The sequence below is a fragment of the Arvicola amphibius genome, chromosome 5 (genome assembly GCF_903992535.2).
Source record: "Arvicola amphibius chromosome 5, mArvAmp1.2, whole genome shotgun sequence".
Lineage (NCBI taxonomy): Eukaryota > Metazoa > Chordata > Mammalia > Rodentia > Cricetidae > Arvicola > Arvicola amphibius.
In genome coordinates this window covers 46,907,476-47,034,378 of record NC_052051.1, presented here as the reverse complement: position 1 = coordinate 47,034,378, position 126,903 = coordinate 46,907,476, and the positions used below count along the sequence as shown (strand labels likewise).

The 126,903-nt window shown below is 44.7% G+C and overlaps 1 protein-coding gene across 1 annotated transcript; it reads left to right on the top strand.

Moving 5' to 3' along the window:
- Positions 1–10,647: 10,647 nt before the first annotated feature.
- Mertk (MER proto-oncogene, tyrosine kinase) lies at positions 10,648–115,170 on the top strand. The gene is made up of 19 exons (XM_038329377.1): positions 10,648–10,863; positions 35,733–36,120; positions 43,122–43,222; positions 45,005–45,178; positions 61,198–61,284; positions 62,938–63,053; positions 70,945–71,128; positions 77,450–77,601; positions 86,126–86,279; positions 89,031–89,184; positions 90,996–91,081; positions 92,677–92,772; positions 93,534–93,614; positions 96,025–96,117; positions 97,571–97,689; positions 103,144–103,253; positions 105,648–105,807; positions 107,099–107,235; positions 113,151–115,170. Exons 1-19 carry the CDS (start codon positions 10,809–10,811, stop codon positions 113,662–113,664), a joined length of 2,961 nt encoding a protein of 986 aa, XP_038185305.1. The 5' UTR covers positions 10,648–10,808; the 3' UTR covers positions 113,665–115,170.
- Positions 115,171–126,903: the final 11,733 nt, after the last annotated feature.

The window sequence follows — 126,903 nt, the reverse complement described above, 5'->3', positions numbered from 1 at the left end:
TTAATTTCCATGGACTAGAAGCCTAGACCAGGTCCTCTGGAAGAACAGCCAATTCTCTTAAACACTGAACCTTCTCTCCAGCCCAAAACATATTTTTAAAAAGAAAAGGTTAATTAGTCTTATGTAATATAATCACAGAAGTGGCACTACTCTATCCACTTAGAGAATTTGAAGAAAGTCACATTCAAGGGAAGGAATTCCGCTAGGAAGCAGGAATCATTGGAGGTCAGTATATAATCCTTATTTTAAGGCCTAAAACTACTCATTTTAACTAAGAGATGACACACACACTACGCTCTCACACACCCTTGGCAGCTGCCTCCCATTAATCCTTCTGGTCAGGTCTGTACAGGGCACACCCCTATCTCATGCCCTAACAAGCTCAGACTCAGAAGCTACCCCAAAGGCTTTTATTTTTTAAAAAAAAGTATATAAAAGAGAGAAAGACAAAACAGACTCTTTTTTATTGTTTTTATTGAGCTCTACATTTTTCTCCGCTTCCCTCCCTTTCTCCCCTCTCCTTTTCTACCCTCTCCTATGACCCCCATGTTCCCAATTTACTCAGGAGATCTTGTCTTTTTCTCCTTCCTATATAGATCCATGTATGTCTCTCTTGGGGTTCTCTGTATTGCCTAGGTTCTCTGGGGTTGTGAATTGTAGGCTGGCTTTTCTTTGCTTTATGTCTAAAAGCCAGTTATGAGTGAGTACATATGATATTTGTCTTTCTGGGTCTGGGTTACCTCACTCAATATGATGTTTTCTAGATCCATCTACTTACTTGCAAATTTCAAGATGTCATTAATTTTTTTTTCTGCTGTGTAAATGTGCTGTGTCATTAATTTTTTCTCAGTTGTGTAAATGTTCCACATTTTCTTTATCCAGTCTTCGGTCGAGGGGCATCTAGGTTGTTTCCATGATCTGGCTATTACAAATAATGTTGCTATGAGCACAGTTTAGCACATGTCCTTGTGGTATGATTGAGCATCCTATGGATATATGCCCAAAAGTGATATTGCTGGATCTTGAGGTAGTTTGTTTCCCAATTTTCTGAGAACGTGCCATGCTGATTTTCAAAGTGGTTGTACAAATTTTCATTCCCACCAGCAATGTATGAGTGTTCCCCTTATCTCACATCCTCTCCAGCATAAGCTACCATCAGTGTTTTTCATCTTGGCCATTCTGATAGGTGTAAGATGGAATCTCAAAGTTGTTATGATCAGCGTTTCTCAAAATAGGCTAGTTTTTAAATACTCGTTCATTCTTGCTTTCTGTGTATTATGTACCTGTTTGACTGTGTATGCACCAGATGTATGCAGGGGCTCTATGGAGGCAACTGTGAGGTGCTCAACTTGGATGCTGGGAACTGACTTCCCAAGCTGTTTTTTACATACCTGAAATTAGATTATACTTGATTTTTTTTATATATAATTGAAGAAAAAGGATCAAGAGGTCAGAGGGTAGAGGAAGGAAAAGAATAAAATAAATAATTTACTAGGCATTTATTTGCTTGATCAGTTGCAAACAAAAGGTGTAATGAATGAACTGTAATTATTTTTATAGGCTTAATGTTTTCCAGTGTATGCATTACAACTCATTTATAAGGGTTAAGATCTGTATTTGAACTAGAATGCCCAACCGTGCCAGTTTCCCCCAAGTGGAGTTTTGATGGATATGAGATATTCAGATTTAAGGTGAAATGGCCCAGACAAATTGGGATAATTAGAATAGTGGCTCTAATTTGGACTAATGAGACATAGGTTTTCTACCCATGTAAACAAACTTGCCTTTCTGGGTCCTTGAACATTAGGGAATTTAACAGAAACTAATAATAATAATAATAATAATAATAATAATAATAATAATAATAATAGCCAGTCATGGTAGCACATGATTGGTTCCTAGCATCCATGTTTGGCAGTTCATTATTGCCTCTATGAACACCTGCATGCCTGAGATTCCAGCACTCAGGAAGTGAGGCAAAAGGTTCAGGAGCTCATGGCCATCCTCAGCTATGTAGAAAGTTCTAGCCCAGCCTGTCCTGTATAAGACCCTGTTTCAAACACAATAACAACAGCAAATCCATTTAAGGAAAAACGGAAAACAAGGTGAAAACAAAGGATTTCAGGAATGACATCTTTGAGGAGATGAAGTTGACAATATTCTTCAACTAGACTATCTTGACTAGAAAGTTAATATAATGAGGAACTGGAGCTTGACTTTGAAAGAAGTCCGAGAAGACACACAAATAAACCATAGCATAGATCGTAACTATTAATAACTCTGCAAGAGAAGAGAAATGAACAAATTTGGAGCACTCAGATCAACAGATTACAAGAAGTATTTCATGTTAAACTCGGGATAACTACATGAGCGACTTGCAGGGGGAAGGACAGACACAGATTCTGGAGCAGGTTGAGTTGGGAACTGAATACAAATATAATAAAGGGGTAATAGGTCTCCCTACACACTCAGGCTAGCCGCAAACTCACAATCTTCCAGCCTTGGCCTCGATGTGCTGAGATTACAGGCTATGCCACCATTCAGTTTGTATCTCCCCAATTTCTTTTGATTTCTCAGAAGGATTCAAGTCTTAGATATCAGAAGCTATGATGCCTCAAGAAAAATTCCTCCAAAACCAGTCTCCACAATATCAGTTAAAATATCCTCCTCCTTCTCTTCCTCTTCCTCCCCTTCTTCCTCCTCTTCCTCCTCCTTCTTTCAATACTCACTGAGTTCACTTAGTGCTGGTTGCATGTAAATGGATGTGGGACAGTCTACTGGCTCACGGAGAGCCTCTCAAGGGTTGCATCCCTGAAGAAAACTGACTTTGGAGGGAAAGGTATTGAGAGATATGAGGGGAGAATGGGGGTGGTATTGATCAAAACACATTATATGTATGTATAAATATAAACAAATCATTTTAAATAAATGAAAATGCTTCCTTCTGGGCTGGGAAGATGGCTCAGTCTTTTCTATATTTATTTATTTGATATTTTTGTGTGGTGCATATGATGTGTATGTGAGTGTGTGTGAGTGTGTAGGGGGAACCACGGGTGGTATGGCACACATATAGAAATCAAAGTTCTGTTATGGGTGCTGGGAACCTAGCTCAGGTCTTCTGAAAGAGCAGCAAGCTTGACTGCTGAGCCCTCTCTCCAGCTCTTAGCAGCAGACCTTTGCAACAGTTCCTTCATACAATGTGGAAGCTCATGCGTGCACACACACACACACACACACATTCATTTTCTTTTGGGCTACTACTTTCGAACTAACAAAACAAATACAATAGAAAATTTTAAGAGACAGAAGGTACCCACAACAGACGACCAAAAACTGTTATTAATCAAGGTTTGTTGTATGACACCTGGCAGCTGACCAAACTGGCCAGCCAGTCCCTAGAAGCTGTAACAGGCATGTCTCTTAACTACAGCTTATAACTTAGCAAATGAAATCTCTTACAACACCATTTCCAATCTTTCCAACAAACTACAACAAGAAGAAATTTTGTTCCCAAAATAATTTTGGCGAGTAGAAGTGTGTGTGTGTAAGTGTGTGTGTGTGTGTGTGTGTGTGTGTGTGTGTGTGTGTGTGTTGGCATATATACCATCTCTTCTAGAACTACAGGCAAAAAAAAGAACTGACTACTATTTTGTTCTGAAAGCTAAATGGAGTTGCCTACTACTGTCAAGTGTAATTTTCTGTTAAATTACAGGGTTCAGTTTCCCAATAAAATCCAAAAGTCAAGACTTACGGGCTTCTGCATGTTCATCCACGTGCTGGATGGAGTCTCCCACATCTCTCTTCGCAGTTTCCTCTACTCTTCATTGCCAGACACGTGTACTTCCAGTATGGTTTTCTGCTGATTGAGATTCTTCTAAGTACCATCTTGGTGCACCCTGAACTCCAGTGTCTAGATATTTTCATATCTCTAATGTTGTTTATCGCAGTAAAGAGAGTTTCTCATCTACTCCCTGTCTCAGATTTCCAAAGCTGCGTGGACTAGATGCTTCTCCTTCTCCCACGGACCTTCTTACCTGCTTTAGTATTCGCTTCATCAGTTAGCCATGATGATCTGACGACAGCTTGTGTATGTTCATATGTGTAGGTGACCAGAGGTCAGCTTGGGTGTCATTCCTCAGGTACAATCCACATTGTATTTCGAGACGGGCTCTCTTTAGGACCTGAGGTGCTGGTTAGGCAAGGTTGGCTGGACCTGTGAGCCCCAAGGGCCCTCCTATCTCTGTCTCCCCTCCTGGGGGCAGGGATTACAAACAGGAGTCTCCACACCTGGCCTCTTAAGTGGGTGCTGAGGCTCGAACTTGGGTCCTTATGCTTGTACAACAAGCACTTTTCCAACTAAGCCATCTCCCCAGCCCCTGATTAGAGACTTTTGAAAATACTATCTGAATCACTTCCCCACCACCACACACGCACTTCACAAGCTGAATACTGGTATTTCTAGCTGGTACGATACATGCTACAGTCATCACACACCAACAGTCGCAAGAACCTGGCCTTCTACTGTACAACTGTGTTTAATGATGTAACAGCAAGTCATGCACTTTTTTTCCTTTGGAGTGTTTTATTTTTAACTATGTGTATAGGGACAGGACATGTGTGAGCGGGAGCCTGTGGAGGACAGAGGAAGGTATTAAAGGAAGAGATGATGTCGTGAGGTGGGTGCTGGGAACCAAACTCAAGCCGTTTGCAGGAACAGCACAGAACTTACTTACTCTTAACTACTGAGCCATCTCTCAGGCCCACCCCGCCACACTCTAAGTTGTGTGATAAATTACAAGTGTCAGACAATGGAATATCTACTTTGATTTCCATTTCATGAAAACACACAACAAACACCTCATTTTGCAACAACCAACTGTAATGCGTAGCTATTTGCATTTCTCATACTTTTTTTAGGCCAGTAAAAGGATTCTTCTATTGGGCATGGCGATGCACACCTGTAACCCCAGCATTAAGGTAGTGGGAGCAGGAAGATCAGAAGTTTAAGGTCATTGTCAGCACTGCCTAGTGAGTTTGAGGCTGGTCTGGGCTACACCAGACTCTGTTTTACAAACAAAAATCAAAATAATTAAGTAAATTTAAGCTAAATAACCAAAAAATATTCTTTTATACCCAGAACATCCTTTTCCCAAGAAACTCTACATGCTTACTGTTCTCTTCCCTATGTTGTTCAGTGCACGAAGCCATGACTTTCCATGGTCCTGTAGCATTTCTAATAGGAGGGAGCTGATAGCTTTCTTTCTAGGAAGTTTTTCAGCCTATCAGATGGATTATCTTGCAGGGTGGGGCATCAATAACCTACAGAATAAATTACCTTCATCCCACTCTCACTGTTCTGAGTGCAGTCTTTCCTTTGTACCATTTCACTATGCAACAACTGCAGACAGCAACTGTGCTGGGAGGATCCCTTCTAGAAGGTATGGAATTAGCCTGAGCTGTTTGCAAAACTCCCTGAATGGCCTTGAGCCCCAGTCAAGGGTGTGAAGCTCATTCATTTACAGTGTTTCTTTTTAATCAGAGGTATGAGGAGGATCAGGGAGCTCAGTACCAACTTGTCAGCATTGTTAATTGAAAATAGTGAGGAAAATGGTTTGCACCTAGACTCTATAGGCTGCTGTTGCCTTAGGAATATGCACGCGCAGCCAGTAAACAGAAAAATCCCGGGTGAGCCTTCATGTTGGGATCCCTGGGTTCAAAGTATGCCTTGCATCCACCAGAGATCCAAGATAAGATGTATCTGGTCACATGTTTATAGAAGGCACCTCACCTCTCTGGGTCTCTTGCCCCAGATAGCCTTTGATTATGGTGCACAGTTTTTTGTTACTACTATTGCCCACAGACAGGCAGAAATGCAAGTGTGGGTGGTATTATTCACCAAGGGAAAACCTGGATGCAGTTACTGAAGGACTATAGCATGAGTTCTGGGTAGATGGTAGCCACAGTGGTCCAGGCCTTACCTGGCACCAGACTCCGTAAGATGGAGACTCCCTGCTGGAGGAGTCATGTATTGTCTCAGCAATGCTTCCTACACATTTGTTTATGCCTGAAATTACACAGGTAATGGTCCATAAGTTCCTGTAGGAAGCTATAAATCTTGGAATTGATGAGATGTTAAAGACTAAGGCATTTTTAAGACCTACTCAACAGTTATACAACTATTCAATCCAGTTTATGTGCTGGCTAGTTTTATATCAACTTGACACAAACTATAGTCATCTGTGAGGAGGAAACCTTGAAGGAGAAAATGCCTCTATAAGTTCAGGCCGTAGGCAAGTCTGTAGGGCATTTTCTTAATTAGTGATTGATGAGGGAGAGCCCCAGGATCTTCATCAGTGCAAATAGTCAAGCACTGTGTCACAGTGATTAAGGAGATTAGCCGAGGGGTGTGCAGTACTGGGGAAGGAATACATAGTGGAACAGAAGCAGGCGTAGATTATAGATCACAAATAAGAGCAATGCTGAAAAGAACAGAAGGCAGTGGTTAGGAGGAAAAAGAACAGGATTCAGGTTTAGAATAGGGTCAACGAGGCTGGGGATGTAGCTCAGAGTGCTTGCCCAATAAGAACAAAAAGTCCCAGGTTTGCCGGGCGGTGGTGGCGCACGCCTTTAATCCCAGCACTCGGGAGGCAGAGGCAGGCGGATCTCTGAGTTCGAGGCCGGCCTGGTCTACAAGAGCTAGCTCCAGGACAGGCTCTAGAAACTACAGGGAAACCCTGTCTCGAAAAACCAAAAAAAAAAAAAAAAAAAAAAAAAAAAAGTCCCAGGTTTGATCCTCAGCACCACACAAAGCCAGTATAGTGGCACACATCTGTAATCCTTGCACTAGAGAAGTGAGGCAGAAGGATCTGAAGTTCAAGGTCATCCTCAGCTACATAGCAAATTTGATGCAGGAGACCCTGTCTTGAAATGGGGAGGGCTATCATTTGTTGAAGGATGTCTTAACCTTTCATGAATGGTCTGGCATAATCCCACTGGGTCTTATAGCTGAAAATCTTCAGCCAGGCTGAAGAGAACGCTCAGAAGTTAGGAACTCTAGCTGTTCTTTCAGAGGTCCTGAGTTCAATTTTCAGCAATCACATGGTGGCTCACAACCATCCATAATGAGAGCTGGTGTTCTTTTCTGGAATACAGGCAGAACACCATATACATAGTAAATAAATCTTTAAAAAAGGAAAGTCTTCAGCCATGTCACTGATGTGTTAAACATACTTAATAATTACCTTTTATGTTGGTTGTAGCTTTCTACAGTTGAATCAGTAGCAATGATCTTCTCTGGTCCTGGATAAACAATGCCACAGCCCTGAATATTCTCTCCTTTGGTTGGTTAATGAACAGTAGCGCTAAGGCTCTAGGCTACATAGTGTCATTTGTCTCACATTCCTCTTCACATATTTTGGTAACAAATCAGATGCATGGTAAATATGAAATTAATACTATACGATTAATACTGCATTTTAGCTTTTTTTTTTTTTTGAGACAGGGTTTCTCTGTAGCTTTGGAAACTGTCCTGGAACTCACTCTGTAGACCAGGCTGGCCTCGAATTCACAGAGATCCACTTGTCTCTGCCTCCCAAGTGCTGGGCTTAAAGGCGTGTACCACCACATCCCGGCTTAGCTGGTTTTGCATATTTGTGCTAGCTCTTCGCCATTTCTACCGTGAAGAGTTTTGGGCCTGTGGCCCCTCCCCAGGAGGGTAGGCTTGACACTGTTTTCACCTCGAGAGCCATTCTGAGGCTGGGTCACTCAGGTCATCAGCATCTACCTTGCTCACCAGATTGCTCACTCTTGGAGCTGCGAGCTCCCATACCAGACTTTCTCTAAGCTTGTCTAGATCCTTTGATCCGAAGCCCTTGTCTCCAAAGCATGCCCGTGCAGGCAGCAGCTATGGAAATGGACTAACCTTTAGACGGGGAGTTGGCAGACATTGTAAAGGGCCGGATTATAGGGCTTTGCCAATCATATAATCTCTGGTACAGCTACTCAGTCCTGCTGCTTCAGTGCAAAATCACACAGACGATACGCACAGGAACATCTGTGTTTCAGCAATGCTGATGCACAAAGCCAGGCCACAGACTCCCAGGTTCTGTCTCGCCAAGGTCACTCTAGGTGCTAGCCCCTCGAAGGTTGAAGACAGAGACTATAGAGAAAAGATAATCCATTTCTGCTGTCCAAATCCAGGAACCTAATGAACTGGCCACTGCTTCATTCCCACTGCATCTATGGTAGCCTGTAAAACAGTACTGTACAGGGCAGGTCTCATTAATAAAGTCAGATTTGGAGCTGGGAAGTTGGCTCAGTGGTTAAAAGCATTTGTTGCTCTTGCAGAGGACCATCTGGTGGCTCACAACTACCTATTACTACATTCTAGGAGATCCACTATATTCTTCTAACCTCCAAGGGTACCAGGCATACACAACATGCAGTCAAAACACCAACACTCATGAAAAAGATAAACTAAAGAAAGAAAGGCAGATCTGTGCTGAACACGGTGGCACACACCTTTCATCCCAGCACACTGGAAGACAGAGCAAATGGATCTCGGTGAAACTGAGGCTAGTCTGGTCTACAAAGTGAATTCCATGCCAACTAGGGCTAAAGAGTGCGACCTTGTCTTTTTTTTTTTTTTTTAAGATTTATGTATTTACTATGTATACAGTGTTCTGTCTGCATGTATGCCTGCAGGCCAGAAGAGGACACCAGATCCCATTACAGATAGTGGAGAGCCACCATGTGGTTGCTGGGAATTGAACTCAAGACCTCTGGAAGATCAGGCAATGCTCTTAACCACTGAGCCATCTCTCCAGCCCAAGACTTTGTCTTTTTTGGGGGGGGGGTATTTTTATTGAGCACTACATTTTTCTCTGCTTCCCTCCCTACCTCTCCCCTCCCCTTCAACCCTCTCCCAAGGTCCCCATGCTCCCAATTTACTCAGGAGATCTTGTCTTTTTCTACTTCCCATGTAGATTAGATCTATGTATGTCTCTCTTAGGGTCCTCATTGTTGTCTAGGTTCTCTGGGATTGTGATTTGTGAGCTGGTTTTCTTTGCTTTATGTTTAAAAGCCACTTATGAGTGCGTACATGTGATAATTGTCTTTCTGGGTCTGGGTTACCTCACTCAAAATGATGTTTTTCTAGTTCCATCCATTTGCCTGCAAAATTCAAGATGTCATTATTTTTTTTCCCTGTTGTGTGTAGTACTCCATTGTGTAAATGTGCCACATTTTCCTTATCCATTCTTCGGCCAAGACCTTGTCTTTAAAGGGAAAATAACGTTATATTTAAGCAAGACTTAGTGGCACGCACATGTAGTTCTAGTACTCAGAAGGCTAGAGTGTTTGCTTGAGCGGGGAATTCAAATCCCACCTGGGTAACATAGCAAAGCTCTGTTTGTCCTTAGGCAGGCTTCTGTTGCTGTGATAAAGGTTTTTGATCAGAAGCAAATGCATTTCAGCTCACAGCTGTAGTCATCATGTAGGGAAGTGTAGTGGCATTTCTTCTGTGTTTTCATAAATAAAGCTTGCCTGAAGGTCAGTGCAAAGCCCCCATGGCGTCTTCCTGCAGGGATAAAGATCCCAGGAGCTGATTGTATCACGGTGCTTGTCTGCCTGCCCTTAGTTTCAGTAATAAATATTCTAAATTCATCAAGGTGGTTTACTCTAGGCCCTAAAGCGACTTCATCTCAAAAGAAAACAAATCGTTTTATTTCCTTTAAGAAAGCATTGTACAAAATGTAAGGTATCACTGTGGTGGCTAGAAAAGAAGCACCTTTCGTTTCTTTACGATTTACAACAGGATTCACAGTTTGCTGCTGCCGCCTGGGACCTTCCATCTTTTCCCGCTCCAGCACTGTTCCTTTCCACCCCTGCTCTGCACTCATCATTTTCCTGCTTCTCTAGACTCTTTAGGCTTCTTACAGGATTAGGCTTCGTCCTCCCTAGCGAGCCTCTTTGGTGGATGCTGCAAGCTTCTGACGCCAGGGTCCGCTCTTGCTCCTCAGTAGCCTGGAGGAGGATCCGGCTCAGCAGGGTATACTGCCGCTGTGGCCACAGCCTCTTGAACACTGCTGCTAGCGCCTCCTAATCAGGAGAGCCTGGTCTGCAGGGTTGCTGTCGTCTCAAGGCAGCTGGACCCACTAACCCTTAAAGATGTGGGGGCTGCATCCTATGCACGCCACTGAACGCTCCCTCTCCTGTTTCCAAGCCCTTCTACCTACCCCTACAAAGTGAGCAAAATGAGACTCCGAGGTTGCCGGGTGGCCAGAGACCCTCTCTCTTCTCGATCATGCTTTTTCTTAGTATTCTTTAGTTCCTCTCAGTCTCTCTCAGTCCTTGTAGCCCAAGTTAGTGGCCCTCCTTTGCTCTCTACTAGCTTCCTTTCCTTCTCCAGCACCTACCCTCTAGTCTTCCACACTCTCAGGTCTGGGTAACCTGCTGGGACCGACCCTAGCTCCACTCGCTTCTGCCCCGCCCTTCCACCCTCCCTAGGACTAGGCCCTGGGTCCACCTCCTCCTCCAGTTCCCTCCTTCTCTCTTTGCCCTTCCTTCTTCCCGCCCCCTGCCCACACCAACCTGCTGACCCCGCCCAGGCCTGAGCCCCGGGCCCGCCTCCCTTTTCCAACCTACAACGCCAGTGATCCTAAACTCCGCGCTGCCACTTCGGCGCCTGCTGCCCCAGCGGCCAGGACTGCGGCGCTACGCCCGCTCGCTCTGGCGGCCACCGGCGAGTTCAGGACGTTAGTGGGTCGGTGCATCTGTCCAGAGAGAACTTCCAGATCCACGGCTCCGCGATGGTTCTGGCCCCACTGCTGCTTGGGCTGCTGCTGCTTCCCGCGCCCTGCAGAGGTGAGTGCGAGGTCCCGAAGGTCTGCTGCAACTCCAGCTAGCCGTCGAGGGTCCTAGGGGATCCCCAGCCGGATAACGGGGTGCACGTCCTAGTGGAACCAGCACCCGTGGGCACCAAGGGCTCCGCGTCACCACAGAGGGTGACGGGTCGCTTTGGGAGCACCTAAGTTAGAGCCTGTGTGGAACGCAGCACTCAGGTCTAGTATGGCATGCGCCGAGAACTTTCCCCTCAACACTGCCCAGTGGCCTGGCCAGCTTTGGCGGGATTTCTGCGAGTCACAGACCAGGGCTCCTAAGGCAATCCCACGCCGCGAACCAGTGAGCGGCTGCGAAAGTTGGGTGTCGCTGTTAGCGGGTGACGTTGGACCGAGGCTGGTTGTTCCGCCAGGGAAAGACTGGTTTTGGCTTCTCCGCTGGGCTCTAGTGAGCTGAAGGGACAGCCTGTTAGAGTAGAGGCCTGGAAAAGATCAGAGGGGGACGACACACAATTCTTTCACCATTACTACTGTGGAGCAGAATCTGTTGTGTTTGGGTAGCTTCTACGTTCATCTCGGACTTGCTTAAGTGTTCTCACTTGCATTTCAACGTGACACAAAGGATTGGTAAGCACAAACAAGTACGGCAGGTTTCTCCAACAGATGACACTTTGTGAAGAGTCTGGAAAGAAATGAACCAGGCTTTACCAAAAGAAATGGGGGGGGGGGGGAGATGGATGACTAAATCAGCACGTTTCAGGTATTGCCCCTGCCCTAAAGGGGCAGTCAAAATGTGGTTTTGTCTCTTTTGCTATCCAATCTGGTTGACTAAAGTTTGTCTTTTAAGAATACCTGTGAAATTCGGTTTATAGTCTAGCTACAAACCTCATTCTTCCTTTCAAAGTTCATTTGCTCAAGTGAGCACTTCTTTGTAGCACAATAATAAAAACCCAGAGACAGAAATTGGGGTTCAACCTGAAAACCAGAAAAGCGGTCACCCAGCCTTGGTAGAGGTAAGACTTCTCTAATGGCTTGGCTGCTCTGCTTTTCTAGTTGTCAGGCTGAACCCCAATTTCTGTCTCTGGGTTTTTATTATTCATGCTACATTTCTTGAAGAATTCTCTTCTTGCGCACTAAATTACAGAAACGATTTGTAGTTTGAGGCAACATGACAATTTGAAATAAATATCAAGAGCCAAAAGCAAGCAAAGAACTGAGAGGGCTCTGTTCTCCATCACCAAATCCTCAAAAATTCCTCAGCCTTTCTGCCAGGTCTATTCCTAATCTGCTGCAAGTCGGGTGTGTTTGCTGCTAGTGCTGGCCAGACACACCGAGTTCTGTGTGGTAATGTGGTAAGCACTGGAAGAGTAATAGGAACCAAAGCTTTTGTTGAATGCTTTAAAAGCTATGCTATATTTTCTGAATTTTGAAAAAGTATGATGAAGTTTTGTAATTGATAGATTTAGTCAGATAACCACAGAAAGTCTTAAAATGCACTCCGAGGAAGAATGAAAGTTTCTCGGTATTTTTCTCCTAACAGAATTAAGTTGCTGAGAAAGGAGCATTTCAGATGTTCCGATCCTTCCTCTCTGCTCTGGCCCGGATCAGAGTGGGAGGTGGGGGTGGCAGGGCAGCGTAAGGGGCATCTTGACTCTCTAGCAGGGGAGGGAAAGAGCAAGGAGGAGACCTTTGAAAGTGCATAAAAGCCAAGCCAGTCTGATGCCTTAGTCTGTGACTGAGAAGTGGAAGCCCTGAGAGCAAACTGGGCTTTACAAATAGTTGAATTCTTAAATTGACCCTGAAAACAGTTGTTCCAATGAATTTTAAACATTTCCAGAAGAGAACTCTAAGCGGTTCTGTTGTTTATAGCCATTTTTTAAAACAACTTCCATTGCTATTTGGAAATAAGCAGTGTTTATTTTAATAAATGAATGAATGGATTTTTGTAAAGTTCCTTAAAGTGGTGAGCAAGACATAATTATTTTTAAATTTACCAAGTTATGTTTTAAATTATTATTATTTTAAATTTAAACTGGATGGATGTTTTGCTTGCATGTTTGTCTGTGTATCATATGCATGTCTGGTTCCCAAGGAGACGGAAGAGGGCACTGGGCCCCCTAGAATAGGAGTTACAGGTGGTATTGAGCTACCATGTGGGTGCTGGGAATTGAACATGGGTCCACTGGAAGAGCAGCCAGTTCTCTTAACCACTCAGCTGTTTCTCCAACTCAAAATTATGCTTTTAAGTCTTTCTTTTTGAAAGACTCTCTAGATAATTCCACAAGGAGGGCTAGTGAGTCACAAGAGATTGCCAGGTAGGAAAGATGAGTTGGGACATTGGATACTCATGGACCCCAGCTACTTCCCACACAACAGCCAGAATTAGACGTTTCATAGCATCCAATTGCACTGTCCCCAAATGAAGCATCCTCAATGGTTTCCTCTTCCTTGCCTGATTTCCAGAGCTTGTAAAACCTCACAGAGCCTCTGCCTCCCTGTTCGATTCATATCTAGTCATTTCCCCTTGTCGCTGCTGATCTGCTCACCTCTGTATCACCTGCCTCACACTGAACAATTTTTAAAAAGAGATGTGTTTATTTTTATTTCATGTCTGTGTTTTGTCTGTGTGTGTGTTATGCATGCCCAGGGCCCAGGGAGGCCAGAAGAAGAGTGTCTTCTCCCCTGTGATTGGAGTTTCAGGAAGTTGGCAGTCACCAAAGTGAGTGCTGGTTGCAGAGCTGTGGTCCTCTGCAAGAGCAGGGACCTAACCACTGAACCATCTCTCCAGTCCCCCCCAAAAATAAAACCACAATTTTAACAGCTCCTTGGCCAGGAGTACATTGTTCCGTGTACCTTGACTTTGAATAAAGATCCACAGTTTTGTCATAGCTCAGAACTGATGGAGGAGAGTTATCTGTCTATGTTTCTTTCATTGGTTAATTAATAAAGAAAACTGCCTTGGCCCTTTAAGAGACAGAAAATTAGGTAGGTGGAGTAGACAGAACAGAATTGTGGGAACAAGGAAGTAGAGTTGGGGAGACACTTCAGCCAGTCTCCATAGGGAGTCTCCATGCTGCTCCTCTCCGAGATGGACGCAGGTTAAGATCTCTCCTGGTAAGCCACACCTCGTGGTGCTACCCAGATTACTAAATATGGGTTAAAGGAAGATGTGAGAATTAACCAATAAGAGGCTGAAACTATGGGCCAGGCAGTGTTTTAAAAGAATACAGTTTCCGTGTAATTATTTCGGGTGTAAATCTAGCCGGTGGCCGGGTGGCGGGACGCAGCCCCGCCGCTTCACACTACACAGAACACATGACTCTGGCTTGGACTGCATCTACATGGTGGAAATACAGGGCTGAACTCGGGGCAGTTCGGTTCGGTCTCAGACCCTTCAGACTGTTTTTGGTACAGTGGGATACTACTTCAGAGAACTGTTGTGGTATAGTTAGGTTTTCAGCTTGGCACAAACCTAAAATACCTGGGATCAAGGAAACTTGGCTGAGGAACAGAAGATTGGCCTGTGGGTATCTCTATTGGGATATTTTCTTAATTGCTAATTGATGAAGAACGGCTCAGCCTACTGTGAGTGGAACCATCCCTGGCTAGGTGGGCCTGGGCTATGCAGGAAGCTGAGTAAGACCTAGGAAACAAGCGTTCCTCTGTAGTTTCTCCTTCAGTTCCTGCCTTCAGGTACCTGTTTCTCTAGAAATCCTGAACCCATAGCAGTGGAATTATCAATGGTCCTCTGTGCTTCTGCATTCAAATTTGGGGTAGGTAATTGTTATTCCTAGACAAAAAGTGTTGAGTAGAAAGTTTCGAGGGATTTTACCCCCTTCCTGGACTGCTTCCTCGATAAAATCTTGACATATGAGGTAGAAGATTCAGCTGCAGCACAATTGTTAGAGCTCTTATCTACCATGTCCCACGCCCTGGGTGTAATCCCCAGCATAGCATAAACCAGGTAAGGGGAGTGGCTCACCAGGCCTCTACCTGTAGAGCTCTTGGCAGATAACGGCTGCTAGGGGAGAGTCAGTTTTCATACATGTATGAAATTCTCAAATAAAAAGTTAAAAATTATACACGCACACACACAAAGTGTGCTGCCTTATACCTACAGTCCCAGCACTCCAAGGTGTAGGCAGGTGAGTTAGAAGTTCAAGGTCATGCTTGGCTACACATCAAGTTTGAGGCCAGCCAGGGCTACATTAGACCCATCTTCAAAAAAACAAAACAAAAAAAGCAACAACAACAAAAAAGAGAGGCTATCAAGGCAGATCTGGGGCCACCCTCTTGCAGTGGTTTGGTGAAGAGGCTCCGGGTGATCACTCGTAGTGCCTAAGTTCTTGGCTGTAGCTCTTTAGTAGTTCTGCCAGCAAAACCCAACCAGGAGCAGGCTTTCTCAGGATAGACTGGCACTACCTACCCCTGCCCCCTACTTTCCTTGTGAAGTGCAAACTTGGCACAGGAATAACTTCCTGTCATCTGCCTCACAGGAAGGCATAAAGGTCCAATTCTGGCTCTGCTTTTCCTACTTAGCTCTACACCAAAGTGGGTGGGGGTTTGTTTTGGGTTTCGTTTTGTTTGTTTTGGTTCCGGCTTTTTAAGTGATTGCATCCAGGTCTTTCCTTTGGTGGCCCTCCAGAAGAAATGAGCATTGTTGCTTCCATGCAGATATGAGGGTTTGTGTGTAGCTTGGACTTGGGGAAGTGGGGAGGGAGGGAGGTCCCATGTGCCTTCTTGTTTGGCTCAGTGGCAAGCGCTGTCAGAGACCTCTGCTGGCCAGGAGGAAGACCCAATCTCTCTCTGGATCACAAGCTGGGTATCCATCAACCCCTGTCCTTAGGTTACCCTGTGGTTACCTCTTCACTGTGTCTGCTTGCATGCCTGCAGCTGAAATGCTGAAGATGCAGCCTGCTAGAGTGGAGCATTCCGTTCCAATCTGTGGGCACCTTTTAGGGAACAAGGATACTAAGAAACTTGTCAATCAAGGACGTTCTCAGTCACCACGAGTTGTTTGTGGCCTATACCTTGGCTTGTGATAGGTGGGAAGTTCTTTACCATAGCAAGAACCCGGGTTTTGTTGAGACCTCACACTGGGCTCCAGCTGCACTTGGGGTAGATGAAAGCCTGTTACTCTCCTTCCCCTGGCCTCTGTCAGTTGGAGGGACCCAGTGGATGTGTGGGTACCTGAACAGGTCCCAGCGAGCCTTGTCCTGGTCACCTCCTCAGGCTCCAGTGTTTTAGTGAGAAGGAAAGATGATTGCTCCTTGAGGAGACCCTTCAGGAAATCTACAGTTACCTCCAAAGTATCTTATTTTTTCCTTCTTGCCTATTCATCTGTCATCGTTTGACTCAATGATCAAATGGATTTTCTGTAAATCTTGAGGTGTCAGAGGGACAGATGGGGCCGGGGTGAGAAGCAGATATGTTGGTTTTTGTGTAGGCCAAGGTCATGCACAAGTTTTATATCTAAAACCAAGATGTTCCATTGATTTTTTTTTTGTGTGTGGGGGGGTGAAGTTCATTTTATTTCATTAGCTCAGCAATGAATTATTCTGGTTATTAATTTGCTCCATCTGTGTTTCTCTTTGTACTCAGAACCTTCAGATATTTCTCAATTGGTCTTTTTTAGAAGTGCTGTCTAGCCCAGCATGATGTGATCAATACAGAGTTGGTGTCCCATTCAGTTGCCCTCTGGAGAGACTGTCTGCAGCTCATGGGCCTCAGATGTGTAATTAGGCAAACACTCTGATAGAGATCCCTTTTCTGGAAGACATGTTCATCCTGTTGACTTACAACACCCAGATGGTTCACTCATGCTCAGAAAACATGCAGTTGCCTTATCAAACAATCCCTCTCTCTCTCTCTCTTTCTCCCTCTGTCTCTGTCTTTGTCTCTCTCTGTCTCTGTCTCTGTCTGTCTCTCTCTGTCTCTCTCTCTCTCTCTCTCTCTCTCTCTCTCTCTCTCTCTCTCTCTCTCTCTCTCACACACACACACACACACACACACACCTACCCCATAAGTTTACAATTTTGTGTTGGGCTTCACTTACAGCCACATTCCGCCCTCTGTCCCTGGGTTGGATACCCTGAAGCTGCTTGCTCTTGCAGGCTCTAATTACCTCAGCATCCAGGGACTCTAGACGTGGTAGGATCTGCCTTAGCCAAACTCTCTCCTCATTAGATACACAAAGGAAAGCCTTGTTTGTTTTGGAGAAAGTGTTGTTTTGCTATCGTAAGCCTTCAGGGCTTTTAGTCAAAGCTTCTAACAGTGTACTTTCCTCGTTATGGCTTTGATGCAAGGGTTTCACAAGTAAGAACAGGCTGTCTTTGTGGAGGATATTAGAACAGGACTCAAAGTAGCCGAAGTTGCTTTCTGTCCCCACACTGCTCAAGGAGCTCTCTGGGAGCTGATAAATATTCATGGATTCCCCCATTGCTGCATGTATCTGGTGACTGGTGTTCCAGTTTTGCTGTGAATGGCCCTTGGCCTTTGGCACAGAGGAAGTGAAACCAGCTTGTAAGCACTTTGACAGTTCTCCATGTGACTTGGAAAGAGTAGGTGAAATCAGTGGTTTTTTTTTTTTTTTTTTTTTTGAAAGTTTTAGAGCAAAATTAAAAGGAAGCTCATTGAATTTAGATTTAGATAAAAACCAGTCTGGGAGACCAACATGTGAGTTCGAGTCAGATTTTTGTTTTGCAGGGAAACCTGGGTTATAGTGCAGTTGTCCTCTTGTCAGTGGGCAGAGCAGAGAGGTGAGTCTGGGTAGCACACATTTCTGCCTGGAGGGAAAGGGAGATGGGACACTTTCTTGCAACTGGACCCAGCACTCTGAGCCCTGGCTGGTATTCTGGATGTGAGCAGCAGTCAGTTTCCGTTATGCCGTGGTGAAATGGGGACAGAGGGTGGAGTAGGATTTAAAGCACCAAGCGCTCAGTTGGCTCTTCAGTGTTGGCAGCTGCCATCCTGCCTGCCCATCCTGCCCGTCCCCCCCCCCCAGTGAAATAACCCCTCCAGCTCTGTCTAAAGAAATAAAGCGAAGTAATCTTTCTGAAAATACTAGACTTCTTTGAACAAATCATGAGGTCTTCCCGTCAAATATGCTGGGAGAATGCGCTCTTGGGTGATGGGTGGCAAGAAGGATCCTAAATTTTCCTGGAGAAGATGGGATAGGGCATGCCCTCTAGAGAGAATAATAGAATCCTCAGGGTCAGAGGGAGACTGACATCAAATTTAAAAGTCTGTTCAGTTAGTGTTAGGGTGTACTTTTTTATTTGGAAAAACCCACAAATGTACTATGTACAGTCAAATGTAAGCCATCTAAGTATCTTGACTGGAGAATAAGGGTAAGGTGACTGAGGCAGAGGCCGTCAGCAGGAGGGGAGTGGAGGGGAGGTGGGGGTTTGTTGTTGTTGTTCTGTTTTTGTTTTTGTTTGTTTTGTTTTGTTTGTTTGTTTGTTGAGACAAGGTTTCTCTGTGTAATAGCTCTGGCTGTCCTGGAACTCTGTAGAACAGACTGGTCTTGACTCAGGGATCTGCCTACCTCTGTCTCTTGAGTACTTGAATTAAAGGTGTGTACTGCCACCTTCACCTAGGAAGGTGAGCTTTAAACCCATCTAAAATGTCTTTTCAAGACCCAGCTGCCCAGGCCAGCCCAGGACCTATGGACTCGATCTTTGTGGGTGTGGCTCTGCCCTGTCTGGCCGTTCTAAGTCATCTCTCTAATTGCACCCCACAGAGCCTGTGTGTCTGAAATCTGATCCTTGGGGAAGGTTAGGGAGCCCAGGAGGGAGTGTTTCAAAACCTAGCCACGAATTTAGGATTGAGATAGTTGTGTTTATCCAAGGAAAGGGGCAGGGCTTAGGCAGAGTGAGAAACGTGTGGTGGATTTTCAAGGCAGTTGTCATCGTGGTTTTAAGACCTGTAGGAGGAGGGATGAGGGCAAAGTTTCCTCTCTAAGCCACATCTCACAAAGATGTTGTGACTAATTAGGTGGGCCAATAAATGCACTTAACTTTCTCTTTTTACCATTGCACCTTTTTTTCTTTTCTAATCTATTCTTTAGTCTTTATACTAAAGACTTATCTCAATGCCACACAGGAAGTAAGATTCACCCATGTCCTTACCACCCAGTGTAAGAGGTCAAATGTTAGCTATACAGGTTGTTACTGACTCGTTTCAACCCTCTTGCTCTCCCTTCATGTCAAGAACATGAGTGGCAGATGGGTTGAAATGCAGGCCTGGTTTTATGTTTCATGGTTTTAGATAGGCTCTTATGCAGCTCAGGTTATTATAGACCTGAGACTAACCCCGGACTTCTGATCCTCATACCTCTGTGCTGGGATCACAGGAGTTTGCTACCACGTCTGGTACTCATGCAGCGCTGGCTGAGGCTGAAACCCAGGGCCTCCTGCATACTAGGGAGGCGCTCTACCGACTGAGCCCCATCTTCACGGGTATATATGTGAATGTGCCATACATTTATTGATGTATTAATGCCAAACAACAATGTTTTTCTTTTAAAAATGTATTAGAGTTACGTGTCTGTACCTGAGTATGGGTGTGTGCATGTGAGTACACGTGCCTGTGGGGACCAGAGGCATCAGTGTTCCCTGGAGTTACAGGTGATTAGTAAGCTCCCATGTGTGGGTTCTTGGATCCCCTGCAAGGACAGTCAGTCCTCTGACCCCTGAGCCATCTCTTCCATCCCCAGATACACCGATTTCTAAATGTGGAACTTGATGGGTTTTGACAAATATTCATGATGAAGTCATCACCACCCGAGTTAAGATAGCCCCCAACTTTCATATGCTTCCCAGTGAACATAGACACATGAAAAGTTCAAAGGCTGAGTTGTGGGTTAAAAGCAGTCCACCCACAATGGAGTACCAGTTCTGTGGGGCTGCTCCCTAGGGTGCTGTGGTTGAACATCTGGACAGAGCTGTTGCTTCCCGAGTCTGTTCTAGACAGGTCTGCCCTCCTCAGGGTACATGGTGCTGATTTGTCAATGTGGCTGAGGCCTCATTCACTGACCACCTGAATTCTCATTTGGACCTTCCTCCTTGCCCTTGGTTCTCACATACAGGACCCCTCTTTCTGGTCAGCCAGCTGCAGTGAGAGGCTCTCTAGCGAGGGCCTGTAGATAAAAGCAGGAAAGAAGAGGAGGTGAGGCCATAAGAAGCCCCCACCCATCTTTCGTGGCTGTGTAGACCCAGTCATGAGGGCCCCACCATGTATAAGGGATGGCATTTTTAAAATATTTATTTTTACTTTGGGTTTAATATTTTATTCTGTTTTGAGTGTTTGCTTGCAGATTTGTATGCAGTGAGGGCAAGCAGGCAAAGAGCAAAAGCTTTCGTCTTCCTTGTCCTTTTATGTAGACTGCCTCGAGAAGGTGTGGCCCAGATTTAGAGTGGGCCTTTTCCCCTCAAATGAGCCAGTAAAGAAAATCCTTTACAGGTATACCAGCTGCTGCGGTCTTAGCCGATTCCAGATGTGGTTGAGTTGACCACAAATTAAGCCGTCATAACTGTAACTCCACGCTGCTCAGGACCCCTCCCCCTCCTCAGCAGCCACCATACAGTTTTCTGGTTTCTCTCATTCTGACCGCTTTGGCTCTTCCATGGTGTTTGTTGTGTTTTGCATGTTTGCTTTACAAGTAATGGCCAGGATCCTTAACTATACTTACTACAGAAAGTAGGCAAAAGTTCATCTACTGTGTTATTTAAGTGGACGCTTAGCTTTCTGTCACCTAGAAAGGACTTGAACAAATTATTCTTGCAAAGGTTTCAGTCTTCCACAATTGTCTCATTTTATATGGAAATACTTTCCTTAAAAGTTATTTTTTGTTTTGTTTTGTTTCTTAAAGAGGAGTTCAGGTTTCTGTGTCTGGAGTACAGCATAGGTTTAGGAATAGCAAGGTAGAGGAACTGGACTCGGGGGCTGAGAGTCTCTCCCAGCTTTTGGAAGCCCACCTCTGGGCCTTTGAAGGAATCAACTCCAGACCTCCCTTGGTGAGAGGGAACCAGGCTTCATGCCTGTGGCCAGAAAGAATTGCTTCAGAGTCTTTCTGGGGCAGTTGGCAGGCTGCCAGAGGGGAAAGGACGGAAAACCCTTGGTTAAATAAACACTGTGTGTTCACATTTCACTGTGAGCAGTTGAAGCGGCTTAGTCAGCAGAATTGGTTCCATATGTTTAGCGTCTCCAGTTCAGGCAAGACTAGTTGCATCTCTGAAACAAGGCTGATCAGATGTTGGTGTTATGGAAAGACTCCCTGCCATTCAGTGCTTGTCTGTTCACGGCAGATACTGCCACGTTTACCCCCAGCACCAACTCCTGCCATCCGGAGACAGATGGAATAGTTCCACTTCATGGCTGCTCCAACGAGGCGAGTTAATCAGAAAAGTCACCAGAAGAGATTTCTCAGAATCTTGGTACCCAAACTGTACCTCAGCCATAAAAGTTTTAACACCTTCCTTGGAAGACTCCGGTGTTCTGCCAGGGTTGAAAACATGGTAGGAAGGTTGGGGAAGATGGTAAAAGGTTGCGGTAAGATTCTGGAATGTTCTTCCCGGCTGCATTGGTATCCTTTTTCAGAGAGAGCCTAGGAGTTGGGGTCTGCTTGGAAAGCTGGTATTGCAAAGGACTTCTGCTGAGAAGGAGCCAAATATGCAGAGGCAGGCGGGAGACATCATGCCCTTTGGGTCAAAGGGCGAACATGTTTCTCTTTTTTTCCCCCATCCATTTTAGCCCAAAGGAATGTGTGGGACAAGGGCAGTGGGATGTCACCCTGGTAAGTTCTTTACACTTGGGTCAGGGCTTTGGGACCCTTTCAACCCTCCAAGCCAGGTTCGCAGAGGCTAGGTAGCTTGCCTGGAGGACTGGGGTCCCTGCTTGTTCTTCCAGCCCTACTACTCTTCATCCCACTGTGACCCCAGAAGGCTGACCTGTAGTTGCAATAGGTCACCTGACAATAAATGCCATGGAGCTCTGGCTCCAAGTAATCTCATATGCCGCATAGTGGTTGTTTATCTATTGTTTAAGTGTTAAAGTTGTGGCCCGTTTGTCATCTGACACGCTATGCCGACTGGGTCCGTGTGAAAATCTGTCCCTGCCTCCAACCTGTTTCATTGGCTATTTTCTTCCCACTCTGCGGGGAGCTCTGGGCTTTCACTGTCACCCGGGCTTTTTGCCTCCTGCTGTGCCATAGCTGTGAACCCTCGCAAACACGTGTGACCACTGGCCACTCATTCCCCTCTCTTCAAGCTGTGCATCCCCATTCCCAGTCCCTCCAGTGCCGACTCAAGGCCAGGGGTTGTACACTTACACACAAGCCCAGCCCCAGAGCCTTTCTTTGGTTTCTCGAATGGCGTCTTTTTCCCGTGATCTGAGGGCAGTCTCTCTGGTGCAGTTAATGATTACTATGTACAGTTTAGGACTGGTCAGGTCAAGTGATCGCTGATAGAAGCTTATATTTTTCCTGCTCCTTTTCTTGAGACTGTGTCTTATATCTCAAGTCCGGTCTCAGACTCTCCCTATCTAGCCAAGGATGACCTTGAACTTCTGATCCTCCCACCTCGGCCTCCACCTGAGTGCTGAGACTACCTGCTGCCAGGTCCAGCTGTGCGCAAGGCCGGGGAACAAACTCACGTGAGGCCAGCACTCTACCACTCGAGCCACCTCACCAGCCCCATGTTGTCACTCTTGTTTTTAGTCCAGAATCCTTTGTATCTGCATAAAGCCAAGCCACACCAAGTGGAAAATTTTTACCTTTGTTTTTGTAACAAAAAGACATGGAATCTGCCCAGGTCCACAATTAGCGATACACACAGAATGGGAAGGCCTTCCTGGGACCAGCAGGACAACAGATCATACTACAGGGGGCCACACGGCTGGAAGGAAAACAGAGCATGCTGAGGTAAAGCATCCTATGGCCCAATGATGCTACATCTGACCCTGCGCATCTGTGGAGTGGACAGCAAAGAACAGCTAGGGGCTTGAGAGTAAGCCGCCATTTGTGAAACCTCCTTTGGGCCTCCTGACATTGGGATTAAATTATAGAGCTTGCAGCCGAGAAAGAGTAGAAAGAGCAGGCCACAGGTTCCCTAGCCTGTACTTCAGGCTCACTCTTACTCCACCATCTGGGCCAGGAGTGCCGTTCCCAAGCCCCAGGTTGCCTGGGTTGTGAACCAGATTGATGGTATATAACACACCAGGGTGACGGTATAGAGAGCAGGCTCACTCACCAGAACGCTCTGCCTTACAGGGCTGCTGTCCTGCTCAGCCCACAACTTAGAGAGACCAGATCCAGGAAGTCTGCTGGCTGTCCCCCACTACCCACTATCCTGGGACCTTCAGGGTCAGCTTCCTTCTTCCACCTTAGACTGTGGTCACTGGGCTTCAAGAAAATCAAAATGAGATTCCTGTTAGGAAAATCTTGTAGAGGGCCCTACAACCTGGGGAGATGAAGACCCCTGAAAGCCAAGAGTCTAAAGCAAAACATGATTCATGGCTGTCAGGTAGGTACCTGGCCGTGGTGTGGCATTTTGCTATGTACTGTCCCTAGGGGATCTCACTGATTGTTCTTAGAACTTGTTTTCCCAAGACTTCGGAAATTGCTTCTTCAGAGGGCCACCAAGACAGAATTCAGAGGAAAACCAATGACCAGCATCTCAGGCTATATACGGAGAGTGCATCCCAACTCTTGACTTCCTCTCTTCCCCTGGGTTTCAGAGACATCAGTCCATCCTGCATGGCAAGGCAGTGGCAGACTAGGTGGACTTCAGTCTGCTGGAACTAGAGTGCTGAGCTGCCGACTGACCACTGAGCAAGCATCTCTGCCCACCAGTCCTCACGCACTGTGCTCACCAAATATTCCTTGGTCTTAACTGTGAGTTCCGTTAGTTCATCATGCGGAATATACATTGTTTACTGTTATCACAATTCCAGGTCTATCTTGAGTCTTCACAAAGTCCCTGAGTGTCTGAGCCACTGCAGACGCCTGTTCCACAGGCATGACAACCGTCCCAGCACTGCCCTCCCAGCCAGGGCAGTGTCGATGCCTGGGCTGCCTGTCTTCCCTGTCCACTCTTTAGAATGCTGTACAATCTCACGGCCATGTTCCGTAGAGGTTCACTGTGTATGAGCTCTAGATCTCACGTTATGCAGGACTCTGAGGATGCCACCTATAGCCTCTGAGGTCACCACAGGCAAATGTGTTCAGAAAAGCAAAGCTAACCCACATGGAAAGTGGACGTCATACCTAACCAGTTTAGCAATGGGACCATTAGCTATGACTTCATCACATCCCACAGGTCTGTCCCTGTACTGAGCACTGGGAAAAAGGGATGGTGGCAAAAATCTCTGACTTTAGGAAGTCACCATTTGGATTCTAGTCAAGGGCTAAGTGGTGACTGGAAACACAAAGGCACTGGGCAGAGGGGCTTCCCTGTCGAATGCTGGGACCAGGTGGGACTGTTTGGCCACCGTGACCGCTGCAGGGTCAATCTGGGAACTGAGCTAGCCAGAGGCCGTGGATCCAAAGCTGCGTGGTAGCGTGCAGTTCAGATGAAAAGTTCCACTTCCCACAGCCTGCTCATCTAGTCCGCACAACAGAAGACCTCTGGGCAAAGTGGGCAGGGTGTAATTGCCTATGCAGTCACCCAAGTGACAGCCAGAGGCAGCCCACCTTTCCACGTGTGCTGTGTAGGGAGGAGTAAATTCACATGAAGCTGCCCGTGTGAGCTGTTGCTATAGCTCTCAACCAAACATTCTTCAACAGTTATCTCCAAAATGGAAGTCATCCAGTAGGCCCACATTGGCCTCTGTTTCCTTGAGGTTGACAGGAACATGTTAATGACAGTAATGACAGTTTTAAAGGCTCGTTACAGAGCCCGTTCTTTCTGTCTGATCTCCTCCTCCCACCATCAGGCCACCAGAAATAATCCTGACGGGATTCTACTTCTGCAGCAAATTAAAGAGGGCAACAAATGGGGCATTCTATAGAATTCCAAAACAGCCTCAGGAGTGGAAAATTGGCAGCTGACGATGCAGTCTGAAGGCTGGGGACTGGACGCGGTTGAGTGCTTGCCTAGCATGCAAGATTCTACAGTGCCACATAAACTGAGTGTGGTGCCCATGCCTGTGATCCTAGTACTTGGGAGGGTCAGAAGTTCAGGGTCATCCCCAACAACAAGGTCAGCCTGAGTTATGGGAGACCCTGTCCAAAAAGAAAACAAAAAATATGTATTGTACTATTCTTTTGACCTTGGGATCAGAATCTCAGACTGTTTCTATTTTGCATACCCATTCCCTTTATCCATATTGAGGAGTATGCATTGCTCAATGATAGGGCAACATTACACATGTGGCTGGCACCGCTGCTGCACCCCAAAGTTGTACAGTCAACATCTCACCAGCCACGAAGAGAGGCCTGGCCTTCTCAAGTGTTAGACAACAGCAGAGTTTAAATAGCTCATAATAAAAGGAGAAAATAATAGAACATTCACTGTTTACCGTGAGCCACACATGGTAATATGTAACTCCTTTGTTCCTAATGGCAGCCCAGGGGATACCATGTTTGCCATCCCCATTTTCTCTGGGAGGAAGTGGTGCACAGCAGCTCAGCTAAGGCTGCCATCTCCCCATTAGCTTTGGGACCCTCTGCTGCTCTGCTCTTGGGCAAGTACCTTACTCCCTATGGCTGGACTATTGGGGAAAGTCTTGATGCCAAGAGTTTGTCTAAGTAGGTGCTGGCAGTCAACTCCTTTAGGCATCTTCTGGGCAGTCACACATGGAGATCAGTGTCGTCTAGGCCATCTAGGTTATGGAGAGAGTACGGGTGGACTGTAACTACTACTGACTTAGGGGTGGCCTCAGAGATGGGGCGTCTTCCCCAACTCACTGAGCAGCTTGTTCAGTGACGACAGCATTGTAACAAGAGGTTATCTTCCAGGGATGGGATTGGTAAGTAGTTTCCATTTTATGTCAGATTGCTTCAATATATGTGAAGATTATTATAACAAACTTGTGGTACCTTTAAGCTTGAAGAGCTTGGTGTTATGGGATAAACTACATAAAAAGAAGTTAATACCTATTTCTTCCACTTTTAAGTTTTGCCTTCTGAGAAGGGACGTACCTCTAAAGGGAGGAAAGGTAGTTCCTTGGATAAACCCCTGGCCCCTCGGCCTCATGGTGCCTAATAAATAAAATAGCAGGGTCTTTGCCCATTGTGAGGAAGTTCAGTCTTCCCCCAAAGGTCAGGTGACCGGGTCCCTAAAATAAACCGCCAATAGATATATGAGCAACAGAAAAAGTATATGAGTGGCCAGGGACATGGCTCAGATGGTAAAGTACTTGCCTACTATTCTTGAGGCCCCAGGTTCAATCCCCAGTACCACATAAAACCTGGCATAATTCCAGCACTCAAGAAAATGGAGATAGAGAATCAGAAGTTTAAGGTCATCCTAAGACATGTAGAGAGTTTGAAGCCAGCCTGGGCTACATGAAACCCTGTCTCAGAAATATACATGTATATGTCCATGTTCATAAACACAGGACTGATGAATATGCATCTCTTGGAGAGAGGAAAGGAGGCAGGTTCTTCAGGTTGGTAGGGGGAGAAAATGAATGAATGAATGAATGAATGAATGAATAGAACAGACAATGAATGGTCTGCAACAAACTTCCTCTGGATTCTAGATGAGAGGTTTGCTGCCATGCCCTTCCCTGCGAAATGATTTCACTCTTCTTTGGTTAATGAAAGTCAATCAAAAGAATGTGGAAGGTGTGTCCTTCTCTGTAGATCTCTTTAGTTAGATAAAGAATGCCTTCTTGGTATTGACTCCTCTCCAAGTACTCTCAGCTTCAAGCCCAAAGCCACATATTTCAGAATACTGTTTTCTGAGCCCCAGTACCACCAAAGAGGCAAAGATGAATACAGAGGCTTCACAGTGTTGAAAATAAAATGTGAGATTCAAGGACACCACCCAGACAGAACAAAAAACACACAAGGCACCTTTTACTTCTGCAAAAGGGTACATTGCTTCCTTTGGTTAGAAAGCACACCAGATCGGAAAGGCCCTTCCAGAATAGAATTTGTCCAAATAGACCAGAGGCGTTGGTAAATCCCTGGGGAAGACCTGTTCACCTATGATATTTCCTTCTACCTGTCTGAAGATCTTCCCAGTCTAAGGCAATGAGATCTTGACTGTTCTTGGCTGTGGGACAAAGCCCCAATGTATCTCGTAGGTCTATAGCACTGAACCTACCATGGTCATGTTGGAATCTTGTGATGAGAATGTAGGGGTTGAGTACAACATGTGTCTACTCTGGAAATTGAATTTACTGTCCTAAGGTCTTGAACCGACCTATAGGATCTGTAACGGTTTGAAAGAGAATGGCCCTCATAGGCTTATGTATTTAAATACTTGGTCCCTAGTTGGTAGGACTGTTTGGGAAGGATTAATAGGTGTGTCCTCGTTAGAGGAGGTGTGACACTGGGGGATGGGCTTTGAGTTTTTAAAAGCCTTATGCCATTCCTATTGCGCTTCCTTTGCCTAGCGGCAGTGGATCAAGATGTGAGCTCTCAGCTTCTTTTACTCTACCATCGTGGACTCTAACCCCCCTGAAACCCTAAGCCCAGTTAAGTGCTTTCTTTGATCTTGGTGCTTTGTCACAGCAGTAGAAAAGTAGCTAGGATAGGATCCATTAGCCTTCTAATCAGTGAGGTCGGGTGTTGCAAGGGAACATACAGGGCTCAATGGTCCCAGCTTTTATCAGTCTCTCAATGACAGGTTTTAGTCATGACCTCCCTTTGAAGGAGATGGAGTATGGTCCTGTCCTTCCTGTGCCTCCTGTGGTTTTTAGAGTGATAGGATTGGGGGGCTCTTTAGGCCTCCTCTCTTTCCCTTCTTATTTCAAACCTTGAGAAAATGTCCTTTTCACCTGTGAGGTCAAGAGGTTTAGGAGACGTGGCTCTGCTTCTTAGTGACTGCTAGCCCTACGCCTAACCTGGACACGAAGCTCCACCCTGTTAGGTTAATCTTGGCCTCAGGTACAAGTAGGAAGCTTTTCTAATCACTCTTCCCTGGACTCACACTTTGACTTCTTAAAAACTGAGGGCTCAGGCTCAGCTTTCAACACTGAAATGAGTAGTCGCACTGGAGAGAATTTGAGTCCAAAGGGTTCTATACAAAGAGAGGACCTACTTGTATCAGAGTTAACCAAGAGGTCATTTCTAATTACAAACAACTCTAATTAAATATAATTATAATTCTGATTTCTTTAAGTTCACTAGAAGCTCTTGGTAGGGCCCATTAGTATAAACGAGCCCTGATATCCCAATTCCTCTTTGAAAGCAAAAAAGAACATCAACAGCCTGGTGTACAAGAGCTAGTTCCAGGACAGGCTCTAAAGCTGCAGAGAAACCCTGTCTCGAAAAACCAAAAAAAAAAAAAAAGAACACCAGCTTTTCTTCCTTTCTTCCATTCAGGGGTCCCCTTTTGAAATGGCTCTTACTCCACACTTGTAGCTTTGTCATCTCCCTTATTTATGGGTTTGTATTATGTCATCTTTTCCTGGGGTGGCCTGGTGGAAAGATCTTGGGCCTGTATAATTGAGATTCATTCTTTCCCTGAACACATTATCCTACAGTTGAAAGCACAAATTTATCCTTTTGCTTTTGTGTTTCTTCATCCTTTATTTATTTATTTTTTCTTTTGGTTTTTTCAAAACAGGGTTTCTCTGTAAAAAGCTCTGATTGTCCCGGAGCTTGCTCTGTAGACTAGGCTGGCCTTGAACTCACAGAGACCTGCCCGTCTCTGTCTCCCGGGTGCTGGGATTCTTTATCCTTTCTTATATTCACCTTTTGGGCTTCCACAAGTAGTCATTCTAGCCCTCTATATTTCCAATTCTCTATCTTTTGTTATTTATTTATTTATTTATTTATTTAGAAATAACTGGCCAATTGCTGGTCCCAAAATGTAATTTAAGTATTATCTGGCCAAGGGGATTATATTAGTTCCTTTTCTGTTTCTGCAATCAAGTTACATGACCAAGGCAAGTTATAGAGGAAGAGTTACTTTGGTTTATGGTTTCAGAGGTTTAGAGTTCATATTGGCACAGTAGAGGAGGCAGGCAGACACAGAGACTGGCGCAAGATGCCCAAAGCTCACATCTTGAACCACAAGCACAAAACAGAAAGCTTACAAATAAAGATGAACCTTGTTGCTCTAAAATCCCGCCCCCAGTGACACACTTCTCTAGCATGGCTACTCCAGGCCCCCCCAAACAGTGCTGCCAACTGAGACCAAGTGCTCAACTATCTAAGACTAAGAGAGCCTAGTGCTCATTCAAACTGCTACAGGGACCCTCCAGTTTTGCTTCAGAGTATTTTCTTGTCTGTCCCCTTGTTTTGCATTGGTACCCTTCTGAGATGGCCAAGTGGGAAGATTTTAGATGTTCTCATTCCCAAATAACCAGTGTGCCCCCCCCCCCCGCCCCATAATCATTGTCTCTTCGTCCCCTGATGACAGAATGCTCAGAATAGCTGATAGCAGCCCAGGTATAGAGCAGGGCCCCTAAGAATGGCCTGACTGGCCTGCCACCCCAAAGCATCCTCTAGTAAGGTTCACTTTGAGTTCTGGCCTCAGTGCTAGTTAGTGAGACATTAACAACCCGGTTCGTTCCTCTACTGGGGGGACCTTCCCTATGGGGAAATAAAGTCAAGTGTTTCTCCTGGAGGACTGGGGAAAAGGTGTAATTTTAGAGTTTTCTTTCACGTTGTTCAATTTCTCTCCTTAGCTGGGGTAGGAAGGGGTACACTGAGCAAGGTGGGGGAGCTTCTTGCCTGGTCAGAGGACTCAGTTCCTCTGCTTTCTGCTCAGTCTTTCCTAGCAGAGGGGCTGGAGTTTCCCCTGAGGGGCTGTTGGTGAGCGAGCCCTGTTTGGATTTGGTCAGGGCTGGTCTGAGATATAAGTGGGAGCAAGCACTGAGGGGAGTTTAGGAACCTCCTGTCCCCTTTCTTTGTGCTGGGTTCTCATTGGATAAAGGACCACAGGTCTTTTCCTCCAACAAAGGGAATGGTCAGTTTCTTCCTGAGAGACCAGGCTCTTACAAATAACCTATTTGGTTAGGAGCTGACAGTCCCAGGAGCTGGAGAGTGAGCTCAGCGGTTAGAAGCACTTGTTCTTCAAAGAGTCCAGGTTCAATTTCCAGTACCCACACGGAGGCACCCCGTCTTCTCAGGTACCAGGTTCACTCAGACACATACAATCATAAAAATCTAAAACAAACAAACAAGTAAAAAAAATCTCTTAAAAAAAAGCTAAAAGACCCAGTTTGGGGTATAAGGATAGGTTCCTTAGTCCAAATAAAACAATATTTGATCATTCCATTTTCTTGTTGTTTCTGCTTATTTTTATTGCCTTTCCATTCCTTAAATCCTGATGGCCTGTCTGGGAGAATCAATTTCTTTACTTTTCTTGGAGCTCAGTTTGGCCTGATTATTCCCCTATTCTGACCCCTCAATCAAGAGTCCTTGAGAGGCTTGGCACCCCTCTCCTTATCCAAAAACCTACGGGGCAGGGTTTTGCCCTCACGGTCCGCCCCTTCACCCATCTCCAGTGGATTCCCTTGCAGGACAGATGGATACCTCTCAGCACCAGGCAGATTGCTCTAATCCCACGGCTGGATCCCAAGGCCTGGCTGATGATAAGCCTCCTGAGGTTGCTGGACAGCTACAAACACCCCCAGAATGTCCCAACCACTAAGGCAGTACTTCAGTACTTGACTTTTTTTTTCCTTTCACCCGTGACCAGAGTTGACTGTAGCCTTTGAACATGGGCCCTTTGGTTGCTGACATTTCTGTCTCAGGGTCATTACCAATCTAATCTAGGGAATACTAAATGCCCAAGCTAAAAGGGCCACTGCAACGGGGCTGTGGGACATGTTTCTTCAGTGACATGATTCTGGACTTCTTTGCAGATGGAATTAGAATTCTGGATGATCCCCCAAGTTGTTGGAAATAAAAGATGGGGCTCAAGGACCCTCTGATACTGCACAGAGAGCCCATGGGCATATAATCATTCTTTTGATAGAAAAATAGATGGATTCTTGGTAAATTTTTTCCTCAAAGGCTACAGAAATAAACAGAGTATCCTTGAGGAGGTTGTAGGCCTGAGCTAAGCACCCCGAAAGGCATGGCCACTGAGAGCAGACAGATCAGAGCAGGATTGGATGGAACCCAGTGACTACATAGAGCATGGGCCTGACTTGTGAATGAAGCTTGTTTGGCATGGCTCTATGAGGACAGAAGAAGGGCCCCTTCTCTAGGGTCTCATGAATTACCGCCCCTAAAACCAATTAACCCTGTCATGGTGACACGCTCATCTGTCTAGAGGAATAGGCTCACAGCTAGCGGCCAGCTGAGCCATGAAGCCCTGTGTCATTTCTACCCCTATGAAGATTTCAAGCTAAGGAAAGGTAGAGAGTCTTTTGATCTTAGTAGATATCTGGGTTCGGTGGGCACCTCCCAAGGACTTCTGGGTTATTAAGACCCAGAACGAGGAATCAGAGACACTTGGGTGGTAGCAGAAAGCAGGGACGGTTTATTATAAAATGATAATTTTTCCAAGAAAGGAAACTGAGCTGGACATGCTGGAGCAAGAAAAAGGTTTAGAAGCTCAAATAACCACAGCTGTGGCCACATCAAATACAAGATGGGGGCTTTTAGGTCACATAATGCAGGCTTTGGGAGCCGTCTACGTAGAGTGGGCTTTCTCAAGCATATTGTGACATGTATTTCTGTTATAGAATGAGGGCCTGGAGAGAGAGATGGCTGAGGGGCTGAGAGCACTGGCTGTTCTTCAAAGGACCTGGGTTCATTCCCAGCACCCACATGGCGGCTCACAACAGTCTGCACCTCTGGTGCCCAAGGATCTAACACCCTCTTCTGGTCTCCACAGGCTCTGCATGTGCAGCCGTACATGCAGGCAAAACACCCATACATATAAAAGTTTAGAAAATAAATAAAAATAAAATGTGGGAATGAGAAGTCATTCTAGTGAATCATCCCAGTAAGGAATCGCTCACGCACTTAGAGATTAATTAAGGAAGGGCTCTTGACTTAAGCGCCTGGCCAACCAGGCTCACACCCAGTAAGAGTCGCCCCCACTGAAGATCTCATTCACTTAGACACACCTCAAGCTTATGCTTCTTACTTTGTCATCCTTAAATCTCTTCCTCAGGTCCAGGCCCCAGGTTACTCCAGACAGTTTAATGGATCAGGAGGCTGTAAGTCTGGCCTCGGAGGCAGATGAGGGATGTCTCATGTTCCCATATTTATTTTAAGTGCACCAGTATTGTTCTTTTTCAAATAGTTGATACCCAGGGCTATCTTGCCCACCCCATGGAATTATGTATTTTCTGATACGAGCAAAAGAAACTTAATGATGGTTGTGTCCCTACACCTGACCCTCCCAGGTATGTCTTTGGTATGGGAGTCAGGGCCTAATGGCTGGTCATAAATCAGCACTGTCTCCCTTGTCCTGGGAATCAGGGCCTAATGGCCTGTTAATCCTGGCGAGTAAGCATTTAAGTCCTAGTGTCCTGAATCTCACTTATCTCTAACATCTTTGGGTATCTTGGGGTATTTTGAAGGCAGCACTCTTTTAGGCAGCTAAATTCTACTTGTGTGACTTAATATCTCCTAGGCAAATCTATTGGTAATTTTTTCTAATACCAATTCTATAATTTTAAGTTTTTTCTGTATCAGTTCTACACAACTTCACATCACATGTCTCATCAGCATCTTAAATGTCTTGTGTGTGTGTGTGTGTGTGTGTGTGTGTGTGGTGTTTTTCCTTTTAATTATTTTTTCATTTTTTTTCACATTTTCATTTTCTATTTTCAAAGTACTCATTTAAGAACACTAGTTTAAAAACATGCTTTGTTGGAACTGAAGAGATGACTCAGATTTTGAGAATGCTTGCTGCTCTTTCAGGTGACTCCAGGTCAGTTCCCAGCACTGAAGTCAGCAAGCTCATAACCTCCTGTAACTCCAGTTCCAGGGGATTCGAAACCATCTTCTGGCCTCTGCAGACATCACTGAAGCTGCTGGTGTGCGTAGAGGTCAGAGCTCAGGCAGATGAAACACATGGTTATTGTGGAAAAAACACCCGGTTCCGGATCCCAACCCTGGGAGAGGGACAGGAGGGACCACTGAGTTCAACAGCACAGATGGTTAAAGAAAAATGCTGCAGGTCCCCGAGTGGCAGCAGTGGGCAGCGGGCCATGAGACCACGCCACAGGTCCCTGAGTGGTGGCAGTCAGTGGGCAGTGGGTCCCGAGACCACGGCTAGCCAGGAAGGCAGCCGGGTCCCAGGCAGGAAGTTGCGTGGTGGGTGAGAGACTGAGATAGATAGGCACACCATGCAGAATGAAGGTAGATATTTATTTAGTGGGTTATAGGAGGGAAGGGGAGAAGGGGAAAGAGTAGAGAGAGAAACAAAGAGACAGAGGGGGGAAGGGAAGAAGAGGGGCTAATTAATTTTTTATATGTATGTTTTGACCATATTATTTTTAAGAGTTGTTTCTTTAACTTTTGAGAATATAATGTAATTATACTATTTCCCTCTTTCCTTTCCTTCCCCCAAACCTTCCCTTCCATTTATCTTTTCTTTCTCTCAAACTTGTGGACTTTTTTCTCTGTTACTTTATTTATGTGTATGTGTTTATCTGTTTCTAAATACATAAATGCATCCTGCTCAGTTTGTATAGTGTTACTATATGTTTTCAGGGCTGACCATTTAGTATGGGATATCCAATTTGCGTATTCTGACTGAGTATTTAATATGATTTGTACAGCTCAAGCTTAACTGGGTCTGTCTTACTTTTCTATTGATGCTGTAAGACACCATGAACAAGGCAACTTATAGAAGAAAAAGTTTATTTGAGGCTTAAAGTTCAGAGGGCGACTCCACAACCAAAAAGATGGAGAGCATGACAGCAGGCAGGCAGGCATGGAGCTGGAGCAGTAACTGAGAGCTCACATCTTGATCTGCAACCAGGAGGTGGAGCTTCCCCCTACCCCCCCGTGACACACCTCCTCCAACAAGGCCACACTAATACTTTCCAAACTGTCCTACCAACTGGGAGTCACTCAGTCAAGTAGACAACCATATGGGGGTCATTATCATTCAAGCCAACACAGTATTCCCTGTTCTTCCTTCCTCCCTTCTTTCCCTTTCTCTCGTCTCCTCTCCTGTCCTATCCTCTCCTCTCCTCTCCTCCCCTTCCCACACCCCTGTTTCTCTTCTTCTTTCAAGACAGAGTTTCACCATATAGCCTGGAACTTGCTATATAGATTAGACTGGACTTAAATTCACATAGATCTACCTGCCTCTGCCTCCAGAGTACTGGAATTAAATGTGTGCATCACTAATCTGGCTGAGGTTTTACTGTTTTGTTTTTTTATTTTTTTTTTCTTTTTTTTTTTTTTTTTTTTTTTTGTTTTTATTTTTTTTAATTTTTTCACATTTAAAAATTTCCATCTCCTTCCCTCCTCCTCCCCCTTCCCTCCCCTCTGTTTTGTTTTTTTTAAATTTTTAAATCACGTCTATTTCTTTTGTGTGCACATGTGGTGGTCGAAGGACAACTTGAAGAAATCGATTCTCTCCTCTGCCCACATATGTCACTGAGATTGAACTCAGGTTGGCAAGCTTGATAGGAAGTGACTTCACTCACTGAGTCATCTCAGTGGGTTAAGTACCATTCCATGCAATCAGGGATGGGGACTCCAGGGCACTGCAAGAACCTAAGATAACATGAAATCTTGGGCCTGTGTCTGCTTTCTCACTTTCCCTCAACCGTTCTCTGCCAACATATTTGAATGAATAGCAACCACAGAAAATGTATGTTCCCAAAATGTAACTTAAAGATGCTGCAAGGACAGGGAATATGAGCCTCTATTTTTAGAAATGCTTGCGGGCCAGTTGAAATGAAAACATTTCTTGGCTCATTCAATCAGGCATGCATTTGCTGGAATCTCCAGGTCTGGTAGCATAAGGGAACTTTCCTTGTTGAACACAAAACTTTGAAACCCATCTCTTTGTGCCCTGCAGTAGCTGTTTCAGGGTTTTTAGCCTGGTCGTCTCACTGAGCAGATGGATAATAAGGAAGATGATTTTAGACTCTCCTGTAACTGTCACTTTCTGCTAAGTTATGTATATAGAACTTGGAGTGAGTCAGCATTTGAAAAAAACAGAGACACTTATTTTTTAAAATTATGTATTTGGTGTGTGTATATGGAAGGGGGGTGCTCACCCTGCCATACATACATGGGGCTCAGACGACAACTTGAGGGAGTCAATTCTCTCCTTCCACTTTGTGGTTTCTGGGACTGGAACTCAGATCATCAGGCTTGGCAGCAAGCACCTTCACCCGCTGAGCCATCTCACCAGCCCAGGACTCTTTTTCCTTAAGGACTCTTTAGAAGGAGGCGAGTAGACAGGTGCACAAGTTGGTGAACGGGGGACGGTTTTCATGTGTGCATATAGGCAAGTTCTCCCTGTCTCTTGTCTTCCGCTGAGGTGCTAGGGATTGAACGGGGGACTTGTGCATGGCAGACAGGCGATCTGTCACTGAGTTACAACCTAGCTCTTGATTCTTTTAAGACAGACTTTCACTGTGGTAACCCAGGAAAGCCTTGAGCTCCCAACCCTCCTGCCTCGGCTTCACAAATGCTTGTATGACAAGGGTGCGCCTTTGCGCTCAACTTCTCGTTCATCTTTTCTGAGGCCACTGAGGATGCTCTGCTTCGCTTATTAGGACCTAAGAAGTTGAAATTCTTCTTCATTATTTTAAAGGCTAAAACTCTAATATTCCGTTCTGCAGTCACTGCTGAAAAGGCAGAAGAAACCAAGCCAGATCAGCTCTTCCCAGGACCTTTACCAGGGAGCCTACCAGCTAAGCACTCCAGTGAGTACCAGCCGTCATCATCCCAGACTGGAAGGTCACTACCAGCACACACAGCCGCTCCCCAGGTGACTTCTGCAGCGTCAAAGCTCCTACCTCCTGTTGCATTTAATCACACGATTGGACACATAATACTTTCGGAGCACAAAAATGTCAAATTTAATTGCTCGATCAATATTCCTAACACGTACCAAGAAACAGCTGGCATTTCGTGGTGGAAGGATGGAAAGGAACTGCTCGGAGCACATCATTCAATCACACAGTTTTATCCTGATGAGGAAGGGGTGTCAATAATTGCATTGTTCAGGTACGTGTCCTTTCTTTCTAAATGTCTTTATGCTAACGCCACCCCAATAGCAGAACCCTTAAGGAAAACTCAGCCTTGTTTTCTTATTTAGAAATCTTGATCCCTTTAGAATGTAAATAAATACTGATCTGACTGCTTTGTGTTGTTGATTTCTTTTAAATGAGCTTGCCCCCACGGTAACTGCTGGCTAATAAGCACGCTGAGGGCTTAGCGGGCAGCTCCCAACTCATTTAAGGTCAGTATTACGTCCACCTAAGCTCCAAGAGCTTCCAGAAAGTGGGAAACAGTGTGTATGGAGGAGGTGTGTGTGTGTGTGTGTGGTGTGTGTGTTCATTTTCAGTTCTGGGGACAGAACCCCGAGCCTCGAGCATGCTAAGCAAACATTCTACATCTCAGCTATCCCCCAACCCGAAAGAAAGGGGGCCTCTTTTGGAGACAGGCTCTCATATATGAGGTCAGTCCAGGCTGACCTCAGACTTATTATGTAGCTAAGACTGGTCTTAAATTCCAGATCCACCCACAAGCTAAGATTATAGGGCTGGACTGAGAAAGTGGTTAGTGTTTTTGTTTGTTTTTAAAATTATTTATTAATTAGTGTGGTGTGTGTGTGTGTGTGTGTGTGTGAATGTATATTTGCCTGCGTGTATGGATGTGCATTCCGCATATGCCTGGCGCCCTCACAGGCTAGAAGAGGGTGTTAGATCCTCTGGAACTGGAGCTATTGACAATTGTGAAACACCATGTGGATCACAGAACTGAACACTAGATGCTCTCTTAACCACTAAGCCATCTTTCCAGACCCAGGAAAACAGTTTGTAAAGGATTAGGAAACGATAATAAGCTGTTGGAGAGAAGGCTCAGTTGGTAAAGCGCTTGCCTTGCAAGCATGAGGATGAGTCGAGTCCTCAGTGGGAGACGATGTATTCTAGTTCTGGGGCGGCAGAGGCAGGTGGCCGCTTTACTCTGACCAGATCAGCTTAGCCTACCTGGCGCACATGCACACACACACACACACACACACACACACACACACACTCGACAATCTCAGTGTTATCTTCTTGGTTACGGGAACTTTAAAACAGTGTGGCTGTCCCAGCCCTTTGGTTCACTCAGTGTCTCCTGTCCCTCTGTCCCCATCTCCTGATCCCCTGCCTTCTTTTTGCTGCTGCCAGTTGTGGTACCAGTGCAGCTTGCACCCAGAGAGGCAGAAGGAAAGTTCTAGGGGGTAAGACAGACTCTCAGTCACTTTCATTTTCTTTCTTTAATTTATTCTTCTCTCATATAGTACCTCCCAACCGTGGCCTCTCCTCCCTCCACTCTTCTCAGTCACCCCACTCCATTCTCTCCCAGGTCCACTGCTCCTCCATTTCACTTCAGAAAAGAGCAGGCCTCCCAACGATACCAACTGAACAACCTAATAAGACGCAGTAAGACTAGGCACAAACCCTTATATCAAGGCTGGATCAGGCAACCAAGTAGAAGAAAAGAGTCCCAAAAGCAAGCAAAAGAGTCAGAGACACCCCCTCCCACTGTTAGGAGTCCCACAAAAACCCCTAGCTAAACAGCCACAGCATGCAGTATGCAGTATGCACAGTATGCAGAGGGCCTAGCACAGACCCATGCAGGCTGTGATTGCCGCTTCAGTCTCTGTGCGCCCCCATGAGCCCGGCTTAGTTGACTCTGTGGGACATGTTCCCGTGGTGTCCTCAACCCCTCTGTCTCCTACAATACTTCCTCCCCCTCTTCTTCGAGATTCCCCAAGCTCTGCCTAGGGCTTTGATGTGGGTCTCTGCATCTGCTCTCCTCAGATGCAGGGGAGCCCTTCTGATGTCAGCTACACTTGCAATATTCCTTCCATTTTGCAAAGGTAAGGTTGAAGAGTTAGGGGTAACTGTATCTGGAATATTCTATTCTCCCAAAGGTGGAGCCATCCTATTTCAGATTTTGCTCTTCCTCCTCCTCAGTTATTTGCTGGGTTTTGTTTTTATTAACATGTATTAATCATGCATATTACTGAGGTACTTGTGGAATGTACACTATGCACTGATGGAATCAGGGTAATGAGCATTTCCTCCTCCTCATTGTTTAGAGTTCGTCTCTTCTAGATCCTCCTAAAATAAAGACAGGTTGTTGCAAATGGCGGCAATCCCACTGTGCTGTGGAGCTCCGTGCTCCCTGGGAATACATTTGGGTATGTATTCCTTTTATCAAACTTTGGTTCCTGCCTCTCTTTTTTCCACTTTCTCCCCACTTCTTAACTTCTAATCCAAATGCTACATTCCAATCGCCTTCTTTTAACCTGAGGGGTTTGGTCAATTGACTAAGTGACTTAGCCTGTTGTTCCCAAAAGTTCAAGATGAGGTGCCAGCCACTCAGAGTCAGAGTGAGACCTTGTCTCCTGAGCCCTGCACTCTGGAGTGGCATTCTCTTTGATCCGTGATGTTTTCACTTTCTCTGCCCTGACACTTGGCACAATCCCATATGTGTCATGCCTTTAGGTGAATCATTTTTGTTTCCTTTCCAGCAAGCCACCTCATACTTCCCACAGGCCTGATGACTCCGGCCAGGATTTAGTTTGTCAACATTTCCACCAGGTGTGCTTTGCTTCAGGGCAAAGGACAGACTTCCATGATTGTCTTGCTTCATTTTATTCTGGCAAGGTGTATCAAGCTGTTCTTCTATACCGTGGCCACACAGGATAGTTGACTGTATTTTTTTTTCTCCATCTACTACAGAAAGCGAATGTCTCACATAAACAAAGCTTACAAAGAGAAAAGGATTTTACATTTAAAAAGCACATAGTGGGGTGTTTACTGGCCTAAAGAAACAGAAGGGTCACACAGGTCAGATGTCCCTTGAAGAGGGCACAACCCTGCTGTTACATCGCTCTATGTGACCCCGCCCTTCCTCTTCCCAGAAGTCTCCTAATCTGGCTTTTGAGCTCAATCTCTTCCTGCCCAGCTATCGGCCAATCAGCTTCTTATTAGTCAATGAGAGTAAGACATATTCATAGTGTACAAAAAGGTTGTTCCATAGCATATAGTACCTTTGCTTCTTTGTGTTTCTTTGAAGAAGAGTTTAACTGCTACTTGTGAGACATTTCCCTGTATGCAGCCCAGCACTGGCACTCTGAGGGCTAGAGATGCTGGATGCTTTATCCTGGGGCCAGCCCAGCCATCACTGCTCTGGGGTCTGGGCTTCCTCAGTGCCAGCCCTGCAGCTGTGGCCAGGTGGTTCCTGTCTAGACACTATGGCTCAGTCTGTATCATTTCATTCTGCCTCCTTGGTCCAGACGTCTCTATTTCAAAGGTTGATGGGATTTTCATACCTTGGGTGGGAGACCGTGCCAGAGCTAGAACCCAAGGTCTGGGGTTGTGTTGCGCTCGTGTTCTATAACAGGACTACATCTGACCACCTCCATACCATTTTTTTTAAAAAGCAGTCATGAACAGTTATAATTTAAAAGAAAATTAAAATATGTTAACACCCACAAACACATTGAGGAATAAGATTAACAAAACATGTGCTACATAGACCTAAATAGCAAATACACTAAGCCATAACTGAGAAAAAGTAATGACTAATAAAGCTGCTGCATATATAATATAGTAAATTGTACATGATTTTACATATATTCATTAGCATGTGTGAAATATTTTGTAGCTAACTGATCATCTGGCTAAGCCTTAAATGTAGATGATGTTCCATATGGCCTCATTAAATTTACTACAGGGGAAAAAAGGTATGGTAGAGATGGCTTGGTGGGTAAGGGACTTGCCACCAAGTCTGATGACCTGAACTTGATTCCAGGAACCCACATGGTTGAGGAAAAGAACAAACTCCCCAAAGCTGTCCTCCGACTCACACAAATACACACATACATGCATGCCACACATAGACTTGAATACAAAATAAATACATAAAATTGGAAGAAAAAAATTGAAGCAATGCGTTCCAATTGTGTAGGACATTCTCCCTCAGTCCCTGCCCCCAGTCCCTCATCATGGGGGATGAGTGCTTAGGCATCTTGCCAGACCTCTTCAGTTCACATACAATCTCATGCATGTTTACATGTGTGCCCATCCCCACGATGGTGTGCCAATGAAGTGTTTATTTATGGCAGTGGCAAAAAAATCAATGCCCAGGGTTCGCAGGGTTTTTTTTTTTTTGTGGGTTTGGAAGTTGTGTTTCTAGCTAGCTGAATTATATACTGTGTTGTGTGTATTCTACTTTGTAAGTTCCCATATTTTTTTTTCTTGCCAGCTTGCTTAGTTTTCAATTTTCCAACTATCCATTCCTCCTTCAACTCTGAAAGAAAGCCCTGTCTTCCCTCCCCTCGTGGCCATGAAACTCAGGACTGTGCTCCCACTTCTTGAGATTCCTGCCCTGGTTCCCACCTCAATCTGGATAGGTTGTCCTCCAGATCTGGGTCCTTTCTGCATCACCTCCCACCTGCACTGATGTCCTGAGGACCCTCTTCTTCCTGCACGTCTACTTCTGGGGCCCAGATCTCCCTTTCATGTGGGTTTTCCTCCCTCACTTTGCCATGCAGTCCTTCCTCTATTAACCTCTGAGACTCACATGCCTGCAAAGACCTTCTCCCCCACCCTGACCTCGGGATGCTTTATTTAGATACAGAATCAAACAAGAAAAATAATTCCTTTTAGTTTTGAAGTCTTTGAATGCATTTCTTAGTTGCTCTTGCTCGGTGTGGTGGGGACCCAGGTCACCACAAGTGATCTCACCCTTCCCTCTGGAACCTTTATGATCTTGACTCTGACTTAGAGACAGAGCATTTCTAGTAGAAGCCCCTTGGTGTGGCTCTTCTCTCCGTCCAGGCTGCCCTTTTCAGGGACCTGGTTATGACAGGCCTGCAGGACAGCTCTGCGCCTGTTCAACTCCCTCCTCTTCCTCTTTGCATGTCCCTTCTTCAACTCCCTTGAGTTGTCCAGTCCCCTGGGTTTGTTATTTTCAGTTCAGTCTTTCTGGTATTGTTTGCACAGATCCCCAGCTTTCTGATTCAGCTGGGAGGGGAGAGTATTGGGAACAGCCATTCCTCTCCCTGGGTCTAACATCCCTGCCAACCTGCCTTTCCCAGGGAACCTTGATATAAGTGTCTAAGTTAGACCTTCCAGTAATGGTGAATGGTCTAGACACTGTCCGGGAACAGATTGCTAACTCCTTCCTGCTGTGAGTGCCTGGAGGCAAGGCTGGGGTCATGGCTTGTGTTTTGAGTGTCCCTTTTTTTTTTATTTGTAGGCTAGATTTTCCTGACCTGTTGGGTCAGAGTACTCCAGGACATTTTACACAGTCTGGATTCTACAATCCAAGTGCCTGAGCTGTTATTTGGGCTTAGGCCTGCATGGAGGCCCTCCTCCTCTCTCAGCTTCCTGGTCTTTGTGAAGCCTTTAGCTTCAGTTCTTGAATATGCAAGTTGAGTATTATTTTGCCAGCTGCTCCGAAGATGCTTTGCAGGACTCAGTTCTCTCATTCCAAAATATGGGTCCTGGGAATTGAACTCAGGTCCTCAGGCTGGACAGCAAGCGCTTTTACCCTCTGAGCCATTTTGCCTGCTCCCAATGCAACTTGCGTGTATGTTGTATAACTTTATGTTCGCAAACACATTGCAAAAGTAAAAAGAAGGCAGCGGTGGCCGAAGATGCTTATTCAGTTTTGTGACAAGGTCTTGATGTGCAGCCCATGCTGACCTCAAACTTGTAATCCTCCTGTCTCGGGCTCCTGAGTGCTGGGATCACAGGCACGCAGCATTGTGCTTGACGGATCAAAGCAAAGCTAGGACGACTGATAACAGAACAAGACAAATTTCTATGTGCCAGTGCTGGCCTGACCTTCCCAGGAGAAGGGCAAGAAGAGCCAGTCATGTGTTCCTTGTCCCCCAACCTGAGCACTGAACTTGTGCCGGAAGCACACGCAGTGAGGCTGTCAGAGGCCAGCCTTCCAGAAAGATGACTGGGGTGGGGGTAGGAGAGGTGGCTCAGTGGTTAGAACACTGAGTTTGGTTCCCAGCACGCGTGTTAGGTACCTTACAACCACCTGGAAACTCCAGCTCCAGGGAGTCCAATGACCTGTTTTGGCCCTGTAGGCATCTGCACACATGTGAGCACACCACACCCAGAAAGACAGACAGACAGAGAGAGAGAGAGAGAGAGAGAGAGAGAGAGAGAGAGAGAGAGAGAGAGATCTAAAAGGAAAGAAAAGATGACTCAGGCACCAGAGAGTTCCAAACTAGACAAGAGGATACCAGCCCTCCATTTTCACAGTAGCTGCAACTTTAGGCAATTAGGTGAATATTAAAACTGTGTAAGATACCTGGAAACCATGCAAACTAGAATCAGTAACTAGTTTCAAAGGTTATTTGGGGTATAGAACAATTGCCCAGGACCGTGAGATCTATGGAACCCCATAGGCATTGTGACGCCAAAAAGTCCTCATACTTCCAAATGTCTTGACAGATAAACACCAGAGCTCTGGTTTAGAGTCCACCAAGGAAAGCAAGACACCCGATAGCGTGTGGTATGTGTCAGCGTGGTTCAAAGAGATAGGAAAGCAAGAAGATATAGGAGTGCACGAGTGCCTGTGTGTGTGTGAGAGAGAGAGGGGGGGGGAGAGAGAGAGAGAGAGAGAGAGAGAGAGAGAGAGAGAGAATGTTTCAGTGAATTCACACTGTAATAAGTACTAACAAATCTGAAACCAATAGAGTGTTGGTTGGAGACCCATGGAAAATGGACACTGAGCTTCCTCAGGGGCCCTCAGTCTGCAACTGATTATATGTAATACATGTTGAAATGGATAATCTGTTTTACTCAAAAGTTAAATGTTCATGACATCTGAAAAATATCCTCATGGCAGCACTATGGCCCAGCGATGTTGACACATTAACCGTCTTAGCACGTGATCAGTGTCTCGAAGGATTTTCTGTGTCTGTAACAGGGACTCCAAAGACAGTCACTGCAAGTTTCTTTCTGTGTTTTTCTTTGAAGCATAACCAGTGTGCAGCGCTCAGACAATGGATCGTATATCTGTAAGATGAAGGTGAACGACAAAGAGATTGTATCTGATCCTATATACGTGGAAGTTCAAGGTGAGCCCAAAGCCGGAGTACCCTGCTGCCCGGGAGCTGTTGAGAACTTCCATTTAAGTGTTTCCTGTGTGATGTGCAGGGTGTGGTCTGCCTGTGAATAGTTCTGGAAACCTTATGGATCCATCACTGTTGGAATTTTACAAGACAATCCTCTTTTAGAAACTTTAGATAATGATGTAATTGATTCAGTTCTGTGTGTGTGTGTGTGTGTGTGTGTGTGTGTGTGTGTGTGCGCGCGCGCATGCGCATATGTATGCCCAGAGCATTGTACACGCTAAGCGCATGCTCCACCTGAGTGCTGCTCTCCATCCCTGAGGTTCCACTTTCCAAGGTGCCTTTGGCAGCACCACCATTTCATCGCCTCTTTTCTTTTTTGTCTGCTCTACCTTCTACGTTCCGCTCCTACTGAAAGGCTTTCCTGGTGCCCGTTCCCTTGTGAACATGAACTTAATGCCCAGTAACACTGCAGAAAGCGTGAGCGAGGGAGGAGAAAGGGAGAAAGGAGGGAGTCAGTGAATGGGTGAGTGTGGAGGGAAAAAGTCAAGGACAGCCTCTCAGATGAATCTCATAGGGGCCTTTGCTTTCCCAGGCTAGATGACTGGTACCTGGGTTATGTGAGCATCAGTCGACAGGAAGGCATCCCATATGTTTGAAATTATCTTTTAAAAGATGATCTTTAGAAGACAATTTACTTGTCAGGATCCAGGAAAAATGCACAAGTTGGGAAAAGTCTGACTCTTGAAAGCTTTGAAATGGGGGGAAAAAGAATCCTATTATTCCATGGGGAACCAGATTGGTGAGACATGAGTTTATAAAGCCAGTGATTTAAGTGTCAAGGCCAGCAAGCTTGCCCTACTAAAACTGTGGGTACATGATCCAAACCAGTAATCATTGGCTTTCTCTGTACATTTCCAGGCTCCCTTATGGGCCAGATTTTGGAGTTTCAGTAGATTTAAGGATTATAACTATAGAACTTTGCTCTTTTTGTCTTCAAGTCGGTGCCTCTTGTAAACTCTTCAGTTTTACACAAATATGTGAAATTGTGTGTGTGTGTGTGTGTGTATGTGTGTGCACTCACTCATAGTGCTTAGAGCATTGAACCTAGAGCCTTATGCATGCTGAGCACATACCTTACAGTTGAACCATGTAAAATCCATTTTCATCGTCTGAAAGTCATGCACACCATAGAATTCCCTCAAAACTTGGGCACACCTATATTGTATACACTCTGGTATTTATTATATTGTGAGTGTGTGTGTGTGTGTGTGTGTGTGTGTGTGTGTGTGTGTGTTTATGTGAGTGAATGCTGTATGTGTGTGGTGTGGAATGGATCTTGGAGGCCAGAGAGGATGCTGGATCTCCTTGTGCTGGAGTTACAGGTAGCAGCGAGCTGCCTGCTGTGGGTCCTGGGGTGAACTTGGTTCCTCTGGAATAGCAGCAAGTGCCCTTAGTGGCCAGCCGTCTTTCCTGTCTCACTCTGTTTGTTTTGATGAGGAAGACTGCCAACCTACCAGCCAGTGCCAGCGCTTGAGCAACACCTGATTTAAAAACTGGCTGTGTATTCCCCTCTGGCCAAAGCAGATGAATCACTCCACACAGTCCCTAGAAAAAGTGTCCTAGAAAGCTGGCTGAGGAAGACTGGTAGTCAAGAACCCCTGCGCTCTTTCTCACTCTACTTGGAGGTGACCACTGGCTATTTCAGACCCAAGGAAACCTCCGGTCCCTGTCTCCAAAGGCTCTGCTTCCAGTTAAGACATACTCTGCTCCAATCTTTCTCTGCAGGACTTCCTTACTTTATTAAGCAGCCCGAGAGTATGAATGTCACCCGAAACACAGCCTTCAACCTCACCTGCCATGCTGTGGGCCCACCTGAGCCCATCAACATCTTCTGGTTTCAAAACAGCAGCCGCATTAATGAAAAACCAGAAAGGTCCCCATCTGTCCTAACCGTACCTGGTAAGTCTGAGCATTATGCTCCTGTGTGCATGTGCATGCATTTATTTGTCTGTTCACCGCCCCGCCCTCCCGCCCCCGCAACAACAGAAGAAGAAGAAACTTTAGTGATGTTTGTTACAACCAACAGTGGTCAATCAAGAAGGGTAGAAACAGGTGTGGGAGCAATAGGGGAATGGGTGTATTGGAATGCAGGTGGGATGTACAGATGCCTACCCGGCCAGATCCAACCCAGGCATCCAGAGCCCTGCTTGCATCTCCAGGGCACTGTGGCCTTGCCTGCCTGGCTGGAATTACCCCTATGGAAGCACTTCAGTAAAGACCTAATCAAGGTTGGATGCCAAGAACGTGTATCACTCACGGGGCACTGTAGCAGGAAGTTTGTGAGTCACTGTGGGATTGTTGGTGAATTGACATTCCATGGCCATCTTGATCTTCATCCAAACCAGAATGTCTTGGCTTTGTTCCTGCTCTTGGGCTGGCTCCTGTCAGCAACGCTACTGAAGCTTCCTGTGCCGCTAAAGCCAATGGGCTCCTCTGTCTCCCCTCTGATTGCCTCTTTGAGCTCCATCTGACAATGTGGCCACACTCCATCCCTTCTTCCTTCCTCATGCATTCAGCAAATGTTCAGGAGGGTCTGCTGTGTGCCCAAGGCCGTTCTAGGCTTGGGATCTCAGTGGTGGACTTTTTAAAAAGCACATGATCCTGGCTTGCTTCCCTTTTCATTGCATCTTCTTTGTTGCTGGGCCAGCTCTGAACATCGGGTGCCCAGCTCAGTCCTGGCCCAGCTTATTTTCCCTCCGAGACACACCCTCCTGGCTGAGTTCCTTGGCCAGCTTCAATGCCATCTATGGGATGGCAGCCTGGAACTTTACATCTCGGGCCCTACCCTCTCTACTGAGCTTCCATCTCCTGTGACCAGCCACCTCCTTGGCTTTTCTATTTGTTGAGTGTGTAAGCATTTTAAATGCAGTTCTAGGGCTGGAGAGATGGCTCAGCCATTAAAGGCTAGGCTCACAACCAAAATATAAATTACAGCTCCAGATGACTCTCAGTCTTCTGCCCCAGAATTCCCCTTACAAAATAATATAATGGGAAGAACACTCATTTTTCCTCATTTTTCACATTGAAAGCATTAGCAATTTTGTGGATTCTCCTTCTACGGCACAGCACAATCTGCCTCTGTCCATCTCTGCTCCAGGCACTGTGGTTCACACCACCATCAGGTCTTGGCAAAGCCACAGCCCCTGTCCTGTCCCTACATCTCTCCACTGTCCTCAACAGTGGCTCATGTCACCCATCTGATGATACCCATCAGTGGCTTCCTGCTGGTCTAGACTGTCACTCAGGACCCTTCCTGGCCTTGCCCATCAGTCCTGCATACTCTGGCCCCTGCTCAGCTCTCTACTCCACCCCCAACCCTCTGTCTGTGCTCACTAAGCTCCTTTTATGCCTAGTTCCTTCCATTTCTTCAGACACATCATTTCTTCCTGCTCGGAACCTTTGCACCTCTCTCCTGTTTACAGCGTTCTTCCATCTGCCCTCTGTGCTAGGACATACTCACGTATCACTTCTTAAGAGATTCTCCTCACTCTTTTCTTGACTTCCCGTCACATCATTGTATCGGGGTTGGACTTGTTGACTCTCAGCCTCCTTTCTTAACGTGTTCACCAAGAGCCAGGACTTGGTGTTTTCATGCACCATCGCATGCCACCCTAAGCAGGATCTCAGTGATCTCTTGAGCTGAGGCCAGGGAGGCAGGTGAATTCCAGCCCCAGGCATTGTCTCTGAAGCTCCTCTATCACCTGGTTTCGGAGAGGTGATACAGGGTTCTCTACCTTCATCTAAGTTTTAAGTTTCTCCAAGGAATAGATAATTGAAGAATGTGTGTGTTCAAAATCAATTTGAATACCCCCTCTCTGGGGTAATTGCTTGAAAGCCACTAAAGAAAGACATATTGAGATATGGCTTTCTGTAACTCAGGCTGACCTTACACTTGCTGTATAGCCCAGACTGTCCCTGAACTCCTGATCATCCACCTGCATTTGCCTAGCAAGTGCTGGGATTACAAGCCTGGCTGCCACACCCAGAAATACTAAGATTAATTTTGTAAAAAAAAATGGATATTGTATATTTAATTTAAAATTATTTCTACATGTGTTTGTGGGAGGCTTGTGTGTACACATGTAGAGAAGTCAGAGGACAACTCGTAGGTGTCTGTTTTCTCCTTCCGCTATGTAAGTTTTAAGGATTGAATTTAGGTCATCGGGCTTAGCAGTGGGTACAAACCCACCAAGCCATCTTGCTGACCTCAACATTTTATTTCATATTTTTTTGAGACAGAGCTTCTCTCTGTGTACCCCTGGCTGTCCTAGAACTCGCTCTGTAGACCAAGCTAGCTTTGAACTCACAAAGATCTTCCTGCTTCTACCTCCCAATTGCTGGGATTAAAGGCATGTGCCTCCATGCCCAGCAACATTTTATTTTTCAGTTGGTAAAAATATTATATGCATTTATAACATAGAGCATGGTGTTTTGAGATGTATATGTACATTGTGGAACAACTTTAGTAACTAACATATGTACTCCCTCAAACATATTGTTTATTATTATTATTATTATTATTATTATTATTATTGTTGTTGTTGTGTGTGTATGAACATACATGTGATGTGGGAAGTCCTTTGTATATGTGTTACTTTTATTGGTTAATGAATAAAGAAACTGCCTTGGCCTGCTGATAGGGCAGTGTAGAAGGAGTTGTGGGCTGCTTCCTGCCATCTGGTTAGCTTTACACCCGAAATAATTACATGGAAACTGTATTCCTTTAAACACTGCTTGGCCCATTAGTTTTAGTCTCTTATTGGCTAATTCTCACATCTTGCTTTAACCCATATTTAGTAATCTGTGTAGCACCATGAGGGGTAGCTTACCAGGAGAGATCTTAACCTGCGTCTGTCTCGAGTCGGAGAATCATGGCGACTGCCTGAGGCTTCTGCCTGACTCTGCTTTCTTTCTCCCACAATTTTGTTCTGTCTACTCCGCCTACCTAATTTTCTGTCCTTTTAAAGGACCAAGGCAGTTTCTTTATTAACCAATGAAAGTAACACATAGACAGATGACCCTCCTCCATCAGGGCAGAACTTAGCTAGGCAGGGAAAACTAAACTGAATGCTGGGAGAAAGAAGGTAGAGTCAAGTAGAAGCCATGTAGCCCCTCTGGAGACAGATGCCAGAACTTTACCTGGTAAGCCACAGCTGCGTGGTGATATGGACTAGTTTAGGATTTAAGAGCTAGCCATCAGAAGGAGGATTCCTTTTTTTTTTTTTTTTTTTTTTGAGACAGGGTCTCTTTGTAGCTTTGGGGTCTGTCCTGGAACTAGCTCTTGTTAGACCAGGCTGGCCTTGAACTCACAGAAATCCACCTGCCTCTGCTTCCCGAGTGCTGGGATTAAAGGCGTGCACCACCACCTTCCAGGAGAAAGAGATTTCTCATTTCACCTTGTGTGAGTTACCCATTCCAGAGCTGAGCAAGACCCACAGCTGCCTCTGCCTTCTTCAGCAAATCCTGCTGACCATGCCACTTATATCCTAAACTAGCCCATCTCCATTAATCTGTGTATCACCACTTGGCTGTGGCTTACTGGGTAAAGTTCCGGCATCTTTTTCCAGAGGGGCTACATGGCTTCTACTTGACTCCACCTTCTTTCTCCCAGCATTCAGTTTAGTTTTCCCCACCTAGCTAAGTTCTGCCCTATCAACAGGCCAAGGCAATTTCTTTATTCATTAACCAATAAAAGCAACACATATACATTTCCCCATTTCTGTTTAAATAAAAAGGAAGGTTTTAACTTTAACACAGAAAAATTACATATAACAAAACAGTTATTGCTGGGGACCCTTCCCCAACCTCCTCAGTTATGGATGACCCTGGGTAGTGCCACAGAAATCAGAACACAGGGGATGCAGAGTAGGAGATACAGCTGCATACTTTATTGCAAAGCCAGTGCTCTTTTTATAATACTCAAATCATGATTCAAACTAGGTTCCCATAATACGTGAAAATAGTTTCATAGACTAGTCACTTGGTTGCAGCTAACTTCAAGAGCTTCGTGCCCTAGATAATCTAAACAAAAAGCTCAGTGTTAGGGGAATAACTCTTGTTGTAATATAATATGTAAAAACACCTCATCAGAAGACAAACCACAACCTAATCAGAGCCTTTGAACTACAGTGCGCATCTGTGTTCTCAAGGACTGACCATTGGCAAGGCACTCTACTGATGGGAGAGGTTTGCCTCCTCCCAACTTGGTTTGCCAAGCCTATCAGCAAGAATGCTACCTCAAGTCTCCCTTGCACAGAGTTTCTATGCAGTTCAAAACCAACCTTCTACAAGTTATCAAGCAAGAATTATAGTTACAATATTTATATCTACTTTATCTTTTATCATAACTAAGGAAAACTATAATTATAACTATCTATTCTTCAACTCCATCAAAGACTCCAGAAGAATATAATATTACCTAAGTAAACGGGAAGAACATTGTAAGCAACTTCCAAAACTCTAGAATTGACAGAGACATCTCGCTACCTGGACAGTCACCCAAAGTTCTTCTGTATTGTTGGGCATTCAGCCTACAGGCCCATAGTATCCAGCAGACTTTTCCATGAAGCAGAAAGTTTCAAAAACAGTTCCACGCCGGGCGGTGGTGGCGCACGCCCTTAATCCCAGCACTCGGGAGGCAGAGGCAGGCGGATCTCTGTGAGTTCGAGACCAGCCTGGTCTACAAGAGCTAGTTCCAGGACAGGCTCCAAAGCCACAGAGAAACCCTGTCTCGAAAAACCAAAAAAAAAAAAAAAAAAAACAGTTCCACCTATATTGGCAGTTTGTCAGTCACTTTCTTCTGTGTCCTACACAATGTCTGGCAGACTCTTTCATGAAACAGGAACCCAAAAGGACTGTCTAACCTTCTTAGGCAAGTTCAGCAGTCATTTTTCTGTGGGTCCTGCATGTCTAACTCATCAAGCAGTTCAGGCAAGAGCAGTTTCTTGCCCAAATGGTCAGCAAACATCACAAGGAACCTCTTCAATGCCCATCTTCCTCTTGAAATAGCTTGGTGCTGCCAGGACCAGATGTATCTCACTGTCATGAAAAGTCCTAAGTTCTTAAACATTTTAAATACCATATTCTGTAGTCTTTGAAAGGTTTGAAGAATGCCTATCCATCTGAAGTACATCTCTTTACAAATAAAAAAATCTATCTAACATGACTACAAGCTTGACTATTATAGATGATTATCTATTAACCTATATTTCTTAATTATACATTACATTTTAAATGAGCTACACAAACACAATACCTTAATCAAGATCAGAAATACATATATAACAAAATTGGCCTGAAATTTGTATCAATAGAGCAAGATCCATACCAATGCAAATCTCCATATCACACATGTGCCCAGTATGTGTGGAAATCAGAGGCAACTTTGTGGAAGCTACTCCCTCCTTCCACCTTTGCCTGGGTTCCAGGGATTGAATTCAGGTTTACTCAGGGAGTGATTTACCCCCTGCACCATCTTTCTAGCCCCATAATACTTTGGTGTGTGCGTGTGTGTGTGTGTGTGTGTGTGTGTGTGTGTGTTAAATCATCTGCATTTAATAGCTAAAAGAGTAATTGAAGGAAAAAGTGGACATATTTTAAAGTTTGGAAATTCTAATCTCTTTCCAAGAAGACCTCGCCAATTTCTAGTCTTTCTGGTAAAGCACAAAGGCACACATCCTGTGCCATGTGCATAAAACATAACAGGTTTTATTTGTTGCCAATTTCTGTTTTTATGTGTGTGTGTGTGCATCTGTGGCATCTGAGATTTTGCTTTCAGTGGCCCAGAAATTCTATTTGGAAGAAAATTCCAGAAATAAGAGAAAGAATATATTCACATAGCTTTTTATTACAGTGTATTTTGGAGACTGTTCAATTTTATTAGTAGATCATATTGTTGATCTTTTAGTGTACCTCGTTTATAAACTAAACTTTATCAGAGGCATCTGTGTCTAGGAAGATGACATATTTCTGGAGTCTGGCACTGAGATTTTAGGCCTACATTGGAAGTCTGGGAACGTACTTCCTATAGACTATGTGGGGGGGCACTTTATCTGATTTACTCCTTTGGCTCTCTGTGAGAGTCTCAAGGAGCAGGAACTTAAAAGTTCTTTCGGTCGTATCTTCAGAGTCCAGAAGCAATGGACAGGAAAGTGTCCAATGCTGTATTACACCTCAAAGGTGTAAGTATCTGATAGCCTCACCGTCCTTGAGTGACCAAAAAGCCAATGATAATGGGAAGTCTCCCTAACATTTTATAGACATGGCACGGCTTTCACCAGCTTTTCAGAGGCCAATGTCTGTAACTGAAGGGTCTTTTTTTAAAGCTGCTGAGTCAGCATTTTCCACTCAGTTTCTAAATGACTACAGTATGCTACATTGCTCAAGCAATTCTCCTGGTTGTGAAAGGTTGGAAGAGTGGGTTCTGACTTTTCTCTTTCTCTTTTATTTTTGGTGAGAAAAAATTTTTCTAGGTGGGTGGGGGTGATCCTAGCCATTAAACTCTTGTACATGCTAACTGGATACTTTATCATTGAGCAATGCTTCAACCCCTTGTTTTTAAAGTTTTCTAGGATTCCTGTTGATTATATCAAAATAAAATGTCAGAATTACATGAAGTCAATTCGACCAACTTAAAATTGCATCAAAATTGCAGCCGTCTTCCTGCTACCCTGGTTCTTCCTATGCAGGAAGGGGCAATATCAGGTGCCTCATCATCTCAGAATCTTATATTTTTAAGACTCATTTAATTTTTGTGCCTGAGTATGTTGCCTGCATGTACATATGTGTACCACGTGTGTGCCTAGTGCCCGTGGAGGTCATAAAGGGATCTGATTCCCTGGCACTGGAGTTACAGTTGGTTGGTTATAAACCTCCAAGGGGATGCTGGGAACTTAATCTGGATCCTCTGCAAGAGCCACAAATGGTCTGAAGAATAAAATCCTGCTCTCTGACTCCTTCTACAATATTTTGATATGTCTGATAGCAGAGATGGCATAGCTGATGCCCAACAGTGAAGACCTCTTGAGGTAATACTACATTCTAGTCAGAAGTCTGAAATCTGCCCAAATTCTTTCCTCTTTGCTGTCCAGCAGTCAGTCATCGAGTCCTGCGCACTGTTCTCAGATGTCAGGGGAGCCCCTTTCCCCCCGTGCTTTTCCATTGTGGTGCCCTCAGTTCATATTTTCCTGGTTCCTTGCCAGCACTGTTACCGTTGCATCCTAACTGTGACCCTGCATTCCTGTCTCTCCATCCTCCACCTCCCGCCTCCCCCAGCCTGCCACCTACACAGTGAGTCATTCTCTGCTTTGTCAGCTTCTCCTCGAACACAGAGCTGCTGACTCCAGGCGGGCCTCTCCAGTCCAAGTCGGTTAAAGTCTACCATTTTACTGGTGATGTCCCGTATCCCTCAGGACTTCATTTTAACCTTCATCCCCCACCTTTCCTGAAGTGATGCCACCTTCTCATGGGATCTCAAGAACCTCTGGAAGGTCCACCTTGCCTGGCTTCCCAAGTTGGCCATTCTATCCCAGCTACTTTCTTCTTATTGTCTTTCTAGTGAATCCCCTTTCATCTTTTGACCTCCAGCTCTCTGCTCCTCTCTGAATGCCCGCCTGGTCACTCTGCCCATATCTGTGGATTCAGAGCCCCCCTTACTTCTGTGCCTCTGCCTTGCATGCAGCCACAATCATCTTGTCAGGTCTGGAAGAGAGGCAATTATTCCACGTAATGATTATGTGAGCATTATTAGCTAGTGTAGCTCCATCTCCTCGATGAATGGATGGATGGACCACTGAACGAATGAGTGTTTAACCTCAAAGCTGGAGATGTAGTTCAGTTAGTAAAATGCTTGCTGACCATGTATAAAGCCCTGCATGAGATCCTTAGCACCGCCTAAACTGGACATGGTGGTACATACCTGTAACCCCAGCACTCAGGAAGTGGAAGTAGGAAGGTCATAAATCAAGGTCATTCTTGACTATGTAGGGAGTTGGAGGTAGCCCTGGCTTTATAAGATTCTGTCTTTAAAAATAATGAAATGTTGGACACCAACTTTTCCTATCTTTCCACTACGAAAGTGCCAAATAGGGAGGTGGTTGAAAGGCCCTGGCGGTTGGAACTGCTTTGAGCAGGCGTATTTGCTTTTCAGGCTGGTCTCATTTCTGTAGAAGAGCCGGGGTTAAGGAAGTACCACTCCTGGCACCTTTCTCCTCTTGACATGATCCCTCCCCACCCAGCTCTGTAATGTAAAAGCTGTCCCGAAGACACTGTCTGAGGCCATTCTTCTGTGAGAACAAAGCCAGCCTCGAAGGTTGCATAGAGTCTGATTCCACTGAAATCACCTTCTCAAACTGCAAAATTACCGTGGTAGAGAACAGATCGGTTCTGTCCATCTCTTAGGCTAGGATGTTCCCATGGGGAGTCCTTTTTCAATGGTGGGACAATTTTGTAGCCACAAATCTGTACCTGTGATTAAAATTTCATAGAATTTCACTATCCACCCCCAGCCCCAGGGTGGGGGCTGGTAAAATCAGAGTAAGGTTTGAATTTTAGTGACTAGCATTGTACCAAAGTCACCTTCCTGGTTTTCATCCTGGTGCTAGGACTGAATAAAATCTTTATCATGGAGAAATGGGGGATGGGAGAGCACAGGAACTTGACGCTATTTTTGCAACTTGTGAATCTAAAATTACTTCAATCTGAATTTTTTTCCCTTTTAAAGAAGCATTTCGTAGCGTTCAGTGGTAGAGAGTTTGCCTACCACAGATAAAGCCTGGCTTTTTCTTTCACACTGTAAAATAAAGAAAATGCCCTGCACAGGGCTGAGGATGTTGCTCAGTAGGTAGCATGCTTGTCTGGCATGTGCGAGGCCCCAGGTTGATCTCCAGCATGGAATAAACCAGCTGTGGAGGTGCATGCCTGTAATCCCAGCCTTCGTGATATAAGGCAGGAAGATTAGACATTCAAAGTCATCATCAGCTACATGGTGAGTTCAAGACCATCCTGGGCTACTGAGACTCTGTCTCAGAATCAGAAAACAAAATCCTTAGCACTAGAACTAGAAATAACAAATAAATAAATGACCTTTGTCTTGGGCAACTCCAAATAGTGGAACCTACAAAGAACTTTCCTGCCTGTTGTTTATGACAGGATACATTGTAGGTAACTGACTATGGCCTCTGACATTAACATCTAGATTGATGTCTTCTTGTTATGTGTCCCTGAACAACTTACACAACTTCTTTTAAGATTTAATTTGAGCACAGTACCCATGGTGGCCAACTGAAGAGATTGTTTGCCAGTCGTTGAGAGTGCTTGTTGCTTTGATAGAGGACTGGAGTTTGGCTCCCAGCACTGATATCAGATGGCTCACAACCACCAGTAGCTCCCCAAATCCCAGAGATTCAGTGCCTTCTTCTAGACTCCATGGGCACAACACACAGGTGACATACACTCACACAGACACGTAAATGCAAATAAAAGTAAAACTTAAAAAGAAACCCCATTAATTGTGTGTTTAAATGCATAACTAGCAGATAACTAAACTAGTTTTTGTTTTCATTAGCTAGATATAGTTAGGAATATTTATTGTAATAGTCATGACAGTAGAATTTATACCAATGAGTTCCTCATTCTTGTAGTGCTTGCCGTAAAGGTTTGCTTTCACTCCCATTGCGTTTTTAATGCCTATTTTGTAATAGGGAACAAATTTGGAACTATTCAGAAGCTGGTTTAAAGTCTTCTCTAGAGGATAGCTGTGGCAATCCTGACACAAGCCGAATCATGCAGTCCTCCTGGGGAGCTCCAGGCTTCCCAGGCCTCTGTGGTTTTGTTTGCTTTTTTCAGGATCTTTCATAAATACCTTCATATTTTCAGCAGTGTTTTATAACGGTTCCATGCCCTCATATCCTCCCTTGCATTTGTTGTTATTTAGCTCATCAATGTACTTTTAATTATTATTTTCCTTGACTATACAAGTTAGAGATAAGGTTTCTCTGTGTGTATTCCTGGTTATCCTAGAACTGCTCTGTAGACCAACCTGACCTCAAACTCATGGAGATCCACCTATTTCTGCCTCCAGAGTACAGAGATAAAAAGTGTGTGCCACACCTCCCAATGCCCCCCCCCACTCTATCCCCTTCCCTGGCCCTTGCCTCTCTGATAAAAGCTCTCACCTGTTTATTTGCTAGGGATCCCACAGGCTGTCCTGTAATAGCTAGGTCCACTCTCTCACCCTAGGCAATTCCCCTGAGGCCATTTCTCAACCAGTCACCTAAAAGCCCTCCCTCTGTTGAAAATCCCCCACCCTCCCATACCATCCAATCCTCTTGGTGCCCCTAGTACCTGTCACCTCCTGACAGCATTCAACTTGTCTGTCAGGTCATGTGCTTCATTTTGCTCTGGGAGCATGTGAATTCTAAGGGACAGGAATCTTTGTTTTTATTCTTAAAGACATCCCAAGCTCCTGGGGGGAAAATGTGTGGTACGCTGTGAGTACTCAGAATTTGTGAATGCAACAAGGACAGACTGAGTTCCAAAGTCACGAGCCATTTTACCCATGCAGTGTGTTCTGTGTGTTGCCTTCTCTGGTAGAAAGACAGACACTAGGAAAGAAAAAAAAAAAAGATGAAAAAGCAGGATTGTTTATTTCATTAAATTTCAGGGTTGCTTAATCCAGAACTCAGAGACTTGACCTAACTGTGCTCCTGGAAGTTGCTTCCTCAGCAACTGTGATTGTCCTTCCCTCAAGGGAACATATTGTTCCTCAAAGTTCCTTAAAATATCTCAGGTCTGGGTCAGAGACTGCCGTTTCTCAAACGGGGTGATGAGAGGGGGAATGAGAGGGGTGCGTAATGCCACGCTGGGGCTTGGGGTGGAGACTCACCAGAACCCAGGGCAAGCAGTCTCAGGCACCGTAGACCCTCTATCCTGAGCTGTCAGGATCTGTGGGAGGGTGGGTGGAGAGCTGAGGTTCACTGATGTTCTTCTCCCCAGAAAGCCCCCAAAGGTTTGGGCTATAAAACACTCAGGTTTATTCCAACCTGGGGACTATTGCTTCTCCACAGAGGGAACCAGGCAAGGGAGCAGGAACTGGTTTTTCTTGCTAATCACTCTGCATAGCTAGTCTGGCTGTGTCAACGAGACTACTTGGGAAGTTAGTGCCACTGAACCGAAAAAGCTTAAGGGAGAAAGTTACACTGGGCAAGGGTGTGGTTCTATGGTGGAGCACTTGTCTAGAAGGAGGTTCTGGTTCTGTCCCTGGCACGCGGAGAATGGACACCTTGTGGGGTGGAGGCGGGGGTGCCTCTGGAGCTGTACGAGCCTGTGTAGTTTCGGAGAAAGTTGCCTTTGTTTGGATGGGTTTCCATTTCTGTCTGCTGGCATCAGTTCGGCTTGTGGGCATCAACCTCCTGCCTATATGGAGCAGTGTTGGAGCCGTCTCTGGGAGTTCCAGTTTGGTGTGGGTGCCTTGTGCTGTTGAGGCATCTGCTACGAACTGTTTTTCTGACCCTGCGTACACTTTGAAAAAAAAACACAAAGAGGAAAAACGACTTCCTGCTTGATCTAAAATCAAGCCCTGCGTTAGCCACTTTAAGCACTCATCCACTTCTGAGCATGGGGACCGTGTGGCAGTTTGCCCCTCTTCAGGGAGCTCCAGTGAGTGACATGCTGGATTTCTGTGAAATCAACCTGTTTTGCCATTGGGCCGACTCTTCCTCTCTTGCTCAGCTTGGAAATGATTTTTGTAGCTCATACTCCATGTATGTTTCCTGAAAGTTTTGTTATGAGTAATTGGAATAAAAGGATAGGTGCTAGCCTGCAGCCATCTGCTGAACCCAAAACGAACGAACGAATGAATGAATGAATGAATGAATGAAAATAGAACCCCTGTGTTTTCTGATGGAGCCAAAACTTAATTTTTCTAAATAAGAGCCAAGTGTTTGCAAGTTCTTGGGAGCTGGTAGGATGGGTGTGTCTCCTCTGGGAGATCAGAAGGTCAAGAGGAATGTTGTAGCCTGACAGCCAGAGGCTTGGCTGTGACATGGAGATGGCGGAATGCACCCCACACGGTGACTGAGAGGGGCCCTGTCTTGCTCCCCATTCTGTGTATTTACCCTTTCCTAACCTCAAAGCACGACCGGTACCATGCAGGTGGCTTTTGTTTGTTCGTCTGTTGTTGTTGTTGTTGTTGTTGTTGTTGTTGTTGTTTGCCATCTGCCGTCTGCCTCTCATTTCTCCCTCCCTTTGCCAGGAGTTGGTCCTCCCTCCCTCACCCTCCCCAAGAATCCCAGCGGGATCATCAGCTCTCAAAGAATTTGGTGTCAGGGTTCCTTTAACTCTTAAAACAACTTTGGGACTAGTTATGCTTTTCCGGTTACTGAATTAGAAAGATGGAAAAGATTTAAGAAAAAGATATGCAAGCCCGTGTTCCACGGACGAGTAGACCAGTGATATCAGTGCATGACATCACCCTCTGGAAAATTCCTTCATACACTCGTGAGATAATGAACATGAAAAGGAAAAGAACACCGTTACTATAAGAGTAAGCTAACTTTTGAGAGCAAGTGTCCCTGGGATCTCTAGAAATCTGTGGGCCTGACTCTGAGAACAGCCGCTGTGGTACTTTGTCTCTGGGTTAAGGGCTTTCTAGACAGCATGCACAAAGCATTCCAGTTTGATCTGGCAAAGGAGATACATTTCTGGGGGGACAGTGAAGCTTGTCAGTCATACATGAAGTCTTGGGTGTCATCCTCCTCACTGAAAAAAGAAAAAACGTAATTTTTCATACTAATTAGTTACATCCTGATAATTACTATAAGCATAATCAACCCCAAAGAAAGAAAATCATAAGGTTATTATTCAAAGATTTTCAAGCACACACGTGAATGCTATGAGAGCAGACTTCCTGGGGGAAGCAGAAAATCATGGGGAAATTTTCAACTCTTGGAAGAAGAGTGATTTCAGTGGATGAGGTTGCTATCAAAATATTGCATGTAGGTTTGGGGATTAAGTATGCTCGAGTTCCTAGATTCTAGCCTGTTTCCAAGGTCTCTACAATCACATTTTATTCATCTACTTAAATAATGAAAATTTTCCATTGTAGACATCAGAATTTCTGAGAGTCAATAGAATATATACAAACACCCCCCCCCAGTCCCTCATGGATGTTTATTCATAAGCATCTTTTATAGACTCAAGTGAGGGGTGTGAGATAAAATGTCTGGTTCCAGAGAACTAATTATTTGCTTCAGTCACCATACAAAACAGGAGCGGTTTCACCATTCACCTGAGAGGAAGTGGTCAAACACACAAGGACATGGCTCCCGACCGATGCCACAGTCCTCGGTGCTTTAGATGGTCAAGAACGTTTAATTAAACAATCCGCTTTAGGAGTTCCCTCCAGAGTGAGGGACATACTCCTTATCTCACAAAAGTAAAATACATTCACCGTGTACTGTTTTACAGAGAAAGGAAAAGTCACCGTAAGAGTCAGAGGGCAGAAAGGCAGGATTGAGTTTTCCCTGGAGGGGCCATGCCTAGTCAGGGAAACTCAGGCACCAGGGAGAGCCTTCCTCTGAGTGGAAAGTAACAGGAATTTACCCGCACTGTGTGTGTGTGTGTGTGTGTGTGTGTATGTGTGTCAGGGTGGGGAATCAGAGTTGCATTTTTTCCCCTTACAATGTCTTCAAACATAATCCTCTGCCACATATTGACCACTTGGCCATAGCCCTGACACAGTACTGGCCACGTGGACATCGATATTGGACAACTTTTCTAGCCTTAATGACTGCTGTTCTCTTGTAAACAGTTTTGTTTTTCTGCCTCTCATTTTTCAAGTTCAGTTTATTAGCGACTAGCTGAGAATTTTCAAAACTCTGAATGGAAAATTCCTTATGCAGCAGGCCGAAGAAAACTATATGTTTGTTTTTAATTATGTATATGCCTATATGTGGGTATATAGGCCCACGACTGCAGGTGAGCCAAATGCCAGAAGAGCCTAAAGGATGCTCTAGAGCTGACGTCAGTGAGCTACCTGACATGGGTGCTGGGAACCAAACTCTGGTCCTCTGAAGAGTAATACATGCCCTAACCACTGAGCTATCTCTCCAGCACCCAAATTAAACTTTTTAGGTAAAAGCAAGTTGTAGCATATTTTTTTTAAAAAAACTGTATCTATCTTCAGTTTATGGTAATACTGCTTTTGTGTCCTAAAGATATAGAAGTTTCCAGACCAACTGCATAGTGCATATAGGTTTGTTTTTTTTTTTTTTTTTAAAAAAAAAAAACTTTACATTTTAAAATAGTTTTAGATTGTGCAGTAAAACTGTGGAGCTGGTCAGCTGGTGAAGCACCAGCCACATGAGTCTGAAAACCCACGTTCCCCACCCCAGAACCTCCAGACAAGGCTGGATCAATAGCACGCATATGTAATCCCAGCCCTCCTCGGGTGAGATGAGACTCAGAGTTAGGGAATTGCCTGAATTCATGAACCAGCTAAGCCAGGAGGGGGCTGCACAGTAGCAGAAGCAAGAGAAACTCTGTTTCAGCAGGGTAGAAGAAGCGAATCAATTCCTTTTTGTTCTCAAACTTCCGTACTTGCACTGGTACAAATATACACATCTTCAAAAAAAAAAAACTGTTAAGATAGAACATAGAATCTCAATAGACCCCTTCTGCATGTTCTCCTATTTTTAACACCCTACATTAGTGGGATAAATCTCAATCTGATACATTTTTATTAGCTAACGTTCAGATTTTCTTAGATTTTTAACACCTGTCCCAGACGTCAGGACGTCACACTCCACTCCACTTAGCCATCTGTGCCTGTCTGATTAGGCACCTTGTGGTCAAACTTTCCTTGTTCTCCTCATCTTGGTGGTTTTGAAGATTGCTGGGCAGGTGTTTTATAGACTGTCCCACAACTTGAGCCTGTCTGATATTTCTCCTATGAATAGAACAAGCTTTCGCATTTCGAGAGGACTGTCACAGAGCGAAGTTGCTATTTCCATCATCTCAGGGTACATTCTGTCAACATGAGCAGTCACTTCCGGGCGTGAACTTTGGCCAGCCTGGCAGAGATGGGCGTGGTCCGTCTCTGTATCCTAAAGCTGCCCCCATTCTCCCCATTCCCAAGCCACGCTCCACCCGCCTCCTTAAGGAAGGAGACTCTATATAGACTACAGGAGCACTTATTTAATCTGCCATTTTTATCAATATAGAGGACTTGAAGCCTAATAAAGTTAATAACACCTAATAAAGTTTCAGGTCCTTTGTATTGCATACTTTGGGTTGCAATTCACCATCACATGACTTTCTTGCTCTGCCGGTTCCAGCCTTAAGCATTGGAAACTCTTTCCCTTGGTTCCTGCGTGTCTTTGATGAGCCCAATCGTTGCCTGCATGTGCTTGTGTGGTGTTTGCTGTGTTTGTGACTAAACTCTGGCTGGAGGTGGTGGTGCGCACCTTTAATTCCAACATTCAGGAGACGGAGGCAGGCGGAGCTCTGTGAGTTTAAGCTGGTCTATAGAGTTCAGGCTGGTCTACAGAATGAGTTCTAGGACAGCTAGAACTACATAGAGAGACCCTGTCTCACCCCCTCCCCTACTTAAAGAAAAAAAGAAGAGAGAAAAGTCTAAATTCACTACCTTGACATTTAAAAGTTGAACGAATGAAAGCAACTGTCCCGGGTCCAGGGCTGCCCTGCTCTGGGTACCAGTAGCTTCTTCTTGGGTTTGTTTTCCTGTAGCTAGCACTATATCTTTTGCATAGTTTATATATTTTATACATATTTTTAGGTTAATTTTGCATTTTAGGCTAGAAGCTATGATCCAAGAAATAGAAGGTGGCCAAGTGGCAGCTTTCCAGCACAGGACAACCTCTTTCTCTGCTTCGAAACTCACAAGTGTCCTTCCACCCCAGGTCTGACCGAGACGGCGGTCTTCAGCTGTGAGGCCCACAACGACAAAGGACTCACGGTGACCAAGGGTGTGCAGATCAACATCAAAGGTGAGCAGGAAGGCCAGGGCTCTCCACCATCTCCTGGGGGTCTGGCGTGTCCACTGACTTTCTTTGTGACAGTAGACAAGTCCCTTCTCCTCTTTAGTGTCAGTGCTGTTTGGGAAAGAAGATATAGGTGCGATTATAAAGCCTACCTATTTTGAGGCTTGATGATTTAATATAAGTAGAACACGCATAGCAGTACCTGCCACATAAATCATTGCTAAGCCTTAGCTAGTGTGGTCCTGCTTAGCACAGGGAGAAAATAAGCTCGAAGCTTTACCTCTTCTCACTTTTCCCTCCTCCACCTTGTACTTGTCCTCATTAGCCCTTGAAGAGCCCAGAGGTGAGCTCGCCAGGGACCCTGGTGTGAGGACTGGGTCAACTGAGCCTGATCTGAGTCTAACACGAGGGAGATTTAGAACTGGCAGTTGAGAGCAAAGAACCAGAGGGATGCCCATTTGTCTCCTCCTCTCCCTTCCTCCCCATCTTACCTCCCATACGCGCTTGCGTTTTACTAGGTGGGAAGCTCACACGGCAGTTGATTGACAGTAACAGAGTCAGACGCAGATGTGAGCAGGCACTGCAGCTTATCACCTGTCCTCTACGTCTCTGTAATAGCAAATATCAAACCCAAAACCTGGAAGGAAAGGAAAACCTAGAAGCAAATTCTACTTTACCTTTATATCGTCACCCTCACTCATGGAAACGCAAGCACGTTTTACGTTTTACTCTCTGATCTGCAGATAGTGGAGAATCAAGATTGGGTTCGTGGTTCTTTTCTCTTATCCTTGGGAAATCAGAGAAGCATAAGGAAAAGGTGGACTGTGTTGAATAAGTTAAAGGTTGGGCATGCAGAGAAGGGAACTTAAAACTAAGGTTAGAGTCATGATTTCGGTTTCAGTAAATCAACTGGATGAAGGATAGGAAATGGCATTTTGTAAGAGTTCATTGCAAAAACAAAAAACAAAACAAAAAAAAAAACCAAAATGCAAACTGAAAGTGACTCCTGGAGGAAGTGTATAACTTCCTTCCTGTCTACAAATCCTGCTCTTACAGCTTTCAAAGGCATGTTGGGAATCTCAGAAATCCACGAGTGGGTGTAGACTTGTAAAGACCTTTTACTGAGGTTTAAATTTCTTAGCATTTAGACATGTATAAAATGGAAACATTGACGTTTATGCATCATGCAGAATCTCACCGAAAATTTCTTTAAAAATTCAATCCTGTTTCCAAAGCTTGTGGCATTTTTGTGTGTTTATTTTAAGACAAGGTGACCTTGACCTTCTGGTCCTTCTCCCTTGTCTCCCCTGCATTGAGACCAAATTTGTGTTTCTTTCATTTATTTTAAAACTTATTGTCTATGTAACCAAGACCACTTTGGTCTAGAGCAGTGGTTCTCAACCTTTCTAACTCTGTGACCCTTTAATACAGTTCTTCATGTTGTGGTGATCTCAGCCATAATTTTTTTTTGCTACCGTTATGAATCATAATGTAAATATCTGTGTTTTCCAATGGTCTTAGATGACCCTTGTGAAAGGGTGGTTGACCCCCAAAGGAGTTAAGACCCACAGGTCAAGAACGGCTGGTTTGATACTTGTGGCCCCCTGTGGTTTATCCCTGTGATTGTATGTGTGTGTGTGTGTGTTTGTTTTTCCATAGCAATCCCCTCCCCACCAACTGAAGTCCACATCCTCAGCAGCACAGCACACAGCATCCTGGTCGCCTGGGTCCCAGGTTTCGATGGTTACTCCCCATTTCAGAACTGCAGCATTCAGGTAAGTCTCCAGAATGGAGAGGTGCTGTGTGATGCGCTCTGGCTTTTCTTCCTCCTCCCCGGGGTGGGCATGGCTGGTATTTCTCCACTTCTGCTCAGAGCCCCTTCCACTCCCCTACTCGGTGTCTACCATCACAGGCTGTCTCTGATGCTCTGGTCACTGTGCTGCGTTATGACCCAGGACCCAACCAGGAGAGAGACATGTCTCCAAGGACACAGGTCATGAGGTCAGGGATAATTCTTTATAAATTACCAAGATTCATACAAATTCCAAAAATTCTCCCTGAATGAGAGCTGGTTTATGACCAAGGGTCCAGGAGGCTGCACACCTCCTTCCCAGTATGGCTCTTCCCAGGCGGGTATGAAGGATGGCTGCACCATGTGCGCTGATAAATGAAGCCCCTTAGCCACTGTCTCTTGGGAAACCTGGGCATTGCTGGTCTTGTTAACAGTACCTAAAGTTACTATGAAACAGGGCTGGGAAAAATATGGGTGAGTCGCCCTAAATGATACCTTGTCATGATATAGGCTGTGCTCTTAAATGTTTCTCGTGTGAAAACAGAAATGGGCAATAAATATTATTACTTACTGAGTCCCCACTGTAGCCAAGGCATTCTGCGGATATGCATCTCTTGCTTAAAACACACTAGCGCTGTGGGGACCAGAATTCAGGCGCATGAAGATCTGACACCAACACCAGAGCTAGAGAACCATTAACTCCACAGTCAGGTCAGACACAGTGTATAGGAGCTAGTTACCAGTCACCTGGGGACTATCTGCTGACAGTATGATTCTGCCTTGTTTTTTTTATCATGCATAAGGACAGAATTGTTCTTGGTTTCCTGAATATCTGGTTTTCTCATTAAAACCTTGTTAACCAGGCAGCAAGATGCCACACAAACCTGATAACCTGAGTTTGATTCCTGGAATCCGCAGTAGAAGGAAAGAGTTGAGTCTTGGAAATTGTTTTTTGACCTCCAGTTGTGTATCGTGGCACAAAGTGTTCCCCCATGATGATGATAATAATAATAATACATAAAATTAAGGTTAAAAAAGACAAGCACATTACCCTAACGTAGATTAGTCATTCCAACTCAGTTTGGGGAAGTGACTTCCAGAGAATTTTGTGTTTATAACCAGATGTTTTTCATACCAACTGGAATTAATTTCTCTGCTCTTGGTGCCTCCTCCTCTTATCTAACAGCTGTTCCTTCTCTGAAAAATGAAAACATGCAGTATCTCTAAAAGAGTATCTGTCTTCGCCCTACCGCTCCCAGCCTTGCTTAATTCCTGCCTGACTTTATTTGTAAATCTGCCAAGCACTGTAAGTGGTAGCCCTTCTTGTGTCTACAATCTCTCACCAGGAAATCCTCCCAATTGACTGATTAATGAATGCTTTAAAGACAGAGTCAGCCTCGTGTAGTCTACACTGGCCTTCAACTCACTATTGCCATAAATAACCATGAACTCTTGTTCTTCCTGGTTCTGCCTCCAAAGCACTTGGCATTACAGACATGTGCCACCGTGCCTCATTGAGAGAAATTTAGTATGGGCATTTATGCTGCACATCTGTGCCGCCCCTTTCCCCGTAAGCCTGGCTTGAGATGCATCCCCATGAGATTTTTGTTTTGCTGTGTTTTCATTCATCTCGATGGGTTTCTTGCTTGTTTTTGTTTTGTCTTTTTCCTTAGGATTTTTTCTTGTTTTTTGATTATTTAGGAATGTGTTTAAATCCCACACTTTTTTAAAATTATTCTTTTATGTGTATGTGGCGTCCGCACCTGTGTGTATACAGGTGCATACACCCTGCATGTGTGGAAGCCGGAGGAGGCTGTCTGGTGTCCTGCCCAATCACTCTCTATCAGAATCTCTCACTGAGACTTGGAGCGAGGCTGGCAGTCAGCAAGCCCCAGAGATTCTCCTGCCTCTGCTCCCACAGCTCTGGGGCTACAAGAGTCTGTGTGCACAGTCGCATTCAGCTTTTTACATGGGTGCTGCTGATCTGAACTTGGGTTTCCAATCTTGTGCAGCAAGTGTTGTTACCCATTGAGCCAGGTCCTCAACTTCTTTGTTTATATCTCGCAGTCCATTAGAAGATGCTTAGATTCATTTCATCATTTAAAATCTATTAAGGCTGGTTGAATGACACAGTGTTATGTCCTGTCCTGGAGACTGCCAAGGACCGAGGATGATGTAAACCAGCTGTCAGGAGTGTTCTGTGTGAAATGGTTTAGCCTAGCCGGTTCATTGTCTTAGTCTATCCTGTATCCCTGTTGATCTTCTGTCTAGGGTTTCTATCTGTCTGTAACTGGGAATGAGGGGTCAGGGTCTCAACTCTTATTTTTCTTAAACTTTTCTCCCTTTAATTCCATCAGTTTTGCTCTGCATGAGTGTAAACAAAGACTGTTCTTTTGTTCCTGCCCACCCCACAGACCTGAATGATCACACAGAAACTATATTAATTACAATACTTCTTAGCCAATAGCTTAGGTGTATTCTTACCTAGCTCTTATATCTTAAATTAACCCTTTTTAAAAATCTGTTTATCACCACAAGGCTGTGGCTTACCAGAGAGGTTCCTACAGCAGCATCTTTCTCCTTTGGCATCTCTTTGACTCTACCTATTCCCTCTATATATCTCTGTTCAGATTTCCTACCTGGCCTTACTCTGCTAATCCTTTGGCCAAAACAGTTTTATTCATCAACCAGTAAAGCAACACATATACAAAAGGCCATCCCACATCATGTGAGTTCAGAACTCTATTATAGAGTACCATGAGGGGATGGGTGTTGACATTTAGTCTTATAGACATAGCTGGAGTGACAGACAGGTTTCTGAAAGGCGACAAGTTTAAGCTGCTAAATTGAGGAGCCAGAGAGGGTATGGCATACCTTTCCTCATGAGACTGGCAAACTTCAGGAGACAGAGAGAACGGCTACTGCCACCCCCACCTTGAGAGAGTGAGCCTCATAGTAGACATGAGGTAGGGTGAGACAGCAGGATGCCAGGAAGCACCAGGTCACTTTGGAAGGTGAAGAATCAATCACCAGCTTAACCCATTCTCTCTGACTTTGCTGTGGCTTTGCAGAGTCATGGCCTAAATGAAAAAGCATCCCAGGGCAGACAGATGACAGGCTCCCCTCGCCCACCTTGGACCACGTGGTCCAGATGTGGTCATTCTGCACTCAGATCACCAGCTAGCTCAGCCTCCCTTCAGTCTTTCTTACTCCCATCTCTGGTGGCATTGTTAGACAATCAATGACACAGGAAAGCCAGCTAAGTGACACGAGCAATCTTGATGTTTACCTATCTTAAAACCTGTTTTTTATTTTTCTGAACTTCATACTTAATACAGTACCCTTTGATTCCTTATGGAAGCCCTGCAGGGAGTCTAGAAGCTGTCTGCAGTGTGTCCCACTTCCTGAAGGGATAAAGTATGGATCGTAGCTCATCGCCCTTTTAAACTGGCTGCTACCTATCGGGAGACACCCTTTCCCTTCCTTTGATCCTGGCTATATGTCTTCTTTCTTCGTCCAGTTTTGGGACACACATTCCATTTCTGTTTTTAGCTCCTTCACATGCTTCTTGCCATTTTGTGCCCTTTTCCCGCCAGGTCCACAGAGAAGGACCATTTTAGAAAGTCTATATTTTCCCAAGAGCCTGCCTGTAAATGCTCACACAGGGTTCCGGAAAAGGGATTGGGGCAGAGAGCCAAAGGTTTCCTCCACCTTAGTTTTAGTGGTTGGTCACCAGGAAGTCAGTGCATAGTTTAATATGAAAGAACAAAAAGTAATTTCTGCCAAAAAGCCACCCCCAAGATAAGCACATGGTCCCTGTTTCTTGAACAGTGGTGGCTTCTCAGGCCAGCTGGTACCTTCCTGTCACCCATAAGGTCTGAGTCAGAGGTGGAACTCGGCCTCCACGCCACCCTCATAGTATTCCCCCAGGGGATTCCAAAATGTCCCAAAATGTCTATTTATGGTCCTTTTGCTAAACTGCAAGCACACCTATCCTGACTAAGAACGCTACATCCATGACCTTAGTTGCACCCCCCTTACTAAGGGAATTCATTCTTTGGATTAAAGATAACCCCCCCACCCAAATTGCTTCTGTTTTACCCACTACTGTTCTGTCATATATATATACATATACATATACATATACATATACATATACATATACATATGTATATGTAATGTATATATATATGTGTGTGTGTGTGTGTATATACATACATACATGTACTGGAAAAACCACTTCTAATCTCCCCCATAACCAACCCCATTCCCAAACAGGAAGTACGCAAAATGGGATGGGCGGGGCGATGGGGAGTTTGGCCAAGGACTAGATTTTTGCTAAGAACCCAGGTTTCTTGCTCTGTGAACATAGATCTGGTAGGCAATGTGGAGGCAATTGTGGGGTTTTGGTGGCGGTAAAGGCAAGGAAAAAAACATTTTAAGGAGATTCAAGAAAAGTGTACTGGATGAGATAGAAACCATCCTTTCCTGTGCTTCCCAGCTTCCCCCAAAACATTGCCAACTGTGCATGCTCTTCAGGCTGAGCTTCTGTTGGAGTGGAGAGAGATAAGCATAAAGGACCACTGGGCAATACTAAAGCAACTCCAGGCAAGAGCAGGGATCTTCATGTTACAGAATGAGAAGGACAGATGTAGGTGGAGTTTTCCTGTCCCAACTGCCTGCTCCCAAATAATCAACTCAGGCTTGTTACTACCTAACTGTTCATTTAAATTAACACATATTTCTTATCTATGCTTTGCCATATGGCTCACGGTTTGTTACCTCCTTTTCTATATGTCCTGCTTCCTTGGTGGCTGGCTAGCATCTCCTCTCACCCCGCCCTTCCTCATTCCATCATTCTCAGTTCAACTACTACTGACCAGTCAGCTTGCTTATTAAACCAGTCATAGCGGCACATATTCACACAGTGTAGAGAAGGATAATTCCACAGCAGACAGATTTTTGCTGGGCATGATGGCTGCAAATCCCAGTGTGTTATAAACCCAGCTACTTGGAGACTGAGAAGGGGGAATGAGCAAGTTTGCCAGCAGCCTGGGCTACTTAGCAAGACTCTCACAATAGAAACTTTGAGTAGGCTCAGAGTTGTGTGTAGCTCGGTAGCAGGCAGTTGCCTAGCGTGTGTGTAGGCCTGGAGTTCAGTCCCCACCTCTGCCCGGTGACAACAAATCACAAGCCTTTAAAAAGAAGTGAAACCAACAGTCACACTAGCTCTGTCAACATGGCACGCTAAGGGCAGGCGTGGCATGAAAACGAGGGGGCTTGGGAAAGGGCTCAGGAAAGAGTCCTGAGGCCGTGTTTGTAGAAGATGTGTATCCCTCCGTGAAACAGCCTAAGAATGAGATTGTAGGCACAGAAGCCGGAAGCCGGAAGAGCAGAATCTAAAGTGTAAGTTTATGGACCTCAGCCTCGCCCAGAAGAAAAGGAGTGCAGCAATTCAAAGGTGACAGGCTCTTCCGGCAAGATAGCCTGCACCTCGAAACCTCAGTTTCCCCCTAAAATGTAAATTGCCAGATAAGAATCTTCTGATTGCCTCAGAATCTTGATTCTCTTTGAAAGACTTTGACTTTCTTCAAGACCTGCCTATTACTTTGGAAGTCAGGTGACCAAATCTGGAATTAGCTAAAACCCAAGCAGCTGGGCATACCTGGGAAAGATTGTTTTCTTAATTAAATTATTTGAAATGGGAAGACCCACTTTTAATCCAGACCTTCTGAGGTGGGACGATCCACCTTTAATCTGGGCCATACCTCCTGCTGGCAGCCTACAGAAAGGACATTAAAGAAGGAAGCTTGCTCTGTCTACCTCATTACACTCGCTCTCACCTCCGAGCCTACTTCTTCAGGATTCTGGCATCTACTGAAGACCAGCTGAGACATCCAGCCTCGTGAACTGAACAATTACTGGGTTCTTGGACCTTCCCTTGGTAGACAGCCATTGTTGGACTAGCTGAGCCGCCTGTAAACCATTCGGATAAATCTCCTTTTTATGTACTCTCTCAGCTCTGTTCCTCTAGAGAACCCTGGCTAGTGCAGGTGGTTCTGTCTGGAACAAGGAATAGTGCTGGAAATTTTAAACATGGCTCAGTGGTCTTCCCAGCATGACAAGGGCATCACACTCTCGAATTCTGCAGCTATGGTCACCTACACAAGACCTGTACAAAGCCAGGCCCGCCAACATCCTGTCATGTACTGGGGGGGTGTGCTTAGGAGGCCTTCTTCCTTCCTTAGAATAAATAGGCAGTTCCTAATTGTTAACAGGGAGCAGCTCATGGGGCTTTACTCCCCCTTGAGGCTCTGTGGGCAGTTACTGAGGGAGGGAGGGACTCCTTTTTCAGTAGTGTAGCCACTTGTAAGGTGCCTGTGGTTCCGGAAATAACCCCTCACCCATGCTCCTGTCAGCAGTCCTAAGGAAACTCATTTTACACACACGCACACAAAGCCATGGTGGTGCTGGAGGATGACTCAGGTGCTAGGAGCATTGTTTACTTTTGCCATGACCCAGGTTGGGGGTCCCCAGCATCCACAAGAAGGCTTTGGACTGCTGGAAACTTCAGTTCCAGGGGATCTGGTGCCTTTTTTCTGACCACTGCCAACACTAGGCATGTATATGGTGCACACACATTCATGCAGGCAAAACATTTGTACACATAAAACAAAAAATAATTTTTTAAAAAAATGACATAACAGTAGAAGGGAAACCAGGATGAGGAAGGGATGGAGGGAACAAGAGACTGCAATGGGGATTGAATATAATTAAAACCCATTTATAGACATGCCTGAAAATGTTATAATGAAACCCATTATTATGTATAATTAGCATATGCTCATAAAAAGCTTTAAAGAGGGCCTGGAGAGATTGCTCAGTGATTAAGAATGCTTTCTGCTCTTCCAGAGAACCTTAATTCATTTCCCAGGAGCCACATCTGCTGGCTCTCAAGCATGGATTGAACCCGGGTTCTCTGAAAGAGCAGCCAGTGCTCTTAACTGCTGAGCCATCTCCCCAGCCCTACGTTGTGAGCTTTGAAATTCATGATAAACTACACAGGAGTAATCAAATCTCAGCAAAGCCATTGGTACTGTGTCAGAAGTAGTGGTAATACAGAGTCTGGAAAAAAACCCAACATGTCACTCCTTAGGAAGTACTGAAAATATGATTGGATGATATTTTGTGATTGCTTTTCATGTTATCATAAATCAACAATGATGACAAAAGTCAAGAAATCCATCTTCTAAAATGAGATCTGGAAATTATTGAAAGGACTACCTATTATGAAACAAAAGACTAGATTAAGAACTCAAGTAGGGGCTGTAGAAATGGCTCAGAGGTTAAGAGCACTGACTGTTCTTCTAGAGGACCTGAGTTCAATTCCCAGCACCCACATGGCTGGTCACAGCTGTCTGTAACTCCGGTTCCAGGGGATCTGATATCCTCACATAGATACACATGCAAGCAAAACAATTATACACACACACACACACACACACACACACACATATACATAAAATTTGAACAAAGAACTCAAGTGGATCTGGGAGGAAAGGGGCTACTTTCCATTTGAGTACAGTGTGAGTTCTAATTATTAATATGTTAATAATATAATTATCACAGTAACTATCTGTTGCCCGCCACAGTGAAGCTCTATACTGCAGACATTTTCCTGAGGGCGCCAGTTGTTGCCGGAGTAACATGAGTAACACAAGTAATGCTGATGGGAAATTCTGTGTGTGTCCTGAATGAACACAGTCCTTCCTCCAGCACAGAGGAAGGGCTATGTGCATCCAGCACTTGTGTGCCCAAGTCTGGCATTCTCTCCACCTTACTAATGCTGGTCCACATCTGCGCTGTTCATGCAGGTCAAGGAAGCTGACCTGCTGAGTAACGACTCAGTCATGATTTTTAATACCTCGGCTTCGCCACATCTGTATGAAATCCAGCAGCTGCAAGCCCTGGCTAATTACAGCATCGGTGTGTCCTGCCGGAATGAAATTGGCTGGTCTGCAGTAAGCTCTTGGATTCTGGCCAGCACAACAGAAGGAGGTAATTCCTGAGATATACAATGAACATTTCCTCCCAATGGCGTGTGATCAGGCAAGCCTTCCCCAATAGCTGATGTTGTTTGTACTCTGCTCATTTGGTGCATTTAGTGGGGTGGTCAATAAGATAGGAAGAAAATTGTTTTTTTGTAATTTAAGATTTTTTTTTTAAAAAAAAAACACCCTCAAACCTTATCTGTACTATGTGTATATAACAATTCTGTTACATGGGAAGACGGTGACACCATTCTTTCTTTTTCCAATGTGTACTGGTGTTTTGCCTGCATGTGTATCTGTGTGACTATGTGAGGATATGGATTCCCAAGACTGGAGCTTCAGGCAGCTGCTAACTGCCATATGGGTACTGGGATTTGAACCCAGGTCGTCTAGAAGAGCAGTTAGTTCTCTTAACCACTGAGCTACCTCTCCAGCCCTGTGGCATCATTCTTAAAGCCAGTATTATATTCAATTAAAATATAATGCACAAAGTTATTATTCATAGCAGGCAACTCAAAGGGGGCAGTCATTTTTTTAATTACATAAAATTCTAACTTCACAGTTATCTAGAGGGTGCCCTAGTTAGGTTATTTGATTTCTTGAGACAGGGTCTCACTATATGGTCTTGGCTGGCCTGGAACTTGCTCGGTGGTCCAGGATGGCCTCAAACTCTTAGAGACCCTCCTGCGTCAGCCAGAGATCAAAACAGCAAGCAGTGGTTAGTCCCACCATAAGTTTCTTAGTAATTATGTCCTTCAACAACAGGTTGTGACCTGGAAGTATAAGATACAATAAACCCTTCCCTCTACCAAGTTGCTTTGGTGGTGATGTTTATTATAGCAACAAAGCAGTAAATAGTACAGAATTTTTTAGTGGTTCTTGTTCTTGTTGTTTTGTTTTGTTTTGTTTTTTGTTTCTTAAGAAAGGGGGAGTTCTTGTTTTTCCTTTTAGTGTATTACAGTGTTCCCCTGTTTCCTTTCTTGCCTTGTTTCCAATGTAATGTTGATGGTAAACTAGATTTTGGTTTTCTGTGTATAAGATGTATTATGTCTCCAGTTCTCCCCTTAGCGCTGATTTTGGACAATTTAACACTTAAAAACTTTAGCTTCGTTTTACTAATATTCCTTGTGCTTGAAGGTCATGGCCTTCTTACATATCTGTGTTTGTAGTTTATATCGCATTTGGAAAGCTTCAGGCTACCGTCTTGCCCTCACAGTTTTGGAGACCGAATCTTGGACCTGGTGCATATTATACAAATGCTCTATCACTGAGCTGCACATTTCCACCCCTCATATAATTTTGCCCTTTTTACCTCTCCTCTCTTTTAAGGACTTCAACTATGTGCACAATAGACCATTAGAAGTCCCATGATTCAATGATATTCTGCTAATCCCTCCCCACTTTTCTCTCCTCATTTTTCCTTTGGAGAGTTTCTTTTGTTTAAGTCTGCTGATCCAGTAATCTTCTTTGTTCTTAGTAACTTACCTAACCTGCTGCTAATTCTCACTAGTTCTTATCTCTCATGCTGTGATTCTTTTCTTCTTATATTTTTCATGCCTAAACTTTTAGATCATATTGAATGTAGTGAGGATAGTTGATTATTCTAGCATCGTTCTGGGATGATTTCTTAGTTTCCTAGTGTTCTGGCTAGTTTTTTGTCAATTTGATACAAGCTAAAGTCATCTGAGAGCAGGAAACATCAATTAAGAAAATGCCTCTATAAGATCAGGCTGTAGGCAAGCCTGAGGGGATTTGCTTAATTAGCTATCAAGTGGGGAGGGTATAGCCCGTTGTGGGTGGTGCCATTCCTGGGCTGGTGGACCTGGGTACTATAAGAAAGCAGGTTGAGCAAGCCCTGATAAGCAAGCCAGTAAGCAACGCCCCCACCATGGCCTCTGCATCAGCTCCTGCCTCCAGGTTTCCACCCTGTTTGAGTTCCTGTCCTGACTTCCTTCAGAGATAGATTATGGATGTGGAAGCGTCAGCCAAATAAACTCTTTTCCCCAAAACTTGTTTTTGGTCATGGCACTTCCTCACAGCAAGAGTGACCCTGACTAAGACACCTGGCATGGATAATCTTTTTATGACTAGAACTGTTTGGTAGCGCCATGAGTTGGTAGTACCAACCACCTTGTTGGACGAATTTCCAATATAAGTAGTGTGCTTTATTTTAGGACACATGTGAGCCAATGGGAAACTGTTGAGGAATATTAGTTCAAGATGTGTTACATTTGTTTATGCTGTGCAATATTTGTTTAATGATGTAAAGATGTGTTGCATTCTTTTATGTTGCATCTGTTTAACTCTGTAACGCTGGGTTACTTTGTCTGCCTAAAACACCTGATTGGTGTAATAAAGAGCTGAACAGCCAATAGCTAGGCAGGAGTGAGAAAAAGCGGAGAGGAGAATGCCAGGGCCCAGCCACCCAACCACATAGGCAGCCATAGAGTAAGAAGGAAAGAAAGATATATAGACTAAAGAAAGATAAAAAGCCCAGAGGCAAAATGTAGTTAGAAATGGGATAATTTAAGTTAGAAAAGCTGGCTAGAAACATGCCAAGCTAAGGCCAGGCATTCATAAGTAAGAGTAAGTCTCTGTGTATTTATTTGGGAGCTGGGCGGCAGGCCCCCAAAGAGTGGAAAATCGACTCCAGGAAACAATTCCTTCTTGTTGGATATTGCTTTAAAGATTTGTTGAGCAAGAGCACAGCATTGCTCAGAATAGCAATGATTAGCTGTGGAGACAAGACCATTCTGTGTGGTCTGGCCAATGACCTTGAGTCATAAAGGTGTTGGGTCTGATAGATGGGGGTTACCTCTGTCCTCAGGCTTATGTGATGCCTGAGCACTGACGCCTTTGATCTTACATATCACTCTTTCTGTCTTCCCTTGGCATCGTCACGGGGACTCTCTTGCCTCACCCTACATATTTATCTTTCTTGATTACTTCCCAGTATTCAAGGTACTTATTTATTTGTTTGTTCGTTTATTCTTTTGTGCAGGCCTGTGCTTTAGCATGTGTGTTTATGTCAGAAGTCAGCTTGCAGTAGTAAGTTCTTTCCTTCCACCGTGTGGGTTCTGAGAGTCAAACTCAGGTCATCAGGCTTGGCTGAGAGCATCCTTACCTGTTACAGAGAGCATCATTGTGTGCTGAACTGAACTATCTCTATGGGCTGAGTACATTCTTAAGTAGCTTCCCAGGAGTTTTTACCTGCAGAGGTAAAAACTGTGAGGACTTCTATGCCTTTGCATAAAATATTGGTTAGTTGTTTTTCTGAATATAAGCTATTAGATTAGAAACCTTCCCTTCCTCAAAATATTAGTTATTTCTGAGGTGTTTGTTTGTTTGTCTGTTGTTTTGGTTGCTGTGGGAGATTTTCTGCATGGACTGTTCTTTTGGAACATCTTTTGTCTTTGGTCCTGATGCTGTGATAGGCTATGATGGAGAATGTATGTCAGACATCACTGTGGGTATCTAATGACCTCTTTAGAAGGTCAAGTCCTCCGGCCCTAAGCTTTTCCTTGCGTATTTTTTCTTTGAATATTTTCTGCTTTGTTTGTTTTTTTCTTGAAACTGTATGAGACATTTTGGGGGCTTCTTTGATTCCTTTCATGATTTTCTCTCTCAAATAGACTTATATTCTTTATCTTTTTATTCTAACTTCTTGCTTATTTACTTCATTTATTTCCAGTTCTTTTATTAAGTATTATTTTGCTAATCATGTTTCTAATTTCAAGTTTTCTTTTTCATTGGCTACTTTTCCTTTAGTTTCTTTTTCTTATCTTTGTATATCTTGTTATCATTCTTAAGGCTGATGACCCAAGGCCGGCCCCATGAGAGTCACTTGAGGCCTCAGTGGGTCCCCTATGGGTGGCCTGAGGCCTCTAAGGGAGACAGACAGATTCGCCATGCAGAGAAAATTTGGGTATAGAGTTTATTTAGTGGGTTATGGAGGGGAAAGGGAAGAGGGGAGGGGGAAAGGTGGGGAGAAGAGAGAGAGGCAAAAGCTTCCTCTCTGGAAGGTCAGAGAGGGAGAGAGGGAGTGAGAGAGAGAGTGTGTGTGGGAGATCTGCTTGCCTTGGGGGAAGTGGGTGGTTGGGAGTGGATGGGGCTTGTCTCTTAAAAGGACTGGGTACCTAGGTGACAGACCAGGCCAGCAGATTACAACATTTTTATCTTTTTCTTATATAAAAATGTGGGGAGTTAAGCATAGCAGGTTGAAGGAATGGAGATGGTGGGTGCTCAAGACTGCTCTCTGCTTATTTGTGGGCATCAAAGTCTTTCTTGGAGGGCCTGAGATAGCTGGGTGCTGGTCACAAATATATAATTTAATCTCTATACAATTTAATTAATTTAAATTAATATAATTTGATCTCTATTACAGGCAAGGATTTGGTACTTATCATTCCTATTGATGCTACTTATTCCATCCATAAAACATGTGTTTTTTTTATTTATGAAATGGGTTAATGTGGGAGCTGGGAAGATAGCTCTGGTATCTTGGTAGAGAGTTTGCTGTCTTCAGTCCCTAGCACACACATGAAAAGCTGAACATGGTAATGCACACATAGCATCCTAGCACCGGTGAACCGGGGAAGCAGAAATGACTGATCCCTGGGTTTGGCCATCTAGCCTAGCCAAACCAGCGAACCCCAAGTCCCAATGAGAGATCCTGTCTCACATAGAGAAAATCAAGATGGGCAGCTCCTGAAGGATGACACCAAGTTAACCTCTGCCTCTATCTGCACACACACACACACACACACACACACACGCACGCACACACACACGCACACACACACATACATATATATCATATGCACACATATTAAAATAGATTGATGTATGCTGTTTAGCCATTTCTTCTACCCCATTGGTATAATGTTGGCTTTTTGCTAATATTGTTGAGTTTTTTTCATATTAATATACGTAGAGTACCTAACTCCTTCGGTGGCCACATAATAAGTTTTCCATTGGGAAATGTATCCAAGTTTATGTTAAAATTGCTCCCAGAGTATTGCATTTATTCCTTTTCTGTTGATATTATAGTATTATGAGTGTAATTTCATATTTAGATTAAATTATTAGAGATAAAATACTTAGTTGTGGAGTTAGGTATGGTAGCACTATGGTGGTACATGTTTTTAATCCCAGAACTTGGAAGGCAGAGACAGGTGGATGTTGGTGAGTTTGAGGCCAGTCTGGTCTGCCTAGTGGGATCCTCACCCCCGAAAGACCACAGCAGTAGTCTTTTCTAAATTTTCTAAATTACTTTCTATATGCACATACCACACATACTTGACTCTATTTATCTTCAGGATCAGCATCCTCAAAATTCATGTAGCTGAGGACGGAAAATGTTTGAAAATCAGTTGCACCCACACTGAGACCAGAAGGGCTTTCTCCTCCTTGTTATAATTTTCTAAACAAGGTAGTATGGTAGCTTTTTTGTTTATTTGCTTTGTTTTGTTTTTCAAGACAGGATTTCTCTGCATAGCCCTGGCTGTCCTGGAACTCACTGTGTAGACCAGGCTGGCCTCGAAATCAGAGAGCCACCTGTTCTGCCTGCCTAGTGAGCCAACACTGCCTGGCATATACGAGCCCTTTTTATAACATTTTCATTGTGTTAGGTTTTATAAATAATCCAAAGATGACTTGAAGCACGTAGGAGGATCTAGATATGTGAGCACCTGGGAACTTTGGTACCTATAGGAATCCCTTCAAGATACTGAGCAATGACTATACAATCACTTCAGACTTCCTGACTGGGTACCTCTGTCCAGACCAGTAGCCTGCCTCTGGACTGTATAATGACAGTTTCAGTCTGAGCTCACCAGCATTCCCTTACTGCCAATCCCAGAGCCACAAAGCTTATTTTCATTCAGCCTGGCACTTCCAGTGTCGCTGGTGTCTACGAAAGGAATCCATGAGCACCAGCCTCCTCCCTTCCAGACTTCCTTATTGTTAGCCTACCCTGGGTGTTTATAACATTACTAAAACAGCAAGTGGATCTTGAGGATTTAGTTTCCCCAAACCCTTATTTGTAAAACTTATATGAGAGCCAGGGATGTAGTTTAGTTGGTAAGGCACTTGGCCATTGTGCATAAAGCTCTGTTTTTAAGTGCATCACTACATAAAATGGGCACACGAAACTCCTGTGGCATTTCAATGGTCCTTAACTGACAAAAAAAAAAAAAAAAAGGTAAATTTACTATGAGTTTGGGTCTTTCATAGAACACTTGAAACCCAAATACTCAATAACCAGGAAGAAAATAAATCTACATGGTATTTCCTTGTGGCTCTTCATCTTTCTCTCTTTCTTTTGTAGCTCCGTCCGTAACACCTTTAAACATCACTGCGTTTCTAAACGAATCTAACAGTAGCGTGGATATCAGATGGATGAAGCCTCCAATTAAGCGGCAGGATGGAGAACTGGTGGGTTACAGGATCTCTCACGTGTGGGAGAGTTCGGAGACTTCCGTAAGTCTGCACCCTAAAGCATACTAGTCATTTCCTTTGAACTTGCCAATTGCATTCTGTTTCAGAAGCTTTCTTTTTGTGGGGACTGTTTATGATTGAGCAAGGTACCTTTTAATGGGACACAAACAATGTAGTAAAAATTAGAGATGACTACAAAGTCAGAACATTCTAAGGAGTCTTTGGGGATGTTTTCTCACCACCCCCACTTACTCTTCACTGATTTGTTGGCAGCAAATAGGAACTTATTAGCCTGTGTTATCACGTGTCTCTTGTCTTCAGGGAACTTAGGCTGTTATAGGAAGCATATACTGTGGGCTGTCTAGTGATCATTGCTTGCAGTCAGGGGGCTATAGGGCTTCGCATCCTGGCAATTCATAGCCTTGTGGAAAATTCTGAAGATGTTTTCCTGAAAAAGGTTGTCATGGAGCTTTCTAAACATTCTAGAGAATAGCAAAGAGTAAGCAGAAAATGGGGGGGGGTGTTCAGTAATCCTCTATCTGCAGAAGGGCCCAGCCCACTGTGGGCAGCACCATCCCTAGGCAGGTGGTCCTAGACTGTATAAGAAAATGACTGAGCGTAAGCCAGGAAACAAGACACTGAGTACCATCCTCTGTGGTCTCTGCTTCAATTCCTGCCCTGGCTTCCTTCAATGATGGCTTGTGACTTGGAAGTGTAAACCAAATAAGCCCTTTCCTCCCCGCAAGTTGATTTTGGACCTGGTGTTTATCACAGCAACAGAAATCAGACTAGAGAAGGTGGATACACTGGTGTTACTAACAGAATTGAGTCTTCCTTGCCTTCCTTAGCTGTGGTTATGGAAATTATGCCTCCTGAGTCATTATATCCCTGTTCCATAAAACCCTGTTGGCAGATCCCAAGTTAAGCCTCTTTGTTTTATGTGATGTATCTGGGACATCACAAGGCTTCTTGGCAAGAGAGAAGGACAGCTGTAGCCCCGCTCCAACCTTTGCTCCTGTCATTTCCAAGGTCATACCATCCAGTGTTTATAAAAATTGCTTTTTTCCAAAAGGACAATTGGGATTTGTTCTCTGTCTTTTCTATAAGAAAACAGGTTGTTGAGAACAGTAGGTGATGGGATGGAAGAAAAATACAAGGGCTTGGACATCCATGTTGTCCTGCATCATGTGAATGATAGCCAAGTATCCAGCATCCGTAGCACCCTACGTGAGAAACCTCTCGTTCCCTAGTCTTGTCCCAGGTGCCTCAAAGTTGACTGAATTTCTCCACGGGCTGAGTCAGGGAGTACCTGGTTCTGACAGTGTAACATTTCCACAGTGGTGAGTGCTTAGCGTAGGACAGAGGGGTGCTAATTGTCCAGTTCAGTGGGAATTTCATCTCTGTTGGCAGAAGATACCACCAGACCTATATGCGCTCGGAAACAAACCAGCATGTTTAAGCTACTCCTTCTAGTCTTGATGAAGGCTTCTTTCCTAAAGGGGACTTCTTGAGCTGCAGCATTCAAAGAGCAATGGAGAAACCTTTATGAATGACTTGGCCAGAGAGCCTGATGCACCAAGTGCAGCTCACACCCATCCATGCCCTTTGTTCAGACGTCCCCTCCGCAGTGAGAACAATGTGGGCACAGTTCAGACTGTGACCTTTTAGTAGCTCACCTCCTTGCAGATGCCAAGTCATCCAGCCATGAGGTCATTTACATTGCGCCCACACTGTACTTCGGGCCTTGCAACAATAACAGGCTGAGTTGGTCACGTTATTATTTTGAGAGCATTCTCTGCTGCAATTGCTCTTCTGTCCCATGATTTGAACCTGGAGGCAAAGAGGGAATCCTGAAAAAGGCCTGGGGGGCAGGGTGGGATCCCACTAGGCTGAAGTGATGTTTGCAATGACCTGGGCATATGTCACTTCATTTCTCCCCCCCCCCCCCCCAGACAGCGTGGAAGAGCAGCACACACACAGACACGACACACGGGATTCGAACTCGCGAACACACGCACTCACTTACTCACGCGACTGAGCGCCTTACACAATGAGCCACCGCGCGGCTCGCTTGTCACTTCATTTCTAAACTCTCTTCATCTTGTAAGGCCACAGCGGAGATGGTGTTGGTCTCTCACAACTGTCCTCTCGTTGACACTTTTAGCTACTTCTTCTTACGAAAGGCAGGAAACCAGACACTTCGGAAATTTCTGACTGACTGACGGCTGTAACGAGTTGGGTTTTGTATTTGTGTAACTTCAGAACTTTCTTGGAAGAGCTCTCTGGGTGGTATGTTTCAGTGACATGAAAGATGAGCTGGTACTTTTGTCATTAGTAACCTTTATATCACTATGTCAGACAGGAGGAATTTCTTGTTTGTTTTTTCTTTCTTTTTATTTGGATTTTTCAAGACAAGATTTCTCTGTGTAGCTCTGGCTGTCCTGGAACTTACTCTGTAGACCAGGCTGACCTTGCACTCACAGAGATCCGCCTACCTCTGTCTCCACCTGCTGGGATTAAAGGTGTGGCCTGGCTCAAATGTCATATTTCTTTATTGGCAGAAAATTGTGACTGCCAATCACAGACTTCTGGGTGCTCTAAAAGCCAACCAATGCCTGGTCCAGCATGGGTGAAAGCCACTCTTCTAGTGAGGCCCTTTTGAGCTGAGGTGTGGGAAGGCTGATGGTGATGGAGATGCTGTGAATGGCAGCAGTCCAGCGGTCTGCTACACGGGACACCAGCAATGCTCAGCCGTGTTCCGTGCTCCCAGTGCCCTTCAGAATGGTGCCCTCTACCGTGAGAATGGTATGGGCAATTAGACAAAGAAGCTTCTGGTCTTTACTGGCTGGATATTTTTTATACCTCAGTGAAGATTTTTTTAAAACCATTTTTGGGTTTGGTTTTTTTTGTTGTTGTTGTTATTTGTTTGTTTTTTCTTTTTTGACTTCCAAATCAGAGCTCAAAGTCCAAAGGTGAGGGGCAAGGACTAGTGTGCTCTTGTCCAGGCTAGAGTCTTGCTCCTCTGTGTACTGTCTGAACACTGATCTTGCTTTGGAAGGATGAGAGGTGCTATGGACCCAATGTGTGGAACCTGCCACACCATCTAAATCAGCTGGAGAATGTGCCTCTGAATGGGGATTTTAGCTCTAAGGCTGGTTTGATCTGTGTGTGTAGTGCGTAGAGATTTTAGATCAGATGGAAGTCTCAACAGAGATTATTGTGATCAAGAAACAATGTGATTGGGCTGAGGGTATATAGCTTGGTGTAGTGTGCTTCCCTTCCATGCACCAGGATCCAGGTCAGGATATTAAAGAGGGTTTAATTGTTAGGCCTGAGAAATAGTCAATGTTCTTATGAGACAGGTCAGGGCTCTACGGCACTTCTGAAACCCAGGAATCAATTAAGAATGGTTCGCTTTGGTTAGAGGAGAAGCTTGCCATGAAGGTACTCTCTGAGTAGGTCCTTGGTGTCCTGCCTTTGGAAGCGAGACGATTTAATTTCCTCCAGTGCTCTAAAGCTTGCAAGATACCAGAGAATGTTGCTGAAGGGGGGCCTTGCAGCTACAGAGGAGGGAGACCTGAGACCAGCACCTTGATTGAACACAATCCAATATACTAAGAACCACCATTGATTGTTTTGTTTTGTTTTGTTTTGTTGTTATTTTTGTTGTTTGGGCAGACTGCACACTGTTTTCTATCAGGAACTTGTTTAACTCCGCTACGTACATTGTGAAAAAGAGAGTCATTTCAGTTTTCACCAAGCAGTCGGGTCTAGAGGTGTCGAGTGACTCCCCCAGGGCCACATGGAACTGGAGATCTGGGGATAAGAACCAGGGCCTGGCTGACTGTAAAGTCAGAACTTCTCAGAGCTGCGGGGTTACTTTCCAGCAGCCATTGGCTCTGTTCCTAACACATAGTTTCACACTTAGCTCCACAGTGTCGAACCTCAGAAGTAATGACAGGAAGATACGGGTTTGTCACTGGTGCCTATGGATCTGAGCACTTTTAACAAGTGACCTTTGTTACCTCATGTGACACAACTTTTATCTGATACTTCTTCCCTCCTTGAAGTTATTGCTTTTGGGGCTGGAAATGGGCCATGTTCTTAGACAGTTATCGGTTACAGGGTGTGAGTTTCTCATAGAATATTCGGTGATGTTAAAGTCATTTGATAATCATAAAACAAAATACATAGTTGCCCTGTCTTGACTCCATCTAAGCCACACCATCAGGAAAAAAGTTGTCTTTCTAAAGACATGCTGTTTCTACTTTCTTGTCCCCAAAAGTCTATATGTCATTTTAAAAGGTAATTATGGGAAATTACATTCAAATGTCATAATATAAATTGGACCTCACTACCTAAAAAAAAAGTTAATAGATTTTTCAAATCTTTATGTTGGTGAACAATGAAAGCTCACTAAACAAGAAATATGCAGGTGGCCCATGGCACACACCTCATGAGCAGACCACTACATTCTGGAAAATGGCTCTGCTTCTCACTCTGACAATTCTAAGACAGGGTATATGTGGTAGATACTTAGTAATACAGTCTTAAGTCAACTGCAATATACAAAATCATAATGAAAAGAAGCGTCACACTTGCCAGCCTGGACGCTGCTCCATGCACTGTTTCCAGGTTAGCTCTTTGCCTGTGCTAACTCCTCTTGTGAATGAAAGGTAGAAATGAAAAATAATTTCTCTAGGTTTTCATAATGAATTATAGGCCTCAAGTAAGTAGGCATTGTAAACCATAGTTGGTCTTCCATGACTGTGACTTGCACATTTATGGAGTCAATTAATCACAGATTGAAAATATTCAGAAAATAAATCATGACTGTTAGTAAGCATTTTTTTCTGCCTAACCAGGCATGGTTGTTCTGTAATCCTAGCACTGAGAAATTGTGGTTATGAAAACTGCTGTCGGTTCAAAACCAGCCTGGTCTGCATAGTGAGTGTCCAGGCAGGGGCTACAAAATAAGCCTCTATATCAAAATATTTATTTTTGTTGTTTTATCTGAGACAGGTCCTTGCTAGGTAGTCCTAGCTGGCCTGGGATTTTTAGCAATCCTCCTACCTCTACCTCCCCGTCACTGAAAGAATAGATACAGATATAGATATCACCAAGCCATTGTTTTTCGAGGCTAAGAATGTATTTCAGTGCTAGAAAATATGTTAAGAACGCACAGACCCTGGCTTTGCCCCATATGACAAAAAAAGTATTAAAATTTTTTTTGGACCAGGCAGTGGTTGGTGCATGCCTTTAATCCTAGCACTTGGGAGGCAGAGGCAGGTGGATCTCTGTGAGTTTGAAGCCAGCCTGATCTTCAGAGTTAGTTCCAGGACAGCCAGAACTATACAGAGAAACCCTATCTCGAAAAACAAACTTTTTTTTTGTTGGATCATTATTCCCTAAACAATCTAACAACAATAGCAATATTACATGGATAACCGCACTGTTAAAAACTGTAAGTAATAGAGCAGCTGTTAACACTTTATTGGATAGTGCATGTGATCAAAGGAGTTACACTTGCCGACATGGGTTGGGGAGCTCTCACACAGCCCCACTCCTAGATGAAGAGCTACAAGCAATTCATGGCTGCTGAGAGGGGAAGAATCCGTTCTCTCTGGGGACAAGCCCTATGATAGGTTATTCACTCCAAGTGGTCAGCCTTAAATACATATCCATATGAGCAACACTAAGTGGATTCAGAGGGTTGTATTTATATATAAATGTGTGTGTGTGTGTGCCTCTGTGTGTGTGTGTGTGTGTGTGTGTGTGTGCTTGACAATAATTAAGAAGAGTTTACCGTTTGAGAGGAAGTGGGGAAAATGAGGTAAATACTTGTGTGAAATTCTCAAAATATTTTAGTTTTTGACAAAAGAATTTACAATGAGTTGTATAAAATCATACAGTGTCTGTGTTCGCACACTGAGGATGAAACCCAAAGCATCACTTCAGCTAAGCGTGTACCCATCGCTGAGCACAGACCTAGCCATTTTGTGTGGGGTACCAACCCTGCAGATCCCAAGGAACAAATGGACTGTTACATTTATTTCTTTTTAATTTCATTCTTGCTAGGATTTATACTAGCCTAGATATGTAATTTTTTCCAATTGTGTGTTTCCTTTTGATTTATAGGTAATTTCTCTTATAAACAATGTATCATATTTGAGTCTTCATGGGAAAGACCAGTATACAGCCAGATGCAGGCCCAGTTTCCTTTTTAGCATGAAGTCTTAAGCTAAAAGAGCAGCCAGGCTGAGAGCTACGCCGTAGACTCTGTCTCAGTGAGACCGGGCTCCGGGACTCAGGGTGGGGACTGGAGTTACACTAACTGATGATTTTCAGTTCTGTCTACTCCCAAATTAAAGGCAGAATTACAAAGTCACCCACTATCAAAATAAAACACTTCCTTTCTAAAAAGGACCAACCTAGGCTATGCAGCCCCCACCGTGGCTAACTTTTCTTTTGTTTATTTAACAACAGAAATCTTTGGCACATCCCATGAGCCCAGGCCTGTGGCAGAAGGACAAGAAGTGATATCTCTCTTTTTGTTTCTTTCCCTCCCGAGACTTAAGGGTCACTTCCGGTTTTGATTTGGAAACAGCTCTAGAAGGCCAAACCAGATGGCTTCTTGGTCATGAATGACTGGCCTGTTCTGTCCTTGAGGCTGAGCTAGCTCTATCCTGTACCATTCCTAGAAGAGACTGGCTTGAAACCCATTGAACCTGAGATGAAGTTACCAGCAGCAACCATGCCTCTAGTCCAACCATGGTTTGTGGTACCTGTACCCCACATGACCTGCTATTACCCTCTGACATCAAAAGTCCACCATCCAGAAATGAAGGCGGTTCCCAGAGCCTCATTTCAGACTGGCAACCACATGATTGTCCCTTCAAAATGCTGCCCATTTAGTATTGGATTATCAATTGCTGTGCTCTTCCCTGGGGAAGACTGTCTCTCCCACTCTGCCCTTCCTTAAGCTTGTAGTTCTTTGTGTAGGGCTGGAGCCTCGTGGGCTTTCCCTATTTACTTTTGCATGTCTATTGGTGTCATCTTTATTTGGTCCTGAAAACATATATATAAGTAGCGTGTCAATACATATAAGCATGTAGCAACAGTGATAAAAAAAAAAACAGAGGCTATGAATTAGAAAGAGAGCAAGGTGGGGGTCTATGAGAGGGTTTAGAGGGAGGAAAGAGAAAGCAGAAATGTGATGATATTATGATTTCAAAAATAACAAAAATAAAAACTCCAGGTCCAAATACATTTCCCACAGCAGAGAGCGTTGTGACCGTGGAGGTATGGGAAGCCCGAGGAACACGTTGGTTAAGGCTGTTTCTCTCTCTGGGTCTTCACGTCTCACCGTTGCATGACAATGGCTTTAAACCAGCAGCAGTGAAAGTAAACCCAGGCTCAAATATTCTTCAAAAATTGCACCGATTGGGGCTGGAGAGGTGGCTGGGTGGTTAAGAGCACTGGCTGCTCTTCCAGAGGACCCAGGCTCCATTCCTAGCACTCACACAGTGACTTACAACAGTCCCTAACTCCAGATCCAGGGGATCCAACACCCTCTTCTGGCCTCCGTGGGCACTAGGCATGTATGCGGTGCACAGACATACATGCAGGCAAAACACTCATGCATGTAAAATAAATATAAAAAGAAACAATTTCAAGTCGCACAAATTGTCCATTTGACAAGAAGAGGAGGGAAATGCCACCACTTCCCCTCTCCATCCATCTAGAGAGCTTACTGAGAATCCTCAGGACTTCAGGGAACAGAAGGTTGGCTAAACCAAGGATAGTCGGCAGGTGCGTAGTGCCCAGGAACAATGTAAGTCTGTGGCATTGTGCCAAGGGGAAGATTTTGCATATGGGATCGCAAGGGTTCAGTCCTGCTCTTAGCATCCAGAACAGTGGTTCTCAACCTGTGGGTTGTGACCTCTTAGGGGAACATACCAGGTATCCTGCACATAGCAGATATTTTCATTACTGTTCATAACAGCAGCAAAATCACAGTTGTGAAGCAGCAACGAAATGATCTTGTGGTTGGGAACTGTATTAAAGAGTTGCAACAGCCGGGCGGTGGTGGCACACGCCTTTAATCCCAGCACTCGGGAGGCAGAGGCAGGCGGATCTCTGTGAGTTCGAGACCAGCCTGGTCTACAAGAGTGAGTTCCAGGAGAGGCTCCAAAGCCACAGAGAAACCCTGTCTCGAAAAACCAAAAAAAAAAAAAAAAAAAAAAAAAATTGCAACAGTAGGAAGGTTGCGAATCTCTGATCTAGAAACATCCACTACGTGTTCCCTCCGCTGTAGGTGTCATACCTTCAGGATCTTAGTTTCCCAAGGCTCCCAAGGTTTGAGATTGCTGCACTCCATGATCCATCGTGTAGTGCCACCAGCAATGGCCCTTGTGAAGAAGGAACTGGGTGAAGCATGACCTCTGTGCGTGGAAAATGGGTGGCTTCCTTCAGAAGGAACTTTGGGCATGTGGGTAGCTGTCTAGTGAGGTCCCTGCTTGCCCCGGTGTTTCATTTCCCTTTTTTTCTTTCTCTCTGTTACCAGAAAGAACTTTCTGAAGAAGTCAGCCGGAATGGCAGCTTGGCTCAGATTCCTGTCCAAATCTACAACGCTACCTGCACAGTGAGGATTGCAGCCATCACTAAAGGGGGTGTTGGACCTTTCAGTGAGCCAGTGAAAATAATCATTCCTGAATACAGTGAGTCAGGGGCCCCTGTTGGCTGCAGAGCGTAGCAGTCTGAGCAGCTCCCAGACTGCCTAAGTGGGACCGGTGGGACAGTGGCTGATTGACAAGTGTAAAATAAGAACCAAAATGCACTGCTGCAATCATAAGGAACTTTAGAATACAATCCACAGAACCCCGACACTCCTGCCTTTACTGTTAACACTAATAACTCCCAAGGAAGCTTCGTCCTTTCAGAATACGAAGTTGGACTTTACCTGTTGAATTTGCTTCCAGGCACACAGCACTGTAATCTGGACAGGCAATGCTGTTAGTCCTTAGCTGCCTCTGACTGGCATGGTTGGTTTGCCACATTTGTTTCTGCTCTGTTTGAGGCTACTGCTTGCCTTGTTTTTACCCGCTCAACCCTTGGGTAATGTGCTCAGCGACTTAGTCTGCATAGAACACCGAGTGTTTCCTCCAAATGCCCTCCTCACGTAGCCCTGACTGGCTGAGCTAAATGCCCAGCCATGCATATTAGCTCTTGACTATTGCTGGAATGTTCTTTGTCAAGGAGCCACCGTGATGCCTTACATGGGGCCAAATGCTGTTCACGCTTCTGTAAATCAGGGGAGCTACCTTTGTCCTGATTCCAACCCACCTGAGGCTGTTTAGTATTAAACCATTTCTGCACGCTCCGTGCCCAGCCATCTCTTCCAGCATGACTTACTCACTTGCGAGTTCTTGCCAAACACGGCCTTTGCACCCAATAGCAGTGGAGATTTGAGAACAGATGACTCATTTGTGTCTGTCTCTTTCCCAGTGATCCCCAGGCAAACTCTCCTTTTAGTACAAATTGGAGCTAGACTCCATTCTGGAGGAACATACTTTGTGGTGCTAGGGAGACCAAGGGTGTCTACCTGGAAGAAACTCAAAGACAGTGAGATTCAGCATCACAACGCACAGCTTTATGTAGCCTGAGTTCTAATAGGTCTTAATAATAAAAGCCCAAGTCAGATATTGGGGAAAATGCTGAGAGATCAGAGAGACGTAGGAACAAAACCACAGCCACCTTCCCTCTCCACTTGTGTTTTATTATTAAGACCTGTCAGAACTCATGCTACAGCTTCTCAAACCAAGGTTTAGAACAGCAATTAAGATCACTTACTTAGCTGGGCGGTGGTGGCGCACGCCTTTAATCCCAGCACTCGGGAGGCAGAGGCAGGCGGATCTCTGTGAGTTCGAGGCCAGCCTGATCTACAAGAGCTAGTTCCAGGACAGGCTCTAAAAAAGCTGCAGAGAAACCCTGTCTCGAAAAACCAGAAAAAGAAAAAAGAAAGATCACTTACTGCTCTTACAGAGGACTGGAGCTTAGTTTCCAGCACCCACATCAGGCAGCTTACAGCAACCTATAACTCTAGCTCTAAGGGATCTGATGCCCCTTTCTGGTCTCCATGGGTATCCACACGCATGTGCATTAATGCATGCACACATTGGCAAATACACACATCAGTAGTGACCCATCTTTCTTTAGAGTCAGAAATGACGACAGGAGGGAGGACTTCCATTTCCATGTGTCATGAACTGTAAAAGGTTGTAAAGGTTGCCTCATAGGCAGAATCACCCGTAAAAGCACCCATTACTACACTCTAAGTAGCACCAGTTCCCAGCAATACATTTCAAGTTTCAGTTGCCCTCCTTTGAGAACCGTCATCACACACAACCTAACGTTGCCTCTCGTCATCTTGAGTGACAGATGCGCAGCCTCTCGTCATCTTGAGTGACAGATGCGCAGCCTCTCGTCATCTTGAGTGACAGATGCGCAGCCTCTCCACAGTAGTCTTACCAAGTGTTTCCAAGCTTTCCGGTGACTGGCTCCCACATCTGTCACTCAGTTCACACAGTTGGCCAAGACACGCAACCATGTGACTTCCTTGCCTCCCAGTACCAAATCCGAGTGATTTTTACAGACATGGATAGTTGACAGAAGGAATTAATGAGAAAATACAAAAGGTAGCAAGAGATGAACCAGGTGGGTTGGAAGGGAAATGGCGCACCAAATGCTGTGCACCAAGAAAATGTTAGGTTTACTAATTTTTTATTTTCTTCTGCATTTATTATCAACATGAAACAAGTTTGTCATTTGGGTTGTTTTTTTTAATTGACAAGAAAAAGGTGTATATGTTTGCTGAGTTCAGTGTGCTGTTTTGACAGGTATATACTGTGGAATGAGACAATAAAACTAGTCTCATTGTTTTCTTAAATTTTTCAAATAATACATTTAATTTCATTTTATGTGCATTGGCATGAGGGTGTCAGATCCCCTGGAACTGGAGTTACAAATAGTTGTGAGCTGCCGTGTGGATGATGGGAATTAAACACAGGTCCTCTGGAAAAGCGGACAGTGCTCTTAACCGCTGAACCATCTCTCCAGCCCTTTTTATTTTTATTTGTGTGGATTTGTGTCTGCTTGTCTGTATGTGCACCATCTGAGAGCAGTGCCCATGGAGGCCAGGGGGGGAGCAGTGGAACCCTTCAGGCTGGAGTGTCAAGCAGTGCTGTGCACCAGTGTAGGTACTGGGAACTGAACCTAAATCTTCCTCAAGAGCAGCCAGCTCTCCAGTTCCTAGTTGCATTGATAGGTGTAACTCTACATCATTTCACCTTGCATTGAGAACAACCTGCATTCACTGATCACAAAACATTAAAGGATTGCAAGCCTGTGTATCCTATGTATTTTGAATCCCCGAGTATTGATTCCAGTTAACGTTTTTGGATCTGTTCCAGGTAGGGTAGATTACGCGCCCTCATCAACTCCAGCACCTGGCAACACGGAGTCTATGCTCATCATTCTTGGCTGCTTTTGTGGATTTGTTTTAATCGGGTTGATTTTATATATTTCTCTGGCCATCAGAAGAAGAGTCCAGGAAACAAAGTTTGGGTAAGTTTGCGACTTAAAAATGTTAACCTTGAGCAGGCATGGTGGAGCACACCTTTAATCTCGGCAGAGCCAGAGAAGAGGCAGGCAGATCTTTGTGAGTTTGAGACCAACTTCCCTTCTTAGATCAGTTCCTACAAAGTCAGCAACTGCAGGAGCCAGCTCTTTTCCAGAGACGAGCTTCAGTAGGACATGCTATGCTAACTGGGTGGTGTTGAATGAGAAGCTTTCAAAATGACCCAATTATTGTGTGTGTGGTATATGCGCATGTGTACAGGTGTGTGTGCAACTGCACTTTCTCCGTGCATGCCTGTGTGGAGACCAGAGGTCAGCATCAGGTGTTTTTTCCTGTTCATCGCCACTATTTGTAAATTTTTTAAAAAAAGGCTTTTTTTTAAACTTCTTTGTGTGTCTGTGTATGTGTGTGTACTCAATGCCACAGTACATATAAAGAGATCAGAGGACAACTTGAAAGAGTTCTCTTCTTCCACATATGGGTCCCAGACATTGAACTCGGGTTGGCAGGATGCCATATTTGGAAATTTTGTTTCATGTCTGATCTACCTTCATGCTATATGATTACAAGCGTGATCTACCTTCATGCTGTGTGATTAAAAGTATGATCTACCTCATGCTGTGTGTGAAGTTGGTGTGAAATTGGTGTGAGCTTCATGCTTAGATTTAGTTCCAAGATTCCAGAATCTGAAAAAGGCCTGAAACTCCTGGTCCAGTCATTTCAGAGAAAGATACCCGACCTGTATGGAGAGGGGACATAGGGACAGTTGCCGAGGTATTGGCGTCTCTGGGAGGCTGAAGGTGGCTTGACTCTTGCTTTTCATTTCTTCTGTTTCCATCTTCTTCCTTCCCTCCTCCTTTCCTCACCTCCCTTCCTTGGCTATTTCAAATAGAGACCACTTTTATTCGAACATTCCCTCTTTTCCTTTTCCAGCCCCAGTTCTGTCACTTTAGACAAAGCCTTTTAACGTTGCCCAACTTCCTTGCTATTATCCATCCCTAAGTGGACTCCAAAATCATTACCAATTCTAACTGTTGTAAGCTTGAGTTAAAAATATTATGTTCTGTCAGCTGAGATGCTGAGTCAGCATGAAGAGATGGCTCTACAGTTATGAGCACTTGTTGCTCTTGCTGAGGACCTGGGTTCATTCCTAAGCACCATGACAACCGCCTGTAACTACAGCTCCAGAGGGTCTTATACCCTCTTCTGACATCCTCAGGCACTCACATAGATACACCCATGTACATATAATTTTAAAAAAAAATCAAAAAATGAACCTTAAGACAAAGGCTTGCTGGGGCTGGAGCAATGGTGCACATGCAGGTAAAACAATCATACACAGAAAAGTAAGTAAATATCTTTAAAAATGTATTAGTTATTCTTTTTTCATAAGCTATTTACTTGCATAATTATGTCTTCATGTAAGTATGGTATAGGGCTTGAATCCAGGGCCATGGCCATGGTAGGCAAGCATACTTGCATTGATATCCAGCCCTTTTATATGTCCTTCATGATATCTGGGCAGAGATGGTTTGCTATTACCAGATAGACCTAAAATAGATTCAAGAAAAGCATTTATTTCTCCCAGTGGGAAATGGTTTTTATGACCTCCCCCTGTAGTACTTAGAATCAAACCCAAGGCCTCTCACCTGCTGTTCAAGCTGCATCCCCAGCAGGGAAGTGTTCTGGGTGCAGAAGAACCCTCTATATACACCAGCAACATCATAACATCCTTGTGGTGTTGGCACATGGGTCCATTACCCTGTCTTTACAGTTGGATATCTTTGTTTTTGTACAGGGGTGCATTCTCTGAGGAGGATTCCCAATTAGTCGTAAATTACATAGCAAAGAAGTCTTTCTGCCGGCGAGCCATCGAGCTTACCCGTAAGCTGACTTTCCTTTCACTTTTTGGCAAAGGTTAAAATAGTGGAGAGCCAAGATAAGTTTCTAACGAAAGCTAAGAGAAGAGAATGGGAAAGAAAGAAAAAAGTATGTTTATGTATATATTTTTTCGAGATATAAATATATGTGTGTATACACACATATATGGGATTTTTGTTTTGTTCTTCTGAGAAACGGTCTTGCTTTGTAGTTCACCCTGGACTCAAACTCATGATCCTCCTGCCTCAGCTGTATTTTGAGTGCTGAGTTTACAGTCATTGAACACTATACTGGGTGGGGTGGATAGTTTTAACATTCGGAAGCTAGCAAGAACATGACCAGATGTTGCCATATCAGTCTCTCCTGGTCAGGTTACTGAAAATTAGAAGTGAATCTGGTGTTAAGAAACAAGTTAAGGATCCAGAATCTCATGGAACAACGAGGAAAGGGAAAATCTTGTGGGTGGTGGGAGATGGGGCAGAGGTCAGAGGTTTAAAAGAAGCCACAAAACAGTGGATATAATCTTCAGCCTCACTTCCTGTTGTCCTGGCCACTAACTCAAAGGACAGTCTGCCGAGTTATTGGGAGGTTTGACCTCTGATGAGTGGGAGTGGGGGTTTCTGATTTTTTTTGAGGGGGGAGGCTAAACAGATACAATTTCAGGAGCAATGTGCAAGGAATGCAAACATTGTCAAATGCATGCTTCTGGATGTCCTCTTGGCAAAACTAAATAAAACAAAGGAAAAGGACATAACCTGACAGAATACAGGCTACTGTGAATCAAAACTTATTTAGTGTGCAACAGTCTTAATTACTTTTCTGACCAACGTTTTGTAATCTCTAGATGTCCCTGTTCTTGCATTTAAAAATTATTCATTGAGACAGTTTGTCCCTCTATTGGAGAACAAATTGAGTAATTTTTTTCTAGGAGTAAACATCTCCCTTCCAATTTTATGGCTCATTTCTTTCAACGGTTGCTCATGCCTCAGCTGTAGCCCAGGGTGAATCATGTGCCAGTTGGTCTTTAAATGGTAAGCCCTGCCTGGTGCTGCACCTGATTATATTCTGCCTACTTGCTGCAGAAGATCTTATTCTCCAAACCCCTGAAGTATTCAGTTTAGCCTGGTTTCTTAGATTGAGATGGCACATGCCACATATCCAAGGACAGTTTTTTTCTCTGGATATTTCCTATGGTTTTTTAATCTTCCCTGGCTGGCATGGGAGGGTAGGGGAGATGTCCTGATGGCTCTTTTCTATACCATAAATAGGGATACATTATCCACCAGCCTGTGCCCATTGGTATGTTTCCCTAACCCCTTTAAAGTCAAAAGCGGACTTCTACACAAATCTCAGTGTGGACAGCTGCACCTATGAAAAGGGAAGGGAAATGTGGCTCTCATTTTTATAACTGTTTGTAGATGATCTTGCCTTGAGGGATTAATCTATTCACCCCAACCACAGTAGAATGGAGTGTAGACTTTTTAACATGAGTACAAAGCTGGGAAAATGTGTGTCTGTGTATAGGACTTCCCACATACTTCTGCCTGTATTTAATGAAGAGAGCACACTGCTGATTCTACACCATCACTCCTTTGTAGTGCACAGCTTGGGGGTGAGCGAGGAGCTGCAAAATAAACTAGAAGATGTCGTGATTGACAGAAACCTTCTAATTCTTGGGAAAATTCTGGGTGAAGGTAAGCAACTTCAAAGCACTTCTTTTTAAAATTTGAGTTAAGGAGCAGTTGAGGGTTTGTTCTTTAATGTGTATTCATTGACTAAGATACCGGTTTTATTACTTGGAGTTATAATGCAAAGAATTCTTCTTTGGAGCTTAAAATGAAAGAGGAGCATTCTTGAAACTCAGATGTGACATACGTAAGAGGCACCTGTAGTCCCTGGAACGGAGTAAGCTTTGGAAGTATGAATTCCCTTCCTTTGTTGCAGAGTGTGTGATTCATTAATTATTTTTTTGTTATCATCTATTGATTAATCAAGTTCTACACACTTTAAAGTACCGATCTACTTCGGTTGATGAAAAATATGTATGTAAATTTTACAACTGCTTTTAGCATGAATGATAGTATTATTTACCAAATTTGTGCTTTGGGCTGGGAATGTAGTTCTGTGGTAGTGTGCCCCCCTAACATGTACAAAGTCCTGAGAGCTCCGTCACTAGCCTTTGGGGGTAAAAAGAGACAGTTTTGTGATCTTCAGTAATATTTCCATGTTTCCCTGTGAGTTTCCTGGGTCGCTTGTGGTGGTTGGTGAAGGTGCAAGCTAAGCGAAGTCTGACCGCTCTAACTCTCGACACCAGTGTTCACCCTGCTGTGCAGGTGTCTGAGCAGGCCCTGCCCAATGTCTGCTGCTGAGTCGCTCCAGGACCACAGAGCTCTGTATTCCTGTGGTCAGGAGGGGCGTCTGCCCAGCATCACATGGATGTTGCTTCACTTCACAGGAGAGTTTGGGTCTGTAATGGAAGGCAATCTGAAGCAGGAAGATGGCACTTCTCAGAAGGTGGCGGTGAAGACCATGAAGTGTGAGTTTCCGGCATGGGACCCATGCTTCCAGGGTGGGCCGTTACCTCCATATCCGGTGCCCCAGGTAGAACAGGGGTTGTGCTCTGGTCTCAGTTGCTGATGGGCCACCAGGCAGTGTGGAGTGTGGTCACCTCAGAAGCACATGGTGAGCTCTCTGTGTGCACATGCCTGGTGTACTCTTCATGCTCAAAGCAGCAACTGTCACTTCCACCAACTCTCTTACTTTTCCCCCTCATCCTTCTCCATATTTAGTACAGCTAATGATCCCCAAGGAAAGCATGAATTCCTGAGGCAGGGGATGTTAGTATCTGACCCCAGGGACTGGTCTGACTGCTCTCTAGGGTAGTGGGGCCACTTCTCAAAATAGCTCCCTTGTGAATTATCTCATGCTGCTTATCTAAGATTGCAAGGCTAGCCTCTGGCTTCAGATTCTCCATGTAATTCAGTGGTAGAGTACTCACTCAGCTAGCCTGCACTAGGCCTTGGGTTCGATCTCAAGCACTGTGGAAGATAAAATAAAAAAAACTAGAGCATGTTAAAGAGAGCTTATTAGATTCTTAACCAAGAGCTCTTGACATTGTGACCAAAGATTGACATTGTCCACAGGGTGACATAGTCATTCACGAGTACTGTTTTCCGGAAGGGACATAATTTTGATGATGTGGGGGAAATAAATATGTTTCAGACTTACCAAAAAAAAAAAAAAAAAAAAAAAAAGCAAGACTCCTGAGTGGCCATTTGCCTAGGGTTGGCAGGCAGGCCCCCGTCCCCACCTGCTGTTGGGTCCCCCTGGAGCAAAGGGAGGCAGTGAGGAGGAAGGTGACAGATCTGTTATAAATGGAAAGGTTTTAAAATATTTTCTCTAAGTTTTCTGTACCTGGATGAGATAAATATATAGTAAACCCTTAGAATGGTACAGACTGACCCTGGCTAGGCACCCTCAGGCCGTTTAAGTCACTAGTTACACCCTGGTAAAGAAATCCCTCAAGACAAGTCTGGCCTTTCTTTTTGTCTGTTCTTAATTATAGTAAGATATGCACGAAATAAAATTTACCATCTTGGCCATGTTTAAATGTGTAGGCCCGTGGCATGTGGGACCTTCGTGCTGCCATGGACCCCGCACCACCATCCAGCTCTTAAACTTTCCCTCTTTTCAGACAGAAAATTCTATACTCCCCACTCCCACTCCCCATCCAGGAAGTAGCATTTCTACTTCCTGTCTGGCTTTGTCACTCTAAGCCCTGCCCGCAAATCAAACGGGATTTATTCTCTCGGGACTGGCTTGTTTTATATAGCCTAATATTAAATTTTATTTTTTAAAAATTTATTTTAAATTATTTATTTGTGTGTGTGCGCATGCACACGCGCACTTGGACCACGGCACATGTGTGGAGATCAGAGAATAACTTGTGGATTCCCAGGGATCAAATTCAGGTCATCAAACTTTTGGGGCAAGCCCAAAGTAGATAAAGATCCACCAAGCTGTCTTAATGGGCTTATATTAAATCGTAAATAGTTCTCTTAAATTGGTTACATTTCAAAATTTTGGTATGAAGCGTACCCGGCTCACAGGCATGATTTAACAATTAGTCATCATGAACCTGGGCGTGCATCCATAGCAAGGAGGAGGCAAAGGTAATTGGGACAGACCAGTTGAAAATCACTTTGGATTTGGGGAGATTTTTTTTCCTTATTAAAATTAAAAGTCTATTAAATGAACATTTTAAAAGTAGTTTTAGGTTTGCAGAATAACTGGGCAAAAAGCACAGTCACCGTATGTCCCCCATCCCCTCACACACAACTTCTCTTTTTATTTTATTTTATTTTTTATTTATTTATTTATTTATTTTTTATTAAAACAACTCTTTAGTGTAATAAGCAGCCATCATACAATTATCATACAATTGCTGGGCTCACGCTGACGTATCATTGACTGGAGTTCTTTGTTTTTGCTAGTGTTTACTGCTGGTCTTGTATAGTTCTATGGATCTGACAAGTGCATGAGTGGTCTATGATCCCCATATAACATTATGCAGAAGAGTTGCACGACCGAAAATTCCCTCAGGTTTTCCCTTTGGCTTCTCTCTTCTCTTCTCCCAGCCCCCAAACACTACGAGGACTCTTGCCTGTCTCTATAGTTTTGCCTTTTCCTGATTTTAGGAGTTTTTTGTTTGTTTGTTTGAGAAGCAGATTAGTTTTGTTTTGTTTTGCTTTGCTTTGCTTTTAGAGACGGGTCTATCTAGCCCAGGCTGGCTTCTGAGTCTTCCCACCCCAGCTTCCCACAGAGTTAAGAGTGCACCGTGAAGCCGGGTGTGGATTTTGGTTTTACTGGACAAGCATACCGTTTCTGGCCCCTCCTCTAAATTGAGAATGTTGATCACGCCTTGTATTTTCCATCTGCTCCTCTAGTGGACAACTTTTCTCACCGGGAGATCGAGGAGTTTCTCAGCGAAGCAGCGTGCATGAAAGACTTCAACCACCCAAACGTCATCCGGCTCCTAGGTACCTCAGGGACGTGCCAGAGCGAGGCTGGGAGGAGTTTACCTGGGGGGGGGGGGGGATGCCAGAGCGAGGCTGGGAGGGGTTTACCTCAGGGGGATGCCAGAGCGAGGCTGGGAGGGGTTTACCTCAGGGGGAGGCCAGAGCGAGGCTGGGAGGGGTTTACCTGAGGGGGGGGGGTGGTGCCAGAGCGAAGCTGGGAGGGGCTTTGCTGGCCCACTGTGTGCAGAAGAAGAAAAGGAAAAGTTCTGGTGTAGAGAGGTTTATACCAAAAATCACAACCCTGGATTCGTCCTGCCTTCTAAGACTGAGAGTAAAAATGGGTTTGTGTTTTTTGAATTCTGATAGAATTAGAGAAAGTGAGAGTGTCCACAGGAATTAGAAGATTGTCAGTTAAAATAGGCCCCAGTGACCCAAAGGCAAGACACCAGAGTTAGTAACGTAATAGTCTTTGTGGGGTGAAGGCTGTCTATGAATTGAGAACCAGTGAAGTAATGCTATGAACCTAGACATTTTAGTCTTGGAGAAATAATTTATGAGCCAACTTGTGAGTCATGGCATATTGACTATTTCATAGACACAATTTAAAGAAATTTGGTTTATATCAATGTTAAAAAATACACATAGGTATCAGTACATGATGTGCAAGGGACACTATTCTGAGACAGAGAAACAATCTAGAAATACTGGCCTTTTTCTTCCCTGCCCTTTGCCTGGGTCCGTAATAAATCTTTTAGTGATCTTTCAACGTTCTATATGGCATATGGCTGACACTGTAGAGATGTGAACGCTAAGGTTTGGATAAAATCGAATGTCAAAGAAGTAGCTATTGTTTGCAGTTAGTGGCTTTAGCCGACTAGGAGAGACAATCAACTTTGCTTGATAGGCCACATTTTGTAAGCCTAGGATCGGGTGACCAGCTCATTCGAGAGTTCCATGCTAAGGCATTGTAACTTCAGTCACTGAAAGTTCAGAAAGAGGGGTTTTACCAACAGGCCCTCAAAAATACTTAATAACTTTAAGCATCTGGTTACAGTAGACCTTTTCATAGGAGTATTTAACTAATTTGCCCTCAGATTCTCTGAGGCCTGTACCCCTCAGTTATTTAGTCTAACAAAAACAACACAAGACTCCTTGGTTTCAAGTTGTCTGTTCTTGTGACAGATCGAGTTTTGAGAGTTCTCTTGCAAACGCTAGCCTAACCTGAAAGAAAGGAAGGAAAAAAGGGAGGGAGAGAGGGGCAGAGAGAGAGAGAGAGAGAGAGAGAGAGAGAGAGAGAGAGAGAGAGAGCCTGCAGGTGTTCCATATGCTAGAATCCACTGTGAAAATTCTAAACTTCTGATTTTTCACCTCTTGACCTGGTAGCACATGGCTCCGGTTTGGCCGGTGGCCTCCAGGACTTATGTGTTCATACCTAACAAGGACTCTTTGTAACTGGTCCTGTTTTCAATTTCAGGCGTGTGTATAGAAATGAGCTCTCAAGGCATCCCAAAGCCCATGGTGGTTTTACCTTTCATGAAATACGGAGACCTGCATACGTTCCTGCTATATTCCCGGATAGAATCAAGACCAAAGGTAACAGGCCACTCATGCTGCCTCTTAACTGTTCCTGAAGCTTTTATGACAACTAGGACAACCCATGAGTCTCTGAAAATGCAGAGGGGACACTGGCCTTGGTTCAGAGTTTTCTGTGCACCCAGGGGTGAACTATGGTCTCCATCCCCTCACCAGGCCTATGAGTGAGTCTTTTATCCCTGTTCATGGTGGGAGGAGGCCGGGTAGCCCCACAATCTTGGGCCAAAGTCTCCTTGGCTGCAGCCTATGTGTGCCTTTACTCATTGCGGGCTGGTAAAAAACACATCCTAAAAGACGTGTTTTTTTTGTTTCGGTTTGTTTTTTTTTTTTTTTTTTTGAGATAAGTTCACATTGTAACCTGGGCTAGCCTCCTGAGGGCAGGGATCACACATTTGTGCCACCACACCCAGCTCCAGCTGGTGTAAATCTGGAAGTAAATCTTCCAGAGCCGTCCTTGGAGTCATGGGTTTCAGCCTTTGAAGTGTGAAATACGCGTTTGTGAATGCATCATCTCGTGATCCTCGCTAAGATGGATTGCGGGAAGATACGGTGAGGTGAGAGCCACAGCTGCCATCCTTTTACTTTATTACTGCCTTATGCCCTGGGGACTGACTGACTGCACAGCCCTGGCATTTGGGGGTTATACCCAGAAAGCTGGTGATGGATCATCTCAGATGTTTGGGAACATGAATTTATAAGCTTATCTTCTTTGGGGTCAGTTTTTACTTTGGACGTCAAAATTTGTAGATTTAGCCAGACGGTGATAGCGCATGCCTTTAATCCCAGCACTCGGGAGGCAGAGGCAGGCGGATCTCTGAGTTCGAGGCCAGCCTGGTCAACAAGAGCTAGTTCCAGGACAGGCTCTGGAAACTACAGGGAAACCCTGTCTTGAAAAACCAAAAAAAAAAAAAAAAAAAAAAAATTGTAGATTAGGGATCCTATGATGGATGGAGACATTGCTGTGGGCCTCCTTGTGAAGTGAGCACTGTGTCCCCCTCTCAGGGAAGACCCGTGCCTATGAGTCGGAGCTGTGGTTTGTGTTCCTGGCGTTGTCAGGCTGGTCCTCGCTTCTCTCTATCACTTCTCTGTCTAAGATGGCAGCATTACTGCAGGACACCCACAATGGGAAAACATGGGACTGACCTCTGTCAGGAATCACCCTATGTTAGGACAGGATTGTAGGCCGTGGGCCAACAATGCCCTAAGTCATTGCTGCCAAAAAGTGCAGGCTGTAGGAAGGAACTGTACCAATCACTAAAATACCTGGGCATTCTCTAACACAGGCACCTCTGTCCCCTTAGCTGCCACTAACAGCAGGAGTCTGGTGAGTGCAATTACAGGCATGTGTGTCAATTTTCTCTTTCGTGTTTCATGTTTTGGCTGTTGTGTGTGACAACTCTTTACTAACCCCTGATTTAATTTTTTTCCTGTTGCTTTCTAAACCTGTTTAGTTTTACATGATATGTTTGAATCTCAATCCATTTTGAGTCAGTTTCTATAGAAGGCCTGAAATTCAGTTCAAGGCCTCTCTCTCTCTCTCTCTCTCTCTCTCTCTCTCTCTCTCTCTCTCTCTCTCTCTCTCTCTCTCTCTCTCTTTTTCTTGTCCAGGAAATCCTGTAGTCTGAGCTGGCCTCAAATTCGCTATCTAGCTAAGGATGCCCTTTAACTTCTGAGCCTCCTGTCTCTGTCTCTGGAGTTCTGGATTACAGGTTCCCACCACCATGTCCGCTTCCTGTGGTGCGGGGATAGAGCCCAGGGCCACTTGCATGCTTTATAAACACTCTATAAACACTTTATAAACCAACCAAGCTACATCCTTACCCAAAGGTTCCTTTTTGGTTGGTTTGTTTTATATAAAACTGTTTAACATTTATGAAAAGGCCACATTTAATCTACTGAATTGCTTTGACACGTCTATCAAAAACTTGACAGGCTGTACACTATGGGTCTATTTCTGAGTCCTCCATCGGTTCTATTAAATTATCTGTTCAAAGCCAGGTGGTGGTGGCACACACTTTTTTAATCCCAGCACTCAGGAGGCAAAGGTAGGCAGATTTCTATGAGTTCAAGACCAGCCTGATCTACAGAGTGAGTTTCAGGACAGCCAGGGCTGTTACACAAAGAAACCCTGCCTCAAAAAACAAACCCTATCTGTTGATCCTCTATTCCCAACCACATTGTCTTGGATACTGCAACTTTTCTGTAAGTATTTTCTTGACTGATTATTTCCCTTTGAAAAGCACAAGGGTACCCTCAGTGGTTGAGAATAACTCCCCAGCGTTACAGAGATAAAAGGAATATATTTTTACATTTTGATATTTTGTAGCCTGCGATAACGATGGAAGACACAGAATTCACAGAGTAGCTGGAACACCGAGCTTTTATTCAGGCTGCTTCTTTGCTTCCTGCGCAGTCAGTTCCCTAGGCATAAAGACCTTTTGTTCCAACTACCGTCATCAGAGATTAAGTCTCAGGGCTTGTCAATGAGCTTCTGAACAGGGCCTGGATTCTGGGCTCCAAGTGTCACTGTCCTCAGCATGGACAGTGTCTCTGGAGGTTGGCAGGACAGACAGGCAGATGATAAACACCACCTCAGCATCTCCCAGACGATGGCAGCTGGGATGACACGCATCAAGCAGAAACGTACATCTGCTCTAGAGTCTTGGGGAAGGAAGGAGTTCTGACGGGAGAAGCTTTAGTAGTCCACACTGGCATGGTGGAAATGAAACAGGGCAGGGAAGCGTGCGACCAGGATGGGGGAGAGAGATCAGAGAGCACACATGTTGGAACCTCAGGTTCTCTCCAGAGACAATTATAGATGCCGCGCACTGCGGCCCCCGTCTGTGCTCTATGCACTAGAATCCAGTTCGCCAGCTTCGGGCAAGGGGCTGGAGGTTGAGGAAACACACGCAGAGACAGACCAACACCCGGACCTCCAATCGCTGGTGCAAAAGCCCCTCTTTAATAGCACCATGGAGGCTTAAATACCCTGCAGTCAATGGCCAACAGGTGAACCCATCCTCTGATCCTCTAGGCAAAGCACAGCTTTTAGCAACTTCAATTAGATGGTTCTAGCAGGGAAGAGCAGCTGAAGGCCAGGACTCAATTGGTCCCAACAATAGAGACTGCATGTTTTCTCCAGGGGCAAGGGCAAAGCAGAGGAGGATGGACAGAGAGACTACAGCAGGGGAGGATGGAGAGAGACTACAGCAGGGGAGGATGGAGAGAGACTACAGCAGGGGAGGATGGAGAGAGACTACAGCAGGGGAGGATGGCATCTTGGTTTCATGTGTGCTATATAATTGGCATATGTCATGGCTAAGAAATAGGTCTTTAAAAACGTAATGTTCAAGCTTATAGCTGAATGGTAGAGAACCTGTCTAACACAAGGCCCTGAGTTCCATCCCCAGTACCACTGGAAAAACAAAGCAAAACCAAACAAAATGCAGTGCCCTTGTGAATACCATTTTCGAAAACTGACAGTCCTGGAGAAGGAGCCGTGACAAATCTGATACCACGCAGTGGGGTGGTGGGGTGGAAGTGGGGACCACGGGCAAACCACTCATGATTCATGATTGCCAGGAACTTGTAGTCAGCCTTTCTTTAGTGCCGTGACTGCAATAAAGCATTAAATTGCTACTTGAAGATCGTCATTAGTCATCCTTATAACCAGTTCTAAATGCCTGGAAGGCTCTCTCCCCACTCCTTCCCTCCCTGCCTCCTTGCTTTCCTTTGTTTCTTTTAGGAATTTTGTTGTTATTGTTGTTTTTGTTTTGAGACAGGATTTTATTTGGTATCCCAGGCTGGCCTTGAATTCTTAGAAATTTTCCTGTCTCAGCTTCTCAAGTGCTGTATAAAAGGAATGAGCCCCAACACCTGATTTTTTAAAAAATCTCTCTCTCTCTCTCTCTCTCTCTCTCTCTCTCTCTCTCTCTCTGTGTGTGTGTGTGTGTGTGTGTGTGTGTGGTGGGGCTGGTACTGCTGGGGAGTAAACCCAGAGTTGTAGGGTTGTATGCTGCATGAATTCTCTACCACTGAGCAGTGTCCCCAGCCCACCGGTGCCATGTTTACTCACATAGCAGTTTTGCCTGATTTTTACAACACAGAGAAAACATTAGACGGCTGATGTTCTAGAAAGGTCCTAGAGAAAAAATAAATAAAATTTCTGAGTGCGTACTTGTATTTTTCTGCAAAGATAATGGGTGAAGACTTGCCTGATTGTTGCTGTCTAGAAGAATAATATTGTGCCTCAAAACATCTCAAAGTAAAATGGACTGTCTTAGCCTGTGTGAGGTCCAGAGATCAACCTCGGTAGTGCCACACACAACCAATAGAAAGAAAGGGAGGAGAAGGAAAAGAGAGGGAGAGAGGAAGGGAGAATAAGAAATGATATCGAGAATACAGAATTAGAAACAGTTCCTGTTAAGTTGCGGTTTTTTTCTCCCTCTCAAACATCTCACCCTTTCCCAGAGTATCTCCTCTTCCCTCGTTAGATCCAGGCACTTGAGCCAGTGAGATGGTTCAGAAGGTGAAGTTCCTTTCTACCAAGGACAACCTGGGTTCATTCCCTGGGACCCACACGGTGGATGGAGACAACTGACCGTCACAGCTTGTCCTCAGGCCTCCAAACGTATGTGGTGGCACAAGGGACCCTTCCCTCCATCACACATACAAAGTAAATAGGCAGACGTAAAAGAAAATTCAAAATAAACAATGAGGCCATCCTCCTTGGTCCTCTCTGCCTGGCCTGGGCTTATGTCCCAGTGTCTCTCGGGATGTGAAGGCTCCCCTTTGGCTCCCCTTTGGCCTCAGGATCAGTGAAAAGATACAAAATATTTTCCAACTGAAATGCTTTTAATAGCCAAGAGATTGTATTGTTTTTCAAGAGGTTTTTAGAGGGTTTCCTCTTTATCCCTGTTTTGAAGCATTGTTTGCCCTATTTCTGAGCCAGGTTTGGTGGCTGTCATTCTGTCATTTCCACACTAGGGACGCTGAGGCAGGAGGATCTTGAGTTGTAGTCCTGCCTGAGCTATATAGAGAGAGCTTTTCTCAAAACAGAATATTTATTTTTAAAAATTAACGCTACAGAGAGGAAAAATCTTTTCCCCTGTATCACCATGCTAGCTTAGGGAATAAGAACACCGTTTCCAGGGCTGCAGAGACAGCTCAGCGGTTAAGAGCACTGGCTGTTCCTGCAGAAGACCCAGGTTGGGTTCCCAGCACCCACATGACAGCTCACGACCAGCTGTAATTCCAGTTCCAGGGGATCTGACACCCTCTTCTGACCTCCTTGGGTACTAAGCACACACACAGTGGTGCACATACATGCATTCAGGCAAAATGCTTATACACATAAAATAAAAATAAATATATCACCGTTTCCCACCCGGGCGAGAGTAACTTGCCCACTTTTCCTTCTAAGCCATAATGTCTCTTTTTGTTTTCTCCTGTTAGCACATCCCCCTGCAGACACTGCTGAAGTTCATGGTGGACATCGCTCAGGGGATGGAGTATCTGAGCAACAGGAATTTCCTTCATCGGGATTTAGCAGCTCGAAACTGCATGTAAGAACCTAGACCATCCTGGGGAGGCAGGGTCATTAGACTTCATGACCTTGAGTTTCATAGATTATGGAGGGCAGATGGCTTGGGAGTGGGATGGAGTGCCTCACTATGGATGGAATTTCTATCACTCTGATTTTGACTGGGCTCTTCGCTGGGGCTTTTCTATGTCTCTGCCTTGAAGAGCTGGCTAGTGTCCAAAGCTGTCTTATGATTAGTGTGTTTCTTCTTGTCACTCATCCTGGTGCACTAGGCGTGATCTTTGTGGTCTTTTCCACAGGCCATCAGCTGGCTTTGGACCTACAATAATATCTAAGCCAGCTAACCATAGTTTAACTTGAGTGACAATAATGGACATCCTAAAGGCTGTTTCATCAAGCCTTTCTTGACACACAAAGCTCTTTCCTCCCAGAGAGCAAGAGATAGTATATGCTAGACCTAAATATGAGTGACCATAGCCTGAGAATACAGATTCCACTGCCTCCAATATCGTTTTCCAAAGGGTAGCTGGTTTCAGGTTTTTACATTAGCATGACAAAGAGAAGCATAAGTCAACACACTTTTAGACACGTTGGAAGCATCAGGTAGGTGGGTTACAGCCACGTAGATGAACTTCTGCTATAGACCTCAGATGCTATCAGATGAGATTTTTGACGTTGGTTGGTGGAAAGCTGTTTGCTAGGTTAATGCATCCAGAGGTTTGGTCTGATAATCGCAGGACCTTAGATCAGACACAGAGGTGGGCAGAGAATGGCAATTTAGTGAGCTAGAGATAGCTCGAGATGTATTGTAGCTAGGCCCTGCCCTGCGACATTCCAAGCGCTCTGCAATCACTGAGCGTCTAACCAGATAATCAGCCTTCTAGAAGAGTCGATGTGAGGTACAGTTTCTTTCCAGGAACTTGCAGTCACATCTACCCCACACCTGCGATAAAACTGGTGCCTTGGATACCTAGCAGCTTTTCTGTCGCAGCAGATGGCAGATGATAAGAACTTTGGACTTGAATTCTCTCCATTTCTTTACTATGCTTCAACAGAGCCATCATCTGATGGCAATCTTTAAACACCATAACTGTTTCTTGATTTTAACTTCCCCGTTGTGAGAAGAGGGAGTGACCCATGTGTGTTTTTCTTGGTCATAGATTTGACAGTCGAGATGGCCGCTCACACTTCTCAACCGCATCCCCTTCCCCTTTTACTTCAGTTTTGAAAACTCCAGGGGATTTTAGGGTTTGTTACTGCTTTTCAACTGTGGCTAGAGAATCATGAGATGTTAGTTTTCTTTTAATATTTCCTTCATGTTTTTCCTGCCACATAGGAGGACTGCCTGTCTAGTTTGCCCTGAACTGAAAGTGTGGGACTTTAGGGTGTGCATACCTGTACTCCCCACACTCAGAAGATGGAAACGGGAGGATCCACAGTTCAGTCGTCCTCAACTGCATGACACGTTCCAGGCCAACCTGGGCTACATGATACTCTGTCGTTAAAAATAACAAAGTTAATGTCAGGCAGACAAGTAGCTCAGTCTCCTACCTTCCCTGTCTTCTCTCTCTTCTTTCTCTTCCTGTTTGTCTAGGACCTGTTTTACTAGCTTGAGCTATGGTTGCAATTTATTTCCCTTCAATTTTCCAGTTTGTTCCTCCAACAGCTGGCCACATTAGCAAGAAATCCTTCAGCCGCATCTTTCATTATGTGCTTCCCACACCTCCCAGACTTCACCTCCTCCTGTGCCTCCCCTCCACGAGGCCTTGCTTAGACCACAAGGCCAGTGCTGCTTCCAGACACGAGGCAGGATGGCCATGGCATGATGCCATCCACAAAAGAACCAGGAGGAGATGATGTTTCTTCTGCACCTGTTCTGCCACTTCTCTGTCCCCCCACCCTAGTGCTTCCATCCACTGTGCCTGGGTGCCTTTGCTGGACCAGCCTCACACAGACCAGAGTGATGGAATACAGAAATGCCTAGTCCCTATTATTTGCTGTGTCTTTGATCTTAAAGCAGCTCTTTACTCTAAGCTAATGGGCTCCATGTCTTCTCCTCCCTCCTTCTTTCCCTCCCTTCCTTCTTCCTTTCCTCCCTCCCTTCCTTCCTTCTCCGTTCTTGCTCCTTCCCTTCCTCTCCTCTTCATGAATCCCAGGCTGGCCTTGAACTTGCCAAGCAGCTGAGGATGACATCGAGCCTTCTCTCTTCCTGCCTTCACCTCCCAAGTGCTAGGAGTAAAAGCATGCACCACCATTCCCATTTATGCTGTGCTGGGAAGCAAACCAAGCACAGTTAGAACTGATCTGCATCTATAACTTCCCTGTGTCTTTAGTTGCTTTTGATGCATTCGATACAGACCTGGCATTAAATACTCTCCTCCTGAGGTTGCTGAGGTCCTGAATTCGTTTGTCACAGGTTACGAGATGACATGACAGTCTGTGTGGCAGACTTTGGCCTCTCTAAGAAGATTTACAGTGGTGATTATTACCGCCAAGGCCGCATTGCCAAAATGCCTGTGAAGTGGATTGCCATAGAGAGCCTGGCAGACCGAGTCTACACAAGCAAAAGTGACGTGGTGTGTATACAAGTTTATTTGACAAAGGTGGGGGACACACTGAAAGCAACGGCTGAGAGTGATGGTGCAGAGAATTACGCTCTGATAAACTGAGGGTTGGCAACATGCTCGGACCGTACTTTAACTCATTTACTCATTCGTTTGCCTTCTGTGGTCCTGGAATTGACCCCAGGACCTCACACATGCTACAAGAACTTTCTAATATAATTTATCAAACTCCCTCTTCTATACTTTTAAGATTTAACTTTATTTTAATTATGTTTATAAGCATGTGTATCTGTACATGGATGTATGCACATGTATGCAGGTGTTCTCAGAGGCCAGAGGCATCAGATCCCCTGGAGCCTGAGCCAGTCACAGGTGATTATGAGTCAAAATGAATGCTCTTAACCACTGAGCCATCTCGCCAGTCCCCTTTACTTTTTTATTAATTTTTATGTGTATGGATGTTTGGCCTACGTGTATACCTGTGCATCATGTGTATGCCTAGGGCCCATGAAGGCAGAAGACTGCCGGATCCCGTGGAACTGGAATTACCGATGGTTGTGAACCCCCATGTGGGTGCTGGGAATTGAACCCAGGTCCTATAGAAGAGCAGACAGTGATCATAATCACTGAGCCACTTCTACAGTCCTCTATGCCTTTTTTTGTTGTTAAGTAGGATCTATTTATGTAACCTAGAAAGTCCTTGAAATCCCCGTCCTCCTGCTTCAGCCTCCTTAGCAGCTGGGATTACGAATGTGCACCCTTAAACCTGACTTTTGTATCTTGTAGAAGCTTTAATTCTGGCACAGTAGATTGTGGTGAAGTGCTCACATTCAGAAACCTATGTTCCGCATATGACCTGCAGAGATTGCCCTGTTTCTTTCCTACAAATGAGTGACTTGTTGCCCATAACTAAGACAGTCACATTAGATTGAATGAGTTCACTTGGTAGCCTTTGGAACCCATCTGCTCTATAGAAGATGCTGTGTAGTTATACCCTTGATCCAAGCTTGGGGGAAGAAAACACTCCACAGCGAGAGTATAACAGCGAAGTAAGCAGTGTTGATATGGGATGGGGTTCTAGCTGCCTTTGGCCAAGTTTCCCAGAATAGCTTTGGTACGAATGGGGAACTACCGGGCTTCACCCCCTCTGTTGTTGTGCTGGGAGAACAGTGGGCCTCAGGCATAATTACCAGCTTTGTGCTTCCTCACCAGAGCTTTAAGGAAATGACCTTTCCCCATGAAAACGTCCATTCAGCCTTTGTGGAAAGACTTCTGTCCTAACTTCTTATGGCTTTGTTCTCAGTGGGCTTTCGGCGTGACCATGTGGGAAATAGCCACACGGGGAATGACTCCCTACCCTGGAGTTCAGAACCATGAGATGTATGATTACCTTCTCCATGGCCACAGGCTGAAGCAGCCGGAGGATTGCCTGGATGAACTGTAAGTGAGCATCTGTATGTCACCGGGCTTTCTGCGTGGGGGCGGCTACCTGACTGTGCAGTGGCCTGGGAGCCACAGGCATGGCTAGGACAAGTAGGGCCCGCTGTTAGCCAGGAGAGCCCGTGCAGAGAGCGCCGCTCGGTGGCTCACTTATCCAGAAGTCAACCTCCATCAATGGGCACAGTCAAGACAAGGCACCAGTATATGTTTCCAAACAACAACCTAAGAACCACTAGGAAGTAGAGGCTGCCAATAAATAGGCTTGCTTTATAGTATATGAGGTACTGGGATCCTTTATCCCTTACTCACTTTGAACCCAGTCCTTTTTCTCTGTGCTTTCAAACATACTGATCACACTCAGGAACCTGGACCAGGGTCTTTGAGAGCAAACTGGCTCTTGGAATGGCTTGGGAAGGATTCTGCCAATGCAGTTGCTTAGCCCTATGCCTAGAGGCTGCGTGCGGTGTTATTGGCACAAAGTGGGCCTAGAAATCCTGTGTTTAAAATGCTCCCTGGAGACCTGTGCTTGTCCGGGTGCAAACTGTCCCAACTCCCACCACAAAGCACAGCCGATCAAGAAAGCCCTCTCTTTCTTCAGTGCCATGCATCATAGAAAGAGAACCAGGTGTTTGAGCTGGACACACATGTATGGCCATGGCAGCTGGCTTAACCTCTCTGTCCCTCGTATCGTGAGCAACATAGTGTATGTTCTTCGGAGAACTGTGGCTCCTGACAAAAGCAACCGAGGTGGGGAGGGGGTTTATCTCAGCTCACAGTTCAAGGTACTGCCCATCGCAGCAGGGAGGTCTAGGCGACAGGACTTTGACACAGCTGGTCATATCACATCCACAATAGGGAACAGAGAGTAGGGAATTCTTGCTGCCCCTTAGCCCCCTTTCTCATACAGTCCAGGATCACCAGCCTAGGGAACGGTTCCGCCCATAGTTAAGACGAATCATCCCATGTCGGTTAAGGTAATCAATATCATCTCTCACAGCCATGCTCATAGGCTCATCTTCCAGATGATATGGAGTCTGACAAGTGGATAACACTAACCGTCATGGTGCGTTTGCATGTGTGGGGTGTACACCTGTGTGCCATATACATGCACGTACATGGAGACTGAGATTGGTGTCCTCCTCAGTTGATCTCCACTTTTATCTATTGAAGCAGCGTCTCTGGCTGAACCTGGATCTCATGGATTTGACTTGTCTAGCAAGCTGGCTTGTCCCCAAGCATTCCCTACTCTTCACATTCTAATGACTGGGAACGTAGGCCAGCCACTTTAACTGTATCTATGCTGAGGATCTAAATTCTGGTCCTCAGGCCTGTGACGCAAGTGTTTTATCCACTGAACCATCTTCCCAGCCTCATCGTTCCAGTTTGCTCTCCCCAAGCACTCTGAGCTTTTCAAGACAATGTCTTGCAATGGTGACATACAGGGTTTTTGTTGTTGTTTTGTGTTGTTTTGTTTTTGTTGTTGTTTTGTTTTTTGTTTTTTTTGAGACAGGGTTTCACTGTAGTTTTAGAGCCTGTCCTGGAACTAGCTCTTGTAGACCAGGCTGGCCTCAAACTCACAGAGATCGGCCTGCCTCTGCCTCCTGAGTGCTGGGATTAAAGGCATGCACCACTATCGCCTTGATGGTGAGGTTCCTTCAAGGACCATGGGCTTGGGATATTCTCATCATATTTAGTAAGAACAATATAAAAACATAGGCCTGAGCTAACTCTGTCATGGAGCAGCATGTGGGATGCTGGTGCCAGCGAGTATATGCAAGACCCTCAGGCCCATCCCAAGCTTTGTCCCTACTGCCCCATCCTGCACACAGGGCAAGATCACCTTATGCACAACACCCGAGGTCCATCTATGGCTCAGACTCTAAACCAAACACAAGGAAGATTGTTTCATTCCCAGCCACAGCCCGCTTTGTGGTTGAAGAAATCTAATACTGAGCAGAAACAAAAGCTGTAAGTCCCTTGAAAACATCTTAAAGTCCTGATTCGATTCGTTCTAGGGTTTCACGGTAGTTTTATAAAGGGCTGTGTTAATGAAATGTTGGCTTCTGGAAATGGGGAAGCTTTCCTCTGTAGCCACACTGCCCAGGAAGTTTTGCTGTGGTTTCTTTCTGAGCCATCCCCCTGCACCAGCAGGAGCTGACATTAGCAAAGGTCAGTCTGGGTCTGAATGAGTTCTAAGCTGTGTCATACTGTGGTTTTTATGTGTTTCACTTCAGACTAAAACAAGAGACTGCTGAGCTGGTGTTCTCTGAGAACACTTTTAGGTGGCAGAGGCAGAGTCAGCTCCCCTCCTATGGTGGGGAACCCAGGTGGTTGTAGGCAGGCTACAGTCCCCATGTTCCTGATGGCTGCATGCCCTGGGCTTGCAGATGCGCTGTGGTCAGCAGTCTGGTGAAGCAGGCTTTATTCCTGAGTCTTATGTGTATGCCGGCAAGCAGCAGCATCTCCCAAAGAGGCCTCTGTACTTCCTGTTCTGGGACATTCTTTTTTAAAAAAAGAAAACACAAAATGAATATTCTGAGCTTCTCAGAGTCCGAGCCTGGCTGGGATGAATGCACTCCTGTGTGCAGCTACTCTTTGGCTTCTTTGAGCTATCTGAAATGTAGCTATATCAACTGGGAATGTAGTTCAGTGGTAAGGGAGCTCGCCTAGCTTGCACAACTTCTTATGCTCAGTCTCCAGTACTATAAAACAAAGAGATAAGAGAGTGAGGAAAAGATCCAGGAAAGGAAGGAGAAGCCGGGGTGGGGTAGACAGATCTCACACAGAGCCCCTTGGTCCCTACTCTCCAAGCCTGCTCCTCAGAGGGTCCCCTCTCCTCACACTGCCACTCCTATCATGGAGGGACCAGACTGTCAGTCTTGCTTCCTGTTATCCAGGATGCCACTTTCTGCTATGCTTCAATCAACTTCTGTAGGACATTTCCCTAAGCTGAGCTCTTTATGACCTCCCTGGCATCCTCGGAGCCTTCCTCACCAGCTGTCTACAGTGCTCTATGGCATGAGAACCCTTCCTTCATCCTCTGGCAGTCCCATCCCCCACAGGATCCTGTTGGCCAGCAGTTATTCTTCAGAATTTAGAATTCCTTTCCTCACTGGGCATGGTAGCACACACTTTTAATCCTAGCAGAGGCAGGCTGACCTCTGAGTTTGAGGTGAGCCTGGTTTATATAGTAAGTTTCAAGATAGCAAGTACGACATTACAAGAACCTGTCTTGGAAAAAAAAGAAGGAAGGAAAGAAGGAAGGGAGGGAGGGAGGGAGGGAGGGAGGGAGGGAGGGAAAGAAAGAAAGAAGCAAAAAAGGAAGGAAGGAAGGAAGGAAGGAAGGAAGGAAGGAAGGAAGGAAGGAAACAAAACAGGACTGAGAGGTATCTCTCACCAATTACACTGGTTATTACAAAACAAAACTGTTTATTCTTCAAGGGGACCTGGGTTCAATTCCCAGCACCCACATGGCAGTTAACAACAGTCTGTAAATCCAGTTTCAGGGCATCTGACACCCTTTTCTGGCTTTTGTGGGCAGTGCACACATACAGTGCACAGACATTCATTCAGGAAAAAACACCCATACGTTATACATATAAATGAGAATAAATAAAACTTTAAAAAACAAACAAGCATCCCCATCTCCTTCCTCTCCCATTGCTGACACTGACATCACAGAAACCAGGGATTTCATTCCCATCATGATGACATCATAACATAAATACAGTGTACGGGGCAGAACCTTCAACCCCCTTCCCCAATGGTTCTCCTCCATTGCTTAGACAGCAACCAGAGAGATTCTCAAATATTGTAATCACAAGCTGAGGTACCTCTGTGGTAGAAAACTTGCCTAGTATGCACAGGCCCTGGTACCATCCTAAGTACACAGACAGATAATTACAATTATAATCTGGTCATAGATTGCTTCTGGATACCATCTTCCTGTGGTTTCCTAGACCCTTATCATATCTTTGAAAGTCATATTTAAGATGGGCTTGGTGAGGTATGCCTGTGCAGGAAGGTCAAAAGTTTGAGGCCAGCCCTCGCTATGCAACAAGGTCCTTTTCATACATCCTGTATATACATACATATATATGCATGTTTACATATACACATATATATGTGATATATATATATCACTTATATTAGACATGAAAAGGAAAATAATATTAGTATTAGACATGAAAAGGAAAATAAATTTCAAGATAGCACTGCTACTTTTCTATATAAAGATTGGTCACTTAACGCTTTCTTCCTAAGACGTGGAGTAAGAGGAAGGGAATTAACCAGCATGGGAACAGTAATGAAAAGGATCTTACGTCCCTAAGGACTGAATTTCTCAAAGCCCAGCTGAGCAAACAAGTAAGGCCCTCTGCAAAATTGGAGGCATGCAAACTGACTGATGGTGTGAAAGCCTCAAACCCCGGGGGCAAAGATTGTTTGCCCCATCTAAGTGACTGGCTGCTGAGAGTGAGTTAGGGGACTAAGAGGAACTCCTGAGGCAAAGATGGAACAGGACTGTGAGGGAGACGGGTGTCAGGGTGGAGTTCTGGGTTGAGGTCCCACTCCTTTTCCACATTCCAGAAGCAAGAAACAGTCGTGGTAAATAAGGTTGAACTAGACCAATGAAAGGTCATGTGTGCACGGATGAGATCTGCGTGCTGTGTGTGAGGACTAACACTTTCTAGGATTAACCCAAGGATCTATAGATTATATGTAAATGTAACAATGGGAATTACACATATCTGTTCCTGAGAAACCAGTAATCGGCATGAATCAGATAATTTAGATTCGGGTCAATTTTCTTTTTAAAGATTTATTTAGGGGCTGGAGAGATGGCTCAGAGGTTAAGAGCACTGGCTGCTCTTCCAGAGGTCCTGAGTTCAATTCCCAGCAACCACATGGTGGCTCACAGCCATCTGTAATGATATCTGGGGCCCTCTTCTGGCGTGCGGGCATACATCAAGGCAGAATGTTGTATACATAATAAATAAATAAATCTTTTTTAAAAAGATTTATTATGTGTGTATTTTATGTATTCAAAAGAGGGCATCAGATCCCATGGGACTACAGTTAGAGATGGTTGTGAGCCGCCACTTTGGGTATTAAGAGTTAAACTCAGGACCTCTGGAAGAGCAGTCAGTGCTCTTAACCTCTGAACCATCCCTTGGGCCCTCAGCTCAGTTTGCTTGTTCAGTGATATTAATATCAATTTCCCAAAGCAGGAAGGCCTTTGTAGCACCCACTCAGTGCTACAATTGTAGCAAAAGCAGTTACAGACAGCAGCACATAACTAGGCGTAGCTGTGTTCTAATAAAACTTTATTTGCAGAGCAGATGATTAGTTTGATGGACATTAAGCCCTTTTATTTGCAAAAATAGGTATAATTGTGAGGTGCATCTTCTATTTTTAGAAACAGAATTATCGGTTTTTGACAAGGGGCTGGGGAGATGGCTTTGTAGGGAAGAGTACTTGCCCAGCACCCGTGTGAAAAGCTTGGTATGGCTATGGTCCACCTGTAACCTCAGAGCAGTGAGGGGTAGAGACTTGTGGATTCCTGGGGCTCGCTGGACAGCCAGCCAGTCTAGCCAAGACAGCAAGCTCCTGGTTCAATGAAAGACCCTGTCTGAAAGGAATGAAGTAGAAAGGGAATAGAGCAATATACCAGATATCCCCCAGCCTCTATGTACACATGCACAAATACATATCACACACACACACACACACACACACACACACGGAACATTCAAAAAGTTGAATAACCATTTCTCGTCACACAAACCAAAACTCATTTATTTCCATAAAAGGTGGAATGAATTCTGATTAAAACAGAATGGAGTTAAGGACTAGGTGAGGAGGAAGGGATGATCAGGGTCTGCCCCAGGTGTCACTCACTGGTCTGTCATCCTCAGGTATGACATCATGTACGCTTGCTGGAGTGCTGACCCCTTGGACCGACCCACCTTCTCAACGTTGAGACTGCAGCTGGAAAAGCTCTCCGAGAGTCTGCCTGATGCGCAGGACAAAGAGTCCATCATCTACATCAATACGCAGTTGCTAGAGAGCTGCGAGGGCCTGGCCAACGGTCCCTCCCTTGCTGCATTGGACATGAACATTGATCCTGACTCCATCATTGCCTCTTGCACTCCCAGTGCCACCATCAGCGTGGTCACAGCCGAAGTTCATGAGAACAACCTCCAGGAGGAAAGATACATCTTGAACGGGGTCGGTGAAGAATGGGAAGATGTGTCCTCCACTCCTTTTGCTACAGTCCCCCCTGGAAAGGATGCTGCCTCACCAGAGGACAAACTCAGCAAAAATGGGATCTCCTGGTCTCACTGCAGTACGCTCCCCTTGGGGAGCCCACCACCAGATGAACTTTTGTTTGCAGATGAGTCCTCTGACGACTCTGAAGTCCCAATGTGAGGCCAACTGAGTAGAGGCATGACAGGAGCAAGCAAATGCTGCTGTGTGGGACCTGGTCATCTTAGTTACTTTCTTATTGCTGTAATGAAACTCCATGACCAAGGCAACCTAGAAAAGTCAGGCTTTAATTAGGTTTACGGTTTCAGAGGGTTTGAATCCATGCTTGCAGAAGTAAGGCTAAGCGCTTACGTCTTGAATGGTGAGCAAGAGACAGAAAGTACTCTGGGAAATGGCACCACTCTTTTGAAACATCAAAGCCTGCTCCCAGTGACAAACCTCCTTCAATAAGGCCACACCTCCTAATCCTTCCCAAACAAGTCTACCAACTGGAGACTAAGCATTCAAACCTATGAACCTAGGGAGCCATTCCAATTCAAAATGCCACACTGGTTAGACCTGATGTTTTGGTATTTGTTTTTCTTACTTACTCCTAAAGCCCATGGCCTCACAGCACCAGGTGAATGCTGTCAAGCCAGTTTTCACTATAAACACATAACCAGGGCCTAGAGAGACGGCTCACGGGCTAAGAGTGCGTGCTGCTCTTGCAAAGGGCCTAAGTTGAGTTGCCAGTAACTAAATCAGGTGGCTCATGACGACCTGTAACTCCCGATCTCATGCTTGCTTCCGGCCCCTGAGGGCACCTGCACACATGAGACCTACAGTCACATGTAAGTCAAAATAAACGTAAAGATAAACAGCAAGGCTTGGAGTGTGGCTCTGCAGCTAAGTATGTGTTCCACCTGTGGGCTGCCCTCTGTTCCATCCCAAGGCCCCCAAACTGTACAAAATAAAAATACAGAGGCAGAGGGTAAAGCTGGGTTGGTAAAGGCCTTGACTTGTAAGCATGAGGACGTCAGTTTGTTCCCCAGAGCCCACAGAACAAAAAAGTTGGCTGTGTGGCACATCCTTGTAATCTCAGTGCTGGGAAAGTGGAGTCTGGTGGGTTTCTGACACTCACAGGGCAGCCTGCCTTGGTGAGTTTGAGGCCAAGTGAGACCCTGTCTCAAAGAAAAACGCTGGACAGCACCTGAGGAGTGATACTTGATGCTGTTCTTTGACCGCCATACACACACACACACACACACACACACACACACACACACCCCAGAACATTCATAAGCATGTACACACAAGAAAATATAAATAAAATCATAATATATTTATTTAAAGAGTGAACATATATGTATATGGTGGAAAGAGACAGGATATTATATTTTAATAAAAGATGACTTATTTCACTGACCTTGCAGATCTTAAACTATATTCCTCAGTGTTAACATTTGTACGGAATCAATGATGCTTTTTTAAAGTTGTTTTCTTTTCCACAGTATTAAATGTAAAAGTGTTTGTAAAATGAAATGCCAGATTTGGCTTCATTTTTGAGCTTCATGAGAAGCCTGGTATGCCTCCATGAATCGTGTGTCTGATAAAAATGATTTATTTAATGTTTAAGGTTTTTATAACTGATCATCTGATATGACTTCCTAATAAAATACAAATCAGGAAGGATGTGTCCAGCATGCTTCAGACTCAGAAAGACAGCCATCACCAGCAGACCTGATACCTTTGAAAAGGAGCTCCCTTAGTGCTGGCCCTCACCACAGTTTTTATGCCCATTCTTAGTATTGCCTTTGAGAGAAATGGAAAACCCATCTTAGAAGTCTATAGATGAATGGTTGGCAAGAAGGCTCAGTTGGTAAAGGTACTTGTTGTCAAGGCTGATGTCCTGAATTTGGTCCCCAGGACTGACATGGTGGAAAGAGGACCAACAAAGGTGTCTTCTGACCTCCATATAGACACCCACACATACACCACTAAATAAATTAGTAAATAAATAAATGTGATTTTAAAGAGTACATAAATGAGAAAAATAATAAGGGATTCAAGATGATCTATCCTTAGAAGATTTCAAATCACCTGTGGAAGAGTGACAGGTTAGTCATGTTTCTGTTGGGGAGGTGTCTCTCACAGGAGGTGGGCAGGCAGGGCCAGGGCAAAGGCTGTAGAGTTCTGTCTTCTCAGTTCCTGGATCCACCATCACTTTGGAGCATTTGCCTTGTTTCCAGCCCTGCATATGTCTGCTCCCTTTCCTGTGTGTCCCTACACCATGGGTTCCAGAGTTGTCATCATGTCTAGACCAGGGCACCAAGGCTTGGGAAGACTGAATAACTTGCTTATGGCCATGTCTAGAAACTGTGAGAGCCAGAATTTAGAACATTTAAATGAGCACATGGTTTAGGGGTTGTACTAGTAAGTTCCATATTACAACAAAACACTGGAGCAGTGGTTCTCAACCTATGGCTCATGACCCCTTTGGGGTCAAACAACACTTTCACAGGGGTCACCTGTTATGACTCATAACAGGTGTGGTGGTGGTGGTGCACATCTTTAATCCCAGCACTCGGGGAAGCAGAGGCAGGTGGATCTCTTTGAGTTCAAGGTCAGCCTGGTCTACAAGAGCTAGTTCCAGAGCAAGCTCCAAAGCTACAATGAAGTCCCGTCCAAAAAATAAAAAAAGAAAAGAAATCATAACAGTAGCAAAATTACAGTTATGAAGTAGCAACAACAATTTTATGGTTGGAGGTCACCACAACATGAAGAACAGTATTAAAGAGTTAAAGAGTTACAGCATTTGGAAGGTTGAGAATTACTGCACTAGAGACAATTAACTTAAAAAAGAAAGAAAAGATAAGGCTTAATTAACATACAATTTGGAAATTACAATCCTAGACATGCAGTCCCTTGGCTCTGCCTTTGGTGAGGATGGTAAAGGTTGAAGAAACATATGCTTGTGTGCACACCATTAGCCAGGAAGCAGAGAGGTCAGGGTCCCACCTTGGGGAGTACTCTTCCAAATACTGTAGGACCTCCACAAGATCCCACCTCCCTTGGGAACTGTTGTGAAATACTTAAGATGGTGTTACATTCATTTATGCCATGGAGTATTTGTTTAATGATGCAAAGATGTGTTGCATTCTTTATGTTGCATTTGTTTAACTCTGTGAAGCTGTGCTACTTTGCCTGCCTAAAACACCTGATTGGTCTAATAAAGAGCTGAACGCCCAGTAGCTAGGTAGGAGAGAGAAACGAATGGGAAAACGCCAGGGGCCAGCCACCCAACCGCACAGCCAGCCACAGAGTAAGAAGGAAAGATATTTAGAATAAAGAAAGGTTAAACAGCCCAGAGGCAAAATGAAGTTAAAGTGAAATGGGATAATTTAAATTAGAAAAGCTGGCTAGAAACATGCCAAGCTAAGGCCAGGCATTCACAAGTAAGAGTAAGTCTCTGTGTATTTATATGGGAGCGGGGTGATGGGCCCCCAAAGAGTAAAACAAAACAAAACAAAAAACTATAGGGACCCCCTGAGGAACACTCACCCAAATCACAGCACAGTTCTACTCCAAAGTCTCTAGACATTTATTTTATTGGTTTTTCTAGACAGGGTTTCTCTGTAGTTTTAGAGCCTGTCCTGGAACTAGCTCTTTTAGTTCCAGGCTGGTTTCGAACTCACAGAGATCCTTCTGCCTCTGCCTGCCGAGTATTGGGATTAAAGGCATGCACCACCACCACCTGGCTTAGACATTTTATTTAATATATACAAATGTCATTCTCTGTGTGCCAGGCGTGGCACTCATTTAATTTCATGGTAGGTACTATGCTATCCCTGCTCCACAGGTGAGCAGGCTGAAGCTAGAAGAGACTGACTGATTGGGGGCAGTAACCTGATGCCATCCATGGAAACACTGGGCAGATCCAGGGCCCTTGGCATCGTCAGAACTATTGGCTTCAGACTTGAGAGTGAGCTTACCCAGGCTGCAACAGCCTTCAGAGTACACGGGGTTCAGGGCTGCAGTAGCCTTTAGAGTACATGGGGTTCAGGGCTGCAGGCTTTCATAGCCGAGTCCTGCCTCCAGCGGCCAGGCCAGGATCCCCATCTCTGTTACTCTGCAAAGGTTCTGAGGAGCTTAGATGAATCTGCACCCTTGTCATATGACATTTTATTAGTGAAAAGAAAAACAGGAAATCATAGCTCAGGTCAGTGGTCTCTGTGGTTTCCTTCTCATGACCTTGACCACCCCCCATTCACTCCCTCTTCCCTTTCTTCAGCCGGACTCCCAGAGCTTAGCCCAGTGCTTGACTGTGGATCTCTGCATCTGCTTCTGACTTGACACTGTCCAATGGAGAGTGAACACCAGACAAGCACATAGTATGCATATGTGCATGCAGACAAAACACAAACACACACAAAACAAAACCAGCTCTCATACACATAAAATAAAAACACACAAATATTTTAGAATAAGTTAAGGGATGAAGAGCTGGCTAAGTAGTTAGAGAGCTCGCTGCTCTTGCAGAAGACCTGAGATCCATTCTCAGCACCCATGCCAAGCATCTCATAACTGCCTGCAACTCCAGCTCTAGGGAAATCTAACTCCCTGGCCTCCAGTACCATCTGAATGCAATTTTATACACACACACACACACACACACACACACACACACACACCAATAAAAATAAATCTTAAAGGTTTGTGTTTTAAAAATATTTTTACATATGTATTACTGGAATTTTGTGACTAGTTTTAAAAATGAATAAAACACATTTTTTTTTTGTTTATTTTGCTTTTCAAGACAGCATTTACCTGTTTAATAGCCTTGGCTGTCCTGGGACTCACTCCCTTTGCCTCAAACTCACAGAGATCTGCCTACCTCTGCCTGCCGAGTGCTGGGGTTAATAGTATGTTCCACTACTGCCCAGCTAATAAAACACCTTTTAACAGTTGTGCAAAGTCTCTTGTTGATGGTACCAACAAGAGCGTGAAGAATTCGGGCCAGTGAGATGGTTCAGGGGCAAAGGTGCTTGCCAACAAGTCTGACTACCTGAGTTCAATCCATAGGCCCGAAAATCTGCAGGGTAGAAAGGAAGAACTGACCTTGTGAGTTGTCCTCTGACCTCTGTACAAGGGCAGTGGCACATGCTCATACACAGATACAAACACACATGCACACATTCGTACACGTGTGTGCATGTCCAGGCACACGCACATGGTAATCAACACTGTTAAAGAGTGTGAAGAGGTTAGAAGGATGAGTCCTCAGTGGAGAACAGTGGCTACCCTTGCACAGGACCTGAGTTCAGCCCCTGCATCCACATGGTGGCTCACAGCCATGGCTAAGCCCAGCTCCAAGGGATCCAAAGTTTTCACTGGTACCAGACACACAATTAAAATAATTTTTTATTGAAGCCTTTATTCAGGATCAAGAATGGCTAGTTTAAACAACAAAAACATACTAAGAAAGGGATGTGCATATCTGTCGGAAAGTTTCCTATAAATTTAATATTAAGTATCTAAGCTATTATACCTTAGATTTTACATTTTTTAACAATATGCTGTAAAAAGTATATAATGTTAATGTAAAATGTATATAATAGTTAATCAAATGCCCTGTCACACCCCAAATCTACCCAGGTGATTCTGTTCTCCATGTGACCTGGATCAGTGCTGCCATAGTGGTGTTAGGGGTCAGCAAGCCAGGGCTTCTGGCTTTTCTTGAGATATCAGCAAACACAGCAGAGATGTTTGATCCATCCAGCTACACAGCCAAGGCCTTGGTAGTGTTCCAAAGTGATGTGTTGTCGTGGATGAAGCTAGACCACTGCAATGAGAAATGAACTTGCTGCAAGAAGTCCTTTAATCCCAACACTCAGGGAAGGCAGAGGCAGGTAGATCTCTATGAGTTTGAGTTCAGCCCGGTCTACAGAGTAATTTCCAGACAGCCAGGACCACACAGAGAAACTGTGTTGTAGAAAAAGAAGAAGAAGAAGAAGAAGAAGAAGAAGAAGAAGAAGAAGAAGAAGAAGAAGAAGAAGAAGAAGAAGAAGAAGAAGAAGACCTAATTGCTAGTATTGTTCAAGGGGGTTTTGGCCCTGGTCAAAAAAACCTCTCACAGTTCACACAGGCTTTTAGCTATAATCCCATAGTCCTATGCAAACTTTAATCTGCAGGTGGCTTTTAGGTACCTCCCGCCACTCCCAAATTATATTTCCTGAGCAATTAAGTGAGTTTTGTAGACTCAAAAAACTATAGTTACAGCAATGGTTACACTTCTGAGGCTGGCAAAAGGGATCAGCATTAAGAGCACTGGTTGCTCTTCCCGACCAGAGTTGGATTCCCAGCATCCACATGGCGGCTCACAACTGTCTGTAACTCCAGTTCCACAGGCTCTGACGCCCTCTTCTGGCCATCACAGGGACTGCACACATCTGGCACAGACATACAAGAAGACTGAACATATAAAATAAATAAATCTTAAAATTAAATTAAAGGTACACTCTATGGAGTAAACAGATGTACTTTCAGTTATCTTAAAGCAAGCAGGATTCTCTCTCTGGGAAGGAAAAGGGGGTTAATGAGTAAGGGGTTTCAAAAGATACAGCCTCAGCAAACGTAAATTATGATAAAATCAGAAACACAATTCTATTTGTTTTATTTTCTAAATTGTCTAGACAAAGCCTGTTAGTAGTTACCAGTTTAAAGTTATATCTGAGCAACAATTAAGGCAGACCCTGTTAGCTAAAGTCCTTATTTCTATGTAACACTATTTTCCGAGTAAGCTTGTTAGTAATGCGTATGTAATCAATGTTATTATACTTCCTCCTTCACTACCATGACTCAGCACATTTAAAACTCCGCCCTGAGAACCTAGGGTCTGTGGGGTTCTCAGCCGTAGCCTCAAACGCTAGCCTTGACCATTAGTGGAGACCGCTAACTTTCCCAAACTCCCATACTGTCTTCTGCATCAACTATAGAGCTTTCCTGTTGTCTGTGTGTATGCTCAAGTCCCTTTCCAAAGTGGCTGCTATGGCGAAAATCTAGAGAGGAAACAAGCCGGGTCATTGTCTTCTGCTTAGCTCAGATTAGGGCTGGGAGGTCAAGCGGATAGGAAAACAAACACCAGAAACATTGCGATCTGTAGGGTGAGGCTTGTCTGGCTGGCCTTTTCTTCCTTTTTTTTCTTTCTCGTTCTTTTTTTGTCCTTACTCTAGTTCTTCCCTTTCTTAATGAGAGATGTGAGGGCCTTTTTGGGGAGGGGGCTGGATAAAGTGCTGGCCCATGTGGTCAGAAGAAAGGGCTGTCTCAAGGCTATTCATGCCAGGTTTCCTTGGGCAAGACACCAGTACCTCCTGTTACAGACCCTGCATAGGAAGAGGATGCGGCAGTCTTTGAAAGAACTCCGTCCATCCTTGCAAACTGGCTTGAGGTTCTTCCTAATTCATTATACAGTGCATGGCCATTTGTCATAGCAGAAACCCCACCCCTGATATACTAGTTGCCTTCTAAGTACTTAGACCCCCAGATTAGTGCTGCTCTCCACCTTGCTCAGGGAAACTTCTTTTCATGCTAGCCAGCTGTCAATGCAGTGATTTGGAACTGCTAATGAGCTGAGAGTGACTGTTGAATGCTGGGTCCTACGGGAACATTTCTATCAGCTGCGTGAAGACTCAGGGAACACCCTAGGGTGGAAAAGTGCAAGAGCTGAGGGATTAGGGCGGGGTTGCTGTGAAATGCTGTCTTCTAAACAGGACGTGGCTACTGTACTCGCAAACTCCCAACCCCAACTGCTGTGGTCACCTACACAGGAGCAAGTCAGTCAACATTCCAGCATGGATGGTGAGGGGCTCACGAGGCCCCACCCCTTGCTGAGGAACTGCTGGCAGATGGGCTGCTGGAGGAGGGGGCGCCACTTTTCTCCAGCCATGTGGCCATCAGTAGGTTGCCCACGCTCTGGTGGATGGCTCCATGCCAATGAATGCACAGGCAACACTAACTGGGACTCTGTGTTCTGGGTTTTTTTTTTTTTTTTTTTTTTTTTTTTTTTTTTTTGGAGAGGACAAGAAGGAGGGAAAAAGATGTGCTGGCGGGATGGGATGGGAAGGGGAAGGGATGATTATGATATAATATATTGCATACATACATGAAGTTATTAAAGAGTGAATAAAAATAGTCTTTAAGAAGAAATATTTTCCTTAATGTGCGAGAGAGAGAGAGAGAGAGAGAGATGCATTGTTGTATTATTGAGGAAGTACAGAGTAAAGGATGACTCCACTCCTCACCTCAAGCAAACTGTTGGGTTCTGGTGCCTACAAGTTGCTTCCTTTGCACAAATCTGGTCCTGACTAGTTACTGACCATGTGAGACTTGAACTCCCTTACCCCTTTCCCTAAAGGATATAAGACACTATATCCTTTATATATATATAAACATATATATATATATATATATAGGTGGATCAGAATGTAAGGCCTCTCTCTCTCTCTCTCTCTCTCTCTCTCTCTCTGTGTGTGTGTGTGTGTGTGTGTGTGTGTGTGTGTCTGAGTCTGCCAGACCGAGCAGAAGTTCCCCGTGGGAAATGACCACCATCACTTGTCCTAGAAACCAGGCCCGTCTGGCCGTCCTCATTCACAAAGTCAAGATGTTGTAACTTCTCCCCATGAATGGCGTAAGCAGTGGGACTTCTGCTGACTCAGTGGAAAAGCAGCCAGCCTTGCAGAAAACTTGCACGACAGCAGTGCCACTTCTCTAGAGACCTTTCCTTACTTCGGAGGATAAATGAGAAACCAGAAGGTCTCTAATGAACATGTCAGGACGGCACAATGCTTAGATTTCGATTTTATTTCGATTTCGATTTTATTTCCTCTCTTTGCAAAAAAAAAAAATCTGCAAAACTACTGTTGTGTTTGACATAAAGTTTGTTCAATTACTTATTTCACCTATTTAATGCAGTGATTATTTCTAGAAACTGTAACCCACTGCTTTAGAATTCTCTCATGGACAGCACATTTTGAGGGGCTGGAGGCGAAGCTCAGTTGGTAGCATGTTTGCCTAGGATTCACAAGCAGATGGTGCATCCCCACCATTCCATAGAACAAGCAAGGTGTCACACACTTGCCATCCCAACTCTTGGGAAGTAGAGGCAGAAGTATGTGAGACCTAACATGGAAGAAATTGGTGATTACTTATCACGGAAATATTATTAAAATAAAATCTTAATGGACAAAATGAACAAAAATTAAAAAGTTTTAAAAAGAGAGAACATAGAGAGGTCATGTGGATTCTACATATAGGTATTTAAAGGAGAAATTTAAGAATGATCTTAGGGCTGGAGAGATGGCTCAGTGGTTGAGAGCACTGACTCTTCTTCCAGAGGACCTGAGTTCAATTCCCAGCACCCACATGGTGACTCACAACCATCTACAATAGAATCTGATGCCCTCTTCTGGCCTGCAGGCAGACATGCAGAGCACTTGTACATAAAACTAGAAGTAAATTTAAAAAAGAATTATCTGAAATAAATTTAAGATTTTTTTTAGATTGTAGAATTATCTAAAATTTTAAGAATTAGCCCTTACCACTCCTTAAAGATGTGATAAATTTCCCTTGTTTTGTTCAGAGAACACAATCATAAGTCTGTCCAAGGAAGTGTTTTCATGCAGTGAAAACGATTCACATAGGATGAACTCATCTCATCATAGACACAGAGGAGGAACCCAGCTCTAGGGTTGGGTCTAGACCTTGCTGTGTAGTAGCCAGAGACGGTAACGGACAGCTTCAGAAGAGTCCGTTCCTACAGGCTGCCCCTTGGAATGCTCTCCTTTGTATGGTTTACTATATCCATCAGCGCTCACAGCGAAGGGGTCTGCTCAACTTGTGGTGTTGAACGATTAAGAAACCTTTGAACTAGAAACAGATCAGCTTTCCCAAGCCAAGCTCTAAGGTCTTGCCCCTGTGGCTTACAACAGAAGAGTCACCAGTTGAGGTCTGGAAAGCACACCAGCTTCACTGCACCTACAGCCTGAGCTGCTTAGAGGCAGGTGGGCTGCTGTCCACCCCTGAATTTGCTGAAGGCTTTTTTAAAGGATTAATTTCTTCTTCCTGGGCCAAATGTGTGTGTGCGGGGACAGATTCCACTGACTTCCTTTTTCTCCTGTATAGGTTAATATCAGTTACTTGTGGGGTTTGTTTTGCTTGGGTGTGTGTGTGTGTGTGTGTCAAGACTGGGTTTCTCTGTGTAGCTTTGGCTATCCTGGAACTAACTCTGTAGACCTGGTTGGCCTCGGGCCCATGGAGATCCGCCTGCCTCTGTCTTCCACGTGCTGGGATTAAAGGCGTGCACTACCATTGCCTACCTGTGTTTTGTATTTTTTTTAACTGAATGTTTCTCATTATATTATTACAGAAATTCTGGATTCCAGCGTGCCCTTCTTTCAGAGGTGGGAATTATTGATGTTTGTTTGATGACTTTCCTGGACCAATTCTTGTTGGCTTTTGTTGTTGTTGTTGTTGTTGTTTGCTATTTGTTTTCTGCAGTGTGGGACTGATATCTCTGCTCAAGAATTATATTTACCTTTACATTTTTATTGACTTTTTTTTTTTTGAGTCTTTGGGAACTTCACATCATGCACCCCAATCCCACTCATTTCTCAGTCCTTCCATTTCTGCCCTCCACCCTTGTAACCTCCCCAAAAAAGATAATAAATAAAAAGATTTTTTTTTTTAAAAGCCACTTTCCTCCTCTGTCTTTTCCACCTCTCCATCACGTAGTCACTTGTCATGTGGCCTTGGGAGCTGCGGTGTGTCACACAGTTAAGTATAACCTTTTGCTCAAACAGCTTTACTTGCAAACATTCATTGCAGTGAATCATCGGTCTGGTTCGAGGCCTTTGGCACATCACGAATACTGGACCTTCACCAAATCTCCTCTCAGATATCCCGCTGTTGCCCGGAGTCATGGAGATCCTGAAGCTATGGTTCTACAAGACCCAGACCTTCATGTGCTCCATCAGGTCATAGATGGGATACCCTGGACGTGGGCCTGGGTGGTAGCTGAGTTGGCTAGTCTGGGCCACTGGGACGGTCACCCTCAGGCAAGAGTCTGGGGTCAGTTTTCCCCCACAAATGGTGAGGGTTGGGGGTGTAGAGTCAGTTCTCCCAATACAGCGGCCGAGGTAGGAGTGGAGGAAGGGGGACAGTTCTCCTGGTAGGGGAGGGCAGCAGCTCTTCCACTCAGTGAGTGAGGGAACCGGACTAGCTCTCTGGTGCCCAAGCCACTGGAGCCAGTTCTCCCATGGCCCCCAGTGGTAACGCAGGCCACGGACTTCAACATAGACCCTACTGTGGTAGGACCATGGACCCAGATCGGCCCTCGGCTGTAGTTCAAGCTGTGACATCACCATGATCCCCGTTAGCAGCATAGGCAACCCAGACTAGTACAACCCTTGTGGCAGCATTGGCCCTCGGGCATCAACATGGCCTCAGATAGGGGCCCAGCCCGCGGGTGTCAATACGGCCTTTTGTGGTAACATGGGCCACGGACTTCAACCCAGACCCCAGCTGCGGTAGAGCCACGGACCCAGACATGACCCTCGGCCGCAGCACAGACATCACAAGGCTCCAGATAGCAGCATGGTCACCTAAATGAACCTGTTCCCCATCGCCAGTCACATCTTCAGTTCCGCTTCTCTCCCCAGCGCACAAACCATTCCACTTCTCCTCTCCCATTTCTCCACTACAGGCCTGTTCGTCATAGTGGCAGCAGCCCACCCTGCCTGGGGGGGGGGGGGCACTGGGTGGGGCTGTGCCTGTCTTCCACTGGCCTGGAAGGGGGTGGAGGAGTGGGGTGGGTGGATGGATGGGGGTGGCAGGAGGGATGTAGCTCAGTTAGAAGTAGAATGATTGCCTAGCACACGTAAAGCCCCAGGTTCAAACCCCAGGGCTAAATAAAGCAGGTGTGGAGGTATATGCCCATAATTCCAGCACCAGATGTGGGCGCCAGAGGATCAAAAGTTCAAGATCAGCCTCAGCTACTCAGTGAGTTTGCTGTCAAGCTGGATTACCCAAGAAGACCCTGCCTCAAAACAAAACCAAAAAGCAAAAACCAGCAACAACAAAACCCACCCCCTCCACACACAAAATACATCCACAGATTGTCAGATCAAGTGAAAAAGGCTATGAATCCTGAATATATAAAGAACTGTGTCACTTCTGCAATACGACAAATAACCCAGTTTTACACAGAGCAAAGGGTTTCCCATTCCAATCCACATTTCTACCCAGGAGCATCTGGAAAGAGGCTCTGCATCATCAGTTAGTTGAGAAATTCAGTGAGCTACCACTTCACGCCTGCCTGAACCCACACAGTCTAAAGGTCAGACACACACCAGCAGTATTAGGAGCTGAGTGTGGTGGTGCATTCCTGTAGTCCCATTATCTTTGCATACAGAGGCAGGAGGACCATGAACTGGAAGCTAGCCTGGGCTACACAATGAGGCCCCAATCTCAAAAACAAACAGCTTCCATTCTGTTTTTGACTTTTGAGATAGGGTTTCTCTATGTAACAGTCCTGGAACTAGCTCTGTAGACCAGGCTGGCCTCGAACTCACAGAAATTCACCTGCCTTTGCCCCGAGTGCTGGGATTAAAGGTGTTCAACACCATAGCCCAGTTCAGCTTCCATTCTGAATGGTTGGTTATCCTAACAGCACAGAAGTTCACTGACTTGTATAGTCTTCAAGTCTGGTTCATTTTGGTATATGATGTGCATCTGTGTGTGTGTGCGTGTGTGTGTGTGTGTGTGTGTGTGTAAACTTTTTAACAATAAAATTTAAAATAAAATAAATTGCCAAGCAGTGGTGGTGCACACCATTAATCCCAGCACTCGGGAGGCAGAGACAGGAGGATCTCTGTGAGTTCGAGGCCAGCCTTGTTTACAAGAGCTAGTTCCAGGACAGCCAGGGCTGTTACACAGAGAAATGCTGTCTCTAAAAACCAAAACCAAACAAACAAATGAATGAATAAATAAATAAATAAATAAAAACAACTTGAATAAAATGCTCACAGCATCAGCATTCACAAGTCAGAGAGAAGGAAGATAAATGAAAAGATGCATGCATAAACACAAGAAATATATCAGTGAAACAATGTAATGCAGTCTTTAAAAGGAAGGGAATTTTGATTGCAAGATACAATATGGATGGACCCTTGAGATACTATGCTAAGTAAAAGACACTCTCTCATCCCCAAAGGATAACTAATGTATAATTTCATGTATCTGAGGTCCTAGAATAGTCAAACTCAGAGAGTCAGTGTTTAATGGGTACAGAATTTCATTTGGGAAAGAAGAGAAAATTCTGGAGATGAATGGTGGTGGTGGTTGCATGAAAATGTGAATGCCGTTGAT

Bases quoted from the DNA above. Each gene is read 5' to 3' on its own strand.
- Mertk (XM_038329377.1), top strand. From the start codon at position 10,809: ATGGTTCTGGCCCCACTGCTGCTTGGGCTGCTGCTGCTTCCCGCGCCC. The intron at 10,864-35,732 runs GTGAGTGCGAGG...TCCGTTCTGCAG, and splicing joins GCTTCCCGCGCCCTGCAGAG to TCACTGCTGAAAAGGCAGAA. The intron at 105,808-107,098 runs GTGTGTATACAA...CTTTGTTCTCAG, and splicing joins ACACAAGCAAAAGTGACGTG to TGGGCTTTCGGCGTGACCAT.